The sequence below is a fragment of the Cryptomeria japonica genome, chromosome 1, assembly GCF_030272615.1.
Source record: "Cryptomeria japonica chromosome 1, Sugi_1.0, whole genome shotgun sequence".
In the NCBI taxonomy this organism is placed as follows: domain Eukaryota; kingdom Viridiplantae; phylum Streptophyta; class Pinopsida; order Cupressales; family Cupressaceae; genus Cryptomeria; species Cryptomeria japonica.
Window position 1 is genome coordinate 669986675 of NC_081405.1, and position 144179 is coordinate 670130853.

Here is a 144179-nt window from a genome sequence, read left to right on the forward strand (position 1 = left end):
TTCAATAGAGTTTAGAGACATCACACATATGCATATTCCTCCTTTCATATTCCTTTCAAGAATGAGAAGACATATTGCATACATTCCTATAAAATTGTTTCTTCCTAAGGGAGGAATACTTTAGCATTTAACCTTGGGAATATACCATCATTTCAAGAGACTCTACTTTGGGGAGGGGGCTACATAGTTTTTCTTCTTCTTCTTCTCTCTTATGGGATGACCTTTTTTTGGCACGTGATTTTGTTCTCTTCATCTTCTAAAGAGATATTTTCTTGTTTTTGGAGAGGAGTTTTATTACATTGGGTTTTAATCTATAATTATCCACTTTATGGGACATTGCATTGTACTTGAGTAGCTTATCGAGCCTAGTGAATGTGACTCGATTTCATTGTACCCATCCTAGCTATGCTTAAGGGGTGTTAGTGTGTATATTATTCCATACACTATGCACATGTATATTTACACATGGTGTTAAACCTAGTTAGTTTTCCTAATTAGTAAGAGTTAACTCACCACCTCTTGTGAGTTTTGAGGGAGTTAACTTACCACTTGTTTTAGTTAGTGTGAATCAACTACATAGCTCCACTACTGGTGATGGTGGTTTATCCCATTGCTTATATTTGTACATCTTATCCATGGTTAATCTATGTGTTGGAATTTTCCATTCATGTGTTCTCCTTTACATCACATTCTTTATTATTTATCTCATAGGAACAAGCATATTCTTGTTCATCTTGTGTGGATCAATGCAATATTGACATTCAAATAGAGATTCTTGCAAATTTTTAGATGGTATGAATGGGGTGTTTTACCTAATTGGTTCACAACGTACGTCTCATTCACAATATTTCACTCAATTTTACTAAAGGTACACATATGATACTTATCACTCCTCAAATCATAATCTGATTAAGACACATATCATAGTCTTATGTACTCCTATGTCTCATCTTGGCCTATATAACCAAGGGGTTCTCATTGTAAAATCAATCCATTAGGAATCCATCATTGTATCATTTTTGTATCCTTTGATAAAATATAATTTTTCTTTTATATATTCCCTCTCATGTGCTTTTGTTGAAGTTCCTAGATTTTGCATGGTTAAGTCCATAGTCAAATCTCGAATGGTATAAATCATTCTATACCAATTCTTACATGTTTGATATAATCCTTACTCAATGCCCACTTCTTAGCCTTGTTAGAATTAGGTGTTGTACACCTTGCATACAATTAATTATGATTTAATTATGCAATTAAATAATTATTTAGTTGTTGTGCATGTGTGATGTGGCTAGACACACTAGGTAATTATTTGGGACCACTTATAAAGTTGTATGTAACATTTGGTTAGATAATTTACATGGGCCATACATGAGAAGCACATTTAATATTGGAGAAACTTAGTATCAAAAATTAAATATGGGATCACATGGTTTTACTTTACCACTAGGTTGTATTTATGTGAGTGTATGTCTATGAAAACAAGCACATGTTTAGTGGTTTAAGATTGGCTTGTTGGGTATTTGTCTTGGCTATCATTGTATTGAGTTTTTTCTAAGGAGTGTATATGTGAAGCATGGCATGGTATGTGTGGTTACATGCTTCGACACATGGAGGATGCATTGGAGAGGGTTTATGTTTTAGAGGCGTTTAAGGAGGCTCTTTGAGTATATTGTAATGTTTCATTACTAAATAATACATTGAGAATATATGCTTTGGAGGTTGTATTTGTTGGCAGTGGGCCAACGTTCCTCGCGGGGATTCACGACATGGTTTAACAGCCTCCTATGGATTCTATAAGTCTAGTGGTTGTATCGGGCATTGATAGGTCAATATTTTGGTGCAACAACAACCCTAGCTTGTAACAAGTATCAAAGCTTGGTCACAGGTTTGAATCACGTAGGTCGCGATGAGTGACACTGGGAGGGGGATTGTTGGCAGCGGGCCAGTGTCCCTCACGAGGATTTGCGACATGGTTTAACAACCTCCTATGGATTCTATAAGTCTAGTGGTTGTATCGGGCATTGACAGGTCAATCTTTTGGTGCAATGCAAACCCTAGCTTCTAATAGTATTTTTCCCTATATGAAGGTTATCTTGTGATATGTCTTTGATCTTTTCATTTGGCTATTTGTACACTCGTATGCATACTTTTCTTCAAGGAGTTATGTAGGAAATGGATTCATCATCATGATCATTTTTCTTAACAAGCATTGCCTTTCAACCACTTCTTGCAACTTACATAAACTATCATTCTCCTTCAATTTTATCACCGGAAGATGAATAGACATTCACTAAATTTAGACCAATTTTTTAATATGAATTTGTAGCTTGTAGATTATTTGACATTAGTCTAATTTTCTATAATAATTTATAGATTATTTTATATATCTAGTTTTATGTTTACCCTTTTTGTCTATAAAGTTTGAAGTGAACAATTTTTGTGACCTTTTTTAATATAATTTTGGTTTTAACTAGAATAGAAGGTCTAAATGCTTTCTTTATCTATGATTTATTTTGGTTGTCATCTCAATACTATAGATATTTCCCATTAGATTATTGTATTTGTGAAAACAAATTGTGTAGAAAACAAGAATCTCACTTGTCTTTGGTATTTTTGACTAAAAATTAATGACATGGAGATGATCATTTGTATTACCATGCCTTTAGATGAAAGAGAACAAGGGTGCTTCAAGTTCTAAAATAGAAGAGAATGACATGTCCTAAGCTTTTAGATAGAACAAATACCTCTATGTATGAAAAAAAACAATGGATTTAAAAGACTAAAACAATCTTATAATCAAATTTAAAAATTAATCTGGAACATGATATTCAATTAAGTAAGAAAAATACATATAATTTTTATGTTATTTTATCAAAATTGAATTATAATTGTGTGAATCACTACTCATGAAATATGAATCAACAAATTTGACTCAAAAATTCTACATCGGTGATAGGTATAAAGTGATGGTAACAAAAAAATCTAGTAGCTTTTAAGATTGCACTCTACAGTAACTTTACACTTATTACCTCTTCAATCTACAATAACTTTACACTTATTACCTGAAGAGGAGGCCAAGTAACATCAGCAACCTGTGTACATAGAAACTATAGGTGGCAATTTCTTCTTGGGTGTAATGAATGGTAAGGCATGGTAAGGTGTTTGAGCTTCCACAATCTTGTGCTTATATTACCTGAAATAGCAGGGCTAGTTGCTGCTCTGATCCAATGCATATCCTTTGTGTAGTCTCAGGCTACATATTTGCATGCATCTAGCAAGTGTGAGAGGCCCTAACTAAAGCAAGAGTTGGATGAAGGATAAAGCTCTGTAAGTTTCCCATAACACTCAAGTAAGAGTAAGATAATGAGTAATTTGGATTGTGCTTTGTGTTGTGTTGGGCTTGTAGTTGCAGAGTGGTCTACATATGCCACTCTACATATGTTTTCTATGTTGGACTGATTGCCTTATTCTTCTATACGTACACTCAAACTTGTTCAAGTCTTTCTAGTAACAGGTTCTATGGTTTTTGAAAACCTCACTAGGTGTGTAGATCAACTTCCAGCTTTTGGTGTGTTAATTTGTTCCATTCAAGTTATTTTTATACAAATGATAAATTTGTACAGACTTCAGACTTGAGCTATGCACTTCTAACTCTTTAATTTTTTTTGAGATTCCTCCGATAATATCTATGGCCTGTTCATGATCTTATTGTGCAGATCTATTGGCTTTTGAGCAACATTTTAGGGTTTAAACCATGATTTAGCACTAGATCTATCCTTTTTGGAAACTTTTTTTGTTCTTACTGTGGGCATTATTCTTTTGATTCACCAGTTGAACTGTGCAGAAAAGAGTCATAGATGGATGGAGGGCCTTCACCACCATGCTTAATGTTGTCATCAGTGGCCTACACATTTCATAAATTCGGAAGACATTATAGGATGTTTTTAGCTAAATGCTAAAAGTTACAATAAAATTTATACAAATGCTTTTGCCACTTAGCTATCACAAACTTATACAATATAATTTATCAATGCTAGCTTTTTTGGTATTCTAAAACATCCTTGTTGGAACTCCCTACCAATGCACTTTTTCTTGGGCAGGTTGTGCTTAATTTAACCCTATTTGGACGGGCTCAGGTTTCTTCTTACTTAAAATTTCAGATGACAAGGCATGGATCTTGTGCAGAGTCGAGCACTGTGAGTAGTAAAACACTGTAAAAGGTTGAAGGAAACATAGAATTACAAAATGTATGCTTCGAAGTTATCCATCTCATCTAGATGTCATTGTAAATGAATCTTAACTTTCATATTTTAGTAGGGAAGGTGGTTGGCATTGTTGGAGGGAGTGGATTTGGAAAAAGTAATGTCATTTTATTCATCTAATAATTTTGCATTGGATTTTCTTTTTAGATCGATAGATGTATTGACATGCTACAACATCTATCGCTTGCATTTGGCTGTTTAGTAGTTAGTACCTTACTATATTTTTATTACATAAAAATGCTCATAAAACATGTGGATTTTGATAAAACTTGGCAATATGTGTATTGCTTGAATTTAAGCTCTATAAATTTTGAGCACTGTTATACACATAACATGGAAATTATAAACAAATTGTAGCCCATGGTACTTTATTGATTGTGTGATCGTAATAATGTGAATCAAATGTATGAAAAACTTTTATTTTTATTTTGAAATTAAGAGTTTTTAGATTAATATATGTTTTTATTATCAAAATTAGTAGAAAGCATTTTTTATATGACACTAACAAGAGGAGAAAAGTGTAAATAGAATTTAATTACACCATAGAAACATTTTTACATAGAATTTTTAAAATATGAGTATACTAGTTTATTTGTACAAAGAAAGCATATGAATAATATACAACTTTCTTCATTTAGCTTAAATAAATTCAACAACAAAACTTAGACCATGGTATATATCGTTAATGATGTAATAATTTTAAATTAAAACACTGTGTTATTCTTTAACTCAAATTCATATTACATCTAATGTTTTTGAATTAAAATTATTTAAGAATCTTTTGTATCAACATTTTAAATATGATAATATAAAAATCACTTAGACAAATTTAATCCAAATTTTTTCATATATTCTACAATAAATTATGGAAACATCACACCTTTAATCAATTTTTACTGATAAGAATACAATTAATTATTTATATTATTATTTTTATTTATATTTCAAATGTGATGATATAAAGGGCTTCTTATAAATATCTGCTTTTTTTTTTCGAAATTCAAAAAGGCGGCGCAAACCAAAAGAACTGATAAAAGAAGAGGAGCGGAGCTCAAAAACTTCCATCAGTCTTTGCACTCCTTAGCAGCGCAGACAACTTCAACGAACAGAATGGTGAACAGACGGTGACCACAGCGCCTTTTACTGGCTTAAAAATTCAATGCGAGCGACTATTCAATGTTTGCGGAAGGTATTCTCTCTAACTGCAACTTAAAACGTTTAAAACCTAAAACATTTCATTGCCAATTTCCTGACTGAATAATATGTAGACAACTTTTGTATTGCGTGGTTTTAATTTTGATGTTTTTGGTCTTTTGTCTTTGTATTGGCGGAAACCGTGATTTTCTCCATGGCTGCCTGCGTTTTCTTTCGTTTATTTTGATAGATGAGATACTTCTTTAATTGTTTTGTTATCTGTGCATTTTGATAGATAGAATTAATCGATATTCGATCCGGGTTACGAATTGATGCTCTTTCAATGGTTTCTAGTCCGGTTGTGTTTGTTATTTGTTATTTGTTATACGGTTAACCGTGTTTTAAAATTTATTGCCTTACGTTTTATAGGTGCACTGGTGTGAAAAGTCTAGTTCATGTTGGATTGTGATGGGTTTCCTGCTTCTAGGGCAATACCATTTGTGCATAAGCCAGTGAAACTCTGAGAAAACTATTGAACATCGGTTACCATTGCTTTGGTAGAGAGCGGAGAAAATATGTCTTTGCGTTCAAGAAAATCTTTATCCTCATCCTCACCTGCCGCTGACAAGACGCCTAAGAAAGCTGAAAAGGTTGTGCACCAGAAACAGGAGGATGAAGGCATTATCAGAGATGCACTGGAGAAGGTGAGCAAGAAATATCCGGGTTTCATTTCAAATGATGCTTTTCAGGGATCTGTTGTAGAGATGGAGTCTAAAGAGAAGTCTGGTAGCAGTGGGGCCACTCTTTGGATGTCAGAGGCTGCCATGTTTGCGAACTCTTTCTTCCCTGGCAATTGTGTTGCGGTATGCATGTATCTTCTCTCTTTTTGGTAGATTATTTGTAATTAAGTGGCAGAAAGAATCTAGGGTTTCCAATTCATGCATGACTAGGGCTATAATGATAAAAGAGAGAATTTCTTAGGTCCTGGTCCCTTTTTTCAAATTTGGCACCTATAGTGTCAGCCTCGTAAGCAGGCTCCACAGTAAACGGAGCCTTGCCAATCCACCTGCGACAGATCCAATATTCAAATTGCTTAGCAGAAACATAAATGTTTAAATTGCTTATCTACCCTGCCCCGATATCCATACTCATCTCATGGTATCTATATATAAATCTAAAATGGCCATACACTTTTTGGTATATTTGCCAAACCTACTTCAAAATCTCATTTATTTTAACAGCAGTTGCTGGAACTAAACATTTGTAGTCTATGCTGATAAGAGTCTAATGTGATTCCAGTTTTTTGGGAAAAAATTGTTAATCTATTTTACTTGGAGTTTGATATTTTTTGCTTTTTGCTACGGGTGAGTGGTAACAGATTATTATGGTCAGACTCAGTTTTTGTGTGGTGTCTAAGAAATTCTTTAAAGAAACGACACTCCTTATGCACAAAGAATGGTGTTGCAGATGTACTTAATCAATGTGTACATGCAGGTGTCACTAGCAGTTTCTGCAAGAAACTTTTCATCCGATATGTTTCCACTCGAGTCATTGGCATACCTCTGCAGCAAGCATTATAACGTAGAACTGGAGGATAGTGCAATGGATGAAATCGGGACTCACTTTGCATGTGCAATTGTTTGGCCTTCACGCAAGGTGAGGTTGTTGGCTGCTATAATAAGTTTTTTGTAGCGTGCCTTCATTACCTAGGAGTATTCAATCTTGAAATGCATGTTGAGTAATTTGGAAAGTACTTTAGGTCTGGAAAATTACTTTTAGTAGTCTACAAAATGCAAATTGGAAGTATATAGTTTATAGAATGAAATCTATGTTTCTGATTGACACCATAATTGAAACAAGGGCCATGCAACTATATTTATATTAGTTGCTCTTAAATTCTGACTTACACGGACATTTTAGAGTTTAATGCTTTATGATTTGTGAAAAAATCAATTATGCTATTTTAACCTTTTTCTTGTGGCACTGAGTCAGATTTGATTGCGTGCAGCTTCTTAAGAATGGGGTAAAGTTATCCAAACACCTGTCATTTACCATGGGAAGTCCTTCTCTTGGAAGATCTGTATACATTACCCCTCTTCATGTGAATAGCACATCTCAGCGTGTAAAAAGAATTGTGAAATTACCTTCTCCAAAAAATGATCAGACGTGCCAAATTTCACTTAGTGAATGCATTGATCTTAGTCTCAAATGGCTTATCCCAAAGAGTTCTTTAGGATCATCTTATGAGATTTCTTCTTTAGATCATGCAAGCAGCAATGACTGTGAAAATGGGCAGTTTTCGTCTCCAAAAACACCTCTTGGATACAGGTCCAAGGTCATGCCTACTGCTAATATGGCCAGGAGTGGATCACCTTTAGTACGGTCATCAGCACTCAATGATTCGCCCCAACTTAATAACAATGAGGTTACTTTATTTCATAAAGATACTGTGGAGGAAACACCCTTACCGTGTTCTCCTAATTGGGCTGCTATTAGGGCAGTTATGGAAGATGGGAAGCTAAAAGAACTCCTTCAAAGATATGCTGTGCGTTGGCTTAGTGATCGTATTTTACTCATGGGCAATTTTGTGATGATTCCAGTATGTGGTCAGATGTGCGTTTTCCAACTGAAAGATGCAATGCTTTCTTCAGAGAGCTGTGAATTGAGGCAGACTTCTGAGTATGCAAATTCTTGTAACCTCGGTAATACTTTTGCAGATGCAGAGAGGTATGTCTTAGATAGCAGCAAATCACATCTAGTTTATACTGGATTTCTAGTGGGACGTGAGACAAATGTTAATTTAATTTCAGATCCGGATCTTCTATCAAATTCCCACAAGGAGATTAATTTGACAGCAAATATAAGAGACAGAAATGGTGGAGACAGTGAACCAGCAAGAGCTTGTTTACCTTCAGAGAGAATGAGATTTTCTTTATTGGGCGGTCTTTCTGAGCACATTGCTTCACTTAAGGAAATCATCAATTATTCATTATTTCATCCACAAACCTTAGCGAGGTATTTGAGACTGGATCTTCTATGCAACGCAGCTACAAAATTTTATAAAACAATTTTATCTCTAAGGAGTTGCTTGAGAAAAGTGCTATTTTTTAGAGTCTAGAATCTAATTTTAGTGGCATGTATTTTTAATGTTTCTGTAGGATGCTATTCATTTATTTTGCATCTGTAATACAGATTTCCGGTATGTAACACAGGACTTTTTTTTTTTTTGGAACTATGACCATGGGGGCCACTCCCATACATGTTGATTTCAATACATTCATAGCTTTCCTAACCTGGGTAAGCCTTGACAAAATTCTTCCAAGGGGAAGATTTTGATACTGTTTGTTTTTATGTGATATGGCCATAGTTACAAAATAGGCTCACATCCAGCTAGAATAAAATGCATAATCTAAGAAACTATACATGAGACAGAAACGTGATATTTAAATTATCCACCTTGCCACTGCTAGCGGACTATCCACTACCAGTCTGCTCATCTTCACTCTTTAGCTGATTGCACTTACTCCTTCAAAATCCCAGTCACCACTGATGCCACGATTCCTGTCACTCTCTTCCAAAAATTTAGGGACTGGATGTGCTTGCTCCTACAACCTTTTTCTTGTTTAGCATCTTGTGTTGTGAGAAAACGTATCCACAGTCCCATCACTTCTCCATCTATAACAAGCAATGGACTGTGGTAAGGTGGAAAACCTTTGCCATTCACAAATTGTTTAGAGTAGAGCCTAATCCTCCCAGAAATTTTGCTTGATGAGAGCTTCAGCTGATTTAATGAACAACCTCCTTTTCCTCCCCCAAATTGAAAAGAATACGAACAAAGCATTGATGCAATGTCTGTGTTTACTTTGTATCTGAGATTAGTAAACACGAATTCTTATCCCAGAACACATTCGATGGAAAAGTTATTATATCTGCTTTCACCATTAAAATCTTCTTCATTCGCTTGGTACTGATGACCCCGATGAAGGCCATTTGCCTCTGATTCATTATAAGCTGAATGCTTGTATGTATCGTGTTCTGTGGTTCATGTTGGAGATTAACTAGTCTAATTTAAAATGGATGCGCTACCTATCAGGCTGTGTTGTTTTACATACCATCATGTGTGCTGACACATAATTAGCATACATGTCTAGGTTCTCCCTCATTAAATTGTGTTGGCTTAACATCCTATCTTCTGCTTCCACTCTTTAATGAAAGTAATGATTTGTTTAACTTGGCAATCATTCCATGAATTGTAATGATATCACCTTACGGTGCAATCAACTATCAACTTGCTTGAAGGATATAATTCATTCTATAGATTGAATAGGGAACCAAAATTCTCTCATGTGTTTTTTTGTTGTGCATGATTATCTCCTCTTTGTGATCAATTGCATCATTGGCAAGGTAGTCGGCTTCTTTATTTACTTCTATATATGCATTTTGAGCGTTGAAAGAAGTTAGGGAATCCAATTTTGGCCATATCGTTTGCAAAATGTTAGCTATTTTCTAGTTTGGAGCCCTCTTTTTTAAACTGTGTTTATGATCACCATCAAATCTCCTTCAATTTTAGTTGTGTTGATTTCGTTTAAGTTGCATACTTGCAAGCCAAGCAAATATGGCTTGTGCTTCAGCTTTATTGTTGGTTCTGATCTTTAGTTTTTTGAGACTACAACAATTAGGCATGTTGACTCATCTTGAATAATGGAAGCAGCTCTTGAAGGTCAGGGATTTCCCTTTAATGCTCCATCTAAATTCAATTTTCTCCATCCGATTTTGGGGGGGGTGCCATTTTATCCCTATGCATGGATTGATCAAAGAGTTAACTTTGTTAGTATGAATGTCCTCGTCCAGGTCTTCATCTAATAAATTCACTTGTTTCTTTCTTTCCATGCTTCCTACTGTGTAAATGCCATATGGGTTCATTGTCCATAAACAGGAAAACATAGAATTTATTTCTAAGGTGCTGGTTTGGGTTCGAGAACCTGGTTAGCCGGTACGACAAAATTTTGAAAAAGGGTTTGGGTTCGTTAGTACAAAAACAATGTAAAAATTATATTATAATACATATATTAATATATAGTAATAATAATATTATATTATATAATATTATTGTATTAATATCATATATATTATATAATATTTTTTTTTTGATAGGTAATTGGCCGAAGCCTGAATAGCTTTTGACTGGAGCTATGAACCAGTGGGGACACAGTAGGGGGCCCCATCCCCATTACATATCTTTTGAATTATTATTATTATTATTATTATTATAATTATTATTATTATAATTATTATTATGTTTGATTAGATTGACCCCAAGACCTTCCCCATCCTATGGAAGGCCAAGAGTCACAACTTAGAATTCCACTTCAGATGTCCCTATTGGGAATTGAACTTGGGTCTCCACAATGAGAACCCAGTGTTTTAACCAGTTAAGCTCAACCCCTTGGACTATATATTATATAATATTATTATACAATAATATTATATAATATAATATTATTATACAATAATATTATATTATATAATATAATATATAATATTATTAATTTATTATATAATATATTATATTATATGATAAATTAATAATATTATATATATTAATATACAATATTATTATTATATTATATTATATTATATAATAAATTAATAATATTATATATATTAATATACAATATTATTATTATATTATATAATTTAATCTAATGACCATTGTGCATTCGTATATTTTAATAATGATAGACAACTTAAACAATTGATTCCTTATATTATATAATAATGATAGCCAACTTGTATAAACGGAAGCCATCATTATATAATATAAGGATGGCTTCTGTTTATACTTTATACAGGTTGGATGAATGATTGCTTCGGTAGGGTGAAAATTAACTTAAATGATAAAAAATTTCCTGACAGATGACTGCAATTTTTTTTTTTTTTTTTTTGCGTATGACAGCGAATATACGAACCCGTTGGTGAACTGGACTGGTACCACGGACCCTGTGCAAACCAGACTGGGATCGGGCTGCCCAGCCAGCGAACCCAGTAACTTAGATTTATTTGGATGTTGGGGCATGAATTGAATATTGCTAGGAGGTTCTTAGGTACAACACCTACCTAGCTTAACCTTGCACTTAGCCATTGCCAACATTGGGTTGTGAAAAGGCAAGTGACCAATAGATGATCGAGTGTTTTCTCGTCCTCACCATAGAGACTGCATTTTGAAGGACCTGCGAAACCAAGTTTTTAAAATTTGTCAACATATGAATTTTTCTTTTGGATAGCTTTGTAGGCAAAGACTCTTACTTTGGGGATAGACTGCTTGTGTGCAAAGATGAGTTGGTTAATCTCTCTCTTGGCAGGGTGACTTTGTCACTTTGCATTCCATTTGTTCAATGTAGTTTCCTTAATTGGAACAACTTCATTTAAGCATATCTCAAGCCTCCTTTATGAAGAATTCCAATTTAACAACTGTGCTTTCAAGGGGGCCTGTTGATTCTCTGGAATTCCTAGACCATTTCCATTCATTAATGCCACAAAAGTTTCTCGGTACAATGTTTTCTCTTACTTTAGGGCTCCATACTTTAATAATTATCATCTCTGCTTTTGTCATCTCCTCTGCTTTGTGACCATTGGGTAGTCATTCGTGAATCCTCCTAGAAATTTGCCTTGTGTCCATTCATGATTCTCCTATAAGGTGGTGAGTAATGATATTCATCTAGGATAACATGAAGTCCCTAAGGTGGAAGTCCCTTGAGGAATTTGCAACTGTTTAAATGCATTTAAGATCACTAGTGTCCATATATTTATTTTGGAGGATTTTTTGTCATTTTAGGTTGGGTCTTGTGAACATACCCCAAATTAATTTCGTCCCCAGTGCTTTATTTTGTATCAAAATGTTTCTCATGCCTGCACCACCCATTTCCTTTGGGGAGCACACTCTCTCTTAGGTAACAAGGGGGGTTCTTTTTACAATGGAGTTTCCTTGCCTAAGGAATGATATCTTAAATTTTTCAAATTCATTGCGAGCCTTCAAGGGATCTTGATGTAGGACATTAAGTAGATTGGGATGGTGGAAATCACTGACTTGAGCATTAGTATTTTCTTGGCAAAGGAGAGCCATGTGCCTTTTCAGAATGCAATACTTATTTATTAGATCTTCCCAATAAGCTTCCCTACTTGCTCTTGTGAATAAAAGGACTCCCAAATATTTACTTGGAAGGGACCCAATCATACACCCCATACATCTATATATTTCACTTTTTGTAGGTCTGTTCAAATTTCATACATTGAAGTACAAAAATCTGATTTCTTTGTTTCTAATTTGGCTTGAGGCTTGTGCATATTTCTTAAGGGTGTTGGCAATTTGCTGACCTTTTGCTATGCTTTCTTTTCCTAAAAGTATATTATCATTTGCAAATTTTTGGTGGGTGATACTATTATAGCATTCATGCCACTTGTCACCTTGATGCCATTCCACAACCCTATGTTAGTTAAAGCTTGGCTCAATCTGCCTAATGCTTTGCCATGATGATGAATAGGAATGGGTCAATAGGGTCTCCTTGTCTAAGAGCATTTGAGGAGTTGAAAAGCCTAGATGGATTGCCATTCATTATCATTAAGAACCTAGGGCTAGAGATGTAGTTGAATACCCACTTTACCACTAGTGACAAAAACTGACTTTCTCCATAACTTTCATCAAAAAATGCCAATTAACCCTATCATTGGCCTTACTATTGTCCAACTTGACAATAATACCCTTCACTTTGTGACTAGTATTTGATCAAAGATTTCTTGCCTTGGAACAAACCCACTTTGTTCTTCTAAAATCACTTATGGTAGAAGGATTTCTAGTCTATTGACCATGTTTTTAGAAATTATCATGTCACAATATTAATGTTACAAGACCTAGACTCGCCTTGGAGTAGGCAAGCTGATTTTTGACTCAGTGCCTAGACTACACAAATTAAAAACCCAAGAAATTCAAAGATTTTTAAGGATTGAAAAAATATTTCATGCACCTTTTAATAAATAAACCTTAAAGACACAATAATCTCATCAATCAGAAGCTACTTTGATCACATACACAGTATACATTGATCACATAAGTATAAACACAACTTTTAGCTGAAGGAAATAACACATTTAGATACATAAATATTGTCAAATGTATACAACTCATGGAATATGGAATCCATGGCATCAAAAGTTCCAAACAAGTATCAAAACAAAAGCTAGAAGTCTATGGCTCAAAGGAGCTTGTATCACTCGATGCTCTTGTGTGGGCGTTTAAGATAGGTTTTGGATGATGATGCAACCATGATATCTGCCCGTGCCTTAGACTCAGTGACATCCTGTTGACGTGTATTTTGTACACCATCATACACAGAATAAAATACCTAAAGGCATCTTATCCTCTCTTGAATAAAGCCTCTAACTGCTGAAGATTCGCATGAAGGATCAGTTAGGATGACTCCAATGTTCTGGTTAGTAGGGTCTCTACGTGTGGACAAGCTCGCCGTGGTATGATGTGATTTGCTGTATTCTCAAGGGGTCTTACGCTTCCGAAAGCCTAAGATTTTACTAAACTAAGAAGCTTTTTTTTAAAAAAAAAATGACAAAAGAGAAGGGTTTTCAAGAGGTCTAATCTAGTCTAACCCTAAGAATGACTTAGTGTGAACAAGACTTGGCAAGATTCAACCAACTTCAATTTAGCCATAAGATAACAACTCAATTGAAATTGATGCGATCTTCTAAGGTAACGAAATGATTTTCAACGCATCAAAGATCAAAGACACTACCACGAAGGTACATATCCAAGATACAATGATGTTTGAAGGTTAAATGATTCAAATATCTCCAGTTGACCACGCAAGGCGTTCCTACAATCAGCAAGAAGCTAGTGGTTTGGATTACGAATCCTACCAAAGATCAAGTCTCACACTATGTCCTTCAAATTAACACACTACTTTGATTGAGCATGATTCAAGTAAATTGAACAACCATGAAGATAACCAAGAAAATTGCAACAAAACACCATAACTTCAATATTTCATTGATTTCCAAGTCATCATGTACAACAATTGCTTGAATTCCTTTCCTCAAAACTCAATCTTGCTACAAAAAATAAAATTGCTTCTAACTCTAATCTCTCTAATACAACAAACTCTCTGATATCTAATTATTACCAATGAAATGAAAAATGAGGGTATAAATAGCATCCTCAATTACAATGAAAGGTCCAGATTGAAAGTAGATCAACGGTCAAGATCATGACACCTAAACCCTAATTAGGGTTTGTTACAAATGGCCTCCTTTTTACTGAACAATATTAAATGCATAGCCAAATATTAAATTTGGCACAAAACCCTAGGAGACATAAACCAATGACAAATAAGATGCCATGTCACCTATAACAACCTCTCATCTAGAATCTTATTCCCTTTCCAATTCTCTTTTTTAGCATATGTAATGAATCTTGACACGATTCCTTCGATCTCAGCAATTGGAATCTTGGGAAGATTCTTCATACTTTCTTCCAAGTGGATGACCTGATCGAATGCATCTAGAAGAGCTGCGTCCCATGAAGATTCAAGTTCCTTTGTTCTTTCAATCAGGAGCATGGTGGCAAACATCTGATCATATTGCTCGTCTGTAACATTAGCGTCCTTGCAAAAGATGACCTTGATTCTATCCTCTAATTCCTGCATATCCACATCCGTCTCGACCTCGATCCTCCTGCCAAGAATGGTACGAAGTACCTCAAATACTCTGTCCTGGATAGGATTGATCACCTCCTCAACTTGGCTACATTTAGTACTGATGTCCTCGAAGAGAACACTCTTCATATGGAGTAAGGTTGACCACTGAAGCAAACTGTGAGGTCCTCCATCCATGATCTTTTCTTGTGCTAAGACCCTCCTTGATGTGTGTCTAATTACTTTCAAGACAGGAATGATAACATCTTTGGTATGAGCGAATGCGGCTACTGTTATCATCAAATTGTGGATTATCTCAAGAACCTGGATAGCTTGATGAATAATCTTCATCATCCTTGTTACAAACTCTACGACAACTGTATGAGATTTATCCATCCAAGTACTCGTACGCTGGACCATATTCCTGAATCTTTCTGCCTCATTAATTGATTGAAGTGGAAGTGCCTGTATAGGTGATCTCGTTGGATCCTGTCGTCCCAAAGGTTCATTGAGATGACTGAAATATGTCCTCCATGCACCTCTCTCTCTCTCAAGCTTTCTATTCTTCTCCATTTCTTCTCTAAGCTTGTCTTTCAATGCTTCAAATGAATCGGTGGCATCATCCAATGTCTGCTCTGCTGTGGATGGTCCTAGCTCAAATGTCTGTATATCATATTCCTCTGCTAAGATCTCTCCCTCATATTTGTCTATTGCCGGTGTAGCTATCTGTAGTTTTCTGGATCCAGTCTCATCTCTAATCATCTTGGACATCATGGTAGCCTTCCTCTTCTCTGTTACTTCGTGAGAACGTCCAACAAGGCTTTCCAAATCAATTGCATTATCTTCGTCTTCTATCACGATCACCTTGGTTAATCTTTCCTTCAACCAATCTGGGATGGCTGATCTTGTCTCTTGAACTTGAATTTTCTTATGTACTACTTCTTCTTCTCTGGGAGGAGATGTTATTTCGTTGCCTTCTCTATCTTCATCTAGCTCATAATCTTGGAGAGATCCATCTGGTGAGCCTTGCTGTGCCTGTCCTTCTTCCTGCCTGTCGTTCTGTACCATCGACTCCATGGATTCTTCCACTTGAAGTGTCCTTTTCTCTGGTCGAGAAGATGTACCAGATGAACGATCTCGGTTGGCCTCTTGTTTCTTCTTGGAAGATTCTCTCTTTCCAGGTCTCTCTTTCCTCTTCGAACCTCTTGGATGGAGATTGCCCTCACTGGCACATCGAAGGTTACCTTCACCTGAATTTCTAGGATTAGGATTGCCTTCACTTACACTAGCTCCACCTTCGGCTGGTTTCTCTTCCAAAGTGAAAGTCATAGCTATGCCTTGCTCTCTCAACTTCTGATGCTGTACGTCAACCCATCTGCGAGTACAAGACAAAACTGGAGCCATCAAAGTATCTAGATCCATGACCTCAGGCTCATTCCAATCCAACCTTATTGTTTTACTTTCTTGATCATAGGATGACTGGATATGTCTGCCACTGTCCTGAGCTTGGTCGGCCACTCTGTAAATCCTGCATTTCCTGATGAAATCCAAAGGCAATCTAGAATGCATTTTTCGTTTCACTTCAAGATCATCTAAGAGATTTATCATAAAATCTTCTATTTGGTACTCATGCTTAAACTTCCTACCGACTGTCTCCTCTAAATGTCCATGTGGATCAAAGCTTTCCCTCAAAGCAAAGGTTGAAAAAGAATACAAGGCTAACTCCTTCTCTGCGTCATCCATAGCTAAAGCATTAGGACATACCTCAACTGAATTGCCCAAAATGATAGGTACCGGAACTCCATTCCCATGTCTGTGTCTAAATGCCTTCGCATACGCTGCCAACTATCTTGTTACTTCAAGTAACACAATTCTGTCTGTCGGATATCTCGGCAACATGTATGGAGGTAAAGGACATCCATGCACTCTAATATAAGTGAATTTCGGAAATTGAATAAACCAAGCACCGTACCTCTTCACCAATTCTTGTGCATCCTGAGATAATCTGTTGTGAATCCCACCTTGCAATGTCCTTGTGATGTTCATCGTGAAGGTATCATTAACTAACCTGTAGTTGCTTCCTGGCGGATGATGCAAGTAGGCATAGGAATCACAGGCTCTGACCTCGCCAGGTCCTCTTCCAATCACTCCTCTATGAGGTAGTTCTGCGTACTCAAAACTCCTGATCAAGGCATAGATGACGTATGAACTCATGTGGAAGGACTTGGTAGCCTTGAGTCTCCTCAACTGTACGTCCAAGCAATGGCTAATCATTCTAGCCCAATGAATTGTTCCTTTACCCTGAACTATCACTTGAATGAAGTAGAACATCCACTTCTCAAAGTAGAAGGCGTGAGGGGCTCCTGTGACTCGGTTGAGCATTGTAATCAAATCTCTGTACTCTTCCTGGAAATCAATCCTGTGCGGTGTGTTCGGGATCTTGCTTAGACGGGGACGGCTCTTGAGTAACCAGTTCTTATTAATTATGCTTAGACAAGCATTTGGATCATCTTCGTACATTGACCTGGCTCCCTCTATGCTCTTGTATATCATGTCCCTGTGTTCTGGAAGATGGAAAGCTTCACTTATAGCTTCCTCTGAAAGGTACGCCAAAGTGTTTCCTTCATTGGACACGATCGTTCTGGACTGAGGGTCATAATGACGAGCACACTCGATCATCAACTCATGGCACTGAACAGCTGGAGGAAAGCCGGCCGCCTTAATGATGCCACTCTCGATTATTCTTCGGGCGACAGGTGATGGCTTGCCAATGTAGGGGACCTCTCGAAACTTCTTCGTGCTGAAGTTACCCAAGTTGGTATCTCCAATGTTGCTCCACTTCGACACGATCTTGGTCTCCACTTCTTCGGTCTTTTGATCTTCCTTCATAAGAGCTGAACGACTGGTGGATGCTCCCGCCTTCGGGGTCGCCATACCTACACAACATTTCATAATGAGAAACTAGATTTTGCAATGCATAACATAGATTAGAGAATAATTTTAGGAAACTTCATGATAAGTCCTTGAGTTATCATTTCCTAAAAAACGATTGAGCAACTGGAATTCAAAATTCAAAATTTCAAAAATTAGGCTATGACGATCAAAACTAAAACAATAAAACCATCATCGCCATACCTTAGAAGAGAGCTAACTCTAGAACGCAAAATGAATAAAATCGCATAGGCAAAATTGATGTTAGATAATCTTCAACGTGATCTCTTCTTCAAGTTAGCAACTTCGCCACCTTTGATATGTCCTTGATGTGATCTCCAATGCCTTGGACAAGCTTGCACAAAATGAAGCTTTAGGTTCGCACCACCTTTGATTGATGTTTACGTCTTCCTTTGATGAAATTCGCACCACCTTTGAATATAAATTCGCACTTCTAACTACAACTCGCACTTCTCCTTCAAGATCGCATGTAAGAGATGATGAATGATGATGTGAAAATGACAATTCTCACCTCCCTTTATAAGCGCTCATACCACCCATTCACTTAGGCCGACTTGGTAATTAATAAGGCAATTTAAAACGATTTTTTAAATAAAAATAAAAGGCCGACCTCCATAAACCAAGCGCTTCATTTAATTTTTTAAATTAATTAATAATTAATTATTAAATGCCTTTATTATTATTTAATAAATTCGATTTTTTTTTATAAAGGCAAAAATAATTAACAAATGTCAAGCGCAATATTTAAATGCTAATTAATTGAATATCGATTTTCCTAGCATTTAAATAAATTCAAAAATGTTTGTTTAGTGCCAAAATTGAAAAGGTGGGAAGATTCAAACCTCATCGCCCTGGTCCCTGACTGAGGGACAGGAGCGATCCATTAACTTTGTCTTGATCCTTGCATTTTTGACGTTCAAGTCTTCATCTCCACGTTGAATTTGCCATTTTCGTTGGGTTCTTCGAGCTTGATTGATTTGCTTGTGTGAACGAGTGCCCTTTATGACCATTATCGCCCTGGTCCCTTGGAGAGGGACAGGAGCGATCTAGATGTTTTCACTTAGATCTTGCATCTTTAATCTCCAATTTTCATCATAAGGCGAATAATAACATTATTTCTTCATTCTATGCTTGTTTCACTTGACTTCTACAAGGCGTTTTGATGTTTGGAGGATCATCGCCCTGGTCCCTTGGAGAGAGGCAGGAGCGATCCATGTGTTTTCTCCATTTCAAGCTTAAATTGGTAACATCTTAACGTTCACCTCCCTTGTATCGCCTTCCAAATGATGTTTTAAACCTTGTGCAACTTTGCTTTGACGTGATCTTCAAAGGATAATAAGTGACTTAACAAATATCGCCCTAGTCCCTTGGAGAGGGACAGGAGCGATCTAGTGTTTTCTCCTTTATCTTTGTAACTTCGAACTTCAATCCTCATTGTGAGGGACAAACAATGTTATTCTTCCATTCCACTCTCGTTTCACTTGAATTCTACAAGGCACTTTGATGTTTAGAGGAATATCGCCCTGGTCCCTTGGAGAGGGACAGGAGCGATCTTTGTGTCCTGGCTCAAATTTGCAAACTTTTAACCTTTGTTCTTCGTTCATTACCTTCCAAATGACGTCCTCGATCTTGCCTATCTTGTCTTGATTTTGAAGGAGCATGAGTGTTTTAATGAAAATCGCTTTGGTCCTTGTCCAAAGGACAGGAGCGATATAAGTTCCTTGGCTTAATTGATAGCATTTTGACGTTTGGAACCTTCGTATATCATCTTCAAAAGATACCTTTGACCTTGTGCGACCTTGCAAAACCTTGACTTAACGTGGTTTTGGAAGGATTTGGCCAAAATAATCAATATCGCTCTGGTCCCTTCCTGAGGGACAGGAGCGAACTTCAACGTTTTAAGCTAGTCCTTATTTCGACCAACTTGCAATTACTTTTTATCGTGCAGAATAAAGTCCCTTGATCCTTCTTAATCACTTGATACTTGATAAACTTTTGAAATCTAGGCATTTATGAGAATTTCGCTCTGGTCCCTTGGAGAGGGACAGGAGCGAATTAGGTATTTTAGTGCAAATCCTTCAATTTAGTGACCTTTGATGCCTTGTGTTTGATTGAGATGCTTTAAAACGTCCTTGCCACCTTATGTCCGAACTTGGAGTGCCTTGGACTTGAAGAAAAGGCAACATTATCATTGTATCGCCCTGGTCCCTTGGAGAGGGACAGGAGCGATCTTGGTCCTGTAGGCTTCATTTCACTTTATCACCTTCAAAAATTATCTTCAACGGATTCGACTCACCTCCTTTCTTGCCTTCAAACATAAAACTTGCTTGATCTTTGCCCAGAATATACCTTATGAAGAACTTCGCTCTGGTCCCTTGGAGAGGGACGGGAGCTACAATGGTTTTCGCCCTGGTCCCTGACTGAGGGACAGGAGCGATTTTGCAATTAGGTCCAATTTTCTTCATGTTTGTGCTTTCAAATTATATTCAACAGGTAAAATGTACTTCCTTGGACTTCTTCAAATAGTCAAGTTGTTAAAATCCTGCAAGGACAAAGCAATATTTGATTTTGAGCTCCGGTCCTTCACTGAGGGACAGGAGCGATTTTGACTCCTGGAGGCATTTCCGTGTTCGTGAAATTCTTCAATTTATATTCAACGGAAAGATCATGCCTTTCTTCATCACTTCCAATTCAAAATTCATCTTGACCCTGCAGAGACAGTAAGATTTTTGAAAACGAGCTCCGGTTCTTCACTGAGGGACAGGAGCGATTTTGCTCCTACAGGCCAAAATATCAAGATTTCACAAATTTAATCACTTCACAAGGCAAAAACAAATCATTTCCAATGCCCGGGATCAAATATCAAAAAGGTCAAAATTTGGTCAAAATTACTCAATTGGACAAAATTCACATTTCATCATCAACACTTAGACAAATTTAAGACTCTGCACTTCAAAATGCCAATTGAAAATAGACCATTTTGGCGAATTCATTTATTCAAAATTTGCATCCTACAAAAGGAAGCTCAAAAAAGCTCTCAGGACTAACTGGATTCTGGCCTGAAAAGAAAAAAAAAGGAACCCTAAGGCTTGACCCTAAATCCAGACAATTGACAAACTACCAAAACCCTAAAAAACGAAGCGAAAGGCGAGCGAAAAACGAGCAAAAAGAGGGGGTCCCCATTTTAAATGGGGCGATGTGTGAAATGGTCACAACACATCCACACTAACATCCAAGGTTTTCTCATCAATTACTGTTTTGTCCTCAATCAATCTGTTGGTTTTCTCTCCAATGACATACAATTTTTGCTCAAAAAGTAGTTTTCTTCTCCTCCTCGTGTTTGAAAACAAAATGAATGGCTTATTAGGGTTGAGGAGATCACTTTATGAGTTTTTGTTTTGAGTTTAAGTGTTTTTTTTCTTTTTGCATTTACTTGCCGGGACCAAATCTTGCCAACGGACCATCTGGCAAGTCGGGCAGACTCGCCTTAGACCCGGGTCTGGAGTCCCAGGATTTGTTTTAGTCTTGTAACGGTGCAAAATATTACCCTATGAAATTGGATAGTAATGAACAAAATGTAGAGACAACCTTCTTCTTTGGGATGAGAGCAATGAAGGTGTCGTTTAAATCCTTGAGAGTTTTTTGGTGCATTCAAGATTCCTCCACTGCCTCCCAAATTTTTTTCCCATTAAAAGCTCAACATCTATGGCAAAAAGTTAAAAACTGTTGGGGAACCCATCCAGTTCTTCATCTTTGTTTGTGTGTTTCTAGGATACTCCCAATTTAATTTTTTCTTTCAAAAAAGGAGCCATCTACATATTGTTTTGGTCCTCTGAAACTAGTGCAGGAATGTGGTTCAACAATTTTTCCTGTTTCCTTAAGTCTGGGTCTTCCTAATTTTTGAGTTCCTAAAAACAATCCACTGTTTCTGTGCTGGTATCTTTTGGATCCTCCAAAACACTGCCGAAGACTTTGTTGAGAATATTCTATTAATACTTTTGTTGGCTCTTGTGGCATCGTGGAAAAACTGTGTTCTTATTTCCCTCTTTTAACCCAACTTTCCCAAGATTTTTGGTACCAAAATATTTCCTCCAGTTCAGCATGCTGTGCCATTAGTATCCTTTCTCTATGGTAAGCATCTTGATCCGTTGCTTTGGTTGTGATCTCTTCATTGAGGGCTGCCATATCTGCTTCCACCTCTTTCTTTTTAGTGAAATGTTACCAAATTGCTGCCTGTTACACTGTTTGAGATTTGTTTTAATGTTAATTAGTTTCTTAAATACTTCGAATTTTTTTAGAACCTATCTGCCCCAGTATAGTGTCCTTTTTGAAATAGGATTTAATAATAAATATTAATAAATTAAAATATAAAAGAATAATAATAATTTTTTTTTCATAATTATTAAATATAAAATTAAGATTAAAGTCTAATGAATGGTCAAAAGGAATGAAATAAATAGTTATGACTATTAATTTTTAAAGGATTAAGGTATAAAGGAGAGATCATTCTATGAGAAGAGGACATGAAGGAAGCAATCAATCAATTTGGAAATAAATGATTATACTTGTATCCTTCAAGAAATGGATATAAAGGCAAATCATTTCATTGAGAGAATTATTGAATAAATCATCAATTCATAAAGGAAACAAGCATTCAATCAATCAATTGGGAATATAACATTATGTGACTTTGCAAGTAAATTAAATTATGTTTTCAAAAGTAGTGATGGTGTGAGAAAGGGTGCGACTCTTCCATAAAGAAGATATGTAGATATATATGGAGATCATTCAAGCATAAAATTATTAAAAGCATCATTCAAGCATTTACTCACCAATCGATCAAGAAATATCAATCAGCAAAGCAATCAACAATAATCTAGCAAATACATCAAGCAATCAGTTTTGAATTTGAGGAAGCGTCTTACAAATAGGAAGGAGAAAATCCCTTCCAAGTTTATGAGAGGATATGGACGAAAACCCTTATTTATCAAAGGTTGGACAAAAACCCAAATCTTGATCAAGGAAGACGAAAATCCTCCAAGGTGGACTAAGAGTTTTAAGGACAAAAACCCTTGAATACTCTTGGCAAGTTAAGGATGAAAATCCTTGATATTGCCACCGTTGAGTTAGGGATGAAAACTTTTAACTCAGCAGATTTGTCAGTATTTCCAAAGAATTCATGATATGATTGATTTTGAGAGTTATGCTATGATTTTATTGATCTGAATATTATAATTAATTCTTAATCTTTGACAAAGCTATTATCATTTGGAGTATAAATATTATTGTTTTAAGGCAAAAAACAGGAATATCCCAAAAAGGTATATATCTAGGGGTTCCTTCCTCCACTTTTTCAATGGTTTTGTGAGTTCCTCATGTAACCACACATTTTTGAATTTCGAGGACATCTGTTGGGATGTTGATCTTCATGATCTGAATCTGAAAAGGATAGTGATTTGATCCCAAGATTCGAAGGATGGATGCTCTGTTTGATACAGTGAACATTGCTAATTTCTGTAATAAGCATCCCATCATATATTTTGTAATAAGCATCCCATCGTATATTTTGTAATAAGCATAATATTTAATTTTAAATTTATGATTACTGTCAACTGTGGATTAAGATTTATTATTTGGTTTCTCATTCCTTGCTTGTACAAATAGTTATGCTTGGTGTTTTTTCCCATTTGCCCCTAAATAAAATCTTCAGTAGACAATTTGTGTTAAGAAAATATTGACAAATTTTGAATATACTTTAGAAATTATCAATTGTAGAGCTTCAAATTTGTCTTTTTTAGTCACTGTATGAAGAGGGTTATCATCTGTAGAAGTCTATAATTAGTTTGATCTGATCTTTTGAATACATATTTCTATGTTTAAATTCAGTACTAATTATATACATCATCTCAGGCTAAAATTACAACCAACAAGGGGAATTCTTCTTTATGGCCCGCCTGGCACAGGAAAAACTTCCTTAGCATCTACTTGTGCTTTTGAAGCTGGAGTTAAGATGTTTACCATTAATGGTCCAGAGATTGTTAGTGAATATTATGGAGAAAGTGAACAAGCACTCCATGCAGTTTTTAAATCAGCAGAGCAGTCGGCTCCTTCTGTGGTAATCTCTTAAATTCTGTGCTTGTGAAGAAAATTGGTTTTTATTTGTATGCATTGTCTATTTATTTTTCAGTTTTGCTACTTTAACACTGAAGTGTCTTATGCAAGTACTAGAAATTTGTTGAGGTAACGATAAAGATGATTATCAAGGTCACAACCTAGTCAGCATGCTAGTTTGCAAGATGAGACCTTGCGGGAACAAGAGAAGATGTCAATTTTACATATCATATAAACATTTGAATTGTTCAAATCTGTAATCCGGGCTTTGCTCTCATGACTTAGATTGGGAGTGGAGCAAACCGTGCCAGTTGACCCACAAAATGATTTCACTAGTTTCTTACCTTGCCAAACGATCATAATGGCCCTTTTTTGGTAAGCAGGGAAGCAAAATTCTAAACTTTGTTGAAGATGCCATAGGGCTTGTGTACACAAGGTGTACACATTTTATCCTTTTATTATGTTGATATTTAGGCAACAAAATAAATGTTAGTCTTCAGGGCAGGTAAATGCTTGCCATCCTTGAAGTTTCCATCCAGCACATCCACATCACTAATTGATATAATCCTAAGTTGCCGATTTGGGACTTGGGTTCAGGTTCGGGTTTAGGGATCTGGTTTACCAGTTCAGCTAATTCTATTTTGGGGGTCTGGGTTTGTTAGTACAAAAAAATGTAGAAATCATATATATGCCACTTTGCTGAAAGGGTTTTTTGAGGTGGGAGATATGGTATACTTGAGGCTACAACCGTGTAGACAATCCTCCCTCAAGGGAAGCGGTGCTGAGAAGTTGAAATGATGATTTTATGTGCATGCAATTTGTGGAAGAGAGGATTGTCATGTCACTCCTTTATCCTAGTTGACCAACAAATATTAAAAAAGGTGTTTATAAACACCGATTAATTAATATATTTATATTTAAAAATAAAGTAAATATAAATAATAATGAATAATAAATTAAAATTTGAAATTTTAAACTTGGCACCTTGTTTTGGGCCTTAGTGCTTTTTTCAAACAGGTATATATCTTGGTGTAGGGTGCTAGGCTCCGGTAGTTGGTGTTTTGACAAGATTTTTGGGAATAATTTTCTGAAGCTGTTCTTGCTCAGACAAAAACTCTAGTAGGCCGTCAAGATTGGGACGAAATCCCTGGCATTGTTTTGTCAGTTCTTCACTAGTTGTGCTATTTCAGATTTGGTTTTCCTATTGTGATCATTGTGGATTTTTGTTTCCAGGTTTAGCTGATGCCAACCTTTGGTGACCTAATTTGAGCTTAATGAGGAAACTGGTCCAAGACAGTTATGGCAAATAAAACCTAGTTAGCCACACTTCAGGATTGCTGGTGATAAAAACTTTGGATGCTGCAGGACCAACCTGAGTTTAGGCGACTCCATAAGTCTCAATAACCTGTCAACAGAAAATTCTTCACCTGGATCAGATTGCTGTACCATGCTTGTCTGTTAGGCTAAAGGCCAACATATCACTACACAAGGAAAAGTCAGAGACAACCATTACTTGCCATTAAGGGAGATCCAACTCCTTTCCAAGGGAAATCCCACAGATCAGGGTCAGACTGAGCTTTGCTAGGGTTAGCACTAAGGGGACTCCATCAACCCTACACATATATCAGGATGGAAGCATTACAAAAGGGACAGGAATCAGTCTGATTCCCATCTGCTCAGATATCTCACCCACATAGGATTGCCCTGGGGTAAGGAAGTATTCAAATCAGAAATTAATGCTGCTGGCTGTAAGTGTCTCATTATCTTGCAAACCACTAGTTATCATACAAGCCTTCTACAGTGTAAAGTGGGCTTTCCTGATATTGTACTTTAATTTTCTGTTAATTACTGATAAATGTAGCACCAAAATTACTGTTAATCAATGCCTCTCATTGGATATGTTATGGACTGTAAATTTTAAATATAATTCTATTTTAACTGTGAAAAAATTATGTTTCTATGAATTTTGACTAAATTACTTAATTTGGTCAAGTCTTTGTGCACCTAGACAGCAAGGGGTTATAACATTTTAGTCACTCTTACTGAGTTTACTCCATGTTTTAGAGTTTCTCCAGCTATAAGGCCTTGTGTTTCAGTGTGTATGAGTTTCATTGCATCTTGTTTACTTTGTAATGCTCTCATTTCTATGTTGCAGGTCCAATGAACAAGAAAGCAATGCATGATTAACCATTTGTTAGTGGTAGAATAATGTTTTTGGAGCTTTTTATAAGGTCTACTTTCACAGTATCAGTAATTGACAGGAGTGTGAGATGGATACCTTCCTTGTGCATGGGAGACTGTGGGGAGTTAGGGAGGATACTGCACCGCAATATCTCACCCAAAGTTTTAGGACTTGGACTCGGCAGACCAATATAGGAATTGGACTCGGGACTTGGTAAAAAACTAGAGATAGGACTCGACAAAGAAGAATGCCGTAATGTTACAAAAAAAATAAAAAAATAAGGCATTTAGATAACATAAGAGCCTAATGTGATTATCAATTTGTCATAATTCAGGCATTACACGTCATATGATCTTTAAACACTCAATATTTGAAATTTCATCATTCATACTCATAATTTCAAACTTTTAAATGTATAACAACATCATAAGTTTATAAATGTTTACATTTAATGATATGTCAAAATGAGAAAAACAGCCAAATACAATCTACATCTTCCTCTTTCCTCTTGTAATGTAACTCAATTTTTCAGGCCTTGAAATATAAGGTGCTACGCTATCTAAATGATGATGAAGTGTTTCTTCAAAACTGTCTTCGTCCTCCATTGCATCCAATCATAGATGAACTGCTCACTGAAAACTCGGCGAGTAGTAAAAAACTCGCGAGTTTTTACGACTTTTACTCGCCATAAGTTTTTGGGATAAACTCGGTGAGTTTCTATAAAGAACTCAGCTGCATTAAAAAAAGAGGCCCAAACATGTCAAAAAATAATCTTTTTTTTTCCAAGTCAGTCTCATTTTCTTCATCAAAATATATACATGAAATATAACATTTAAGTGACTTATACTTTAAGTTATATTTCATGTATATATTGGCAGGATGTTTGAGAGTGGATTTAGATCTCTAGGATTTATAATGCAAATTCTAGGTTTTAGAAGATCTTTTAAATTTTCAGACAGTCAAATTTCAATAATCAGTATGCTCCTATCAACATTCTCTCGCTCTCTCGATCTCACTCACTTTATCTGCCCCGAATTTTAGACCTATCTATCTCCCTATCACTCTTCCTCTATCCCCCTCTCTACCACTCTCCATTTCACTCTCTCCTCTCTCCCCCAAGATCTAGACCTATCTCTCTACCCTCTCTTTCTCATCCTTAGACCCCCGCGAGGGGTGCTACCCTCAACCTAATTTTATTTTGCAGATACTTGGTAGCAAAGTTGGGGTGGAAATACCCAAATCTCAAAACATTTGCCCTTAGAATCTTACGTTAACCTTGTAGTTCATCCAGTTGTGAGCGCAATTGGAGCTTGTTTGAGGCCATCCACACGAAAATGAGCAAGTTAGCGCAAAAACGCCTCTATGACCTTGTCTTTGTGCAATATAATCTTCGGTTGCGCATACGGAAGGTAGAGGAAGCACCAGTTGGTCCAATTGACTTGGATGATATAGATCCTTATAGTGATTGGACATCACAGGAGCAGCCTCCATTGTTTTCAGAGGATGACATCTCTGATTTGGAGAGGTAGGCTATGGAGGAGGAGGGGTTGGATTTGGTTTCACACTGGATGGACTCATGTGAAACACCCTCCACCTTTCTAGTTCGAAGGTGAAGGTTGTATTGAACAAAGACAAGATCATTGAGGCGCTGCTGGGTCAACTTGTTTCTCTTCTTTGTGTGAATGTTCTTAAATAAGCTCCAATTGTGGTCACACCTAGAAGCACTGCATGGCTGGGACAAAATACGATTGGCAATCTTTTGAAGATTAGGCGTGCCAACACCATAAATCTACAAAAAATCATTTAGAAATATAAGAATTAAGTAAAAAATATAAGAATTGAGTTTCTAATTTTTTCTTGTAGTATTGAACCAAATTTTTTACTTGGTTGTTTTTTTGCTCCTATCAATTGTGTGAGATGAAGAAAAGAGTCTCCCCTTCGCACCCTTGTAGACATTGAATAGATAAAAACTAAAATTAAATCAAATATAGAAAATTAGTTATTATGTATGTAAATTGCATGTTTGTAGATAGTCAATATTGCCAAATTCATAAATAAGCTATTGCGAATCTCACCTCCAACTCATCAAGAACTTTGTCTCTCAAGTTAGATCAGGCGCCATCTTATTGACACGTGCAATAACACCTGCCATGACCTCCTCATCAGCCTTATATGTATCTAGAGAAGTAGAATTTTGGGTACAAGAATTAGGCCAAGACATGTATCAACTGGTGGAGTTGATTTGTCTATCTATGATCAATGATGCACCAAATGATTTCATGTTTTATCTTGTTTCCGCTATAGTAATGTGAAATGTCACATCCCGTTTAATTAGCCTAGTTTTATTATTGAATTATTGTGTATTAATTGTTAAGCAAATGGTTAGGAAAGCTGATTGGAGTATGTTAAGTGTACTAATGACACTCTCTTAGGTTAGAGAGAGAGCATCATCGATTAAAAGGTTCTAGTTGGTGAAAGGTAACCTATCATGATGGGATCGATTCACACACGCTTAGACTCATGTAGCTAGGTTGCATGTGTGTGATTAGGGTTAAATTTTGGGTTTCTGCATAGGATTAGTGGTATTATGTGTGTGTGTGTCTATAGATTGAGAATGAAACCTCTTTATATAATTCTAGGTTACTTAATTAATTAGGAGAGCTCATGCAAGTATTAGGTCAAGAACCGAACTTAACACAAGAGCGTGCTATCCGCAATATGTAGATATCTTTCAAATTCCATCTAAATAGATGTCAAACTAAATGGGAATCAGTGTGAGAATACAAATAGCATTCTTTTTTATTTAAATATTATTTTACTAAAAATAATTTAAAAATAATATTATTAAAAAATGATTATATTTAATAGACATTATAACCTGTTTTTATTTTATTTAAAAAAGAAAAAATTAAAGAAACCAAAATATTAAAAAACAAATACTACTAAAAGCATGTATTACCTTATGAAGTAAATAAACTTCTCCCCTTCACGTGCCTGAAGATGTTCAGACAATCTGCATGTGAAGTTAACGTGGAGGAGCTGGAAAAAGATTGAGGAATCTGGCTACGCCTAGTTTTACACTTGCCAATTACATTAGGCTGGAAAAAAATAGAGAGGAAAATATATAGTTTCTGGAGACTCTAAAACAAAGGGGCTGGAGGGAATGAAAAGAGGGCAGAAGCAGGGCATACAAAAATGTTTGGGGCCAAGCTGATCAAATGCCAATGCCATATATTGATTGCAACGCCATGGATTCTCCAGGCAAGGAACTGCCTATTATGTATTGCAGGAGGCACCCATGCATTTGGAGAAGGCAATCAAGAGGTTTTCTTGAGGACTTAGCTGATTGCATGTATGTTGAGTCTTTCTTTAATTGTTAGTATAATTCTATTAAGATCATGGTTGTTTGCTTGACCTTTATTATTGTTCTGTTTGGTAACCATTAAAGGATTCCAAATCTTTCATCTCATTTTTCTGGAAATGCATTCTTTGGCCCAATCGATTGGTATGCTTCACAGAGGTAGGGTTCCATTGTTATTAGTGGATACATTAAGTGAAATCTTTGACCAAAAATTCCAACTCATCCTTAGTTAAGAGAATGACTAATTGCAGGCATCAAATTTAGGTTGTAAAGTCAAGTGGTAGGTTAGTTTAAATCCGCCTTTTCCTCTCTTCCTCAGTAACACTTGTTAACCTCTTTAAGTGCATTATATGCAATGTCTCTGGCAAACATGCCTATGACTTCCTTTTCATTCAATCTTGAGGTTTAGACATCACCAAATTAATATCATATAATTTGGCACTTCACAGTACATATGAGAGATGTGTTAGCAGCACTGAAATACTATTAGCTTATTAATTGTTATTTGGACTTTGCTATCCATTGATAGATTCCATCCTCTACTTCAAATGAAATGTCATAAATACAGCCTTACTAACATATTCCCTGAGAAAATAATCAGGCTTTGTTATTTAAAATAAAAGTGATCTAATTATTATAGAATGCTTCTGCACTCCTTATTCTATAAGCACCTCATATTTGAATTCATTTTAATCTTTTCCTACCAAGTGAGTTCAATTATTTCAATTAATTATGAGCATTGAAAACCCTCTGCATGGGTTCTATAATTCTATTCATATATCTCTATAGGAAAGGATATCAGACCAGGAATATTAATTTTTCTTTCTTCTTTTAACTTTTAAGGAAGAACAAATTTCATAAAAGGAAGAAAAAATTAAATTAATGAAATTCAGACATGACTGAAATACATAAAATTATAATGGATTCCAAGATTGACAAATACAACATAAAGGTTTACTTAACTACTTAGAATATCATGAAGTTGGTAATTACTACTTCAATCAATTTCTTGAACACATTTTAAGCAAGAATCCATCCTTTTTGTAGTGCCAAATGCATTAATGTCAAGCTTGAGTTGATCTTTAAGAAACTAAAACGGTGTTCCTGTTGCTTTACATTTTGAAGAATATTTTAGTCTAGGTTTGAATAAAAGGAGAAATTTAAGACAGATGAGCAAAGTTGAATTGATATTTCATTGAGATCTTCAAATGGATCTGTATCATTGCTTTCTATCAATCACTCATTTGCTTTAGTGCACACTAGAGGGTTTAAAATTAATTTTGTAGTAATTTCTGATTAAATTATATATAGAGGGTTAGATACAGGTTTCATTGCCACTTCGTTGTGGCCAATGAACTTAACCAGCATGTGGGTGTAGATGATATATACTCAGTTCTGGAGTGGTATTTCTCCCAGCATCACTAGAGAAATCAACCTTTTGAGTATACAATAATTACACATGTTTTGAGTAACCAATATGTTATTAAGATTGAGTTGGCTTAATTAAAACATCTTTACAAAGTTTATAGATATCTAAAATTTTTAAAACTATTTTGTTGAGAAACCAGCATTTGGATGAAGTAGTGTGCAGGCTTGCAGGAAAATCTGCTCGCATATGTTTGAGTTTCTTGCAAAACTATTTAAGGATTTTTATTCCTTATCTTTTCCCCTTTCCGAAACATATTGAACTTTCGATTTTGGCCAAGGCATGTGGAAGTTATGATGGTTTAAGCACTGTCCTGTTTCACTGAAATCAGCAAAATGAAAATTGTCAAGTACTGAAGATACCTAATTTCAATAGGCATGAGAGTATTACAAGGAAATTTAGAGAGTCCATTAGTTAGTTTTAACCCTCCACCAATTTTAGAAGGGTTATATACTTGGGAAATAGCAAGTAAACATGTTAAACCCCCATGTCTTATGTAAGAACCTCAAGAGGCCCTCAACCTTGACACTGTAGTTTAGTTGAACCTGTTGCGTTTTTTGTGTTTGTTCTATGCATTCTTTTAAAAGCAGCAAATATATTCTAACCATTACAAGATCAAAAAGCAAACATAGGAAAGCGCTGGAAATAACCTCTTATTCAGAGATTAACTGATCAAACCCTTGTTACATTTGTTCACCCTTCATTTACCCTGAGTACATAAGAAACCATAAAAGATCAATACCTCCTTATTTTTATTTATTTATTTTTATTGCTCCATATGCAAAAATCGCAGCCCTTAGAAGATTGGCGCTATTTCCCAGGCAGCCGTACAGCCACAATGAATCCCTCCTGTGGGCGCCTTGGTTGTTCCCTGTCTGCTGCTGCAACCACACACTGATAGAAATAACAATGCTTCTCTGTCTAATACGCACAACCTTGGTCCCTGAATGAAACCAACTGGAAGAGCAAGATCAACTGATATTTCACAGCCTTTGATGCTGCTGCACAAGAATCCCACGTTTTCCTGTACCGATACCTCTGATCACTGCAGAAGAATCTTCTGTTGAAACCCTTGGCCAAAAACTCCTCTCAGAGCTCCCAAAACAAAATATCAAAACTCAGCATAAAAGAAAGAAGACCTAAAATCTTCTTTAATCTTCTCCTTTAGGGTTGGCGCGATTTCCAAGAAAGTGCGATTTGGCTTGCAAAATGTTTTTAACTTTAATTATTTTATTTTGACATTTCAATAGTCAAAATATAAATAATTGTTCTCCTTTTAATACAAAACTGGCCCCATCTGATGAGAAATAGACCCTCACTTAAGTTATGACTTAAAGTGACTTTTAAAACATTAAAACATTAAAATTCGCCATTTAATATTTAATTACAAATAATCAAATATTAATATCTCTCTAAGTATCCATCAGAAAAGCCTGTTGTCTGAACTGGAGACTGCCAAACCATAATCTGTCCTTGCCCGGCCTATTGGCTAAAAATAGCATGACTGCTAAAAATAGAAAGTTTCTCAAACGGAGTCCTGGAGACCTCAAACGAAGACTAGACCTGGAGTGCTTGCTCTGAAGATGGTCAATCAAACTCTGGAGGACCCTCTACCCAACCTCATCAGCGTACGAGGGTCAGTAATAGGCTAATCTACTCAGCTGACAGATGTCAACTAGAAGGGGACATCACATCTTATATCCGGTTAGTATTGAATGGATTAGAGTGACTTTTGGAATTGGAACTGTTTTCTTGGTTAACTACCTAGTAAATATTTTTGCCTTGGCATAGAATATTTGAGCTACTACGAGTATGGGCTTATCTAGTGTATAGTGCATTATCCATCTTTTATAATTTCAAGATGACATAGTGAGATGATTGGTACATTCTATGCTTAAACATTAGTCACGTTGATTTATATGCATATGTGTGCTACTTGATCCCACAATATGTTTATCAATAGGCATGCGCATTATATATACATTACATGAGCATATAGGTATGCTAGCTTAATAGTTAATAGTGATTCACATAATGGATTAAATTCCATCATGCATGTGACCACACCTTGCTAGACCATTTGTGATGGGTCGGGCTCTCTAGTGGAGTAGCATGGGGAAGCTTATTGCTAAGTGGCAGGGTGGATATCACCTTGACGACGCTCTCTCTCTCTCTCTCTCTCTCTCAGGTAATGATGGAGGGAAATGGTAGATGTTCGGTGATGCAAGTGATAATATAATCACCTATCTTGTGACCTACTGATTGACATAGCATATAACTCTATAGATTGTTATTCTGCTCATGCAAATTCTGGGTGTGTCATCATGAAGAGTGTTGCAGTATCTATAACATAAAATGTTGTATTTTAAAATTATGCCAAATATGGTAAATGCACTCGTAGGAAGGGAATAGAGGAGGGTTTGCAATGCAAGTGTTAGTGCATTTTCCCATCCTACGAGCAATTGATTGATAGACTAGAAGATTCCTATAGATTACTTACTATTCTCTTGCAGATTTGAGTGTAATTCATGATGATGTATGTGAGTACTTGTAACATAAAAATATTTGTTTCTTATAGTTATGCTAAGTGTGGAAAATGGAACTGTACAAATTGTAATGTTTAGAGAATGGTTTTATGAATGTTCTTGAAAAGAAATAAAAATCAGCCATTAAATAATTCTTTTGAATTTGGATTACTTATGTCTTACTCATTAATTACCATAGGTTATTAGTGATTATGGGGTGTATGTTACATGAAATGGCCTCTTTGGCCCTATCCATGGCCTCATAAATGAAACGCATTGACATGCCCTCTTCATCCACCATACGAAGAAACCTAATCAAAGTTTCTGTCACCTAAAAAAATGAAAACAAATTTTAAATTATTACAAAATTATTTTCTAAAAAAAAAGAAAAACTTCTCATCAAGAACTTTGTCTCTCAAGTCACAATCAAGCGCCATCTTATTGATGCATGCAATAACACCTGGCATGACCTCCTCATCATCCTTATATGTATTAGAGAAGTAGAAATTTGGGTTTAAGAAGTAGGCCAAGGCATGTATTAGTTGGTGGAGTTGGTTTGTCCATCTACGATCAATGATGTGCCAAATGATTTCATATCTTCTCTTGTTTCCGCCATAGTAATGTGAAATGGCCTCTTTGGTCTTATCAATGGCCTCATAAATGAAACCCATTGACATGCCTTCTCCATCCACCATACGAAGAACCCTAACCAAAGTTTCTGTCACCTAAACAATTGAAAACAAATTTTAAATTATTACAAAATTAACCCCTCAAAAAAATAGAAAATAGATTATCTTGTATAAAGTTTATGTTTCTGTTTGTAACTTACCCTGGTCATCTCTTCTCCATTTTTGTTGAATGTGTCATAAAAAACTATACTTAAATCTTCTCCCCTTTAACTTTTTTCAAAAACGAAGACTTCAACCAAGCATCAGACAAAACATTTGCTTGAGATGAGGAATGGCACCAACAATGCTATGCAATGTGAGGAAATGGCTAGCAAATTGTCACGTTTTCTCATTAAATAAAGGATCGAAGTATGGTTGTAGATAAATTTGGTAACATTTTTAACATCTTCAACCACACTTTTCACCCATCCAATCTTCCCAATGTCTTCTAACAACAAGTCCAAACAATGTGCAACACAAGGTGTCCATGAAATTGTAGGATGCCTCTCCATAAGCAATCTACCTGCAACTACATATGCAATTGTGTTGTCCGTGATAACTTGGACAACATTCTCAACAACCACCTCTTGGATAACCCTGTCTAATAAATTGCATAAAGTCTTAGCATTTTTGATTTCATGGGAGGCATCTGCTTCAGGGACACCAATGCACCATTAGAAGCCACTAAAAAAATTAGTAGAGTCCTATTTTGTCCATCTGTCCATCCATCCGATAAGATGCTGCAGCCTTTTCTCCGCCAAAATGTTTTTTGATCATCAACTACAAGCCATGTATTTTTTATGGCTTCCTTTGGCAATGGCCAACTCAAATCTCTAGCTGTTGGGGTCTTAAATTCTTTACTTGCAATTGTCAATGCATTCACCAAATCTTCCCAATATGGGCTGTTTGTGACATTGAAAGGTAAAATACCAAAAATTGCTGCTGCCGTCATAGCCTCTTGATGTTTTTCTTTATTCCAATTGGTACCTTCAAGTGAAGGTTTTGCTCTTGGAACATTGCGGGGAATAGAGTAATTTGGTGTTGATGAAAGAATCTGGCTAGAGTAGAAAAAAAAACCCTTAAGACTCTCACCAAAAAATGAACCTGGATGACGGATGCTTGGACTTGGGCCACCAAGGGGATTTGATGGTGTAGAAGTGCATACATTCTAAGTCGTCATTTCTATTGGTGCTTCCTTTGCCTTTTGCTTTTCTTCTTTTCTCAACTCATACTTAGCAAGAAGGCCTTCATCTCTCTAACCATCTCTAGATTCAATGCACCACATATCTCCATATTTTGTTCAAGTATTTTGGCAAGGTGGTATTTTAATCTATTACTTCCTCTTGTCATCCATTTACTGCATTTAGTACAAGTGACCTCACCTTTTTTATTTCCCAGTATCACACATTTCCATGTAGGGCCTCTTCTACATGGTCTTGACCATAGTTTTAAAACTCGTGGACTTGCCACGGACTCGCGAGTCCATGGGAGCCACGAGTCGACTCGTCCATCTGAAAGACTCGCGAGTCTTTTAGATGGACTCGCGCGACCCAGAAAAAAGTCATGCAAGCTTTAAAATTGAGTTTTTAAAATTTTTTTTTGCCTTCGTTTGGCATAATTGATGGAGTGAAAAATAAAAGAAAAATAACACCCGCTACCCCCAAACCCCCGTCAAAAAATATAGGGGGAAACTGCGCCGATGGAAGTAAGGAAAATTTAACCTCCGAGTCTGATTAGGCTCCATATAACAGCATAATTAGCATTGAAGAAATCTTGGTATTATACATTTTAGAGTTGAAAGTTTGAACCTATGAGTATGTGACATGTGTAATGTTTCAATTATGGCTCTTATGTTCTCTAAATGCATTAATTTCTTTATGTGTTTTTGTAAAACTACGGTTTTTTTTTTGCCAAGTCCTCGGCAAGTCTTTCACAAGTCTTTCACGAGTCCGAGTCCGAGTCCAAATTTTTGGTTTGCCGAGTCCGTGGCGAGTCCGAGTTTTTAAACTTTGCTCTATTCAGCTTGCTGAAAAAAGAATTTATATTTTTCAGCATCTCTAGACCTCCCCTCTTCTCCAATGTACTTATCGTGATATTGACAGACCACTTAGAATCCAATTGAAGCCACATATCTTGCCTAAAGAGAAATTAACAGAGTATGCCTACACAAACCCAAAATTAAAAAAATTGTGTGCCATCTGACCTGTTAACAGACCCAGCGACATCGTTACTGTCTTTTCAAAGATTGACCGATTTTCCTGTGGACATTTGCAAATTATAAGAATTAGAGATGCTTAGCCTAATTCCTTGAGGGAGATGTTCTTGTTGCCAGAGCATCTTCTCAAAAAGCTAGTCCTTTGAAGTAATAAATTTCAGATTAATCATTTCTTGCTTTTAACCTAAAAATACAATACATCCACAAGATCTGTCAGCTAAAGAAGAGTCAAGACTTTCAATAAATTGGTCAATTCTTATTAACTTAATTTCAACCTAGGAAGGTAGGTGACATCATAGTTTGAGGACTCATCGAGTTTTTCCAAAGACTTGCAGGACTCGCAAGTCCTTAGGACTTGGGACTTGCTCACTCGACTCACCAAGGACTCGCGAGTCGACTCCTAGAGAGTCTCTGCCAAAACATGCCAAGTACTGGCATGAGACTTGGCCGAGTCCTAATGCAGGACTCTTGTGTCTGGCTGGGACGTCCAGCAGCTTTAAAAATTGGGTTTTAATTTTTTTGCACTTTCTTGTCCAAAACAGGTCTGCATAGCGAAATAGGGTTGGAATAAGAGGAGAAGAGGAACATATGAGATCAAAAACTCGCAAAGTCCCACAATTAATCTAACCCCCTGAGAGGGCCCCCCTTTCTATAGTTCTAATTGATATGCGCTTGTGATTTTTATTCTCTTTTTCTTTTTGTGTTTTCTTCAAATGAAAATCAAAAAAATCTTCAAAAACATGGGGAAATGCTGGCAAAAAAAATTCCATTTCCCTTCACAACATATTTCCTAATATTTTTAGCTTGTTTTTTAATTCTATTTTTTTTCAAATGACTGATTAACGTTTTTTTTGCTGATTTTTTGCAAAACCCTACTGATTTTTTATTTGTTCATGTGGAAGCAGCAATGTTAACTTCAAAGTCAAGACCAAAGTTTAAAAACTCGGACTCGCCACGGACTCGGCAAACCAAAAATTTGGACTAGGACTCGGACTCGGACTCGTAAAAGACTCGGCAAAAAAAAAAACCGTAGTTTTACAAAAAAACATAAAGAAATTAATGCATTTAGAGAACATAAGAGCCATAATTGAAACATTACACATGTCACATACGCATAATTTCAAACTTTCAACTCTAAAATGTATAATACCAAGATTTCTTCAATGCTAATTATGCTGTTATATGGAGCCTAATCAGACTCGGAGGTTAAATTTTCCCTACTTCCATCGGCACAGTTTCCCCCTATATTTTTTGACGGAGGTTTGGGGGCAGCGAGTGTTATTTTTCTTTTATTTTTCACTCCCTCAGTTATGCCAAATGAAGGCAATTTTTTTTTTTAAAACTCAATTTTAAAGCTTGCATGACTTTTTTTCTGGGTCGCGCGAGTCCATCTGAAAGACTCGTGAGTCCGTGCAAAAGACTCGCGCGAGTCCTTGCAAAAGACTCGCGAGTCTTTCAGATGGACTCGTTGGCGAGTTGACTCGTGGCTCCCATGGACTCGCGAGTCCGTGGTGAGTCCACGAGTTTTAAAACTATGGAATAGAGCATCTAAGAGCAATGTACCTATGACCAAAGTGAGAATTATCGATGCCTTGAATTTTGTTCAGCGGTCACAATATGGAAGATCATGGAGGGGAAAATGGGGTGAGTACCAAACTTCCACATAATGATGGCACAAGAAACGGATATTTTGACATCAACATGTTTAGAGAGCATACAAAAATAATTGTCTCTAAGCAGTTCTACTCCTACTCCAGAATCCAGGTATGGGCTTCTGAATTAACAGCTATAAAGAAGAGATGAGCTCCTAGTGAGAGGAAAAGAAGTATCTTGATGGTATATCCAGAAACTGGTACTAAATGCATTGTTTTTGTAAAGTGGTAAGAGCAAAATAATTCTTAATCAACCTAGAATTTGCTTGTGATCATACTACAAAGAGGACTGAAGTATAATGACCTCAAATAAGCATACAAAGTTACCATCTCAACAACCCACCTTTTGTATGTGAGGTTAGCATTGGTATTGGCTGCATCTGGTTACTGTAAGTAAAAGGCTATGACGTTTTATCTTCACAATGCTGACCTTCAAACTGTGTGTGTCATTCAATGAATTGGATATGTTAATCTGCTTTTAAAAACTTATTACTAGATGAGTCAACTACAATGTTGGCAGAAAATATAAAATGGTAATGGAGTACCAAAGGGGAGGTAACTACCTAGGCACCCATGGTTTTTTGAAATCAACTCCATCTCATGGATACAAAGTTACAAAAGAATTGTGTGAAAGGCGGCATTATTTTACTTCTATGGTGCTATGAAGGGCCATACCTCCTCTTCGTCTACAGTTAACTATCTAAGCCTTTTGTTTATTTGCTTCTCAATGATGGTAGCAATAAGGGAAATACAACCACAAGCGTGATGATTCTTCTTGAAACCTGCTTGTCTTTTTAAGCCCAAAGCTTTGCTTTCTCTGCCCATTTGGAAATGTAATTATCAATGCGGTGATGAAGAGTCTAGACAAAGTTTGTCCTGCTCCATTCTGATTCCATATTTAAAATCAAACAGCCTTAATAATATGGGTTGCCAATTTCAGTAAACCTGTTAGAGATGATTAATTAAATGGATTTTCTAAATGGGCAAAGCAGAGCTTCTGGACTGTATTTAAAGGTTCATCTATGATCTTCTCAATATCTTGGATTTTGTGGGAATGGAGCTTGAAAATTTCTAGGAAAAGCATGTGGTTGCTGGATAAGTGGTAGGTAAAAGGCTTGGGATTGACATGGATAGAGTGTTGATCAGGGACATCATAAAGAAAAGTTGCATGGTTAAGTCGGTTGGTGGGTTCTATAATGAAGCCTACTTCTTATGTAGGAAATCCCACCAAAATGTTTTGAGACTAGCTGTAAGCTGGTGGGGGGTTTCCCTTTCTTTGTTAAAGAGATATTGGGACTTCTTTTACCAAGAATACATTGAATATACTCTTTGAAATACATTTGTTTTGGTTGGTCCTGCATCATAATATAAGTAACTCTTTATTTGGGTCTGTTCTTCTGTTTGAGTTGTAATAAGAGCTTTCAGAAAAAATGCCATATTTATGAGGAGTAGGACAAGATGTGTGTATAGAATGAAGGAAATAATTCAATCTTGAGTATCAAATGGCTTGGGAAAAGAAGAATGCTTGTACAATTGGGATTTTGGACACCATAAATGGTCACATTGGAAAATAATAGATTAATAAGTGGTTCACCGTTTGTATAAATACGAGGGTAGTCATTATGACTCAAGAAGAGATTACAACATGATTCATTAGAGGAGATGTGTTGTGGGACATTGAGGATCAAGAACGTTTGAAACAAGAGACCTATTGAGTAGAAGCCTAGAACCTAATCAACAATACCATGTCCTCCAATAAATGTAATCAACTTGATAAACTAGAATACAAATAGAGCTTTATATTGTTTATGATGACCGTTTCTTGAGACTTCCAAATATTTGTCATAATGACTGATCAGAGAACCCACAGAAGCCTGATGGAATTCCACATCCTCGTGAATCGTGATCAATTGAGGCAAAGGCATGGTCTCTAATATTTATCAATTTGTGCATAAATAAAATTATGTTGTATTGACAATGATATCGATTGCAAAGTTGGAACTTTACAGTACATTTTGGGATGAGCTTCCTTTCAAGCTTTGGGATTATGTTAATCATTGAAGAAAGTGATATTATAAAGATGAATGTTTTAGAAATGTAGGTATAAGGTCAATATTAGGATTGATAAGTCTTGGAATGAAGCGTTAAGCTCAACTGTAGGTCGTTTAACTGTGATGAAGCATATTACTGTAAAGTCATTTCTTTATTTTCGCTTGAAGGGCTTTCACTAGGACACATTTGATTTTGCTTTGGGATTTCTATACTCCCATTTTGGTCAAGTCAATATATTGATGCATGCATACTTGTGAGGATAATAGAATTTCCTGTTTAACACATTTTTTTCTTTCATAGCTTATGTTCTTAACAAGAAGATAACCGTTTCATATTTTATGCATATCAAATGCTTCACTTTTTCCAAGATATTCTTAGTGCTAGATTGGTTGTTCTGATTTCCATATCTTTAGATTCCATATCTGTCTATTCATTTTATATTTATACAGATGCCAATTTTGTGTATGACATGTGATCCATATTGCAAAAGCATTAAAGCTCTTATACCATACTCTTTTAGATCTTTTCACAAGTTACTTATTGTTTGATTGATATCTGTCTAAGAAAGCAGAATAAAATAATGTTAAGCCTAAGGCTTAATTGTTGGACTCTTATTTACCCTTCTAATCTTTGGGATTTTCAATTGTTTTCGTGCTATATGCTACACACAAGATAACACTGCCTTTTAAAGGTCTTTATAGATGAACTGGATGCAATTGCCCCAGCACGCAAGGATGGAAGTGAAGACCTCTCCCAGCGAATGGTGGCAGCACTGTTGGCTTTGATAGATGGAGTAGATAAAAATCATCGGATTCTTGTGATTGCAGCAACAAATCGTCCTGAATGTATTGATCCTGCATTGAGGCGACCTGGACGACTTGATCGTGAATTTGAAATTGGTATGCTTGTATTAAGTTATTTATAGACTTTTTTACAGATATTTACTATTGAAAATGAATTGACAACCTGGATTATTGACAAAGGTCAACATGAAATTGCATGTGGTAAAAATGGTATGCAGCCACTCTAAAACCTGCAATAGTAGTTCTAAACCTTATGAATCTGAACCTGAAAAATAAAGAAATCTGGGTTAGAGAAACCGGAATTGCGAACTAGAATCTTAACAGCTCAAAAACATGAAACTGGAACTGTTGGAATGCTTGAAACTGTTGTAAATTTTAAAATTTAAGACCCGTGCAATTCAAAATCTAGAAGTGAAAAAACCTAGAAGAAATCTAAATCTGAACTTATATTTATTTTATATCTTTTGGAAGCCAGGAAAAAAATGTCTTAAGTATTATTGAAAAAACTAGATCTTATAGATTACAGAAGGGAGCTTTTTTGAGAAGGTTTGGACATTGCTTCAGGTCATCCAAGAAGAGTATGGTCCTTGCCAAGGCTTGAAATGGTCTGAAATCTGTGCACAGGACTTGCTTATCTGAAAATGTGCTTGTCGACCAAATTTTTTCTTATATTTTTTAATGGGGAATGACTTCCAATGAACCCACAGAATTGATCATAGTGTACGAACAAGGTGTTTAAAACAGAACTTAATAGACACTACTGATTGAAAAAAATTTAACAAAAATGTTATGCAACAAAAATTAAACATATAGCGGAATTGAAATGGAATGCATCATAAATCATGCAGATTTTGAATTGTGCAAACACAGTAAACAAAAAATAGGCAGATAACTCTGTAAAGGCAGTGTCAATTTATTCATTAAATTTTATGAATAAATAGTACATGTAAGAAAAACTACCTATAATCACTTGGTGCTCAAGTCAACATGACTAACCCCCTAAACTGATGATATAGTAATTAAAAAATCTGAAATGTAAACAAAAGTGCATGATAAACCCTAAGTTACTGAATCAGAATCAGGGATGGGTATGGCCTGTATGGTACAGGACTACAAGATTCTGGTACAACCATAGCTGCAAAAATCTATTGGGGTAAAAGTTGGCAAACCTAAAGTATTAAGTTCTTTTTTTCATAAAATTGGGAAAAAAATTGGATTCCTAAAAAACATAGAAACAAGCAAAAAAAACAGAAAAAATTGCAGTTTTTAAAAATTAAAGGCATTTTAATAGCATAGATATAGGGAGTAAATAAAAAATGAGAGTTTAGCCAACGAAACATAGAACATATCTTTATTCAAATTTTCTGCTGCTTTGAAATTTGAACCTTTTTACTAATAAGCGGAAAATGTATCATAGAAGAGCAGTGATATTATTAAAATCAAGATATAAGGAAATTTTCTTGTCCACCATTTTGTACTTCGAAATTTGTCAAATTGGACTCAGAAAACCTCAATCATGAAGATAGGTGTGATTTAAAACAATCGAATGTTTCCCTACAACATTGGTTGAAAACCTAGTTTGACAAAACAAATTGCCTATCAAAGATAAATTTGATTAAGAACAGTAAAAAATAGCATGTTATTTGCAACTTTTAAAGGGAAAATCATTAGAAGAATGTTATGATTTATTCATAAAATTGTGAAACCTCATGATTTGCAAATTTTACAATTAATCACAATTTTTACTTTGGATACAACAATCTTTTTGGTTGGGCCGAGTATGTGCTAGGCATATGGGTTAAAAAAACATATAAATTTCATAAATATATACATATTTGCAGCCTAAAAATTAGGTGATGAATTACCATAAAATTTGTAGCCACTAAGCATTCTATCACATTAAATTCATTGTTTTCCATTCAAATAGGAAACAAGAATGTTTCTATAGAAGGATTCCTTTACCATAGTTATTTATACAACTGTAACAATAAATGTGTCTTTAACCATTATATCAACACTACCACACAAGCTTTACGAATGTGAAGTCGTGAGATACTCATAGAAATACAAATAGAAAGAGGTGTGAATGAAGTGGGAAATATTTAGGGTGTCCATTTAATGGGCTTATGCATGTAGTATTTGCATTTATTTAAGCTACATGGATGCCATGTAACCCTTTCTTGACAGACTGTAGAACAATTTTCAGGGCTCCTCATCTTCCAAGAGAACAGAGGGAGACCCACCTTTGTTTTCTACCAATGCTGATCCCACAAGAGGAGCTGCAGCAGGCAAGCTGCAAGAACATGGAACCTTAAATGGTTGTCACTTGAAGGAAAGTCTTCTCTGACCGAAATGTCATGGATGGTGTTACAGGGAGAGGGTGTCAACAGAGCTTATATCCCCTTTGAACATTGGTTTAGGGTATAGCACATCTTTTTGATGGTCAAAGGGTACAGCACATCTTTTGGATGGTCAAAGGGTATAGCACATCTTTTGGATGGTCAAAAGTAAAACTAAATTGGTTCAACACAATGACAATGATGTCTTCTGCCTGGAATCACCTAATTTAGCTGGAATCACCTAGGTATGTGTAGGCATGATTTTTTATGAATCGAGATGAAAAATTCTATGCTCTAGCCAAATCCACAAGTGAATTGATTTCAATTCTGATTCTGGAATGAATCTATATGCAATTGTCTAGATTTTTGATTGATTTGGTTACTTAGATAAATTTGACTTGGAGCACAAATGCAACATGCCAACCCTCAGTAAAATGCCTATACTGATATGATCCTTGCTAGTGATGATAGTGATGGTTGCTTGAATTTTTCCAAAACAAGATATTTCATGATTTGAACCACATGAGAACCTGATTTCAATGAATTGACAGCTCATGCCTATTGTCTTTTGTTGTAGTTTGGCACTCCTTGATTGTGCCTACTACTATCTAGTATAGCTTGACAGTACTTGAATCAAAAAGATCACCCACCCATGATAGAAAAAACTATGTTTCAAGGAATTTCATAATATGGTGACTCGGATAGATTTTGGGGATGGCAACCCAAGTGTGATCTTATAGTTGAAAATTTAATTGTAAACAATGTAAAAGAAATTGTGATTTATCATTTGTGTAAAGTTAAAACATAATCAGTTGAGCGAAAAATGCATTGAAGATTTTGAATGTCAATATATTTTTACTACATTATTGGTTTGTTGGTATTTGCCTTCCGATCTGATTCGGCTAGGGGTGTGATGTCATTTGTGGGTTTGTCTTGAATGAAGTTAGGTGAACTGAATCCAAGATGAATTTTCATGATTTTGGGCAAATGAAGTCTTTTTTTTGCTCACGTTTGCAAGAAATTGGTTTAATGTCACTCAAGAAACTTCTAGGTCAGGGTAATCTTCGCACAAAAAAATAAAATCCCTGTGCAAATGTTCTTTCTTTGCTGAAAAATGTAGCATTTTTTGGCAAAACATAAAAATGCAATCCCTGTCGGAAAGCAACTCTTGAGAATGAAAGGAATCTTCCCAAAATATTTTGAATGATGTCATATCCCCACCTTAGTTACATTTTTCACGCTGTCCTAAGATGAGTTCAGATAAATGTCACCATTGCAATGAGAGGCAATTTGTTTACAAAGTAGAAGAAAGTTAGTCAGAACTGTCTGCCTTTGCAGCATTTAAATAATTATACATTAACAACTACTTTATTATGAATATGTATTAACAAGGAACACACTCAGATCTATTTCAGATCAACAAGTAGCGATTGTATTAAGACTATAGTTATTTCAGCATTTTCCAAAAGCCACGATTAGTTAAGAAATATATTAAGGAAGGCAGTGATTTATTAAGAAGGGACACCACCTGTGGGAAGAGGCAAGAAGTGTGGTGCCTAATCAACCTAATCTATAGGGAGAGAGAGATAAAGAGATTAGCGGAGAGGGAGAGAGAGAGAGAGAGAGAGAGAGAGAGAGAGATTAGGGGAGAGAGAGAGATTAGGGGAGAGAGAGAGAGATCAGGGGAGAGGGGGAGAGAGAGAGAGATTAAGACATCATAGGACCCAAAGTGACCCAATATGGTGTCATAACGGGTTGTATGGTGTCCTAAGGGGTCATAAGGGTTCATGGGACACCATATGACCCCTAAAGACACCATACGACCCCTTATGACACCATATGGTGTCGTTAGGGGTCATATGGTGTCCTAGGACACCATATGACCCCTTAAGACACCAAATTGTGTCGTTATGGGTCATATGGTGTCCTAAGGGGTCATAGGACACAATATGACCCCTTAGGACACAATATGACCCAAAGCGACCCAATATGGTGTCCTAAGGGGTCATATGATGTCTTAAAGGGGTCATATGACACAATATGACCCATAACGATCAAATATGGTGTCTTAAGGGGTCATATGGTGTCCTAAGGGGTTGTAGGACACCATATGACCTCTATGGACACCATAGGACCCCTTATGACACCATATGGTGTCGTTAGAGGTCATATGGTGTCCTAAGGGGTCGTAGGACATAATATGACCCCTTAGGACACCATAGGACCCAAAACGACCCAATATGGTGCCTAATCTATATAATGAAGAACATCATTCAGGAGAAGGGAAAAAAAAAGGAAAAGACAGATCGATCTAGAGCAAATTTGGAATCAAAGTTCATTAAGAAAAATTTGCATTAATATTGGCATTTGACATTCTTTACAGCAGTCTATCTCTGAACATAATTGTGGTATGCATTATGGCTCATAAGTATAATTTAAATAAGAATAATAATAAATAAATATGCCCATTATATGGAGTAATAATAAATATAGGTATATGTTATTTTATATAAATATATATAGACATGAACACACACACACACACACACACACACACACACACATATATATATATATATATATATATATATAATATCAAAACACATACATTTGTAATACATGGAAGACTATTATAATGACCTAGCCTTAAACCTTTCGTCAATGCTTTTAGGAAGGATAGGTTGGTTTGTGTAGGGAGAGGTGGAATAATTCCATCCCAAAATAGGTGAACCCCAAGAGGTGTTATTGACGGGTGTTCATGAAACCCTTGGGCCAAGTGGTGGTATTGATGCGTGTTCATGAAATCCTCGGGCCTATTTGTGGAGAGGGTTTCCAAGCACCCTATGACAGTAAACCCCCATCCTCCATTAAGGTTAGGAAAGAAGTAAGGATAAGGTCTGAATATAATAATTATTGATTGTATTATGAACAATTACTTATCTCTAGCATAAAAAATTGAAATAAAGAATAATGGTGCATAATAATGTATAATGCTGCATGTTAAACAGGCAGTTCTGACTAGGGGACATTACAAATGATTATGTTGACTGTAAAATACAATATAGCGATAATAATAGACCGTAACAATGAAATGTCCCCATTTGGGATATACCTGAATTTTGCCCAAAAATAACAATTCAAACAATGCCACTTTATTTACAAAGTGTATTCTATAAATAAATTATGTAATTTACATCAAGCGTTATGATCATCAATAATTCCTATTGAAAACAAAATATCCTAAATGCATTGATCCATTTCTTGGCATATTTTCAAAAGCTCACCATAGTAGGAATTTAGTGGGAAGGCTTGGTGGGATGCTTGGAGACTGTCCTCACAATTAAGCCCCAAAGCACGGAATGACCAACCGAGTCAATTTGACCCCTTGGCTCACAAGCTAACCAACTTGGGGTGGGCTACTTAATTGAAGGACGCCCAGATATTGGTTCAAACAACTAAGCCCAACAGCGCGGAACGACCAACCAAGTCAATTCAACCCATTGGCCCACAAGCTAACCAGCTTGGGGTGGGCTACTTAATTGGTCAAAAACCGGTATTGCTGAATCATCCTAACGGATTTATTTGTTAATACAATAATATTTGCATACCAGTTACTTTCATTTATATTATAGACTGCTCTTCCTGATTTCTAATTTCGGTTTATTTTTGAATTCTTCACTGATTCATTTCGCTTTATGATTGATGGACTGTTGTTGAATGATTGATATTTGTATGAATGAATTCCTTTGATTGTATGATTTGGGGAATTGTTGAGTGATGATTAAGTGACCGTTGATTAAATGATTAATGAGTAATGATGCAATGAATGCTGGTTTGATATATTGGTGAATGATGATTGAATGAATGCCGATTTGATAAAGTGATTGCTGATTGATTGTTTGCTTGGAATGATGATTGCTTTTGTGGATTCATGAGTGATGATTGATAAGTCCTCCTTGAATGTTTGGAATGATTTTTCCTTTATACTTTATTGGTGGAAGGGTTGCCACCTTTCATACAAATTGAGTCACAACCCTCTATTGCTGCCTTTTGAGAATAATAAATTATTTTCCAAACTGATTTCTCTTGGATGTCATCAAACGAAACCTTCTCCCCTTTATATCACCCAATGTGAGGGAGAAGCACACCCCTCCATCATGCCTTCCTTTTGCAAGGGTCACAACCTTTCACAATTAACCACCCTTTGAAAAGGTCACAACCTTTTCACAATTACTAGCCTTTGAAAGAGTACTACCCTTCATCATTTCTGCCCTTGAAAAGTCAAATTTTTATTTTCATCCCTTTCATTTCTTCTTCCATTAATCCTTCCTTAACTCCTATGCTCCATTCTTTATTCTGTCCCTATCCCCTTTCAAATGAACTTGTCTCCCTTTTATATCTCTTGTTTGAGTGAGTCACAACTAGTCATTGTGTGCCTCTTGACCATTAATTAAACTTAATTAACTTTTATATTTATTATGCTATTTTTATTTATTTATCTATACTTCAATTTTATTATTATTATTATTATTATTTATTATTAAATCCTATTTCAGAAATTGGACATTAGGAACAATAGCCCTCATTTAATCTTTTGCTGATAAAGAAGTGATGACAACAGCTTGTATGACAAAGTTCTTAAAAATTTAAAAAGGATTTATTACTTAATTTATAATTATTTATTTATCAAGGAAATGCCTTTTATGGTTTATTATTTAAATATAGATGTGTGTGTGTGTGTATTTTATATGGATGAACATGAATGCAATTTTTTTGGCCAGATCCATGAATTGAACTTTCAAACTAGGATCCAAACTAAAACCAGCAACTTATTAATATTATATTCAATTTCATGATTACATCAAGTTTCAATCACAACGAGTCAATACCTCAATGAATTAATAATTTACAACAAACATCCTGACATGTTCATTGCTAGACTTGCTAGACGTCTCTAGCTGAAGCTCCTTCAATTGAACACCAACCTTGTTGTGCAAACCAACTTCTCTAGGTTTGTTGTCTCTAGTTAAAAAATGGCCACTTTAAACTTTGAGTCCATCAAATCAATGTCTATTGGTTCTCATGTCTTCTTAAAGACCACACGAGTATTTGAACTTGTTTGTAAAGTTCTTTGCCATCTAGGGGTCAATTGAGTTGGAAATATTAATGTCAATTAGTCTTGGTTGTAGGTGTTTCAATAATAAACTTAGTCATTTTATTTTGTCGAAAATGTCCTTTGAGTCATAAAGTCAGCCATCATTATGTGTCATACTTGAATGTTCATGGCAATCATAAAGTTGAGGTGGTTCGAAGGTCATAGAAATTATGTGCCTAACGCGTAACATTGTTGGTAATGCAAGATTTTTGATCAATTGAGTATTGCAAGGGTTAGCAACATATGGGCAAGGTTTTCAAATGTTTGTGTAGCTAAAAGATGATGGTTTGCAGCCTTGAAAAATAATGTTTATGCATTAATTGTTAGAATTAATAAGGAATAGTTAATTCACCTTGTTTGCAAAACCCATATTCTATAAATTTACTTTTGGTCACATTTGACAAGGATGTTGGTCCCTCAACATACTACATCGACTACTTTGCATATAGTCATAAGATTGATAAAGTAGCATTTGGATATTTATCATACTTAATTCTAGTGATGATGGATAAATATTATTGCAAGTGCAATGTCTCTAGAGGGCTCCCTAGTGTTGGTGTAATTAAAGTGTTGTACTTTGTTTGTTCTTCACCTAGGTTTTAATTACATCACTTAAGCTTACTTAGGGATCACATAGGAAGATTCCCACTTTTGGTGGTATTATCATATTATCACTTTCCACCTCATGTGGAACTTCCACCTTTGGTTGTTTTATCATGTTATCACTTTTCCACCTTAGGTGGGTGATCCACTTTTAGTGGATGTATCACTTTATCATTTTTCCACCTTAAGTGGGTGATAAGATAACACTTTATGTATCATGTCATAAGATTAAGACACTTATCATAATCTTATGCCTTACCATGTTTCACCTTGGTCTATTTAACCAAGGGGTTTCGTGTGTACATTCATCGATTCAATTGCATTCTTGATAGGAATACAGTTTATTCTTGTCACATTGTTTCTCTCTTGTTCTTGTGTTTTCCATTAGGCTGCTAGATCTTGGGTGGCTAACTCCATAGCCAAATTTTACATGGTATCAAAGCTTATAGAGTGCCATTGGTTAGTCTTTTTGAGAGATCTTGGTGCAATTTTGGGGTTTTGTTTTTCCTGGCTTTATATTGCAGGTCAAAATTAAAGCTACAACCCCCACGTGCACAGAGAACCTGCAAAGAACACACCAAACAAGAGCAGCAAACTCGAAAACATGGCTACACAGCCACCCATGCCCCCTGCGTACCCATTAAACACCCCACACACCCCAAACTGCACACTTCATCTCCAGATCCTCTTATGCATTACATTGACCTAGAGGATTAATTTATTATTTATATAATTAAAATATGGCCCTGAAGACATTTTGGGAAAATTGGGTTCAAAAAGCTTGAAATTGATAATGAGATGCAAATTTGGATTTTTTTATTTTGAAAATATGTGCTCTTTTATGGTAATACTTAGATTTTGGAAACAATAATGATTTAGCTAGAATATCAATGGCAAACATTTCTTCAAAATATGGCCTTAAAGGATACATTATGATGATAGAGATAAGAATTTATAAGCAAGTTTTACAATGATTACAGGTAGAGATACTTATTTCAGGTTTAGATTATCAGGCATATAAGTCTTAACATAAAATTTAAATTTTGCAGGTGTGCCCTCTCCAAGGCAAAGAATAGAAATATTTGAGGCCATTCTTTGCCAAATGAATCATTGTCTTACTCAAGCAGATCTTCAGTCTCTGGCAACAAGCACACATGGTTTTGTGGGTGCTGATATAAGTGCTCTGTGTAACGAGGCTGCTATGTCTGCTCTTCGTCGACATATAAACATGCAGGGTTCCTGTAATGTTAAGAAAAGTTATTGTCCACAACTGGAAGCTCCTGGGAACGAGCGTCCTACTGCCACGGAAATCACTTGCGATTCACAAGTTTCTATGACTTCGTCAGATTCTTTGCAGTGTGTAACCGGTCTTCTTTCAGATTTAAGTATTTGCTCAGATAATGATAACAAGCAATTAGAGGATTCTATCTCCATTCGAGATACATGTATGGATGGAAGTTATAAAGTATTGGGAGACGAGAAAGCTAGATTAATGGAAACCTCGCTGCTGAAAATAACAATGGATGACTTTGAAAGAGCAAAAATGAAAGTGAGACCAAGTGCTATGCGAGAGGTAAATATATCACTCAAGTTGGGTCCACTGGCACTCTGAATTGTATGGGACTTGCCTAAAATGTTTTTGTCAAAATATTCTGTTAATTTATATTCTTAGCTTGCCTTTTTAAAAAATAAAAATAAACATTGCTTATGATGACTTTTTATAGCCATCACTGTTGCTAGTAGATTTCACACACATAAGTCAAATAATAAGCATTTGTATATTTAAATTTAATGCATGAAAAGTGTAAATAATTACTTGAAGTTAAAAATGCTGGTTACTTATAGGCCAATATTTCTTTATTATGTTATTTATGCTTTATTACTGATAAATGAGGAATGGGAGCAGGCTTCTTTGATCTATAGTAGTTATGTGTTTTGTGCAAAGAAGTTGTATTTACTTTCTCTCAATTCTATGGTTCAAAATAAGAATATTCAAACTAAAATCTAGTTTCTCTTTCACATTTTCTCAGGTTATATTGGAAATACCCAAGGTGCGCTGGAGTGATATTGGGGGGCAAGCTGAAGTGAAACAACAATTAAAGGAGGCTGTGGAGTGGCCTCAAAAGCATCAGCATGCTTTTCTACGAATCGGAGTTCATCCCCCTTCTGGTGTATTGATGTTTGGTCCTCCAGGTTGCAGTAAAACACTTATGGCCCGTGCTGTAGCTTCAGAGTCAGGTCTTAATTTCCTAGCTGTGAAAGGCCCGGAACTTCTCAGCAAGTGGGTTGGTGAATCTGAAAAAGCTGTGAGGTCATTATTTGCAAAAGCAAGGGCAGCATCTCCCTCCATCATTTTCTTTGATGAGATAGATGGTCTAGCTGTAGCACGTGAACAAGGAAGTGATGGAGTATCTGTTGGTGACAGGGTTATGACCCAGCTACTCGTCGAAATGGATGGTAAAAATGAACTGTTTCCATGTTTCTGCTCAATAGTTTGTACATAGCATTAGGAAATGCTTTTGATATTTTACGTGTAGTCTTCAAATTGAAATTGTATCACGGGCTTGCCCCCCAAAAGATAATGCTTTAGATCTCTTCTGCATTGGCTTTGGAGATTTGCATCTCTTGGTCCTGTGTTGCTTGGTTCAACTTGGTTTTGATGACATTTCCCAGTCCCACCCAATGGACAACAACTCACTAGATCTTACAGTGTGCTAGTATGTGAGCTTTAAATGCTGAATTGTGTAATAACAATTTTTTTTAGATTTTGGCTTGGCGTATTCCAGGCCTTGAATGCACCGACCTGCTTCTTCAGTTTTCCAGGTTGTTATCTTGTCCACAAGAGATGCTCACTGAGCTGGCACTACAGTTTATAACTTATTAGGTTCTTCAGTTTAGATCCCCTGTTGTTGTATTGAATAGGTTGGGTTCCGGTCTGGGCATGGGTCCCAGCTGGGTTTGCCTAGGGTATGGCCCTGCTGTCCCAGCTATCCTGAGACTGGTGTGTTTAGGATGTGCCGACAGGGTACCTGAGATGGCAGGGCCGTGCCCTGGGTGAACTGAGGCTAGATCTAGCCATACCTGGTAGAACCTATGTGCAGAAAGTAGAAAAAAAGTCCCAGAATAATGACAATGTTTATCAGTTATCAAAAGAAACAGGCTCTTAAACAATTTCTATTTGGGTCTCCTACCATCAGGCTGTATCTGCTACAGAATAATTTGTCAAGAAGCCTTTGTCATGGATTCTCTGTGATCATGTGGAATATTTGACATCACTGTGTCTGCAGTCAGTTGTTGTCATTGAATCGTGGACATACTGCAGCTAGCAGTGGGATGAATAGCAGCTACTATATTTTGTAGTTTTTAATACTTTTTATTTTTGTAAAGTGGGTTCAACATGTTTTTAAAGTGTAGGTTGATTGTTTAAGGTGTGATTTCAAAATGTTACATGATATATTTAAATGAAGTTTGTGAATTAAGTTGCCGGTTCTGGTTCAGGTTCTGGTTTGGGGATCTGGTTGGCTGGTTTTGCAAATTTTGTTTTTGGGTTTTGGGTTCATTAGTACAAAAACAATGTAAAAAATCATATATATATGCAGCCTAGAAGCATTAATTAAGATTAGAATATCACATAGCATCATATAAACAACAAAACCAACATAAATGTGTAATCATAGCATCATAACATCATATACTTAAAGTTCAATATCAAGTTCAAGTTTAAACAATTGGGAAAATTTAACTTTTAATGATCAAATGGATTCTCCAAGTCGTCATCATCATCATCATCATCATCATCATCATCATCGACATTAGATGATGTATGAACATTAGGTGAACCACACGCAATGCCATTGCCACTTGTAGTTCCACTAATAGTGTGCTTGCTTTCTGTTGTGACCCTTTTCACACATCACCCCATTGAAGATGGGGACCCTCTCCTTTGGTGCTTTCTAGGGTTTTTGTTTGTGTCCCATTGTCTTCCACTTTAGTTTTGCTCAGTTCTGTCAAGTTTTGAACGGTTTGAGTCTTAAGGATTGAAATTCAGTTTTTGCAAGCCAAGTGATAACAAAGTCTAGACACCGTCAAAGTGCCTAGAAAGGCCAAAGGACGAAGAACGCAATTGATTTGAGCGAATTCGGACAACTTTCTATTTTTGGAAAGTTTGCTTTTTTGCTTTTTCCTATTTTTAAGAAGTTTCTTTTTTGGCATTTTTAGCTCGATCCCCAAGATGGCTATTTTTAGAAAATTTTCCCTATTTTTTAGGGATGTTTGCTTTTTGCTTTTTCAGAGTGGGAACCTAAGGTTTACACCAACACCACTGACTTGCATCGATTGCGATCGAAAACTTTCAAGTTTTGACCCAAAAAGCTAGGTTCCTATATTTTAGGGGTCCTGATGCTTCGGATAGGTTACCTGAGTATGGATTTCAAATTTCATGTGAATCTGGCTAAAATTGATGAAGTTATCAAATTTTGAAGTTTTTCAAGTATTTCTCTAAGTTTGGCTAATCAATGTTTGGTGGTGAATATATGTCAGGGACTCAAAAGTCCGCCCTCATGGAAGGGAAGCATGGTCATGATCTTCATAAAGTCTGCCCAAGTGAGATGAAGTCTTCTAAAGTCTGCCTTGAAGTCGAGTGCATGAAGTCCGCCCTATGAAGGAGTTTTAAAGTGCAAAGTCCGCCCTCCAAAGTGCACATGTAGGAGAAAGTCCACCCAAGCAAAGTAGTGTGTGAACTCAAAAGTCCGCCTTGTCTAAGTTGAGAAATTTAGAGGAAGAAAAAGCCCGCCCTCCTAAGATCATAGCCAACTCAGAGTCCGCCTTGCAATGAAGGTTAAGGTAAGAAGCAAGCAAAGTGAGGTGAAGTTTTCTAAAGTCCCCCCATGATGAAGAGGGAGACTCCAAAGTCCGCCTAAGGTGAGGTGTCAGTGTTGAACTCCAAAGTCCACCCTAAGGTAAGATAAGAAGCAAATGGTGCCTAAGTCTCAAAAAGTCCGCCTTACTTTGCACCTAAGTCTTAAAAAGTCTGCCTTATGGAGGAGAGACAAAGTCCGCCCCATGGAGGAGAGACAAAGTCTGCCCTCCAAAGTCCGCCCCACGGAGGAGAGACAAAGTCCGCCCTCCAAAGTCCGCCTTGAAGTTGAGTGCATGAACTCCGCCCTTGGAGAGTATGTTGGTGCATGACAGAGATGAAGTCTGCCTTAAGGCATAAGGAATGGTTCTTAAGTTTGTTCAAGTGCGCCATGGCAAGGAGAATCAAAACAATAAAGTCCGCTTCATGAGAAGACATGCTAAGTTTGAAAGCAAAAGAATATTCCAAGGTGAGGTCAGCAAGATTTCAAGATAGAGTTCGAACTGAGATCAAAGTAGAAAGTTTTTGGATTCGAAGATTTGAAGATCAAGCTTGATTTGTAAACTGGAAATGAATTTAGAAACTTGCATTGGGAAGATAAGATGAAGTTCGAACTTGCCCAAGTGTTGACAAGTTCACTAAACACCAAATTAGAAACGTTTCCTTGCAGATTCAAAAGAGTAAATAACAACTTAGAAACAAATTTTGAAGATCCTCTATGTTTCTAATTTCAGATTTCAACTCTAATACAAGTACCTGCTTCATTCCTCATTTCTTCACTTGATATTCGAAGTTTCTAGAGCAAATTGAGAATAAACTTGAAAGGTTTTATGCAGGTTGAAAGGGTTTTGGTGGAGACCCCAAGCTTATTCCTGAGTTTTTCAACCATTTTCACGAGTTTCAACACAGATTTTGGAAGAGATTTGACAGTATGGAGAGCATATTAATTAATTTTCTGAGATTAACATCTGATTCTTTTCTCCAAACTTCATTTTTCAAAGGTGAAAATTAGTTTTGAGGTCAGGGCATTGGGTTTCGAACCCAATTTTCTTCAAAGTTTAAGGAGAAAGAATAAATTTAATAGATTTCCCTTCGTTTCTTTCTCATTTTCTGCCCTTCAAGCAAGTTAGAGTAAATTTTAAGGATTCTGATTTTGAAGTTAAATCAGACTATAAGCTCCTTAAGTTAGAATATTTTCAAGGGATTTCCTTAGGATTTTCAGAATATCTAAGTGTTGAAAATCCAATTTTTGAAGGACTACTTAGCCACTAAACTCACAAATTACGCCTGAAAGTATAGAATTTAACTAAGTTTGTTTGTTTTGTAGGTTCCTCACAGCCAAGATGAAGTATAAAGATTCCCCTCCGGAATCCAAGATGAGGTCTATGTGGAAGCTGGTCAGGGACACGAACCTGGGGCATAACAACCTGAGGGAGTTCAAGAAGCGAATGTATGGCTTAGACAACTTGATGCCTACAACAACTGCCAGAAAGATGATGAGAAATTGAATTGTACAGGCTGTTGGTTTCCTTCCAGCGATGCAATGTATTGAGTTGGCAGTAGAATGCTCTAAGCACTACAATTCTATAAGCCGAGAGATCATAGCACTTGACGAGAGAGTCTTGGCAAATGTTAGCGATGTTGCTATCAGGAAAGCTTTCCACATCCTTGAATATCATAACCCTGTTTACATAACCAAGGAAGAAGCAACACGGCTGTACCAGGATAACATTGAAGAATATGAGGCCAACATCAATCATCAATGGTTGGAAAAGCCAAGGAAAGGTGCTTCCAAGTTACCTAAGGATCTTATAAGAGCATATTTCAAGGAAGATATTGGAGATTTGATAGTTTTGTTAAACATGGTCATTGGTAGTCCACAAGGTGCGCCATTTGAGCCTTGGATGTACTACTTCATCAATGAGATAAATACCAGAGTGAAGATGATTGATTGGGCAAGGATTATAAGTGATAATCTTGATGACCAATTGAAGAATTTAGAGAAAAACATGACATTCTATATGAGTTCCTATCTAGTGTACTCTCTTTCTCGAACCTATAGATACAGAGGACTCACTTGTAGAGGAGAAGTGGGAAATAAAGAAAATCAGTTTGTTTTTTTCGATTGCTACCCGCAGTTGCACTTAGTGGAAAAATTTCACTTCAAAAAAGTCAACGATGCATTCTTAATGCACATTACTAGGACACTCCAAGGTGGTCTGCATCAAAGGCTCTCCCAGGAATCTAAAGATTTTATCAGCAGATTCGGGCATTGGTACATCTAGTATCCTAAGTTTACTTATCTGAGAATTCAAGGATTCTCTGGATCTCCTTACAAGTTACCTATGTATCCCACCAACAGGGTAGTGTTGCTTGAAGTTGTTAGGCAACTGGAAAATTATATGATTGTTCAGAGAGAGAAGCAGAAGAAGGCAGGAACATCTTCTCACTATTGGAAATGGATTGGAGACATGTCCATCGTCACAGGTTGCTGCTAGTGTTGAAAAGGAGATTGCTTGGTACCCATTCTTCTAGTATAAGGCTAGAACACATTTTGACCCTTTTCACCAGATGAACAGGGTTGATGGAGAAATATTCGAGCATAGACCGGATCTCGAAGACTGTTGGGTTGATGCGGTTGACAATTTTGAAGTCAAAAAGAGATTGTGGTCTAGACTTCCCCTGAATTTGATTAGAGCAACAAAAGTATTTAGAGTAGCAGATCAGCTTGAAGATGATGCCGAGTTTGAGCAGCCTCACTTTGACAAACTGAGAAATGAGCCCCTTGCCTTGGTTAATTGGTCAGATTTTGAAAGGTTGGACTTGAGTGACCTTATAAGACCAATAATTGAATATTCGAAATGGTGGGCAGGTGAGAAGACAAAGGATCTTAAATCCAAAGGTATCGATCTCACATATGATCTCATGGGGACCAATGAATCAATGTCTTCCAACCATGGTATCTCTTCAGGTAATGCTCGAAATCCAAAAAGTGTTGGATCCAGAAAAAGGAAAGAATCCACAGAAATTTCTTTGAGGGGTAAAGGAAAGAAAGTAGTTGGAGATACAAGTAGAAAGTATAAATTTGATGAGGGTCATTCGACCTTAAGTACTGCATCCGTTGCTCCAGTCAAGGCTACAGAGCTCCTTCCCCTTCAGTGGAACAGGTAATGGAAGAACCAGCCCAAGAGCCAAAATCTGCTAAGAATGTACAAATTAAAGAACCTGAGTTTCCAAGGGAATTCCTAGATGGTATAGTTATAGGACCAAAGGAAACATAGGATAAGTTTGATGAAAGTGACATGGAGCAGTCAACCATTCTAGATTGGTTAAAGGAAAGAATAAAGGCTCAGGCTCCTAAAGAGGATCATTCAGAGGAGAACACAACAACATTCTTGGCTATGGTGAGCGAACCGATTGAGATAAGACCGCCCAAACCAGCCAAGAGATTCTCTTTGATTCAAAGAGATAGCGCAGGATTCAGAATGGTTCAGATAGTTGTGCCAAAGGAAGGTAAAACTCGGGACAATGTCGCTCCAGAAGATTATGAGATCACTACAGTGGGTTTGGGTAAGCCTTCTCAGGCTCAGGAGATCCAAGACTTTGATGATTCTTGCAATGCCCTCAAGGCAAGACTAGCCAAGGAGAGGGAAAAAAGAATGAAGGTTGAGGAAGAGAATCAACAATGGAAGAGATATTGTCAACATTTTACGAAACCTCTAGATCGAGAGGAGGTACCTGTTACTCTGCCCATACCTCTTCCACAAGAGTCGTTAAAGGATTATGAAGGCATGAAGGTAACCTTCAAAGAAGTGAAAGAATGGACTGTGGATGCCTCAAAATGTGCTGACATACTCATTGAGAACCTAATAGCAGCACATGAATTTTTTTAAAAGAGGATTATTCCATATGGGAAGATATGGAGGATATTCAAAAGAGGATTATTCCATATCTAAAGGTAATCAGAGGACTTTCTCGGCAGGATCTTGTAAACAAAAAAGTCATCCAGCCTGGTGACTTGTATGATTTCAGCACTTGGTACTTTGCCTTGGTTACAAGGGCTGAATCTCTGAGAAAATCTGAGGCTAAGTGTGTAGAAATTGAAAAAACTGTCAGAGATATTCAAGACAAGGTTTCCTTGTGGTAGCTGAGATATTACAACATGATGAGGTGTGAGAGAAGCATATGTGTGCAGAGAATTTGAGGGACAAAGTTCAAGGAAACTTCTTCAAATTTACAGGGCTAGTTCTCAAGGAAAATTTCTCCAGAGTCTCGAGCTTCATGCGCATAGACAAAGATTTCTTGACACAAGCACTCGGCTGGGAAGATACTCTCGCCACCTGTACTGATGACGTGGATATAGTTGATTTCCAAATAAGCAATTTGCTCAGTGTGACCATAGAGGAAGTGCGACTTATTGTGTCCAGGTACATTGAATTTGCAAAAGGGGAAACTGGACACTTATCTTAGTAATAATAGCAGCTACGCCACTTGTCTTCTTCTTGTTCATTCTAACTGATAGAGTTTTGAGAAACCCTAATTAGGGTTTGTAACTTCCAATCTGGGCCCTTGATCACTGTTTGATCTTGGCCGTTCATTATTTTCTGAAAAACTATATAAGGCTACCTCCTCTCATTTGGAGAGTGTGAGGTTTTTGATATATTGTTGCGTGAAGGTCATTTTTCAAATAATACATTGCATGTGTGCTTTCTCTTAAGGCTTTGTAATCTTTGTTATTTGAGTGATTAGCATGGTTTCAATTTCCTTAACACATTAATTAGAAGTTAATTTAGATTTGCTTTCAAAGTTGTTAGAATTGAATGAAGGATTTGATAAGTATTAATTAACGGTGTATCTCTGCTCATACTTTTGGTGAATGGATGATTTCCATTCCACTGTGCAAAGTTAGTCTGAGTCTATCCCCTATGTATGCCAAAACTTCGATCATAAGCACAACCCATTGAAGATTGCACCCGCTTTGTGTAGTTGTCCTTAGTGTGGCGAAGCAAAGTGCGGTTTCTTGAGAACACCTATTTAATACCGTCTCTTGAATTCGTAGGTTTAGATCAGCTTTCTTAAACCCTATCCCCTTTTTCCTTTTTGAAAGTCTAAATCCCGATAAATCCAGAAAAAAAGAGAGCCTAAAATTGATAAATCCATCTAAGTCTAGAAGCTTGAAAGACATTCGTAAACGTAAGTCCCCCTTGAGATTTTCAGCATACACTACTGTTGTGACCTTTTCACACATCACCCCATTGCTAACGGGGACCCCCTCTTTTCTTGCTTTCTGCGTTGTTAGGTTAGGGTTTTGGCTGCTTAATGAGCAATTTTGTGTTTCCCATGCCCGAGTCTCGGAGTTTTGATCATGCCTAGTGCCGTCTAGGGTTTTTGAGGTTATAGGATCAAGCTGCAAACATTGATATTTTAATGATCCAAAGTTTTTTTCTAAGTGTTGTCCTATTAAGTGTTAACGTGTTTTTAAACACGCGCATCAGTGATTTTAAAGTGCCAGGGTATTCCAAGACCTTTTGGAGTTGTTTTCTCGCTCCTAAGGTATTATTTAAGTTGATTTCGCACTTTATCCCAATATTTCCTAGCATTTCGCTCATCTTTTTGGAAAATTTGCCTAAGTCAAGTCTAATTTTGAAGTTTCTAAGTGATTTTGAGTGGTTAAATTGTCAAATTCCTAAAGGAAATCCATATTCCAAGGGTTATAAAGTCAAATTCCATGCTAGTGCTTTTCCCCTCATATTTCATACTACCCACCCTTTTCCCCCACTCAAAATCCACACTACACATGGGTTTCCCCTGAAATCCATACTGGCTATTATTTTCCACCACTGTTTATCCATACCTGGATCAATTTTTCCCTGAAAGTGTTAAAATTTGGCTAAGTGCCGGGATTTATCCAGACTGCCATCAATTTTCCACCAAGAGTGCGGATTGGAGTGCGGACTATAGTGTGGACAACGTCGAGGATGATTCCATGCCTGGGTCGATTTTCCCTTGGAGGCTTAATTTAAACTTAAATTGCAATATTTTAAGAAGTGAGCCCCATTTTAATTGCTTTTAAATAATGATTAATGATTATTTAAAATTTTAAAAGCAAAATTTAATAACTTGCAATAAACATTTAATATTTTAACCTTCTAGAAGCAAGTTAGTTTTTACCAAACAAGTATTTAAGCAAGTGTTTTATCTCACATTGCTTGTGTGGTGAAAGTGAGAGGTAAAAGCAAGTATAAGAGAGGAGCCTTAGCATTATTTTATTATTAAATTTGCCAGGTGTCTCCATGAAAGGCGATTTTTCTCCAAGTTGGGCGAATTTTAGCAAAGTGTTGAAGTGAAGTGTTAGGTTGAGGATTCTTTCCTCCATTTTTTCCAGCTTGTTGATCCATTTCCCCTTGCTGTCATTGAAGACCATTTCTAGATTTTCGATTTTCTAAGTTTGGCGATTTTTTGCATATTTGGCGATTTTTGGTGAAGGGTGGCGATTTTGTGTTTCGAGTCTTGGGCAATATTTTCCTCCATTTTTTGCTTGCTGTTCCAGACCTCCATTGTTGCAAATCCGGGCTGCCATTGATGATATTTTCAGAATTTTAGTTTGGCGCCATAGCTGGGAAAATTTTGATTTTGTTTAAAGAGTGATTTATGCCACATTTTGGTGGATTTCCATGCATGCTTGGTGGCTGCCATCATTCCCAGCTTGCTGATTCGCTTCATATCTGAGGTTTGCTTCAGATTTGACCTCCATTAATGGATGCCCATTAATTTTCAGACTTCAATTTTTATTGCCCAGCCAATTCCAACTTAGGGCAATATTCCAACTTAGGTGATTTGCATTTGGAGGTGTTTTGTGGACTTTTTTGTGCATTTTCAAACCATTTTATCGCTGTTGCAGATCTGAAAACTCCATTGTTAGGCGGTTGTCCTAAAAAATTTTCATTTCCAGCCACCTAACCACTTTGGCGATTTTGCTTGGAGCTGATTCCTTAGCTATTTTCCATCATTTTTAGGGATTTTTAACTACTTTGCAAGGTGCTGGTAAGTCTGAAGTAATCAATTTTCAAACTTGTCCTCAGAAATTTATTTTTTACCAGCCACACTTACATTCTTGAATATGATTGTTTTCATCATTAAAACTGATTTTTATCGAGTTTATGCACATTTTTGAATATTACAACATGTTTTAAAAGTCCGATTTTCAGATTGTCTTTAGAATTGTTGACCTCCATTGTTGACTGCGGAAGGTGTCTTCAGACATGTTTTGTGTGAAAACACAACCTTTCACACCTTTCCTTAGTCATCATTGATCCGGTATACTCCTTTGCATTTTAGCTTGCATATTTTCTAAGCATAAGGAGGTATTAATGAATCTTATAGAGGGTTTCCATACCCTAGCGTTGTCACACTTTGAATTTAAATTGTCAAAATTTACAAGTGTATGGATTATTTTCTTGACTCCATGCTCTAATTAGCTAAAATCTTTAGAAAGTTAGGAATTTTATTAAGAGCATTATTTATTTTCCTAAGTCTAACTTCAAGCTTCATACAGGGGCGATGTCGAAGTCTGGATATAAGGAGAGGAAAGAACTATTGAAGATGCTGGAGAGTGGATTTTATCCAGAGCTTAAGATTTCATCTAGATGGAAGGAGATCACAGATACAAACATGCATTTCCTAGACTTCGACCAGATGCAACAACGGATGTTCGGAGTCGAAGATCAGGTTCCTTCCTGTTGACGTGTGTTTTGTACACCATCATACACAGAATAAAATACCTAAAGGCATCTTATCCTCTCTTGAATAAAGTCTCTAACTGCTGAAGATTTGCATGAAGGATCAGTTAGGATGACTCCAATGTTCTGGTTAGTAGGGTCTCTACGTGTGGATAAACTCCAGTGGTATGATGTGATTTGCTGGAATCACAAGGGGACTTACATCTGATGATTGAACTTCCGATCTGCTTTGCTGGAACATAGGCTCTTACTGGCTTAGATTTGAAAAAATGAAAAAGGATGAGGGCGAAGAGAAGATCTAATCCTAATACTAAGAATGTAGGAGCAATGATTTGATTTTTGATGAAACTCTAACTAGGTCTTGTTTTGACATCAATGGACCATCTCCACAAGGCTAGTGCGATCTTCTAAGGGAAGCTTTATGATGTTCAAATCATCACCGCAGGCATAGACACCATCAAGTTGATGCATATCAATGAAGAAGCGACAAATTGAAATTGAGCTTAAGCTGAACGATTCCAGTTGACTACACAAGGCAAGTCTGCAATCAACAAACTGCTAGTAGTATGGATATACGAATTCCACCATTAATCAATCGCATTTCCTCCATTCATCTAATCATCTACCATCTAGGATTGAAGACTCAACAAGAAACCATGCAAATTGCAAGAAACGACACACTTCACCATTACTTCAATGAAAATGGAGTTTGTTTACAATCAATGGCAACAATTTCTTGCCTTGTCCTCCTATTCTACTCTAATTACTATTCTATCAATTTCTAACTACTCTCTATCTACTAACTGCTTTCTATTATTTACCACTCTCTCTAATCCTTTTACAAAATGAAATGTCAGGGCTTATATAGTGCCCACAATACAATTTGATGGCTTAGATCAATTCAAGATCAATGGCCAAGATTCAACAATGAAAACCCTAATTAGGGTTTGTTACAACCATTACATAACATTTAATGCTTGACCGATGATAAAATTGTATTGCTTGGACACATGTCCTCTCTGGAAAAAATCGACCAATGGATAGCCGGGGTAGGTACACCGGAGTTTGTGCCACCTTCCATGAGTTAAGTACATTGAATCTGGACATGCTGAGGTGGACCTCACTGATTGGAGACGTGATGACTAGGATGCCACCTCGTCTGACACTTGGTTGATACTCAATTTGGTAGTGTTGAGAAGTTATCTTTGATTAACTCTTCTAAAATTATTTGCTTCTTCAACGAGCCCTTGTCCTAACTCCTTGCGTCCTTGATGTGCAGGATGATGATGTACCTCGCCTTGGAACGCTAGATTGAAAGAGGTCGCCCCTGTCCTGGCTTGATCGTCCCGGCGAAGACCGTCCTTGATCCGGCTTGATTTTCCTTGATGAGATCTCCATTTGATGCCTACACAACATTTCAAAATTAGCAACATGATTTTGCAATGAATAACTAGATTAGAGATTAAATTTAGGAAACTTCATAATAAGTCCTTGAGTTATCATTTCCTAAACGACGATTGAGCTATTAGAATTCAAAATTTCAAAATTTAAGGCTATGACGATCAAAATTCGAAATTAAAACAAGGGATTTTGTCATACCTTACTTGAGAGTTTAACTCTAAAATGCAAAACAAAGGAATTCGCCTAGGCACAAATCAAAATTTGATGGCTTCAACGTGATCTCTCTGGAAATGAACGTCCACTTTAGCAATTCGCCACCTTGGGGGAGGAGTCTTCAATGTCTTGAAGATAACAAATTCGCCTTACTTGAAACAAACATGCACTCCTCTTTGATGATAATTTCGCACTTTGTCTTCTCCAAAATCGCATATGAAAGAGGATAAAATGATGATTTGAAAATGGAATAAACACCTCCCTTTATAGGCGCTCACCTTCACATTGACCCTAGGCCGACTTTGGTGAATAAGGCAAATTAAAAAAAATAAACTTAAAGGCCGACCTTTGTAAAATGAAACAAATTTTAAATCAAGCGCCCCATTTTATTTATAATTAATTAATTTAATGCCTATAATTTTAAATAAACTCGATTTTTAAAAGGCAAAAATTAATTAATAAAGACCCATGCGCTAATGTTAAATGCTAACTTCAATTGGATTTCAAATTTATCGATTTTTTCCTAGCATTTAATAAAATTCAAAAAAAAAATGTTTTAACTCCAAAACTTGGAGATGGTGGAAAGATACAAACCATTATCGCCTTGGTCCCTGACTGAGGGACAGGAGCGAACTTCCATTTTAGCCTTTGATTTTCGCCTTTGACGTTCAAAATCTCCATCCTCACGTTGAGACTGGCATGTTTGCCAAAAAACTCGAGCTTGATCGTCTTGATTTGGTGGATGAATGCCCTCTAAGGTGGATATCGCCCTGGTCCCTTGGTGAGGGACAGGAGCGAACTTCATGCTCTGGCCAACATTTGCTATCTCTCAAGCTTTACTCCTTGTTCATCACCTTGCAAATGATATCCTTGATCTTGCGAACCTTGACTTTGACGTGATCTTGAAGGAAAACGAATGATTTAATGAAAATCGCCCTGGTCCCTTGATGAGGGACAGGAGCGATATAGCTTCCTTGTTCAAATTGATAGTCTTTTGACGTTTGAAACCTTTGCATATCATCATCTTAAGACGCCTTAGACCCTGTGCAACCATGTACAATCTTGACTTGGCATGAATTTTGAATGAATTGGCAAATATGGTGGATATCGCCCTGGTCCCTGACTGAGGGACAGGAGCGAACTTCAATGTCCTGGGCTCATGCTTGCTTTCATCAACTTGCCATTGCTTTCATCGTGTAAAATGAAGTCCCTTGGTCCCCTTTGGACACTTGAAACGTGATCAACATTCAAAATCTAAGCTTTCATGAAGATTTCGCTCTGGTCCTTGCCTGAGGGACAGGAGCGAATTTGTACTTTCAAGCTCAACTACACTTTGCCAACTTCCAAATTTATCTTCAACGGTCTAGTTTCACCCTCCTTTCTTGCCTTCAAACTTAAAACTTGCTTGCTTTTGCCTGAATTTTACCTTATGAAGAATTTCGCTTTGGTCCCTGGGAGAGGGACGGGAGCTACAATGGATTTCGCCCTGGTCCCTGACTAAGGGACAGGAGCGATTTTGCATTTTGGTCTATTTTTCCTCATGTTTGTGCCTTCAAATTATATTCAACTGGTAAAAAGCACTTCCTTGGTTCTCCTCAAGTCGTCAAATCGTTCAAATCTTTCAAGGACAAGGAAATTTTGGATTTCAAGCTCCGGTCCTTCAGTGAGGGATAGGAGCGATTTTTGCCCTCCAGGCCCAAATGCTTCACTTTTCGCCATGAAATGTCTTTGCTAGGGAAGATATCATCCTGCCTCATGCTATGAATAAAAGTTAATGTCCAAAAAAAAGGTCTAAAATTGTGCATATAAAGAAAATCGCTCTGGTCCTTCAGTGAGGGACAGGAGCGAATTTGACCTTCTAGGCAAAAACTTCATCATTTCATTGTTTTTGATCAAGTCTGGATGCTCTATCATGCTCATTTCGTCCTTCACCATGCTTTTGATGTCTCAATTCGTCCAAACAAGGTCAGGAATGGCTCAAATAAGTATTATCACCCTGGTCCCTTGGTGAGGGACAGGAGCGCTTCGCCTTGGTCCTCCTGAGAGGGACAGGAGCGAAATTCGCTCTGGATCCTCAGTGAAGGACAGGAGCGAAATTTGACTTTTCGAACTCTCTATCAGGATAACTTTTATGGAATACAACATTTAAGTATAAGTCTTATACTATAAGTTATATTCCATATATACTTTCAGGATGTTTGAGAGTGGTTTCAGACCTCCAGGAGTTATATTGCAAAATCTAGTTTTTGGAGGTTTTTCAGTTTCCAGACTTAGTCAAATTCAGGATCAGGACATTCCAGACTTAGTCAAATTTCAGGACATTCCAGACTTAGCCAAATTTCAGGATTAGGACATCGCTCAAGCCGGACTTGCTTATCCATGTGATCACCTGGGCGGCACTCAAAATGCAAAGGCTAACTAACAAAACCCTAAAAGACCAAGAACAAACCCTAAAAAGCAAAAAAAACATGGGTCCCCATTTGCAATGGGGCGATGTGTGAAAACGTCACAACACTTCCCCAGCATATGCAAACATTATGAAGAGTGGTATTTTCCATGCCGCTAGATTTCCACAGTGCATACAATGCAGTGAGCTTATCCTGGAGTGTGCACAATGTTATGATCCGCTCACGAGAATGATCAAGACTCCTAAGGGCGTTGTCATTGCCTACCTTGTTGAGGATGCTATTGCAGAAGTGTTCGGGATTCCACGCGGAATAGACATGAAGGATGTGACCAAGGATGAATATGAAGAAAGATACACGAAGAAGATGGGTGTATGCAAGAATTTGATAAACAAAGAGTGAATGATTGAGCCTAGGTCTCATCATTCCAAGGCTCCCAAGACACTCATGTTCGTAGACTTCAAGGAGGAGTATAGCGATTTGATATTCCTACTCAACAGAGTGATGGGGATGCCGCAGGGAGCAATATTCGATGGATGGATGTTCTACTTCGTCCAGGATTGTCTTAGAGGAACGTTAGTAAATTGGTCTAAGATTATAAGTGACAATCTGGACTTTCAGCTGAGGAATGTAGAGCGGTCCAAGTCATTTGCCATGACTTCTTACCTGGTATACCTGCTTGCACGATTTGTTTCATACAGAGGATTAATATGCAAAGGTGAAGGCGGGAATGGGCAAGGACAATTCAGGAGTCATGAATGCTACCCCCAGCTGAGCATGTATAGAATTGAAGACTATAAGAGAGTGAATGATGCATTCACTATGTACATCACACGGACGCTGCAAGGCGGAATCCATAGAAGATTGTCCAAGGAGGCAACAAAGTTAATAGAAAAATATTGATCGTGGTATATTCAGTTTCCCACTTTCACGTACCTTAGGATTCATGGGTTTCAATCCAAACCCTACAGACTTGCTAGGTATCCGACTGACAGAATGATCTTGTTGGAAGTGGTGAGACAATTTCTATAGTTCGATGTCATTCAAAGAGAGAAGCACAGGACAGGCATGACATTCCCTATTTGAGTTGGGAAGATGTCAGAGGTTTGCCAGTCCGCCATAGTCGCCAGCACTGCGAGTGAGGAGCTTGCATTCTATCGATTTGCTATATACAAGAAAAGAGAAAGATTCGATCCAGACAAGAAAGTTGGAAGGATCAGGGGAGAGAAGTTCATCCACAAAGTTGACATAGAAGATTATTGGACTAACTTGATGGACGAGCAAGCAGTGAAGAGAAGAATGTGGTCCAGAATGTCAGTGGATTTTATGAGGAAGTGTGGACTTTTCCTCATTCCTGATTAGGTGTTAGATGACAAAGATCATACACATCCACAGTTTGAGAGTGAAATGAAGAAGGCAATCCTATTGCCTAATTGGTCAGAGTCAGAAGAGATTGACCTGAATATATTGATGAGAGAGGTCTTGAGTTTCTCTTGTACATGGGTAGATATACAGATGAATAAGTTAGTTGATATGGGTGTTCCCTTCACTTATGAAAGGATGAAGCCGAAAGAGTCTACTTTTGAGGGTGATCAGAAGACTATCAGTGATGTCAGGGTTCATGCAGACGAAGAGAGTCAAGCTCCCAAGAGAAGGAAGAACACGCCAGAGGGAAGAAGATTGAGGAGGTGAAGAAGAAACAAAAGACTATCATTCGTTCATCCCCTCTTAGTGTCTCATCAATCGAAGTGATTGAAGTAACAGAACAGAACAAGGAGACTCAACAGTGTTCCAACACAGTGATACTACTAGGAAATACTCAGAAATTTCATGCCACAGCGACATCTGCACCTCCTAATGAGAATGATGATCAACCGGGATCCCCTGCTGTCCTTTTGGAAGTTAGTTTGGGAAATGAGGTATATGATTGGACCAAGAATAATCTTGATGATAATGATGATGTTATCTCAGCATTGAGAGGACTTGATCGAGAAATATGTCTCGATGATGGTATGGAGATGTTCCTGAATGGTTGATGAGAAGTATGGAGAAAAGGAAACAAATGATAGAGGTACAGCCTATTGACGACATTGATGGCTACCTAGCTAGGAGTGCTAATGAGAAAGAGCCCAAGAGAGCGGAGATTTTGTCGCACATAGCTAGATATGAGACATGAATGCGGATTGCGCAGATTGTTGTTCCTATTGCAGGCGTGACAACGGACATTGCTACTCCTATGGATTTCCAGATCACTTCAGTTGCCCTTGGTCGTACATCCAGAAAGCAAGAATTTTCAAGAGGTTGGTGAAAACCTTAAGGCAATCGATGCAAGGTTAGACATAGAGATTGCGGAGAAAGAAAGGTACAAAGAAGAGGATATTGCAGGGATAAGGCGTGAAGATCCCACCCTTATTTCCCCTATTGCAGTTGACCATGGAATGCATTCACACTATGAGGCAACGAGAGGTACACTCTCGAAGGTGGAAAAGTGGATTGAGATCGCAAGAAAGCAGGCAGATGATTTCCTTACTCAGTTTGTCCATGCATATGATAGGACAACAGGGCTCGTATTCAGAATCTAGTATTTGGAGGGAGTTTGGGAAGAATTCTGGCCTATTCAAGACAAGACTATTCCACTCCTCCAGGGTTTGAAGAAAATTCCTAATTCCACCTTGGTCAGCGAGAGCATTGTGCACAGTGGAGACATATACGATTTCCATGGTTGGTATTGTTCATTAGCCGTGAAGAAATCAACTTATGAGAACGCCCAGTCGAGTTGTATGAAGATGGAGGGATTGATTCAGGACATTCAGATGTGGATCCTTGCCTCGATTGAGGAATTGTTGGGTGTTGATGTTAGTGATGCTAGTGGTTTACACTTAGCTGAATTAAGAGACAAGATGAAATTTATGTATTTTTGCCTGTTGGACTCTTTGAAGAAGAGTCAGATAGACGACTTGGTCTCTTTGTTGATTCATGTTCATAGTTCGCAGAAGCTCATGCCAGAATGGGAGAACACTTTGGATGCTTGCTCAGATTCATTAGATGTGATTGATTTACAACAAGATACCTTGCCTAGCATTTCCATGGAGGAGTTAGATTCAGTATTGGCTAGATTCTTGGAGTATGCTAGGAGAGAGAGAGATGTAGGGAGAAATCTTCTAGAAGATTCCCTATTTGATGACTAGGTATCTTTTCATTGGGCCATATGTTAGTGGCACCATTTTTGATGTAAACCCTAATTAGGGCAATTCTAGGGTTTTGTTGGCATGATCTCGACCATTGATCTTGGATCAATCTTAGCCATCCATTTTGTAAGAGACTCTATATATGCCTCCTTGTCGCTCATTTGTAAGGGAGATTTTTTGTAGAATTGTTGGTATATGCTGCAGCTATTTGAATCATAATCATTGTTCAATTGTTGGTGATTTTTCTCTTCAAGTGTTGTATTTGCATTCATGGTTTTCAATTCTTCCAAGTTAGATTAGAATTTATTTTCATGTATGTTAGATTGAGTGGAAGATTTGTTGAATTCATTTGTGTGGAATCCTTAATCCATACCACTAGCCTCTTGCCACTAGTAAGTGCACCTTGTGTGGTCAACTGGAATTTTAAGTAAGCTTAACTTCAACTATTACGCGTCCCTTGACAAGCATCAACTTGGATGGTGTCAACGTTTGATGGTGATAGCTTGAAAATCTTTAGTATACCTTAGAGGATTGCACTAAGCTTGTGTCAATACTCGATTGTGAGACCTTGCCTGGTTTGATTCCACTAGATCCATTCATCATTTCCTACATTCCTAGGCTTAGAATAGATTTCCTGAACCCTATTCCTTTTGCCCCCTTTTTTAGTAAGAAGTAAATCCAGAGCCATATTGATAAATCTTAAGTTGGCAGCACACCTATTTTGCATCATTCATGATAATCCAAACATTTGCGTAAGTCCCCAAGTGAACACAACAATTCATATCGACCATTGAGTTACCCACTTGTCAATACCTGACATGTAGAAACCTTGGAATTATTTTAGTTGATCTCATTCTTAGCATCTGAGGTGATTTTGTTCAAGAGAGGGTAAATTACCTTGGTATTTTATTCTGAAATGTTATGTGCATAAAAAACACATCAACAACTACCCAAGTAGCTATCCCACTAAAGTCACTTGTTCGCACATATAGACGTTGGAATCAACAGTGATTTTTCAGGAGATGATAGAATACCTTTGCGTATCTTATTCTAATGTTTGGTAGATGATAAAACATACACCAACACTTTCCTAGTAATCAAATACAATATGCTAAGAAGTGGAAGCATCCAAGTCAGTGTGCTTTGGCTTTATATTCCACATCTTCATCTCACCTTGCTTGTAGTCATGTTGTTTGTGTGAAAGGAGATGCAAGTTGGAATGCCCATATACTAAGTTCTTTGTTCTTTTCGAGTGCAATTTATTGCACTTTACTGAGTGGATGAACGAATATGTGCGCCAATTTTGTTTTGATGCAAATAAACTAGCAACCTATGAAGACAGTAAACAATTAAAGTTATACATTTATTAATAGAATTTTCAATTTATAAAACTGAAAAACTATAAATAAAACTTCAAATACTAAAAAATAAATACAATAATTGTTAATTTTGTGATAAAATTTTGATCGCGAAGGGCTGTAGCTGTTGGAAGAATTGGCCATGGAAGTACCAAAACTATGAGCATCCTTCTTAAACCTATTTTGAGTAGTCTCAACACTTTGACCATTTGAGTGCACAAAATCTATAAACTCATTTGCAATTGCATTTCACAATTCATCTTTAGGGAAGAGTTTGAGGCAAAGAAACGGGACTCGGACTCGGCTCGGACTCGGCAAGGCCAACTCGGACTCGGACTCGGGACTCGGCGTCAGACTCGGCTCCAGACTCGGCTGGACTCGGGATAGTGAAAAACTCAAGAAATTTAGAGATTTTTAAATATTTAAAACTTGTTTCAGACACCCTTTATTGAATACACCTTAAAGACACAATAACATCATCAAACTCGGCTCATTTGATTACATACACAAGTATACATCAATCACATAAGCATAAATGCAAATTGTAGCTGAAGAAAATAACAAACATAGATATATAAATATTGTCAAATGTATACAATATTACAAAACTCATGGAATAAAAAATCCATGTCATCATATGATCATCATCAAATGTTTCATACAAATACCAAAGGTAAATACAACTACAAGTCTATGGCTCAGAGGAGCCTGCACCATCCGGCCCCAGCCCCCTGCGAAGGCGTCTAAGGTAGTTCCTGGATGATTCGACTGCCATAGCCGCTCCCCGTGACACCATGCCATGCTCACCAACATCAGGAACATCCGTGTTACTATCTGCCTCTGAATCTCCTGTCTGTGCTCGTGCTCTCTGCTCCTCCTCTGCCATGGCTACAGTCTCAACCTCTATATCTACCTGGTCGATCCAATCAATGTCAGACTCGGAGGTTAAATTTTCTCTACTTCTATTGACACAGTTTCCCCCATATTTTTCGACGGGGGTTTGGGGGCAGCGCCCCCAAGGTGGGGTCAAGGGGCAGCGCCCCTTGCACGCTTCCTGTCGTGATACAGGGCGAGGTCGAGGGGCAGCGCCCCGCGAGGCCAAAAAAACTTATTACAAGTCTGAATTAGGGTTTCTTTGAGAGTCTTCCTTAGGGCCTGGTTTTGCACTTGTTGCTAATTGGGTCTTGCTTGGTGAGTATCATTCTTGAAGGTCCAAGCTAGGTCAAGTTGGTGAGTGATAAAGTCTGGAATGTCATCCTGATCTTCAAATGCCCTGAAATTTGGCTAAGTCTGGAATGTCCTGATCCTGAAATTTGACTAAGTCTGGAAAACTGAAGAATCCTCCAAAAACTAGATTTTGCAATATAACTCCTGGAGGCCCGAAACCACTCTCAAACATCCTGACAGTATATATGGAATATAACTTAAAGTATAAGGTCACTTATACTTAAATGTTATATTCCATAAAATAATCCTGACGGAGAGACCAAAATGTCAAATTTCGCCCTTCCAAAAAAACTTATTACTTTTTAAAAAAACTTTTTAAAATGTTTTTTTTTTGTCATTTTATTAACCCAGCCAGTAGCCGAGTCTGGGGCTCAGGACTCGGCGAGTCTGGCGATTTTGAGCCAAAATCACCAACTCGGCGAGTCTGGCGAGTTTACTCTCCAGACTCGGCCGAGTCCGAGTTCGAGCCCCTGGGACTCGTTTGGCCTGACTCGGACTCGGACTCGCCGAGTTTGGGCGATTTCGGGCGATTTTCGTTTCTCTGGTTTGAGGAATGTTGCCTTGTACCCTTCAGACACTTCAAAATCTCTATATGGGGCAAGCCTTTGTGGCATATAAATAAATTGATTGCTGTAGTAGTTTGGAGTCAATGTATAGTCAAGAAGATGTAACGGATTAGTCATCCTGTTCCACTTTCTTCAACAATTGTATGCATTTGTTTGAAGAAAGTCTCCTTAGGGTCTTGCTCTTTCGCACTTATGATGCACCTCATTGTCTCGAGCATTGAGTTGATGCCATCATATACCTCTCTAACGCAAGACTTGTCCATGTTAGCATAGCGGATCATGCTCATAATTGGCTTGGTGAAACTAAGGAGATACTCCACATGTTCGCACCATGAGTCATTTAATATATTTTGCCTAATTTTTGTTGCCCTCTCAGTGCTGCTTTGCTTCCATACGAACCAATTTTGGCTAATCACCATGTTAGAAAGTGTTTCTCTAACTTTCATAAGTTGTCTCAAGATGATTATGTTTGAGGCGAAATGGGTCTCTGCAGCCTATAATAGAAATTAAAGCCAAAATGATTAAAATTTAAAAATGAACTTTAAAGAAGAATTAGAATATACTACCAAATAATGAAAATCAGAAAATTTAAAATTTTATACTAATTCACTTGTGTACGATAGCTCCGATTTTGAAAATGATCTAAAAATTCTTTGAGTAGTGGTGGATAGTGATGAACATTTGGATGTCCTTAGCCTCTGTAGACACCTCTTTGATCTGATCAATTTTATTCCCAATCTTTTGTAGCACAAGTTTTAGTGAGTGGACTGCACAAGGTATTCAAAAGATATGTTGATATCTTTCTTCAACCAACAACCCAATATCTCTGCAATTTTTTGTGTTTTCCTTTATGATTTGAACATTAGGGGGTCCCATTGTCTCAATGACAGCAATGAGAATATCAGAAATAAATTGTCCATCTTTTATTTGTTCCGCACAATCCACTACTCTCAAAAACATTGCCCCTTTAGGGGACATTGTTGTGACATTGATAATGGGACGATTTCTTGAATCTTTCCACCCTTCAAAACAATGGATACACCTGTCTCAATCAATGAAGCCTTATGGGCTTCAATGCATCTCTAACCCCCTTGACCTCTCTTTCCAACAAGGTGTCACACACCTTCTAATAACTCGGGCCCTTGTACCCTTTTGGTGCTGCATCAATGCTTTTCAACATTGAAAGACAACCCATTTGCATAAATACATCTTGCTACATGTTAGTTGGCAATGTCTTGACTCTTATTTTGAAATGCACTTTCCAAAGGTCCCTTTGATCTTTTGTGTACAGTGGGTTGTTCACTTTCAACATTTGTTGAGGTAAAAAAATGGGTGGTTTTCTACCACAATAGCAAGATTAGATCGGGGCTACATTCCCTTTGATTTTTTTGGAACAGGGTGATTTAATCTATGTGCTTCTTGTTAATCTGCTTCATCTTGCTCCATATATATTTTAACACTGTCTCTTCAGGTATAGGTGCACTGTCTTTTCTAGGGCAACATTTGATGCCTTTTTTAGGTGTTCCACATAAATGGGCTTTTCACCCAAAAATATGAAGTAGAATGTTGTTTATCACTTCACCTACTTTTCCCAATGTATCCCCCCACTCTTGGAACCAGTCGAATCATATCGATGTATTTCCACCTAAGTTACTGGTTCGGGTTCGAATTCGGGTTCGGATTCGCGGGTTCGGCAATTTTTTTTTCTCTTGGGTACGGGTACGGGTTCGTCTGTACATATATACATATATTAATTATAAATTTATATATATACACATATATTATATATATTTTCAATATATAAAATCCATACAAAGATAATTTTTTATTGTTTTTTGACCCGTAACCCACGGGCTTGGGTTCACCCGGGTCCTCCTGGATTCACCTGGGTCCTCTTGGATTCACCCGGGTCCTCTTGGGTTCAACCTAGGTTCCACTCGGGTCCTTCCAAGGTGGTCGGGTTCCCTGTGGGTCCTGCGACGCAGGACCCACAGGGAACCCGACCACCTGGGAAGGACCCAGGTCCAACCGAGGTTGAACCCGGGCCGGATCAGGACCGGGCACGAACCAGGACCCGGACCCAAGCCAAAACCACAAGAACCGGTAACTTCCACATAAGAGAATTTGGATCTGTTTTGAATTTTGGTTGACTTGTGGAGGTAGAACTAGATGCCATTCTAATGCCTATGGCAAGGAATTTTGTGAACACATTCAAAACAAAAATAAAAGCATGGACAAAAATAGATAGACAAAAACAAATATTTTGTTTCATGTTCGTAAAACAAAAATGGAGGAAAAAAATGAAAAAAATCTTACATCTTACAGCCAATGGAAAGTTGCAAATGCGTAAGAATGAGGGTGTAGTCCTTGATGAAGCTTCAATGTTCGATCTTCGACTCCCTATGTTGATGCAACAAGCAAATTTTTTATCAGCCTGTACGAATAAAACTTGCTGTTTGCAAACTAAATGAGCAAAAATGAAGTTGTTTTGGTGTTTCAAGTGTTTTAGAGGTCACTTTTAGGGTTAATGAGGCGGCCAAGTCAAATTGGACCTCAAAAAGGATTGAAAAAATGCAATTTTTTATTTTTATTTTCACGTGGCTGGGTATCTGTGTTCGCCCTAGGTTTGGCTAACGATTCGTGATTCTGGGAGAAATCCTTTGAGCTCATTCTGCCATCTAACTTCCTGTAAACTAAAATAACAAACATTAGAATCATGTCGAGGAATTTTAAAATTCATCATGAGAAGAAATCCACATTGCGTATTCCAGACTTGGAATAATTTTGAACATCCGAGGAAAAGAATTCTTGGATGAATAACCACACTTTATATTCAAAGCACGCTCTGCTCTTGCTTGTGCTCCTCAACCTACGATGTGAAAAATGAAACTTCATGCCCCCTTAAATAGAGAATTCGCCCTCTCTGTTGCCAAGTTGGCACTGGGGTTTCTTTCCTAAACATCTTTCGTGTTCCTATTGTTGAGAGAGAGCTGACTTGTCATTTCAGCGGACCCCACACATCATACCTTGTCCAAAATAGCAATTACCATTAAGTCTCGTGTGCCATGCCCCATTTAATGAAAAATATCCTTTTTGGGCGTTCAACATATATCTTCCATATCACTTCTTATCTTGGGCCCATATGAGACAGGTGGAAGGTTTTTTCCTGTTTGGGCATCAATTCTCCGTAGGGAAGGATTCTCTCCTAGGGCACACATGAGATAGGTAGAAGGATTTTTCAATGCCTTAGCCAAATTTCCAATACGATCCATGCCTTGAGTACTTGAGCTCATCCTAGAGGGAGAGGATGAATTTTTTCACACTAAACCAATTTCTGATCATTCCATGTCATTTGAGTTTGAGAGGTGGGCGCATTCTGGAGCAGAGGAATTTTCCTTGCCTTAGTTGAATTTTGGAGTTTCCATGCCTTTTGAATACTTGGGTGCACTTAGAGGGTGAAGGAGGAATTTTATGGTAGATGATGAATCCTTCCCTCCTTGGGATTTGCGCTTCTGAAGGCCTTCCTGGCACACTTAGGGGGTGGAGGAGGATTTTTCCTTTTGAGAGTAATCCTCCTCTTCTTGAGATTTGCGCCCATATAGAGTTCCTTTGTGTGTTTAGATCCTAAAGGAGGATTTCTAGACTTAGTCAGAAATTCATCATCTGTTCTTCATTCATCACACCAGACTTGGATCTGGATTCCTGGGTTTGTCTTGCAGTCAGTGCTCACTTGTTACCAACAAGACTCACTAAAACTAGTAAGTTTGTTCAAACTCAAAATTAGGCCAATTGGGGACATAGTGAAACAAACTAAAAATAGACTTATTAAAAATAGCAAGTTCATGAAAAGCATTAAAAGTAAAAAAACTTCACTGGTAGGCCCTTTGAAAGATTTTTCTGTTACACACTAAGCCAAATTTCACTATGCTCTTGATCATAAACCTCTTCTCTTTGAGTCTATAGGACATAAACCCTACAAGCAAACATGCTTGCTTCCAGACTTAGCACAGGTTACCAATATCCATCCAAACATTAGGAACTTGAGGAAATCACTGCTAGACTACCCAAAAAGCTAAAAAATAAAAGACGAAATGGACAAAAATGGAGGGGGTTTCCATTTGCAATGGGGTGATGTGTGAAAAGGTCACAACAGGCAGCTTTTCTCCCAAATGGGTTTTCCCAACAATATATCTTGTGCTTATTGTCAATCTATTTGCATGTTGTATATCTCCTTATGTATGTGTTTCTTATTTTGTAACAGTCTAAGATTTGTAAGAAAATTTGCATTATCTCCCCCACTAGATTAGTGTTAGGAAGCGTTTTCCGTACCTCCCTTTCACTTGTGAGTACTCAGTTTTCATGGTTACTTGGATAATTTGTGAAGTATGCTTTTAACAATGGGTTAGAATGAATGTGTAAATTCAAAAATCGGAACTTCTTGTTTGTAGGTGTGCCTAACTGTGCAACCCTATAATATTTGAACTTCTTCCACAAATAATTCTCCTTTAATGATTTACTTTCACAAGATATTAACCTAGTGTAGTTCAGTGTGCTTTTAACAATGGACTAGAATTTAGTTCATAAATAACAATTGTTGGATGTACTCTTGAGTTGTAGTAATCTCAATATAACTTTTCCCCTGCCCTTCTCCTTTTTCCTCTTTGCATGTTAGTGTTCATTATTGTTTTTGAATTAAGTTGTTAAATTTCAAATTATTAGTTAGTTTATATCTATGGCAGATTGTTACTACTCATAAGATGACAGTGCTTGTTGTGCTAATGAAATATAAAATTGGAGATATATATCTTTGCAGAAGGCCCACTTGACAAATCTCACATGCATGTCAGAGATCATCCTTTAAATCGCCTTTGCTCCTATTTATATGTCTATTGTCATTTTAAAACTCCATTTGAATGTATTTGGGAGGTGCAGGTTTATCTCCAAGGGTTGGCGTGACTGTGATTGCTGCTACCAATCGTCCAGATAAGATAGATGCAGCACTTTTGCGTCCAGGTATTGTTTTGTTCTCTACTATTCTGAACCTGAGGCTTTAGTCAATGCCCCTATTCTATACGTTAGTGTTTGAAGTTTGAACACACGTTGTTTGCAGGACGTTTTGATCGACTAGTATATGTTGGGCCACCAAACCAAGCTGACAGGGAAGAAATTTTTGATATTCATATGCGCAAGATGCCCTGTGCATGTGATGTAAGAAATCCAGAGCTTGCTTCTCTTACAGATGGTTACACTGGTGCTGATATTTCAGCAGTGTGCCATGAAGCAGCTATTGCTGCATTGGAGGTTAATGACATTCTATACAATACAAAATGCAAATAATTTATTCGGCCATCATGATTTAGTTGCTTTTTCTTTTTCTTGTTTCTGACAAAAGCATTTCCCAAATGTTATGACAGTTTTCAGATTTATTGAATTACAAAAGTTATGGTTCTTTATATCAGACACATCGAGATTATTGGTTCATTTTGAATAGTTGGGTTTTGCTTTCTAGAGAATCTAATGTGCATACTTTTTTTTCAGGAGAATATTGATATTCAGGAGGTATCAATGCGACATTTCAAAGCAGCATTAGCTCAAATTCAACCTTCTGACTTTTCAGAATATAAAAATTTGTCTTCCAGATTCCAAAGACTTATTTCAAGTTGTAGTACATGAGGTGACTAGGTGATATATTTTGTACTTTTCAAGTTTGTTTTTTGTTCCCTTTCACATTGATTTAATCTTGTCCTTTCTGGCCTATAACATAGGAGGTAAAGGTAAAGATGGAGGCAGTTTTAAAGGTCACCATTGCTACAAAGTGAGGTGCCAATTGGTATATCTTATATATTGCTCAATGAGGTGTACATAGTAACATACCCTACCCCTCTCCAGATTTGACCTTGTTTCTCTCTCCGTAGTACTTTTGCCTTCACCATCCAGCCGCTCAGGCTGTGATATGTTTTCCTCTAAAAGAAATGAATGATATGTATGGCTTTTTATCACATAGAATTGCACTGTATTTTATAATTTATTTACTTTAAAGTTTTTACTATTAATTGTACATATTTAGCCAAAATATAAGCTACTATTATTATTTTATCTTGTCTCAGGTTCATCTTAACCACTGGTGTGCAGTTGAGTTTACTCTCCAAGATTGCCCTATTAAACAGACTAATATTCAATTAGTATGCACTATTTGTCTGCATCATATTTAACCTTGTGTATGCTGTATAGTGGTATCATGGTGACTGACTAAAATTGAGTACTAGTTCTATGTAAGTGAGTAGAAACACTAACCGTTCGGTAAGTAATTACAAATATTGGAATCTCAAAATAACCCGTTAATGGAAACAGACATTGGTGGGCTGGTTCAAAAGTGCCGAAGTTCCCCCCCATTTTTTTTTTCTCATATGCATGTTTCAAGCGCTTATGTATAACAAAATAATTTTGTAATGGAATTCTGTAAAAGATCAATGCTATAAGAACAAAGTATGTTTAACCAAAAACTATGGACACAAGTGTGCCCAATGTGGTAACATAATTACCAACCAATACAAAATTGTACACAGAGAAAGGAAAGCTCTGTTCATAGACAAAATTAAGCTAAGTAACATAAGTGTCATGGTAATAAAATGTTTTTGGGCTTTTAGGTTTATGTATTGGCATACCCTTATTAATATGTGCACAAGCATACCAAGCCTTTATGTCTTGTATTAGACATGGTTTGCATCATCTTCTCATCATAACAGTCTGTGATGGATCATATAAGCACATCTCACTTGTCTTCCACGTCCTGGTTGAATTGCCTTTTTGTGGGGTTAATAGTTGGAGAAGCTTCTGTGGTTGCACTAAGCAAATTCAGTGATGGTTTCTGTACCATTGTTTTAAAGATTTAATATTATCTAGAGCACAGCTTTGAATTTATTTAACATATTATTACGAGTTTGCACATGCACAATCTAGGAGTTTTTGTTCTTCAATGAATCCTCTTAATCTTCAGATTTGATTGCCATCTAGGGTTTTCAATCTGTGCGGTTCTCTTTTTAAATATCAAGTCCCATTTCTTCATTCCTTGATCTTATTTCAGCTACTCAAAGGTGGAAGATGTGGTTGGAGAAGTTGTTAGCGCTTCAAACTATTAGTTCTGTAACACATGTTTATAGTGAATGCGAATTATCCATGTTGGCAACTTTTATCAATATTAGTAGGAAAAAGTAAGACATAGGTAATGATCACCTGGATATCCTTTAAAAAAAGGGAAAAAGAAGAAGAAGAAGATCCATATCGAGGAAAGCTGAAAAATGATGGATAAGGAAATCCGAAATATCATCTCTGCAAAATAGATTGAGAAAATGTTAATAGGAATTAAGACGTTGGTTGCAACTGCTTTTTCACGCCTTGGCCACAGAAGGCTATGCATTTTTACTGTAATATTATGAACATTACATGCTTAAAATATTTAAATAACCCTTTAACAGCTTTGTATTCAAAGCTCTTCAGGGATTTTGAGGCTGATGAGCAACAAGAGAGAATAATCAAGAAGTGAAACTCACGCATATGAATAATCAACTAAGGGTGTTTGTAACAACAACTTGAAACACTAGGGCCATTATTTATTAACTATTAACGATGAGCCAAGCAATATCCATCATTAAATTTCATATGTCTAGTCCTTGTAACTTTAGATGGTTAATTTTACAATTTATATATTTAAAAAGTTTGAATGAATGCCTCAACTTTTGTATGGTGAACATTATACACGATCCACTTCAATTAAGGAATATGTAAATTCTTTATTTAGTTACAACTTTGTTTCACCAAGATAGCAACTTATATTAACTGTGCTTGGTGCAGCTACCTTGTTTATGTAATGTAAGTTTTTGAATGCCCCTTGCTTTCCTCTTTTATGAATGCGCAAATGTACTAATTACATTATAGTTGTCTGGCAGAAATTAAAAGAATAAGCTTGCTTATTATTAAGCAATTTTTTTTGAAAAAATCACAAGTATTAACTTATGCTTGTAGTCAAAGTTCCTATTATTTAGAATTTAAACCAGGTATGACTTTGTTGAGTAATACAGGGTGAGCTTACATACAAAAGCTTAGTGTTAATTAAGAATGTATATGGCTTGTAATATATAATATGCAAAAGGATTTGTGTTTGTACTTCATGGCATTGTTGAAAAGGTTTTATAATATGGTATGGACTCTTAAGCATTGTATTCATTAGATGGTAATGGACATCGACATTTAGGATTTGTTAGAAATAAGCAATGCAAAAACTAAGTGCTAATTGTTGCGGCAAATTTGTTGGTTGCAATAGGTAGTGAAATAAAACTTGTTACAATCATTTAAAAAATGTTATTATAAAGAAACAAAATTATTGGTGGAGACTTAAATCTCCGTGTAAGTACAGTTAGTGTGACATTCCAATATCCAATTTTCTTCTTGAGTTCTTGAAAAATTGACTTCTAGGTGTTTTGTAATGTTATATATGATCATTGTAGCCTTGAAGAATGTAATCTAGGATTAATTTTGTACATGTTGGATTGTAGAAGGGATTTGGGGTGACAATTGCTTTGCGAGATTTTAGTGGCCTTTTGGGGCTTACATTAGAGTTGGATCATGCTTGGACCCATTGTAGTTGCCATTTGGAGTATTTACATGTGAGATGGAGATAATGCTTTTGCTTGAGTTTGCATCTAAAGTGGGTTTCTTCAAGGTATATCAGTCTCATGCTTCTTGTGTGTTGGTGTGAATGAGGTTATATCCTAACTAGTTCATTGTCAGAATCTATTCACATGGTAAGCATATTTATGACCTAGATTGCATTTAAGTCGGTTGTTATAAAGTTGTTTTATGTAACATGTCATTTAATAATGTTCATAGTATAATGTTATGTTAGGTGGTATTCTAGAAGATAGACCATGTCCCATTATTTAATATTTGCTTTAGGCATTTATCAATATGCATCATGTATTTGATGTTTGTATTGAGGGTTGTTGCACCTATCTCATTATCACATGTTTATATAAGCAAGACTCATTTGTACATTGTATCATATCAATTGAATCATTTTCATATATCATAGAGTGTTTCAGTCTCATGTTCATGTAAACTTATGTTGCAACATTCTCTTGTGGAAGACATGTTTCTTGGTTGATCCTTTGAAGTGTGCACAACTTCATTATGGGTTCTTGATTATTCCAACATTGTATTCTCCATGTTAGTTACAATTTATCACTCATTAATGCTTGTTAAGTCTAGTTTTTTATTACTCTTAAAATTTGTTCTTGATAACTATCATATGGAATATTCATTCATATGTATGAATTAGATGCTATTAGAGAAATGTCTTTCCTTGTGGAAGGAATTGTTGTGATTGTTTTGCATGTTTATACCCAACAATGTCAATTGGAAAAACATTTGCAAATAAACTACAACAAGAAGCCTTTCTCAATCATTGGAAACTATGAAAGTTGTAATGGAGATCCTCAATCATTCAAGGATTGGAAATTGACAATAACAACTCCAAAGGAGAAGCAAAGGCTTGAAAGAGTTAAAAGACTATTCCAAGACAATGCCTAATTCAAAATAAATAATAATATTGTACTTTTTTCATTTGAAGGAACACGTATGTAGAGAAGCTTGACTATTGGTTGGTAGAATTGGAGTTATACTTTAGCATGCATTCTCTTATTATAGAGCAATTGATTTATTTTGTTAGTTGAGGTCAGCAGATCATGTTTCAACTTGGTGTGAGTTTTGTATTCCATGACACTAAGAAAACAAAAGTGAGTAAGTTAGTCGAATCAATTTAAATAATTGATAATGAAACAATATCATCTTCTTTGTGGAAACCATATAGAATGGCAAATATTAAAAAATAAACATGGACAAGTATAGAATTATACATTAGAGAATGGTGTAGCTTTGCCCAAACGATCATTGATGTCTAGATGAGATCATAATGAATTATATAGGAGGCCTTCAAAGCCTTATTTGAAGGCATGTATTACTTTCCAAACTAGTGGGGATAAATGAGACTTTTTCTCATGCTCCTTATCTTAAAGTATATAGTCTTTCAACCTCACTATGGTAAGTGGATGTTATGCTCCCTTTTAAGCTAAAAGGGAACATCTTAATAATTTAATTTAATTTGTTGAAGACACTAATTTATTATTAAATTATAGAGTATCTTAGTGAGATTATCAAGTATTTTTAGAAAGGGAGTATAAAATGATGCTAGAATAAGAGGACAAATTGAAATATATATATTTTTCCTTGAGGCTTCTTGAGAAGGTTAAAAACTGTAAATAAATGATTTTACAAAGAGGATGGCTTGAGGAAAATAGTTAATTATTTGTTGCCAAAGCCCATTTCTTGAATATTCTACATTTAGTGTTCACTTTTTGGTTAGAGAACGAAAACTCTCTTGGTCACAAAATTAGATAATGAAAATCCTCTTTGTTATCTAATAGAGGCAATGCCATGTAGGAATTGCATTTGCCTAAAAAGATTGTTTCAAGGGTATATTGAAGGTTTCGTAATTTGTGCTAAACATCGAAGAATTTCAAGATACAATGAATTACATTATGGTGGTTATTAGATTGTTAGTGAGTTTATTTCATTCTCAAATTGGTTATATGATTTTTATAATATTATTTATAATTTGGTGAAAGTGATATTTATTGGCTAGTGTTTAGAAATCAAATATTTTGGACCATTATTGATGGCCCCTTTTTAAGGTAATATTTCTTATATTTCCTTTTTGAATGTTCTACTCTTTGATATGATATAATAATATTTTAATAATTAAAAGTGTCATTGTACAATCATAATTTGATATTGGTGCTATATGAGAAAATAAATTGAATCTTATTAAAATGTTTATGTAAAATTAAGCTCATTAAACAGGGTAAAGATTGTGGTGCAACTAAAAGATTTAATATTTAATATTTGTTAGTTTTGCCTCTTAAATTTTGGGGTGGGTTGGGCTGGGTGCAACCTAAAGATTTATTATTTTATATTGTTAGTTTTGACCTTTAAATTTTATTAAGGTAAAAATATATTTAGTTAAATATATTAAAATATGCATATTTTGCTAAGTTAACAATTGTTTATTCAAGAGAGCTTGCAACCATATAGATACACGATAGTTTCAATTCAAAGAGATTATAATAATGATTTAAGCATTTAAATCATATCAACTACACACATATGGTGATGGTATAGTTTGTAGCAAAGGTTCATTCTTTTTTGACTTCTCAAATATATCAGATCATCTTTGAAATGTGTTTGAATGACAATTTTGCCAACACATAGTTAATTATTAAATATTTTGGATTGCATAAATTGTAGAACTATGCAACTTGCAATGAGTAAGTGTTCTAGTCATCTTATTCTCTCACTTTGTCCACATCATGATCTTGGTTATCAAAAAGTGTGAGGGCTTATGCATTTGTCAAATATTTGTAAGTATCTTAAGATATTATTTGTAAGATATTATAGTGATATCAAAGCTAATGACCTTACTAGTTTTGTCAAAAAGATTATTTTTTGCAAATTTTACCACTTATTCAATTGTATAAATTTAAAATAAAAATTAAATCCTTTAATTCTACTAGCTTAGGAATCATGGCATTAGATTTGGGAAAGAGGCTCTTCAAAGCAAGGAAGAAGCTTGAGTAGTTGGTGTAGTCAAAATATTTTCTAAACAATTTTGAAGAAATGGAAATTTATATATCCATGGTAGAACATTAAAATTTTGAGACTATGCAATGGGTTGTGAATCCATCAATAGCTTATTTATTAAAGCCCAAACTTACAAGACACCCAAATAAAGATGTGAGACTTGTAGTTATCACTTACACTAATGAAAGTGCAAGAATAACACCTAAAGTTGAATACAACACCATAAGAGAATGAAATCTAAAGTCCTTTTACTAAGTGGGTAACAATTTTAGAAATTGTTGCAAAAGTCGGTGTTGTTATGCTAGATATTGAATGTGATGATCTTATTTTAAAAAGGTTTCAATATTTTTTAGCCATTGGTAGTAAGAATCATCAAAAAATGTTTTAACCTCAACATAAACAATTATGTCCTTGATTTTTAATTAAATTGATGATATCAATTTGCCACTATTCATAAATATATATATATTTTTTAATAAGTAAATAGCTGCAGAGGGGCAACACCCTTGTATTGAAAAAGAAGGAGATTACAAGGCTTGATTCAATAAGAGCGGTAGGGGGAAAGAATCAGGAAGAAAACCCCCTACCATAGCTCTAATCCATGGAAAAGAGAAATCGACACAGGATTGGATGAGGGCAACAAAATACCGACATCTTAAAGACCTCTTAAAGATGCAGAGGTCATAAGACAAAAACAAACAATCTCAAAAGGTAGAGAGACCGGAGGTCTTAGAGTCAACCGGAGTCACAGAGAGTCATCAGAAGCATCTTCCACGTGCGCATTGGCCGCATCTAAGACAATAGGACATTCAAGGCCACAATTCAAATGAGCTACCGATTATGCCTTCTCCTTAGGGAGTCGGTAGTCGTTTGGATACTATTCTTCACCCAGCCCAACCCCCAGTTGTTTCCATCCACCAGATCACCATTCTCAAGGATCCCGAGGTCATCAGTCACGGCTAAATCTTCACCATAGAGAAAAAATGCCCTCCAATTCGACGTGAAACCGCTTTGTATACCAGCCGCTTTCAGAAGTAACTCAATGTTCTTGGAGATGACAGACCAAGTTGCTTGGAAGGATACAAAATCCAGAGAATTAACAATCACGAGCTTCTTCACCTCCGCTCCGTTGCTAAGTGACATATAGTAGTTTTGGGGAACCGGAATTCTAAGATTGGCATCAATATTGTCCAATACAACATCTATTTCTCCCAACAGGCGATGCTTGAACATCATCTGGGTTAGCAGTTTTGCTTGTTGCTTACTAGTCCCCATGTAGATTAATATTACAAGAAAAAAGGCTGGAATATCAGCGTTGGCTCTGTACCTGTGGTAGGCCATAAGAAATTCCTTTCCCATGATCCTCTTTAAGCTGTGGAGAATGAGAGGATGTTGGGAGAAAAGGACCTCTTGTAGACGCCTGTCTGTGATTTCGCCTAGGAAAGCCATCTGTCGACAGGTAGCTTCGAGGAGGATTGGGGTCTCCATACCGAGTTACCAAGAGGAAAGCAAAATATGGTGAGAAGAAGGGGTATTCCTTTATTAAATAGCAAGGAGTCGAACCAGAGAATACGACATCCTGCCCCTGCGTCTCCAATAAATGCCCACACGCGTGAGCAGCCGGTATCCGACTAACCATCTGCTCCAAACCTCCTTAACTTGATGTCGACCGACTTTAAGCATCAAGTAATCATAAACAAATCTTGAAGGATACAGTCGTAACTGGATACTCAAGTGCACTTGTATTAAATAGCCATGAGCCAAACTGGCACTAATCAATAGTGTCGACAATGCATCACATCACGATGATAAGAGGAGACCTTAATCGGTTAATAAGGCAGCCAGTCGATCTTTCCATCGAAACCAAGACCAAAAGGTGGAGAGTGGGAGTTGTGGCTACCAGGGAATAGAGCACCAGTTTGCTCCACAACCGGAGGGGGCAGATAGAATCGGAGAGTGCGCACCTATCAGGAGACCCACTGGTACGTGCCATATTTCAAAGGACCCAACCTGAGTGAGGAGAGCATGTCAATCAGGCCAACAGAAACAACATCGATGGATCTTCAGGGGGGGTCACTGACGGATATAGCCAATTTAGAAAGTCTATCGGCTTCACCATTACCTTCTCTGTAGATATGGCTAACCCGAAATTCATCAAAGGAAGCTAGCAGCACCAGGATCGGTTGAAGCCACTGGTTAAGGCGCCAACAAGGGGTGCTAATGCAACGGATCGCGTTAATGACATTTAAGGAGTCACCCTCCAAATGAATTTTTTGTACCCCAAGCTCCTTCCCTAGCTGAAGACCTCTAAATGCCGCTCTGAATTCCACTTCATTATTAGTAGCCACTCCAATCTTTTCAGAGATTTCCTTTATACAGAGACCATCAGAGTCCCTCAGAATGCAACCAATACCACTTTGGCCCGGATTGCCTGCAGAAGCACCATCAAAGTTTACCTTGCTCCACCCAACCGCTGGAGTGTCCTAAATCACCCCCGCTCTTGGAATGGGCTGATCCACCGAAGAGCCCAGACCAAAAATCAGAGGGATGAGTAGGTCTGGAAGAGCCAACTTAATCTTACAATCCCAGTCCATGAACAAATTTTTCTTAAGTGTTTTGGATTGGGCCGCTACATTCAGGAGCTCAGTCAGGTGGTTCTCAATTGCCATTATTCATAAATATTAACTTCTCACATCTAGTCTAAATTGCTTAATCATATTTCTTCTAATGTTCACCTAAAATAAATAAATCATTTATTTAAGTTTCTCATCCTATTGATTTAATTGCTTATTTTCTTCACTTTTTTATTTAGTAGGCTAAAATTAGTTAACCCCTTAATGCCCCACCTATATAACAAAATCCTAGTAAAATCCCCCATCAAATCCTCCACATCCTTCAAGGTGTACAAGGTATTGGTCTTTTGTACGCAAGGCATGTGCCTTTGTACATGTGACATGGTAATGGTACCATGTCACATGGATTAAAGGACTTTCTCATCCCTTAAGGGTACTCCGATGTACCCCTTCCATCTTTCCTAATATTCCCAAGGAGAATCTTCACCTTTCTTTTCTCCTCAATCCCTCTCCCTTCATTTACTGAAAGCAATGAAACACTTGTCCTCCTCTCATATTCCCATGGCTCCCAACCATTGTGAACCATTAATCTCATATTTTAATCATAACCATCCAATTTTGTAGAAAAAAATCTATAATTTGGATGTTATCCTAAGCTATATTGATGTAGTTGTGACTAGTGGGTCTTATCAAACTACACAATCACACAATAAAACTCAACATCAAACACAATGAAATCCCAATAAATAAAAAATTCTATTGGTTTTATGAAGATTATATATTTAAATACTATATTTTATTAAATATAGCATTTACTTTGAGATTCATCACAAAATTTGGCCTACTTTCATGGCTAGTCTCTTCCTATCTACTTCTTAAATCGTGCATGCCATTCATTTTATTCTTAGCCATGTAAATCTACCAATATCTGTCTAATCCATACTGCATGAAAACTTGTTGATGTAGGTGTCATGTATTTTGCTTCAGCTAAAGAAAGAGCCAATGTTGTTTGTTTCTTATTATTCCAAGAGAACCCTAGAACCAAGTGAAAAAACATAACGGAATGTAGATTTTCTATCATCTAATGAACTAACCCAATCTAAATCTATGTAACCAATTAGCTCAAACTTTTCAGTGGGAGAATAATGAGTGCCAAAATTTTGTGTGCTACTCACATACTTGATGATTCTTTTAGTAGCAAACCAATGTGACTCATGTGGATCTTGCATGAACCAAGAGACGAGGCTCATAACATACATAATATTAGGCCTACTGGTTGTGAGGTTCATGAAGCCACCAACCAAACTTCTATATTGTTTAGCATCAACCTTGGGATTGGCATCTTCCTTGGTTAAATTTTTTACCAAGTGCATTTTATGTTTTTTCCTATTCATAGGAAATGAATTGCTTACAAAACAATTCACTATTATCATAAGATTCATTCAAGTTTTCAATATTAGTTTTATGAATACAGTTTGCATAGATTTTCAATTCTAATTACTTATGAGTTTGTTTTTATTCTCTTTCAGTTTGTGAGTGTTTTCAAAATTATTATAATTTTTCAATTGGTATTAGAGCAATTGAAGGTTTTATGATTGTGCAAGTAGCAAGGTCAGAGAAGTAATTATCTTCAGATTGCTAATGGTAAAGATTTACCATCTTAGCCGCCCTCTTTACAGAGACATCTATGGTTATTGGAGTATCAAAATGAAGACCCTACTAATATTCCAAGTACTCTGGGAATTAGAGGAAGGCGGATCACCAAAAACTACAGATCAAAACGCATTGAATGCATGGACACCACAACAAAAAACTTAGCTGAAAGAAGATAGAAAGAAGGACAACAAATCTCTTTTCACTATTCAATTTGACTTGGTTGTTTCAATTTTTCCTCAAATTGTTAGTATGACAAAATCAAAAGATGCATGGGAGGTTCTACAAATTGCATATCAAGGTATAGACAAAATTAGTTGGTAAGATTTCAAACTTTTCGAAGAGAATTTGAAAATTTGAGGATGAAGGAATTTGAGTCCATTCATGAATTCATTAGTAGGACTTAAGGTATTGTGAATTGGCTTAGGACTCAAGGAGAGATTGTAATAGACCAAAAAAATGTAGAATTTTTTTTGAGGCCTCTTCCTCCTAAATTTGATCTAGTGGCGATTGCCATTGAAGAAAGTAAAGGTCTAGGTACTTTCAAAGTTACAGAGTTGATTGGTTATTTGCAATCAAATGAGGAGCGTATGCAGTGTTCTATAGAAAGTTTTGTGCAAGCTTTCCAATCTTCTATGAACATTGAAGGAAAGTCCGAATATCCTCCCTCTCACACTACTAAATATCAAAGTGAATCTTCTGGTAATAACAAAGGAAGTTAGATGAAGAGGAAGAGGAAATAATAGAGGAAGATGATGGAGTTCTTTTGATTGAAGGAGTATACTGTGTAGATATTGTGAAAGATATGGGCACTATGAATTTGAGTGCAGAAATAAGTAATATGACTTGAATAAGTCGAGAGATAGTTATGCAAAAGAGTCTTCTGAAGCAAATAATTGTACATGGTTTGCATGCAACTTGGCAAAAGAAAACCAAGAGGATGTACTATGTAGATATATTGAAAGATATGGGCACTATGAATTTGAGTGCAGAAATAAGTAATATGACTTGAATAAGTCGAGAGATAGTTATGCAAAAGAGTCTTCTGAAGCAAATAATTGTACATGGTTTGCATGCAACTTGGCAAAAGAAAACCAAGAGGATGTTTGGTTTTTGGACAACGACTGCTCATATAAAATGACATGTAAATTTGATCTCTTTGTCAAATTAGATGATTGATTGACAAGTCAAGTTAAATTTGAAGAGGATAAGGAGGTTGATGTATTGGGAAAAGGTACCCTTGCTATCAAGACAAAGAAAGGAAAAATTAATCATGTAAGTTGCATGAACTCAAATCAACTATAGGTAATTCATGTATATGACATCAATGATATGGTCATTTGAATTTTCAGGGTCTAACTTTGTTGCATAAGAAGAATATTGTGTGTGAGCTCCAATTAAGGCAAAAGAAGAAGTTTGTTCAATGTGTGCACTTGGCAAGCATCATCAAGACAATTTTTTAGTGAAAAATATTGGAGAGCCAAATGTCCTCTAGAGCTTGTGCATGCTGACATTTGTGGTGATATGCAAGAGAAATCATTAGGGAAGAAACTTTATTTTTTTACTTCCATTGATGATTACTCTCGCCACACTTGGGTTTATTTTTTGAAGCAGAAATCTAAAGCCTTTACATGCTTCAAGAATTTTAAAGCAATGGTTGAAAAAATGAATGAGTATCCTATCAAGATACTTAGAACAAATAGAGGGATAGAGCTTACTTCTAATGAGTTTGTTGATTTTTATATTAAGAATGACATATAAAGACAACTTATTATTGCATATACACCTTAGCAAAATGGTATTGTTGGAAGAAAGAGTCGTACTATTATGAAAATGGCATGAAGTATTTTGTCGACAAAATCTTTCAAATAGTTTTTGGGGAGAAGCAGTTACCACTATAGCATATCTTCTCAATCGTAGTCCCATGAAACTAGTTCAAAGTATCATCCAAAGGAAGCCTAGAGTGGTCACAAGCCTTCAATGGCTTATCTTCGAGTCTTTGGATGCTTGGCATATGTGCATGTTCCAATTCAAAATCGAAAGAAGTTGGATGTTAAATCCCAACTTTGTATCATTGTGGACTACTCTACTACAACTAAAAGCTACAAATTCTATACTCCTGAGATAAGGCAATGGATAGTTAGTCGAGATATGATTTTTGATGAATGGAGAGTATGGAAATGGAAAGATGTTGTGTAGCAAAATCCATAAATAATCATAAACATGGAAGATAACAGTGTTCCTCCTCTTCTCCACACAAGCTCAAGTGGGATTTCAAGCTCCAGTTCCAATCCTCCAAGCTCACTTAGTTCTTCTAGTAGCACAAACCCAAGTGAGGATTCACCTCCACCATCGCCTCCAACATTAGCTCCAAGAAAGGTACAAAGTTTGGTTGATATTTATCAGAGGAGTGCTAAAATGAATCTAATTGTTAGTTTTTCTTTGCTTAGTATAACTAAAGTTGAGCCCTCTGTGTATGAAGAAACAATGAAAGAACATGTGCAAATTGTATTCATAAAAATGATATTAAAATATTGAATGAATCTTATAATAATAGTTAATAATTTTATAGACAATTCCTTTCCTAGGAATAGGAAAACACATGAAACACACTTGCAACCCCCATAACACTAGGTAAAAAATTAACCAAGGAAGATGCTAATGCCAAGGTTGATGCTACTCTGTATAGGAGTTTGGTTGGCAGCCTCAGGCTTCTCACAACCAGTAGTCCTGATATTATGTATGTTATGAGCCTCATCTCTTGGTTCATGCAAGATCCACATGAGACATTGATTGTTTGCTATGAGCCCGATCTCTTGGTTCATGTAGGATCTGCACAAGTCACATCGACTGTCTGCTAAAAGAATCATGAAGTATGTGAGTGGTATGCAAAATTTTACAATTCGTTATTCTCTCATTGAAAAGTTTGAGCTAATTGGTTACACAGATTCAAATTGGGTCGATTCAGTGGATGATAGAAAATCTACATTTGGTTATGTTTTTTCACTTGGTTTTGGAGTTATCTCTTGGAGTAGTAAGAAATAGGCAACAGTGACTCTTTCTTTAGCTGAAGCAAAATACATGGTAGCTACATCAAAAAGTTCTCAAGAAGTATGGATTAGACGGATATTGGTAGATCTACATTTGGTTTAGGAACATCCAACCACCATCTATTATGATAATAATAACACTATTACCATGACAAAGAATCATGTGTTTCATGCTAGAACGAAGCACATAGAGATTCAACATCATTACATTTTGTTGGAAGCATGATCTTGTATGGTTGTCATTGATGCAAAATACTCCACACAAATCTCATGGCGAGACCTATAAAAACATCCCAATACAACTTCCAACTCATATCAAGACCAAAATAATACTATCCAATTAAGATAATTTAATCAGACACACCAAGTCATAACATAGCTGAATAACCCGAACATAATTTAACAAAGCTCTATCGCGGAACAAATAAATCATTTGAGAAACATATTGAGAATATTTAACATGCCATGAAACAACATCCACTAAACTGCAAAACAATTTCTAACATATGCGAAGGGCACCAAAAGCTTTCTGAACCATTCCTACAAACACACTCCTTGTCAAAGAATAGAGATAATAAAATGCCACAACTAACACCAAAAGTACTAAACTCACCCTACAACACACAAAACACAACTAAAAGAACCAAGAGCCTATCCAAACTAACATCCATCTGGATAACCGGGTTTGCCAATAATGACAACCATACAAGATCATATTTTCAACAATCTCCCCCTTTGTCATTGATGTCAACACAATAGTTAAACAAAATCTCATAAATCTCTCTCCCATATTACAATAACTCTCCCTCTAATCTCATTACAAAAAATCTCTCTCCCTTTGACAACAATGACAAAGGGCACTGCATAACATACTAACGAACACACACCATTGCTCCCCCTAAGAGAAACAACAACATCAATACAAGAGATAAAGGATATGCATTGAATCTCCCCCAGGAAAGATGCGCCATTTAAATGCATCTAACTAGAAAAAGGAGGGGTAATAACCCCTAGCTTTGCTTGAGATACTCAAAAATATCCTTCGCCAATGCCTTAGTAAAAATGTCTACAAGTTCTTTTGTAGATATGTATTCTAGTTCGACTTCTTTTTCTGCAACCTTCTCTCTCAAGAAATGATAACAATTTGAGATATGTTTTGTTCTTGAATGCATAGCGTATTTCTTTGAAATATTTATAACATTGATATTATCACACATGATAGGAATAGATTCATCATATATATCACTCTGATATCCTTAAGAGTCTACTTCATCCACATAATTTGAGTACAACAAGATGACCTTGCAATGTATTCAACTTCTACAGTGGATAATGACACTGATTCTTTCTTCTTACTTATCCATGAAACCAATCTATCTCCCATAAAGAATGCAACAACACCGATACTTTTCTTGTCATCATTTCTTCTGGCCCAAATCAACATCCATGTATGCTTTCATTATGAAATGTCCATACTTTTTGTACCATGGACCAAAATGGTGAGTTCCTTTTAGATATCTAAAAATGCTCTTCACTACTTGATCATGAGTTTTCTTCGAATTAGCTTGAAATATCACAACTAAACATACAACTTGCATAATATATGGTCTAGAGGCAATAAGATACAACAATCCTCCAATTATAGATCTGTACTTCTAATCCACATTCAGAGATGTATCATCTTTGCCTATTTTTCAACCAACTAATAAAGGGGTAGTAATAGGTTTACAATTCTCCATATCAAACTTCTTTAACATCTCTTTGAAATATTTATCTTGAGAAATAAAGATTCTATCATCCAAATGAAATCTATTCAAACATTGACATCTCAAATTCCTTTTGCATCTCTTTGTTCTTGAAACTTCTCTTTGTCTACTTTCCTAACTGACATTGGCTATACACAATATCAATAGGATTGGTAATATTTGGTAACTCTGTCACTGCTTTAGTGTTACTAATCTTCATCATTTTATCAAGGTTAACATGTCCCATCCTTTTATTCCATAACCAACTTTCACTGCTCTAAGTCAGAAAACATCTGTTACCAATTTTGTCTTTTATGTAATAAATATTTTTGCTTGTTTTAATGCCCTATGCTACCAACTTTTTATCAGATCCAGGTTCGTGGCTCAATTTGACACTTGTGGCTTACTATTTTCGCATTTTTACCTTCATTTTTAGCACTTTTACCTTAATTTTAGCAAAGTCAGGAACTCAATTCAACTCATAAAAGAGATCCCATCATTTCGATCATAATTGTCAATCGTAATCCGTGTTGTTTTGTGACTAGATCTGTTGGATTATAACTCTCTTTTGAATGTAATGACCTTTAAGTGATAAAATTAGTGGTTTTGATACATCTACTGGTGGAAACCCTAATTTTTCACCTATTACATTTTGGTGAACCAGATTCCTTACACCTTGAACTTTGATTTATGTTCTTAGATCTGAGTTTTTATGCAATTTAAAATTCAAATTTACATTTGCAAGTTTAATTTCCAATTGAATCTTAAAAAATTAGAGGTTAAGTTCATAAAAACCCTAATTTTTAATTCTAAAATTGAGCTTGTGGATTGTTTAAATTGGCTTAATTGCTTCATATTTGATTTAGAAACATTTCAAAATTCAAATTCAAATTCATAAATCTCATTTTAATCAAGCTACATAAATTTAGAGGTTTAATTCATTAAAAACCCTAGTTTATTTTCGTTAATTTGGTTTGTGGGTTGTACAATTTTTCACATCAATTTTCAGATCTGGTTTTAAAACATTCATAATGACATTTACTTGATCTGATTTATTTTCTATTTCACATATGATTACCTTACTTTTCACTTATATTTATCAAAATCATGTGTTGGATAATGGCTTCTTTCATGTCACATGACTTATTTTCATTCATAACACTTTGGCATATTGTGTTTCTAGAGTTTCAAAATTACTTCCTTTCAATCAATTTGATCTCAAAGCTTTTCATTTATATTGCATTTTATGGTATTATCATGTTTTTGGGAAAATGCATTTCATATGTAAATTACCTCAAAGTTTTTGTAGATCCCAATTATAGAGATACTAATGAAAAACCTAATACTTGTACCTCTCCTAGGGTATCTAATGTGAATGAAGAAAAACTAGTACTCATATCAATGATATGTCTAATGGAAATAAATAATTGAAGAGAAACATGGTGCCATCTTCTTCATACACATACCCTAGTGGAAGGGGGCCAAGATCAAAATATGGGTGTTTCCATGTCTCTAGATCCTCCTTATTCTCCTAGAGCCTAACTTAATCATCAAAATATTTGTAGAGAAGAAGATGTTATGCATTTTATTCATGATTTATCTCCCCACATAATATTAAGAAAATATGAGGCCTTAGATGATAAGGATTTTCCTTCCCAATCTACCAAAGAGGATATGCATGATGAAAGAAAGAAAAATCCTTCTCCACAAGGCATTCCTTCTTCATCTACTAATCCTTATGTTCCTTCTAAACATTCTTACAGTACAAAATTCAAATAAATTTATTATAATGTTCCTCCACGTTATTAATTAAAAGACTCTTATAGGAGTGGGTTTAACATAATATCAAAACAAGGTTTTAGAGGATGAGGACTTGGAAAATTTGAACAAGGAATTCGAGTTCCTATAAACCCTCCTACACAAACTGGCACAAAATGCCTAGGACATGATCATAAATCCCCTATGGATGACTTCCTTAGGATTTAAGACTTCAAAGATCATCTTGCAAGACAACAAGCCATTCGTGCAACTAAAAGTGTTTCTTCTTCAAAACCTCCTTTTTGTTCATATCATTGAACTAATGATCACATTTCCAATGATTGTGCTGATTTTCAGAATGCAATGAAATGACTTATTGATAGTGACAAAGTTAAAATCATAGATGAAAATCGTTCTACTTCTAACAATCCTAATTCTACAAAACACACTTCTATTGATGATCAAGAAATATTAGCAACTAGAATCTTTTGTAAGTCAAAGTATGATAAGAAAGTTGTGTTTCCTTTCATTAGGCTTAATTTTAATTATAAGCATAAGGAAGGTAATGCACGTTGTCTTTTTCATCATAGTTGTAGTCACATAAATCTGTCCACTTAATTAAATGAATACTTAGTATTTATTTGATTATTTAACCATCAATTAATGAATTAATTAAATTAATATTTAATTAATTCATCTTAACCCTCTTCTCCTATTAATTAAATAAATTATTCAGTTTATTTGATTTAATTCACTTAACCAAATTCAGACCATTAATTAAATAAATAAATCATATTTGTTTAATTAAATCTTCTCTCACATTTAAATAAATTAATATTTATTTAAATCCCCCAAAATCCCACCTCTCACATTTAAATAAATTAACATTTATTTAAATCACCTTTATCCTCTACCCACTTGTATTTTCCTACAAATGCAAGTTGCACAATTATTTTAAATAAATAATTTATTTAAATCACCTTTATCCTCCACCCACTTGTATTTTCCTACAAAAGCAAGTTGCACAATTATTTTAAATAAATAATTTATTTAAATCACCTTTATCCCCCACCCACTTGTATTTTCCTACAAAAGCAAGTTGCACAACTATTTTAAATAAATTATTTATTTAAAATCCTATTTATCTTCACCCACTTGAAACCTTTAATGGTTTCCCTTAAAGTATTCAAACTTGATGGCTTTAAAGTCTTCAAACTTGATGGCTTCCTTCTATAGTCTTCTTAAGACTTTAATGGTTTTCCTTAAAGTCTTCAAGCCTTTCATGGTTTCCCTCAAAGTCTTCAAGCATTTTAATGCTTTATCTTCATTTTTCTCATTTAAATAAATTAATATTTATTTGAATATTTATCCAAATGCAAATTACACCATTTAATTGAAATAAATGATTTTATTTTAATTGAAAATACCAAAATTTCTTCCACTTGCATTTTCCTACAAAATCCACTTGCATGTCTAAACCCCTTCTAGAATTTTCTAATCACTTCTAAATAACCTAACCCCTTCTCTAAACTTTGTCACATTCCTAAGCAAAAGGGAAGTCACTTCTCAAACCCTCAAAGTCTTTGATAACCATTAAAGGCTTTCAACCTTCAACCACTAAATAGCTCAAAGTCTTTGATAACTATTGAAGGCTTTCAACCTTCAACCACTTAATCCCCAAAGTCTCCAATAACCATTAATGGTTACCTCAAACCCTCCCACATGGTTAAAACATTTGTTTTGACTCAACCTCTACCCAACCCAAAGGTCTCATCAGGCCATTAATGCTTTGACCATGATTATCTCTTAAATATTTGCACAAAGGTTTATCCTTGGATTAACTCTTAATCCAGTGGGTAATCTTAATTTGGACTTGACCCTTAGCCTCTAGATAACCATGAGGTCTTCTCAGGCCTTTAATGCCTCCAACCTCTTCTCTCAACCCAATCCTATGTTGACACTCGTCACCATTTTATTGGTGCCAATTGTGCACATGGATCCCCAACTTTCAAACTTGGCCCTTGATTAAACCATTCAATCTTAACCTTTCATTTCCCCATTTCTTCTATAAATAGAACCCTTCTTCTCAAGCAAAAAAGGAGAAGCATTTTAGAGTATTGTTGTTATACTGGCATTAGCATAGAGCTTTCTCATAGCATCACTATCTACACTTGCATAGCATTTGCTTATCATATTCAACTATCTTGAATCTCCATATGGCATCCATGGCTAATGCCAAAAGTTGAGAGCTACACTCATTTGGGACTTGGAGAGGAGAGGAACAAGGGAGGAGCAACTATGAGCATCTTGATTAGCTATTTTATTCTATGTTTATATGCTTTCTATTTCATACTTAATATCTCTCTTGATATGCCTGTTTAGGATAATCTTTTGTTGCTAACACTAACGTTTGTTTCTTGTGCTCTTGTGTGTGTTGCCATCAAACAGATTTTCTAATCCTTTTTGCAGAGCATCATTTGGTGAACCCGACGTGAATCCAAACACCAAAAAGATCAACTTTTTTTTTTTAACCAATAACATGTTTGAATGTTGAAAATGTCACACAGGTTGCGTTTTTGACACTGTTTTGGTGCGTTTGACATTATTTTGGCACTATTCACCCTATTTCAGTGCTTTTGCCTTCTCTTGTCTTTCCCTTTCTTTTAGTGCGTTTCTATTAAATAGAGCCTCTGTTCAAACGCAGACTAGCGCTATTGTAACAGAACGTTGTACAAATCACCTTGTAACCAAAAAAAAAAAAAACCAAAAAAAAAAAAAATTAGGCTTGTAGAAGCCCACAAAATAGGTGGATTTTACTAACTATTTTTCTCTTTTGTGCAGATTTAAATTAGATTAAAAAGTAGATTTGTATTTTTTTACTAACTTGTTTTTTAAGTTGGTTTAAAAAATGAATTCACTTTTTATTTTGGTTTAAAATTAACTTCACATTTCAAATTTGGGCTTTTAAAAAAGAATCACACATTTGTTTGGGGCTCTTAAAAAGAATTTCATTGTTCCAAGATAAAAAGAACCACAAACTTATACAAAACAACTTTATTTCTTGCAAGTTAGGAAACAAACTTCGTTTTGGTGCTTAAAATCAACAAAACAAAATATTTTTTCTTGCATCAACTTAAAAGAAATTTACAATCAACACTTTGTTTTGGGGCAATCTAAAAAGAACAAGCCATTTTTCCTTCAAGCTCAAAAACAATTTTACTTCAAGCAAGACGTGTTTTCAATTCAGTTGACTAGGATTTCAAAGTTCCTAGTTTACAAAATATTTTGCCTTTGAAGTTAAAAAGAACACCATGACTGTTGGAGCAACATCTCGAAATAGTTAGATCACATTGCAATGACAGATTAAAAAGAACAAGTGTTTTTCGTGCTTGGCACACTTGTGCAAAGAGTTGGTCGAGTGGTCCTACTTCTAACACACACTATCCTCTCCCTTGGCTTTTGTGGTCCTAGGTGCAAGAGAAAAGTGTTAGTAACACTCAAAATTTTATCTTTTTAAGAGAGGCCTGCCAAGAGATCGATACTCTTGGGAACGACCTCGAGCGGTAAATCCTTCAAGCCGCTATAGAAATCAAGTGAGAGCAAAAGCTGTAGCCTTGGGTATAGCTGTTCCTACAGTGTAACTGGCCGAAAGGACAAATGGGCCCCACCACCAGTTACAAGGCTCTTAAGTGAGTCACTGCAGAATGAACTTATGTCCAAAAACATCGAACATGACTAAACGCCTTTAAGTAGTAGCCCACCTATTCTATTGATTGAGGATATTTGCGATATAATTTAGTGCAAGAGCATAGATGGTTTTGCTCCCAAGATACTCACCATACATATTTCCTTGAGTAGAAACATAGCTTTTTGAAAAGTCACTTGTGGCTTGATAAAAGTGGTGACCCCCCCATCATAAGGATCATCTATTTGTTATGCTCGTGCAAGACTTAGTATATCACATCCTTACCTGCCAAGGTGGGATTCATAAGGTATGTAGTACCAAAGTCGAAGAAATATCAAGATGTGGGCTAAATTTATCACAACTGGCCATTTGACCTTAGGGATAAAAAGTGTTTGAAATGTGTTCGTTTTAAAGACCAAGTGCAAATTGAGCCGACTTCAGGCTTTGGAAATACACCTTAAAATACATCTAAAGGAAGGGTCATATACAAGTCCAAAGATTGGGTTGATCTAGACCCATACTCATTTGTGCCTTTGAGGCAACATTTTGGTGTTTGTGTGCTTGCTTTGTTTTCTTGTCAAAGAAACATCAAATAAGAAAATCAATCCCAAAAACAAAGTATTCATCCAACCAAACATTTCTCAAAACAACCAAACACATCAAAAACAAAGTGCAAACAACAAAGAGTCAAATTTTATGACCATTCTTCACATCTTGCGAAAGAAGAAGCGTCATCAGAATATCAACTTGAAAAGAAGACCATTGAGCTCAAAGGCTTTGATCAAAAGGAGGAAATTCTTCTATATAAATAGACAAATCTTTGTCTCACATAGAGTCTTTCTGCGTCACATGCGTCTCTACCTTCAAGGAAAAACAAACGAATTTGATTCCGAATCATTGAACCGCAGAGCTTTTATGCAATATAGAGCTCTGAGTTATCACAAAAACCAAGGAGGAAAGATTAATCCCAACTTCTTTCCAAACGTCTGTATCACATACAACACAGCTCGAGAAATACCACCAACACCCGAAAGGGAAGAGATAGAGTTTGTCCCATTTATAACACAAAGTTTTTATTGAAGTTGAAAACATTTTCATCCATCATCTCACTCATACATCATCACTTCATCATCAATCCGTCCCAACTCTCAAAACATTAAGAGGTTCTTGTCCCAAGTTCTCTTTCAGATATTGCTTGAAATCAAACACATCACATCATTTTTTAGATTGTTTCTACATCTAGGATAAGCTCATCCTAAGAGACACATCTACACAGGTTAAAACTAGTTCATGAGTGAATCCTCTCATTACTAGGTAGTTAAATCTGTAACACATCTCGGATTTCTCTACACCTTATCACATCAAAACTTATCAAACAAACAAGCAATTCAAAGAAGGAATTTTGGTTACATCCACCTTAAAAGTGCTAGAGATCCACGTGCAACACAATTCACCAACCATCAACCTTTCATTTCATCAAAAACTCATCATTATTTTCACACAACTTCAACAATAGCTTGCAAGCAAAATGGCTCAAACCCGATCACAGTCAAGGCAACGAGAAATAGAAAGGGAAGAAGAAGAAGAGGAAAATCTCAATGAATTTCAAGAAGCACTTGGAGGAAATGCAGATGACGAAAACCCAAGTACTCCCACTCCTGCAACAATAGAAAGGGCTCAGCATAACCCTCTCTTTAACAGGCTTTTTGACGAAATACTCAGGAGCAATGCGGATGCTCACTTCTTAAGACTCGCTCAAGAAGGAGCAAAAATCCCCTCTGACTTTGATCTTGCCCAATTAAGACAAGCATCAGAAAGACAAAGTCGCCATAAAGAGGAAAGAGGTAGAGATCCCATCAGATATAACATTCCTCGAGGTAACCCACCACCTCCTCCTCCAAATGAAATGGAGATGTTGCGGCAACAAGTCGAGAATCTCGCCCAACAGCTTCATAGTGGTGTCAAGACTAACCAATTCTCACTCAATGACATCTGTCCCTATCCTTTTGATAGGAATCTTTACATGCCACCATTTCCTTGAGGATTCGAAACACCCAAATTCGAAAAATATAGAGGAAAGGGGGATCCCCGCGATCATGTCAGAGAATTTCATTCCGCTTGTCTCGAAGTTGCATATGAAGACACCTACCTAATGCGCCTTTTTCCCCAAAGCTTGGGAGGAACAACCACATCATGGTTTTCTCGACTACTAGGTGGCATTAGAACATTTGAGGAACTCATCCAGAAGTTCCTAGCTCATTACTCTCATAACATTGAACGCAACATCACCATGGCTGATCTGTGCAACACCAAACAAAAACTAGGTGAACAATTCTCAGTATTCCTGCAACGATGGCGTCAAATGTCTAGCAGACGTTCTCTTCAGTTACCTGAACGAGAACTAGTGGAAATATTCATTTCCAACTTAAACGAAGAAATGGAATTTCACTTGGATGTCAAAGACACAGACTCTTTTAATGATATGATCACCAAGGGTTTAAAATGTGAACGAGCACTCATTAAGAAAGGACTCATCAAAATCTTTAATGAACCAAAAGATGGTCCTCGCCCACGCTTTAATAGCGATAAACCAAACTTCTGGAATAAAAACAAGAATATCGTCAATGATGGGGTTGTGGATGCTAGGACTATACAAAATGCACAACCTGTGGTTCAGTTTGCAGGACAAAATCCTCCACCTCAGAATAACACAAATGTTCCGTCCAATCAAGGTCGCATCACATCTCATGATGAACCTAGACCTCGTCAGCAAAAATAGAAACGCACATACACTCCCTTAGGGGAACCCATTGAAACAGTGTTGCGACAATTCATTTCCCAAAAACTGGTCACTCTACCTAAGCTATCAAACTATGAGCCTCAAGTCAAACCGGCATGGTGGAGAGATACTGAACACTGTGAATTCCATCAAGGAAGAGGGCACAAGACAAGTAATTGTCACCGATTGAAAGATCTCATTCAGGATCTTATTGATCGAGGAGAAATTGAAATTGAAGGACATGACCCAAAAACAACAAATAATGATCATCTGATGTTCAAAAATCCACTTCCATCACAAGATCAAAGGGGTCCTTCCACTTCTAGGCGAGGCACTGATACCACTGATTATACACAGGTTGCGTATAATTACATTGTAAATCATTTGTATGATGCCAATGAACAAGTTGCAACTATAACCTTCAAAAATCCCAACTCAAATTGCAATGTTGTTACACGCTGCGACAAAGTTACCATAAAGGCAGCTCCACAAGGCACCACCTCCATCCCAAAGCAGTACAATCTTGTGGAACAATTAGACAAAACCCCTGCACTTATATCCATTTTAGAGCTTTTGCGTCTATCGCCATCTCATAAAACTATCTTGGATCAAGCACTCCAAGAAGCGTCAGTCCCTGCAAATCTAAATACAGACCAATTTCAAGCCATGGTTGGAAGTCTAAAGTCATCACCTTGTCTCACTTTTTCTAAAAGTGACAACTCTTCCTTCCAACAACCACATAATGCCTCACTCCACATCGAAGGATTTATTAACCAGTATAGGATCAAGCGAGTCTTGATCGATAATGGAGCAGGCCTGAATATTTGCACACTGCAGTTGGTCACAGTATTGGGATATGCGGTCAAATCAGTGGATCCTCGTCAGAAGATCACAATCAAAGCTTATGACGATGCGGAGCATTCATCCAAAGGAGCTGTGGTACTACCAATCCGAGTGGGCCCCGTGGTAAAGCACATCATTTGTCAGGTTCTGGACCTTCCTCTGCCATACAATCTATTGTTAGGAAGACCTTGGATACATGCCATGCAAGCCGTTCCATCTACCTACCATCAATGTATCAAGTTCCCACATAACGGTGTAGAGATCACAATTCTGGGTGACACAAATCCCTTTGCATATTGCCATAATATCAACCATCAACCAGAGATTACCGTTCCTAATAATAGAGAAGCCATTTCCTCCACATCATATATAAGTCCCGCCTCTCTTGCCCGTTCAAACACCATTATACCCAAGCAAGAAAAGCTTAAGATGAAGATAGCAGAGGAAGGTCCTGGGGAATACAACTGGAGTCAACTCTTTTGTGTGGGACAAATGCCCACTTCTCCTAGAACTCATGGTAAACCACAGCAGGTACTCCAGCAACCACTAAACATACCAGCATGTGCTTTGACACCTTTCGTTCTTGGAAAGAGTCAAGAGGAAGAAACACAAGATGAGGACCTGGCGGAATGGATCTATAAAGATCCCATCACCACTGATAAACCATGAGTTACACTTCCTATAGAACAGTATGGCAAAGGTCTCCTCATTATGCAAAGAATGGGGTATGATCGTCAAAGTGCTTTGGGATATTGCAAACAAGGACGACATGAACCCCTGCTGCCGGAATTCAAGCCCAAAGGTAATACAGGCCTCGACTTTGAAAAAGAGATCTTTCCTAAACTCAAGTTCAAAGGAAAACCCAGCAAACCATTTTGTCCACCTACTGCAAAGCGGGCACCTTTCATAATCAAAGCACCCTCAAGCACCATCCCAACAGCCCCACTGAGGCTCAAAACCCCAACACAACTATCACCAATGCCACTCATCCCATCAAACGAACTCGTCATCTCATCAGTCGCACCATTAGCAGCAGTAACTGTATCAGCACCCGCAGCAGCATCTATAACACCAGCAGTCCCAGCAGAAGCAACGAAATCAATATTACCAATACTCCCTATAACAGATTCCTTGATCCCCCTCAATCGCCCTGCAGCACCGATCATTACAAAGGTACATCAACCAATCACACCTGCGGTATTTAACTCAAAGGACATCCCAGTATGGTATAGTAATTGGATGCTAGAAAGTGATTCCGAGACTGACTCACATGAGTGGGAATTTGATTCTGTACAGCTTAACACTTCAGATGAGGAAGACACATCACCACCTCCACCACGCAAAGATATCCCTGTTTACGGAGAAGCACAGATAAAGACCACTTGGGTTCCTGAGCTGGAAACGTCTTCCACAGACCCTACGTTTCATCCTACGCCTGATTCTGACAGGGAGAGTACCATTAACGACCTTCACCATAATGTCTTAACCCTCACTGATACATCTAACACACTTAACCTAATCGATGAAGTAATGCCCATTATCCACCCTGAACTCATTGAATGGAACCAACCAAATCCCCCATGTCTTGACTTCTTCCAAAACGATGAGGCTATCATTGACTTTTTGGAATTAAGGGATAACCTACCAAGCGGGGATCACAAAGCTAGATTCGCCATTGAACTTAATAGCGCAACATACTTCGGGGCGGATGCCAAACCTTTCAGCTGCAAAAATATAACACTAAAACATGGATCTTCCAGTGAAAACCACACTGTGGCACTGTTTGATCTAACAAAAGTAAAAAGAAAGAGCGTATCCAATGGTGAAAACCTCTCTGAGGCACCTGAGGATGAAGGGTTTGACATTCTCCCTGATAATACACAACAGGAACGATCAACAATTCTCATCGAGGAAACCAAAGAGTACAATGTGGGGACTCCTGAAAATCCTCATATCATACATCTGGCATCTCGTCTCACTCCAGAGGAATAGCCTAAATTTATAGAGTTCTTCCAGAAGCGTCAGATCAACTTCGCATGGTCATATGCAGACATGCCTGGGCTTGATCTTGATTTAGTCATGCATCACCTCACCGTCGCAGAAGGAGCCAAACCTGTCAAGCAGAAGCTTCGTAAGATGCATCCCCAGATTGCAGTGCTAGTCAAAACAGAACTCAAGAAACTCCTAGATGTTGGCTTCATTAGGCCAATTGATTATGCAGAATGGATCTCCAATATTGTGCCAGTTGGCAAACCAAAAGGGGGCATCCGCATTTGTACTGACTTCAGAGATCTAAATAAGGCCTGTCCTAAGGATGACTTCCCCCTACCAAATATCGACATCATAGTGGATCTAACAGCGGGACATGCCATGCTTTCACTCATGGATGGTTTTTCAGGATACAATCAGATAAAGATCGCACTAGAAGATCAACATAAGACAGCCTTCACATGTCCATGGGGCACATATTGCTGGAATGTAATGCCTTTCAGTCTAAAGAATGCAGGAGCGACCTATCAAAGAGCAATGACCACCATCTTCCATGACATGATGCATACTATGATGGAAGATTATGTTGATGACTTACTAGCAAAATCACTCACGAGAGAAGGGCATCTCCACATCTTAGATAAAATCTTTGATAGACTGGAACAATACCAAGTTCGACTCAACCCAAAGAAATGTGTCTTTGGAGTGACCTCCGGGAAGCTTCTAGGATACATTGTCTCAAGCAAAGGTATTGAGGTCGACCCAGCAAAGGTAAAAGCAATCATGGACATGCCACCACCAAAGAATATCAGTCAGCTAAGGACATTACAAGGACGACTTCAATCCATCCGAAGATTCATTGCACAATTGGCTGATAAGTGTCACCCATTTACACATCTGCTACACAAGAACATCCGCTTTCAGTGGGATGCCCAATGTCAGCAAGCATTTCAGACGCTTAAAGACTATCTCATGAATCCACCATTGTTGATGCCACCGGATCCAAGTAGACCGTTGTTACTCTATATCTTAGCAACAAGTACAACATTGGGTGTACTACTGGCACAACATAATGCAGAAGGAAAAGAGTGTGCTGTTTACTACATTTCTCGCACATTGGTGGGCTATGAACTCAATTACACCCCTATTGAGCGAGCTTGCCTAGCAGTAATCTTAGCAGCCACTAAACTGAGGCACTATCTGTTAACACACAAGGTACAACTCATTGCAAAGATTGATCCACTCAAGTATTTACTCAGCAAAGCAGCATTGACAGGCCGCTTGGCCAAATGGGTGATGATTCTAAGTGAATTTGACATCGAGTATGTAGACCGTAAAGCTATCAAAGGTCAGGTTATTGCAGATTAGTTGGCTGATGCACCTCTCATAGGTGATCATCCCCTCATTTCCAATTTTCCAGATGAAGAGATATTCATGATCACAAAAGTACAACCATGGAAACTATACTTTGATGGTTCATACACCAGGCATGGCTCGGGGGCAGGCATTCTGTTTATCACACCTCAAGGTGATAGCATCCCGAAGTCTTACAGGCTCACATTCCCATGCACAAACAACATAGCAGAATATGAGGCCTTGATCACAGGACTCAGGTTAGCCGTACAATGGAAATTACAAGAACTGCAATTATATGGCGATTCCCAACTACGGGTTTCCTATTGAGGTGGAGATACCATCACTACGGGTTTCCTTGCATAATCTAATAGATGATGAAGCCTACAGAGTATCCCGTCTTCAGGACTTAGAGTTACTTGATGAGAAGCGACAAGCTGCATACAACCATCTCAAAGCCTATCAGCAGTGCATGAGCAGAAGCTACAATCATCGAGTTAAACCTCGTACATTTGAGGTAGGCGATCTTTTTCTACGAGAGAGTCCACGCAACCAACCAAACCGAGAACATCAGGGCAAGTTTGAATCAAATTGGTTGGGCCCATATGTTGTCACTGCTGTGTTCGGGTCCGGGGCATATCAGTTGGCTACTTCAGAAGGAGAACCGCTTGCAGATCCAATCAACAACATGCACCTCAAACGGTTTTATACCTAAGCTGTACAGAGCATCAGGCTCCCCTACATACCAGAAAATACCAAAAACATTCAGAAAAATGTCCTGAAGAAAATACAAAAACATTCAAAAAAGTAAAGAAAAATCATGCATCCAAACGGTGAACAACCACTCCAGTGGCACCTTGGGTAAGTACGGTGGTGAAAACCTGGCAAACAGGGGCCACTCGTAAAGGCTATGGCTCCATTGTCTTTCAGACTTGTTGTGATCACATCTACTTCATACATACATCCATCCATCCATCAACCATGGCTTTTTATTCCTCTACAATTATGATAGTACTCCATACATCTTGCATCCCGCTTTTTCATAGTCATGTCTAAAACTGGGGGCAATGCCTTTAACCTATTGATGGAAGTGGATTCTACATTGTCTTATGATTCATTAAGTTCTTCATTCAAACAATCATCAAAAATCCAAAAACATTCAAAAATATCTCGCAAAAATACCAAAAACATCGACAAAACCATTGAAAAATCACACAAAAACATGGCAACACCTTGTACATACCCATCCATGAAGATACCAAAATAAACATTGACAAACTACTCACACAATGACCATTTACCAATCAACCACACAATCAACATCAACAATCAAACTGTCTTCAACAAGGATGCATCCTTCCTTACCAAAACAAAGACAAAAGTGACGTTTTCTTTGACAAGAAAATTATGTTAAGCTATCAAATACTTGGTTGATTTGTGAGTACAATCGTTCGTTTATCTGTATCAGGATCTTGCAGCATTGTTTTGTATCGTTTGCGCATTATTTCCGATGAAGTACTGGGGCATGTACTAATGGTGTCTACGTGGGAAGTTCACTAGGCTACGTGATCTTATGCAAAATGCAGTCATAGATCACTACGGCTTGTTGACTACAGCGTATACCTCGACCATATGGGCATGCACCATTACCAAGGATCCTTATTCTTTATTCTTTATGTATATACTGTTTGTTTGCAGGTACAATGCTCTTCCTTTGGTTCTTCCTACCTCATCCAAACTGGATAAAGGTTTTTATCTCTTAGTATGGTATGCACTTGTCTTAGGATATGATCAGCCTAAGATCAAGGAGGACGATCCAAGTCATGCATGAACAGAGATAATCCTTGTCTGTTCCGCAAGCAATACTCTGGTCAACTTGATCCATTATATCAAGTTGCTTGTATTAACTTGCTATATCAAAATCCATGTAAGAAATACTCTGGTCATCTTGAATCTTTATGTCAAATTGCTTGTATTTTCTTACAACATTTTAAAGCTCAATGATGAAAAATAAAGCACCATGGATCATCATTCCATCTCATTTGTATATATTGCATTCCATCCATCCATACATTCATAAATAGTTGCATATCATTCATACATAGTAATGACAATGGACACTCTCTTTTCCTCTTCTTCCATAAGAATGTAATAGGTCCTCCATTTCTTCTATTTAACATTGAACCCCCCCCCCCACCCTCCCCATCTCAACAATCAACATCACATACCCTACATCGTGTCCCAATCAACCTAATCAAGCCACGTTCATCACCATCCATCTCTAAATAGGAGGGATTGTGTTTCCTATCCTAAGTCATCCAATAAGTCAAGAAAGTTACTCTATCTGCATAGGTACATCAACTCACGCACATCTAGACTATCAACAGATACTCTGATCAAGTATCTTCGGGTCTCAACAGGTAATCGATTATGGCAAACCTAGACTACAACAAGCATTTATCATAATGACCTAGTCTCAATGGGGCTGCCATGATTTCCCACAACCATCCATCACACGCACACACTATCAATTGATCAACCAATCAAACACAATCCAACAGACAATTACATCAATTGTCTACGTCTTAAGGAGTGTTTTGCTTCATATACCTTGACTTCATCGGGCAATTATATCAATTGTCTAAGTCACATCAGGTCACTTTGATTCACTTACTCAAACTTTATCATGTCCAAGCGACCAACTGACATCAACTGTCACGCTTTGACTTGACCGGGGCAATTAAACTGATTGCACCAGATTGTCTAACCAATTTTGATCAATTGTATAGCATCAATCCAAACCCCACACTACATCTGCTATGTATCTCTTGCATGACCTCAGGGTACCCACTGGCTTGTTGTTTCTTCATATTCACTCCATTTTCTCCCATTCTTTCATCATTAGTTCTAATTTCTTCTGTTCTACCTCCCTCCACTTTTCATTCTTTTTCGAGAGATCGCTCGATTTTAAAAAAAATAAAAAATAAAATTCGGCCCATCTCTCGAGGGGGCATACCACCCATTAAATTTACATTTTATGGGGTATTTCTTCACACCTATTTTTCTTTCTTTGAAACGACGCGATAAACCGCACCATCTCAAAGAGGGGCAAATGTAGTCACATAAATCTGTCCACTTAATTAAATGAATACTTAGTATTTATTTGATTATTTAACCATCAATTAATGAATTAATTAAATTAATATTTAATTAATTCATCTTAACCCTCTTCTCCTATTAATTAAATAAATTATTCAATTTATTTGATTTAATTCACTTAACCAAATTCAGACCATTAATTAAATAAATAAATCATATTTGTTTAATTAAATCTTCTCTCACATTTAAATAAATTAATATTTATTTAAATCCCCCAAAATCCCACCTCTCACATTTAAATAAATTAACATTTATTTAAATCACCTTTATCCTCTACCCACTTGTATTTTCCTACAAATACAAGTTGCACAATTATTTTAAATAAATAATTTATTTAAATCACCTTTATCCTCCACCCACTTGTATTTTCCTACAAAAGCAAGTTGCACAATTATTTTAAATAAATAATTTATTTAAATCACCTTTATCCTCCACCCACTTGTATTTTCCTACAAAAGCAAGTTGCACAATTATTTTAAATAAATAATTTATTTAAATCACCTTTATCCTCCACCCATTTGTATTTTCCTACAAAAGCAAGTTGCACAACTATTTTAAATAAATTATTTATTTAAAATCTTATTTATCCTCACCCACTTGAAACCTTTAATGGTTTCCCTTAAAGTATTCAAACTTGATGGCTTTAAAGTCTTCAAACTTGATGGCTTCCTTCTATAGTCTTCTTAAGACTTTAATGGTTTTCCTTAAAGTCTTCAAGCTTTTAATGGTTTCCCTCAAAGTCTTCAAGCATTTTAATGCTTTATCTTCATTTTTCTCATTTAAATAAATTCATATTTATTTGAATATTTATCCAAATGCAAATTACACCATTTAATTGAAATAAATGATTTTATTTTAATTGAAAATACCAAAATTTCTTCCACTTGCATTTTTTTACAAAATCCACTTGCATGCCTAAACCCCTTCTAGAATTTTCTAATCACTTCTAAATAACCTAACCCCTTCTCTAAACTTTGTCACATTTCTAAGCAAAAGGGAAGTCACTTCTCAAACCCTCAAAGTCTTTGATAACCATTAAAGGCTTTCAACCTTCAACCACTAAATGGCTCAAAGTCTTTGATAACCATTGAAGGCTTTCAACCTTCAACCACTTAATCCCCAAAGTCTCCAATAACCATTAATGGTTACCTCAAACCCTCCCACATGGTTAAAACATTTGTTTTGACTCAACCTCTACCCAACCCAAAGGTCTCATCAGGCCATTAATGCTTTGACCATGATTATCTCTTAAACATTTGCACAAAGGTTTATCCTTGGATTAACTCTTAATCCAGTGGGTAATCTTAATTTGGACTTGACCCTTAGCCTCTAGATAACCATGAGGTCTTCTCAGGCCTTTAATGCCTCCAACCTCTTCTCTCAACCCAATCCTATGTTGACACTTGTCACCATTTTATTGGTGCCAATTGTGCACATGGATCCCCAACTTTCAAACTTGGCTCTTGATTAAACCATTCAATCTTAACCCATTTATTTCCCCATTTCTTCTATAAATAGAACCCTTCTCCTCAAGCAAAAAAGGAGAAGCATTTTAGAGTATTGTTGTTATACTGGCATTAGCATAGAGCTTTCTCATAGCATCACTATCTACACTTGCATAGCATTTGCTTATCATATTCAACTATCTTGAATCTCCATATGGCATCCATGGCTAGTGCTAAAAGTTGAGAGCTACACTCATTTGAGACTTGGAGAGGAGAGGAACAAGGGAGGAGCAACTATGAGCATCTTGATTGGCTATTTTATTCTATGTTTATATGCTTTCTATTTCATACTTAATATCTCTCTTGATATGCCTGTTTAGGATAATCTTTTGTTGCTAACACTAACGTTTGTTTCTTGTGCTCTTGTGTGTGTTGCCATCAAACATATTTTCTTATCTTTTTTGCAGAGCATCAATAGTTACTCTTAATCTCTTGGAAAATGTAAAGCATTTAAAGAATTTGTTCAAGAACAATTCAATAAAGCTCAAACAAATCTTTCAACCAATATTGCTCTCTTTCTTGGTGAGAAAGTAGTGTGTTAGCACTCTTCTCACCCTCCATGTTGCTCGTCACCCTATGACACAAGTAGTTAACTTAATTGGGGGCTCTTTGTCATTAGAGGTGATTCTTTTTCAATTTCCAACATATTGGGGTAGCAACATGGTCCATTCTTGCTTCTATACTTGGAGGACATGAAGCTTATCCTTATCCTTCTCTTTCTCTATCTAAAGCATCACTATTCCCTTTAGGGGTTGCATTTTTCATATTTTGATATCCTTTCTTGCATGAAATGGTATGTCTCTTATGAATAATCTCTCCTTAGGGGAATCTGTGATCTTTATTTTTTCTTTCTCTTTCTCTTTGAAGATTACCTCTTCTTTATTGTTGCATTTTACATATATTAATGCCTTTTCTTGCATTGAATATTCCTTCATGTGATTATATTATGCATTTTCTTATGTCTAATCTCTCCTTAGAGGTTTTGTAATTCTTCTCATTGTCCTTATGCTTGTGGGACAATGATTTCTTTTCGTCTCTATCCTTTCTAATGATCCACTTTTTCTTTGTTGGGTAGTGTTTGTTTATGATTTGATGTCATTCCTTGTGTGAATTTGTTATTTTCTCAAGGATTCTCTCTTATTTAAGAGGTGTATGTTGCCCCTCTTGGTCATTTATTGGCATTAATGCCAAATTCTAAGACATCATGGTGGATTTATATCTTGCATTGGTTTGGTATCTTATTACAAGGCTTGATCTAATGTTATATCCTTCTTTGGTACACTTGACTTCTTTGATTTGAATAATGCATACTTAGTTGATCCTAATGAATTACTATGTTGGTTAACAAAACTGCACAAATTAAAGTCTAAATAACTTTAGACATAAAATATTTCCAATAGTATTAAAGGTTTGATTGCACTTCCTAAGGCAGAAATACAGTTATGTTAAGTCACTAAGACTTGGCAGGGTCATTAATTTGCTTTGCTAAAACATCCCACTGAAATACATGGTGAGTGAGAGATAATGTGTTTTCAACATTTTATGAGTCTTTGTACAAAGAAATATCCCACCAAAATACTTGGTGAGTGGAGATAATGTATTATCAATATTTTCTACAAAGAGCAAAAGCATTTTGTTTGGTTTGATAATTTTCTTGAGCTATGGCACGAGGATACACAACCAGGGTTTGATCTGCAATGGTTTTAGCTTGAAATCAGTTTATGGTATGAGGCAGCACAAGAGTATATTTTAGTCTTCCATCAACTACTCGTTTACATGTGTTCTCATTCCCTTTACCTAGTTTGTTATTTCAATGATACAAATAGTTCTCGGTTTGCTTCCTCGGTCTATGTTTGTTAATATTGGTAAATTTGTGTTTGTTTTGGTTTAATAGTTAGTTGCCTTTGTTCAAAGTAAGAGTTGTTAAGAGAAGTTTTTTTTGGTTTGTTAAAGAAAGTGTTATTTTCTCTTGTAAATATTTTCTTTCTTATCAAGATTTTTTAGACAGAGTTGCCTTCTTGCTCTAGTTATAGATTGTTTTTGTTATGTCAAAACCTAGTTAGGGTTCGAAAAAATGATAATTATCAATTTTTGTTTGTGTAATGGGGATTTTATTTAATCTATGCAATGTAATTTATTCTTTGTTGGGTGCTCGTAACCCCTGTTCAACCGTTGAAAATGGTTTTGTCATGTTGTGAAGAGTTTTGTTCTAATCCTAGTTTGGGTTTGTATTGCTTTGTTGTGTAAAGTTCCTAGTTAGTACTTTATTAAATCTGAGTATAAATGTGATGGACAGATAACAGGATTTGTCAATTTCAGTTTTCTGTATTCTGTTATTTGTCAAGGACAGTTATAGGGAAGATGTTGTCTTTTTCAAAGACACCGAACACTATATGAGATACATTGAAGGCTTTCAAATGTGTGTGAAGTTGATAAAAAGAAGATTATTTGAGCACGCTATCTTTTTTTTTTTTTGAAAAGGCATATTGTATCATTGTAGCACCTTTTTCAATTGTATATCTGATTATGAAGGCAACATTTGAGTGACAATTTGTAAAATTTCTTACAATAGGCTTCATTGTGATATATTACTCTGTGTACTCTCCATATGCACAATATTGTAATATATGATCACAGTTAGGCTCTCTATATGAAATTGTTGTGCATGTTTAAATATACACAATAATGTATTACATGTGAATTAGTTGACTATTGCTTCTAAATCTCAGATGTTGTGAGATTAGAAAATATTGAGAAATGAAACAGAGATGAAACTTTGTATGTAAATTTAGACAAATTTGATGTGAACAATATTGAAAAGCCTATCAGTGAGATAGCCTTGTCAGTGAGACATACAAAATAGCTAGTGAGGCATTGTAAAAGAGAATTTTTTAGATAAGACAGTGAGGCAATTTTGAGTGGTTTTATTTCCTAGGAGGGTTTCCTCTCAAGACATATCACTATGCCATATTCTTGTGTATGTTTTTCTTATTCTAATTGTCTATTCTATTTACTTTATATTGCTCAAATGGCTCAAATTTGAAAAACATTTAAAAAGTAAAAAAAATTGTATGAACATTGATTCATCCCCACTCTCGGTGTTCATTGTACTCCAACAAGTAGTCTCAGAGCCAAACCCTTGTTCAAAAGAAAACTAAGGGTTTCAGTAGGAGAACTTATGGCTAGTCAAGAGGGTCTATCCTCTGTTAGAGAACTTTTATTTGATGGTTTTGATTATGCTTTTTGGAAGTTCAGAATGAAAAGGCATTTAACATCTCTAGGCTATAAAGTTTGATCTGCAGCTGAAAATTCTTATACTACCACTACAATACCTTCTACTCTTGATGAGGAGAAGGAATATGGATGTGATGCCAAAGCCTTTAATGCTATTTTTTGTGGCTTAACTAATGATGTCCTAGTTAAAATCATGGACTATAAAAATGTTAAAGCTGTCTAGGATAAACTCTCAAATATCTATGAGGGTGATGAGTAGGACAAAGAAGCAAAATTGCAAACGTTTAGAGCTAGGTTTCAAAATCTTAAAATGACTGAAAATGAAAAGATTACAGATTATTTTTTGAGAATTCAAGAAGTTGTGAAATCTATATGAGGTCTTGGTGAAGTTAAAAGAAACAATTGTAGTCAAGAAGGTGTTAAGGTCACTAATATCTAAATTTGATTAAAAAATATCTACATTAGAGTAAAGAGATATCAAAAAAGTCACATTAGATGCTTTGCATTGTGTCCTTACTACTTATGAAATGAGGATCAATGGCAATTGTTCTACTAGCAAAGAATCTACCTTTAAATCTATCAAAAAGGATAGTGATAGTATTTGTGAATCTAAAAACCTAGATGAACAAGACATGGCCTTTGTAAATAAATGAAGAGGAGGTCCAAGCAAATATAAATGAAAATTACCCTTTGTGATTTAACTGTGGCAAGATTTGGCATTATGCCTCTCAAAGTCTAAACAAAGATTTAGATAGTGATGAAGAGGAAAATGGTAAACTAGGAAAGAAAAAGTATCTCAATTTCAAAAAGAAAAATGCCTTCAAAAAGATGAAGAGTCTATATGTTGATGTTGCAGACAACTTTTCTGATGAGTCTATTGAGGAAGGGGAAGAAACATTGTTCATGGCTATTTAAACTCCTAAAGAAAAACAAGAGGTAACTAACTCAGTCATTCTAAATCTAAAATTGACATTGAAAGAGAGTTGAGATGTGCTCTCAAGGAAATTAAAAAGAAAAGAAAAGAAATTGTCAATTTGAAAGAGAAATCAAAACGATGTTCAAATCATGTCTGATCTTACTCTTCAGATTGAAGAGGGTAAAAGAATTCTTGAAGTAACTCAAGAAAAGTTGAGTCATAAAGAAAAGGATTGTTGTCCTTTTGAAGAAAAAAATGTTGATTTACAAAAGAAGCATGCTTTGTGTGAGAAATCATCTTATTTTTCGAACAAACAAGAAGAAGGACAATGCTCAAATAGTGCTGGTGCAGAAAAAGGAAAATCCATTGTTCAAACAAGTAAGTTTTCTAGATATAATTTTCATTTCCATGGTTATTGTTTCAATTGTCATCAAATTGGACATAAAGCAAAAGAATGTAGGATTATGTATAGAAGAAAGCCAAGTCTTGTAAATGGTAATCTTTATAAATTTTTAAGCAATCACAAATGTTACAAATGTAATATTTTTGGTCACATTGCTGCTTTCTGTGAATCTAATTTTATAGAACAATCAGACAAGATTGTCAAATAAAAACTAGTCTGGAAGCCAAAAGGAAACTTTGAAGCTTTAGTTGTGTTGGCAGTGGGCCAGTGTCCCTCGCGGGGATTCACTACATGGTTTAAAAACCTCATGTGGATTCTATAAGTCTAGTGGTTGTATCGGGCATTGATAGGTCAATCTTTTGGTGCAACGACAACTCTAGCTTGTAACAAGTTGTATCAAATCTTGGTCACAGGTTCGAATCACACAGACCACAATGAGTGACGTTGGGAGGGGGATTGTTGGCAATGGGCCAACATCCCTCATGGGGATTCACAACATGGTTTAACAACCTACTGTGGATTCTATAAGTCTAGTGGTTGTATCAGGCATTGACAGGTCGATATTTTGGTGCAACGACAACCCTAGCTTGTAACAAGTTGTTCAAACAACCTTGCATTCAATTAAACAAAATCTATGGGTAGTAGATAGTGGCTACTCTCACCATATGACAGTTGATAAGAGCAAGTTTTTTTTATTTTATGAAAAACTATTCAAGAGGTGTTGTGAGGTTTGGAAATGATCATTGTATTCATATTGTAGGCAAAGGCACTGTATTACTTGACAATGAAACTCCATTGCATGATGTGTACTAACTTGAAGGATTGACACATAATTTTCTTAGTGTGAGCCAAATTTGTGATAATAGTTTCCATTTTTATTTCACTGCATTAGGATGTGAAATGTGAAAGAAATTAGGTAAAACCATAGCTGCAGGTTTTAGAACAAATGGTAATATCTATAATCTTTATGAAAGAAGAAACACCAAAAAGGAAACAAGTGTGTTCTTTATGAGTTAAATTGATGAAACAAAGCTATGACCTAGAAGGTTAGGGAAAATCAATTATGATAACCTAATCAAAATCAGTAAAAATCATAATGTTAGAAATATGCCAAATCTGACTAAACCTGATAATAGTGTATGAAAAGGATGTCAAGAAGACAAACAAACTATCTAGTGAGTTTTAAGCCCAAATAATATGCCTCCTCAAAGCCTTTGCAATTGGTACACACTGAATTGTGTGGTCCTACAAGAACAAAGTCTTTAAACAATGAAAGGTACTATATGCTATTTATTGATGATTATACAAGAATGACATGGGAAACATTCTTGCAACATAAAGCAAAAGATTTCAATACGTTCAAGGTTTTTTTAAAAAATGTTGAAAAAGAATAAGATCTTAAGATAAAATACTTTAGATCAAATAACGGGGGAGAGTACACTTCCCAAGAATTTGTGGACTATTGTGAGGAACATGGGATAAAAAGACAATATTCAACCTCCAAAACACCACAACAAAATGGTATTTCTGAAAGGAAAAATATAACAGTCAAGGAGATAGCAAGAACCATGCTTTCAGGATGCAAATTTGTCCAATGCTTACTGGAAAGTAGTACATACTGTTGTTTATGTTTTAAATAAAGTTCAATTAAGAGTTAGCACAAAATTCACTCCTTATGAATTCTGGTATGGTAGGCCAACAATTGTTGGCTATTTCAAATTTTTTGGCAATAAGTATTATATGAAAAGAGATAATGATACTATTGGTAGCTTTGAATCACACTGTGATGAAGGTATTTTTCTAGGCTACTCTACTCACAGTAAAGCTTTTAAATGTTACAATAAAAGGCTAAAAAGAATAGTAGAAAGTTCTAATATCAAGGTAGATAAAAAGTTGCATAATAAACAACAAATTGATGATATAAACAATATTGTTCAATCTTAAAGTAAACAACAATCTAAAATTGAACAAAAGTCTACAATAGAAGATAAGACCGAAGATAGGAGTACTCAAAATACCCCTGCAAAATCTACTCCAAAACTATCCGCTAAACTGTTACAAAAAAACTATCCTGAAGACCTTGTAATAGGTGATACATCTGTTGGAATACAAACATGAAGAAAACTTGCAAATACAAATTATTAGTAGGTCTTCTTGTGCTTGTTATCACAATTTGAGCCTAAAACATATGTAGAAACCAGTAAAGATGCTCAATAGATCAAAGCTACACAAGAAGAACTTGATCAAATAGAGAAAAACAAGACTTGGGAACTTGTTACTAGAACCTTTGATAAGAATGTAATTGGTGCCAAATGGGTCTTTAGAAACAAAATTGATGATAAAGGTAACGTGATTATAAATAAAGCAAGGTTAGTATGTAATAGATACTCTTAGATTGAGGATATAGACTTTGAGGAAACATTTTCCCCTGTGGCCAAACTTGAGGCCATAAGGATGTTCCTAGCTTTTTTTGTATATAAGAATTTTAAAGTGTTTCAAATGGATGTAAAAACTACCTTTTTAAATGGTGATATTGAATAAGAGGTTTACATGGATCAACCTAAAGGTTTTGTGTGTGTAGGCAAGGAGGATCATGTGTATAGATTGAGAAAAGCCTTGTATGGCTTAAAACAGGCTCCAAGAGTCTGGTATGCTAAGTTAGATAAGCATTTGCAGGAACAAAGTTTTTTTAAAAGGTGTTGTAGACAACAACTTGTACTTCAAAAGTTGGTTGTTGTCTATCATCTTTGGCAGTGATAATGTTGATCTTTGTTTTGAATTTCCACATATCATGAAATCCACGTTTGAAATGTCTATGTTGGGTGAACTTTCATTTTTCTTGGGTTTACAAGTTAGCCAGTTAGATAAAGGAATATTTATATCTCAAACTAAGTATGACAAAGAAATGCTATTTTTTTTTTAGATGAATGGGTGTAAGCCTATTGGTACACCTATGGAAACAAGCTGCAAACTTCAAAGTTGATCAGCTTGATATAGATCATACAATGTATAGGTCTATGATTGACTATGTATTGTAATTGATCACAACAAGACCTAATATTTTGCATTAAGTTTGCTTGGTTTCCAGGTTTCAATCTGCACCTAAATAGTTCCATTTAAATGTTGTTAGAAGAATTATGAAGTATGTTTCTGGTACACTTGACTTTGGCTTATGGTATCCTAAACATAATGATTTCACATTAATAGCCTATATTGATGTTGACTGGGCAGGCTACATTGATGACATGAAGAGCACCTCTAGTGGTGCATTCTTTCTTGGAGGCATATTAGTAGATTGGCAGAACAAAAAGAAAGACTCAGTGTCCTTGTCCACTATTGAGGTAGAGTACATTGCAACAGCTACATGTTGTACTAAAGTTCACTAGATGGTGCAAAATTTAAAGGACATTCATGTAACTATTTCTAAACTAGTGCCTATTCTTTGTGACATTACAAGCACTATAAACATATCAAAGAATCATGTTTAGCATTCTCGGACTAAGCACATTGATATTAGATATCATTTCATTCGGGAAAAGGTGTTGGCTAATGGTGTGGTCTTGGATTATGTAGCATCTCATGAACAAGTAGTTGATATTTTCACTAAGCCTCTACCCAAAGATGTTTTTGAAAGCATGAGGGATAGACTTGGTGTCTTTCCTCTCAACTCTCGTCAGTAATTAGTATTAGTAATGGAGTTAGGGGGAGTTATTTATGCTTGTTCCTGGTGTCTTTCCTCTCAACTCTTGTCAGTAATTAGTATTAGTAATGGAGTTAGGGGGAGTTCTTTAGGCTTGTTCCTACCCCTTGTTGTACAAGTTTTGGCATTTTGGGTTTTGCATAGTGTTTTGTATGATACATGTTTGTACGTTGTACTTTCATGTACCATGCATTATTCTTTGTTGCCCCTCTTTACTTGGTTCTCCAATATGTTTACTCTCCTTTGGCATTGTTGTCAAAAGAAGGAGAATTTGTGCTACAATGATTTGTAGAGAGATTTGATAGTACAGTGATTTGCAGAGAGATTTGACAATACCATTTTTCAGTAGTGTAGTGTTGTTGCATATTTTGTGATAGTTGATAGTATTACATGTTCATTTGCTCGACAATATTATATGATCCTAATGTTCTGTGAGTTGACAAAGCAGAGATTTGTGACATAATTTATTTTGTGGTAGTTTTTGATACAATGACAGTTGTGGAGTTCCTTCTTTGTAGTATCTACTATCTGTAATGTTGCTTATTACTGATGTTGGTTATTAGAGTATTATTATTTCATCATACGTTTATGACAGTGATATTTGGGCTATCAGTTTGTGTGATGTTTATAGGGCAGATCATGTGGCTATGTTGTTCTCGATTTCAGCAAGGCCAAAATTGTGAGGCAACCCTACGAAACTGGTTCGTTTCGTACCTTACGACCTCCGAGAGAGCTCGATCGAATCCGTCGGTTAGCTCGTTTAGCTTCTTGCTTTTCATTTTCAATGTTTTCTAGTTTTTCAAAGTTTGCAGTTTTTCCTGCAATTTGGACTTTAAAGTCTGACCTGTAGGGTCTTTCTTTGCAGATTTTTCTGCACATCGAACTTTAAAGTTCAATGTGTATTTGTTAGGTTTTTAAGCCTGTAGATTGGACTTTAAAGTCCAACCTGCAGGTAGTCTTTCCCTGCAGATCGGACTTTAAAGTCCGACTTGCAGGTTGTCTGGTTGGAGAGTGCCTGTTGGACTTTAAAGTCTGACTTGCAAAGGTTTTAGCCTGCATGTCAGACTTTAAAGTCCGACATGCACTGCAAGTTGGTCATTAATGCAACATTTATGGTTAGTTAATGGGTTTATTTAATCAATTTTGTGTTTCATTTTCTTCATTATTGTTTATGTTTTTCTCCCTCCGCGCGCTACTTCCTTCATTTTCGCTCACCATATTGTGGATTTGATCGCACCATCATCGGATTTTTCCAAATCACTTGTAGCAAAGAAGGTAGGGTTTTTTATATTTTCTTTTCGGGTTTCTTTTCCTGTTTTGCATTTTTTTTCCCGTTTGCTCCTCCCCTTGTTTTATTTTTTCTGGTTTTGCTTGGCGTGTCGAGAGGGCAATCGGACTTTAACCTCCGATTTCCCTCCTATTCTTATCCTTTCCCAACCTGCATAACAGGGTTTAAAGCCCGATATGCAACTGGATGGAAATATCTGCATATCAGACTTTAAAGTCTGATATGAAGGATAATAACCTTCGCACATCAGACTTTAAAGTCTGATATGCGAAGAAGTGAGGGTTTGATTGACATGTCGGGTTTTAAAACCCGACATGTCAATCAATTGTTTATCCCTTTATGAGTACATCGGACTTTAAAGTCTGATGTGTTGGTTCTGCCCCAAGGTTTTACCCTTGCATATCGGACTTTAAAGTCCGACGTGCTGATAACTTACCACTAATTTGCACATCGGACTTTAAAGTCCGATGTGCTAATCAAGATGTTTATCCCTACACATTAGACTTTAAAGCCCGATGTCCGAATTTTTGTTTTATAAAGAGCGTGTTGGTCTTTTTTCCCTGACCTATTGTTTTTGGTAGTTTTACTCCTAAGCCTATTTTGAGCCCCGTTTTTTGATCCGATTGAAGAAAATTGATTTTGATAATGATGATAAATATCAAAAGAGCTAATCCTCAGTATTGAATGCAGTCATCTCGAATGTCAAATCTCACTCAAGATAAATCTGATCCTTCCACGAGTCAATTGGAATCTTCTCTGGGTAAAATATCAATGAAAAAGATGAAGTACAAGTACAATAAGTACTTGAATATGTACCCAAAAAGCTTAGTGGAGTTGAATATCAAGGAGATTAGAGATATTGAGATTGGACACGTCAATATGCAGGAATTCATTGATTGAGTTGAGAAAGCTCCTGCTCGCCTAACCAATCTGATCAAATCTAAGTTGTATAAATATGCATCCTTCCCAGTTGCACCTCATGATCGAGAGTTTGTACTTGCAGTAGCGGATCACTTTGATCAGAAAACAAGACAGGTGAAGGACGCAGATCAAAATGTCATCATGACTCTAGATAGTGTATTTTTCAATAGTGTCTTCAAAGGTTTTCAAGTTGAAGAGGTGGCTGATATTTCTCAAGAAAGTGCTCAAGAGAACTATGAGAAAAATGAAGTTAAATGCAAGAAAGTGGTCAATACTGTGTACCTCTCTACTGCCAGACATTCTACTACCTCAAGATGGCCCAAGTGCTTTCACAGGAGTGACTTCAATGAGGATTATGACATGGTCACCATGCTATCGAGAGTGAAGGGGCTAAAAGACACTCATTACTTTCAAACCTGGATGTGTTACTACATGAACATAATCAGGAAATGGGTTGCAAGAATTGACTAGGGTGAACAGATCAACGATGCCCTCTGTGCTCAATTAAAGGAGGTCAAAGTAACACCAAAATTTTACATGACCTCATACCTGGTTTATGTGGTTGCTTCTATGATGCAATATCCATGTTTATCTACCAAGGGTGATAGGAGATTGGTGCATGTCTAGGAGTACTATGATCAGCTTACCATCAAGAATCAAGGTAGCCACTTCAGAAGAGTTAATGATGCCTTATTTGTTGTATGGAAGTGCATGTTTGATAAGGACCTGCAGAAGCGGAGACTATCAGAGGCTTCTTATAACAGGGTATCTCATTTTGGATATGTTTTCCTGCAATTTCCGACATTCACTTACATCTGAATTGGATGTTTCTCAGGTGAGCCTTTTATTCTACCAAGGTTTCCTTCTGACAAGATCATTCTCATGGAGTTGTGTAGACAACTAATTTATGTGCATGAAAAACAATCACAAGCACATAAGACTGGGTTGAAGTTTCCAGAATCAATTGACAGGTACTCTGTACTAACCAACCCCAAGGCCAAAAACATGGAAGAAGAAATGCAATGGAATACCATGAGAAGATTCAAGGCATGAAACAATTTCAATTTTCATTGCATGAAGAACAAACTCAAGAGGAGTTATACTCATGTTTATAGGTTTGAGGATGTTTGGGCAGAGTGTCAGAATGAGGAGGATATAAGAAGGATGGATTTCAGCCGCCTTACTTTGGAACAAATTGAAAAATTGGATTTGGAAAAGATCCCAATGATCACGGAAGATAGAGATGACATAATAGACCCTGTCTATTATGAGAAGAAGATTGTTGATTCTTCGCTTCCTCCCGTGCAATGGTCAAAGAAAGAAAGAAAATCTATCACTCAAAGGATTGCTCCCATTCTGGCAAACACCAATGTGTGGCTCATAAAGAAGAATCTTAGGATGAAATAACTTCCTGCTAGTTCAGGAGATGATGATAATAGTGATGGCCCAGTCTTCAAGACGGCTATAACTGAGACAAGAACAAAGAGCAGGGAAGACCCACAAGCACTATCTTCAGCTCTTGTGGTACAATCAGAGTGGAAAGGGCCCACAATTAAATTTATGGTTAAAGGGTCTAAGAAGGGTGAATCATCATCTGCAGTACAGGAAGCAGTGGCAAAAGAGCCAGAATAGCCGCCTGCCAGTGAGCTTGAATAAGAGAAGGGGATTAAAGAGGGTGAAATTCCTCAAGAAGAGGAAGCACATGCTGAAGAAGCATCACATCTAGCTAGAGTTGACGCCCTGACCACTTTGCAGGTAATCGTCCACTATTGATTTTGACTCTGATCAAGAGGATGAAGATTTTCAAGATGGAGATCTAGGTATAGGCATATCGCAGTTAGAGGATGCTCAACAGTTCTTCACATTAACCAACTTCTCCAATTTAGATGATATTCCCTCATCTACCATTGAATCTACAATGATGGATTTTAATGAAGCCTTGGAAGAGGTGTTTGCAAAATAGGTTTCAGTGGACTTACCTGTTACTACAGTCATAATAGAAACTCCACCATTAGTAAGTACTGAAGTTGCATCCATGACACCTTCAACTCTCCCATCCATAACTAAAGAGGTGTCAGTAGTAGCAAATTTCACAACATAAACAAATTCTCTATTAGATACTTCAACATTGGTGCCATCAACAACACTCATACCTGCTCCAAGCTCCAGTCAGCCTGCTCACAAAAATTTAACTGAAAATCAGCAAGGAGCTACACCTCCGTCGACCAATCCTGAATTACCACCTTGGATGGAAGTAGTGGCCTTGAAGAGGAAAAAATAGGTAGTCTCTCCAGATGAGTTTGATTTCGAGCAGTTGGTTCCTCCGAAGCCTAAGGGAACAAAGAATCCAAAGACCATATTTTGGGTGTTGGTGGACCCGACTTCTATGAGAAAGTATGTTGAGGTCATGGTGTCATCATCAGACAAAGATAAAGATAACATATGGCCTGAAGATTATACCATGTAAACCATAGAACTCGGGGTGGAAACACATGAGAGTGTCAAATTGGATTCTTAGACAACTTTTGATTCTTTGTTGAGAAGATTTGATCAGGAGAGGGATGAAAAGAATGAATTGAAGCAAAAGTGTGAACAACTGACCAATGTTCTTCTCAAGGTCACACAATCTTCTCAAGAAATCGAGCCCATAGGATCCTGAATGGACATTGAAGCTCTAAAGAAGATTGAACAAGTAGGAGCTAAAGGCCGAGTGATGGATGAGTGGATTTCACGGTTAAGATTAGAAGGCTCTCATCTTCTAAGTTCAACATTTGGACTATTGGCGGATTTTGAAGTAATCTAGAGTTAGATGCAAGGACTCAAAACTTCATTATCACGGGAGATTGAGGAAGTTGAGAAAAGTACTACCTTTTGTAGCAAAATGGAGGACTTTAGAATAGATGTCCTTGTTGAAAATAAGTTAATTCCTAGAAGGGAAAAGTACATCCAGATTTTGTCGTTATTATCTCATAAGCAATAGACAATAAGGTTGATGATTGTGGAGCTGGACCGAGAGAAGAAAGAAGGTGATGACGAGATGGATCTCATTTTTGCCAAAGTTGTCGATCTTCCTTGTTATTTATATGATGGCGATCAGAATCTCGTTACTACTGAAGCTTTCATGCAAGAATTCCTTACCTTAATAGATCACTGCACGGGACACAATTTCTCACTTGATAAATTTGATAAACTATTGGAGATCAAGGTTAGTTTTGAAGTCCTTGTATCCATGCTGAAGGACAAGAAGAAGAAACAGGTAAATATTGAAGATGCAATTTCCCGCATTTGAGTGATCACAAGTTCTTCCCCAATGCCGGACGAAGCAAAGATAAAATCCATCCTAGCTAAGTTGGAAGATTTTCATAAATCCAATGAGGAGGAGAAAGATGAATAAAGTGCCCCCTTTTTGACACTTTCTTTTTATGTAGTTGCATCATTAGATGTTGTTAGTTTTCTTGCAGGTGCACGTTTTCTTTATGTTGTAGTTGTAGTAAAGGGGGACTGTGCAGTTGAATTAGTCAACTGTGCCCACCTTTTTCTCCATTCTTTTTCTATTTAAGGAGGACCTCATTTGTAAATATTTATCTTTTTCATGCTAAGAAAAAATCTGCAGAATTTTTGCCTCAACTAAGACTTTGATCTTTTGTTGTAAAGATTCTATCAAGCAAATAAAGAAAGCAATTTTGTTTGATCTCAAACTTTGTGTTGTGTCAAGAAAATTGTTTATATGAGTTAATGTTCTTATGTCCATTACTTATATATGTTCTTTACTTCTTTGATATTGGAGATATTGTTATGTAGGTAAAAGAGCTCTTGAATTGTGCAAGTAGACTGTGTGCTCCTAGCATATTTGGGAAATCTTCTGGTAATTGAGTAATTAGTGGTGGGCTTTGTATTACTGCAATTACTTGTAGTTTAAAGGATTAGGGATTTGTACTTGAAGACTTTGAGTTGCAAGTTAAGTTTCTAATTATTCGTAATAATCAGTTTGAGTTAGTGTTACATTCAAGGAAGACTTTGCGCTACTTGATAGTAAGTTTTAGTGTAGCTTGTTAGATTCATTGTTCTTTTCTTTAAGTATCTAAAGAGATAGAGAAATTGTAACAAGGTGGAGGGAGAATACATAGACTTTGAAAAAAAAGAGTTATATGCCCAACACCAACCCACAAATTTTGATTTCTTGTTAATTAGAGAAGAAATTTCAAAGGGTTTCTCCCCTTGATGAGAGGAGAGATTAATTTCTCAACATAGCTATGTGTGAATCATATATTTTTCCATTGGTACGCTGGTGACAAAATATTCACCCAATAGTTTTTTGGCGACTCTGCTGGGGAGCGACGTGCAACCGGTTTGTCTTTTGGGTTGCAATGCACTTTCATTGTAATTTACATACTGTTGCTTATCTATATATTCTAATCTGGCTGATCAAAGTTACACTCATGGGTAGCGATTAGCAGGAATTGTTGATCCTACATTTGAGTTATTTCAGCAATTTAATTTTCCCTTTGTGACACCTCCACGAACACTTTCTCCTTTGCAGCGGACACGAAGTTTTCCTCCATTTGCACGGCGAGCTCCTGTACCAAGTGAGGCGTCAAGTTTGCAAGTCGCAGTTGTTCCACTTGCAAATAATTTTGTAATACCACCATATAATCCATTAAGGATGACCGTTGCTGGTCCTTGGGGCACTTCTTTTGGTCCTTTAAGCTTAATCGCACCTCTACATGAACTTCCCAAAGGTATGCGGAAAAATTTACCCGTTTTTGGGAGATGGATCTCAACATCCAGATGAGCACATTGTTGTCTTCTATATTGCATGTGGAGTTCTGGGGGTTGAGCATGAAGATGTATCCGTGAGACTGTTCGTCGACACTTTGCATGGAGCTGGTACTGAATGGTTCTATTATCTTCCCAACGCTCGTATTACAAGTTGGGCGATTCTCAGAACATTGTTTGAGGCGAGATTCAAATTTGCCAAAGATGATCATGCTTTATTGGCACAATTAACACAGTTGAAGAAAGAGCCTCAAGAACCCATGCGTGAGTTTGTAGCAAAATTTGATAAGCTTCATAACCGTATCCCGGTTGCTTCACGACCCACTGCTGGAAATCTGAAATGCTTTTTCATCAACGTTCAATTGCCAGAGGTGAGTTTTCTTTTATGAAGGAACAATCCTGTTGATTTGGCTACACACCTCTGGCAATTGAACGTTGATGAAAAAGCATTCCTAACAAGTTTAGGAGTAATCAAGCATTCCTAACAAGTTTAGGAGAAGTTAATAAGTTTTATCCTGTGAAAGAATCAAAGTTTACTGTTGTTAAATCAGATGATCAGTGAGCTCAAATCCTTTTTGAATCATCAGGAATGGGTAACTATTTCTTGCATGCTGATGATGAGGTAGAAATTGTTCCTGAAATTGAAGGTGTCTCTTCCCATAAAGAGGTTTCTAATGATTGTGAAAGTATTGTTTCAGAGTCTGTGGGATCTTCATCTTCATAGGAGGAGACTCTTAATTTTGATACTGCCAATGTGGGTGATCCAAATGATGTTTGGACGCCAGAATTTGATGGTAGTTGTTCTTCTACCGGATCAGGAGCCGGTATTGTTTTGGTTTCTCCTGAGGGTAATCTTTTCCCTTTCTCTTTCAAATTGCAGTTTGATAACACAAATAACACTACTGAGTACGAATCACTTCTTCTAGGAATGAATGTTTCTTAGAAGAAGGGAATCAAGAACTTGCATGCTCAAGGAGATGCGGAGTTAATTGTGTGTCAGGTTTGGAATATATATCAAACTAGGAGGGATAGGCTATGATATTATCGTAACCAAGTTTGGGATTCGATTGAGGCATTCAATGCCTTTGATATATCCGTTGTCTCTCGCAAATTTAATGATAGGGTGGATTCTTTGGCCTTATCTACAACTTCTTTGGTTACTCACAAAGATTTTTCAGGATCAACTTATGTTGTTGAGTTAGTTTTTCGGCCTAGTGTTCCTGACAACTCTGATCATTGGCAAGTATTTAATGATGATCATCATGTGATAAATTTTTTGCAGACCGCTGACAAGTTTGATGATCTATATTTTGAAGGTAGTCACTTTCCTTCAAAGGATGCAATTGAAAGCATTGATGCAGAAATGGGAGAGAAATTTTTGCAATTATAAGGAAACAAGATCCCTAAGGGTTTGGTTTCTTTAGAAAAGTTGTTTGACAGGCATGATCGCTATGTCAAAAAGCAAAAAAAATCAGCTGTAGGCTCAATGGAGTATGAGCAGGTAAATATTGGCACTGAACTCAACCCAAAGGTGATGAATATCAAGAAGTGTTGCTCACACGAAGAAAGACAGAAATTTGTTGCATGGCTGCAACAATATGTTGATGTCTTGGCCTATTCCTATGAAGACTTGAAGTCCTTCCGCCCAAAAGAACTTCGTCACGACATCCCATTGAAGTCAAGAATCATTCCTTTCTGATAGAAGCAAAGGCAATATAATCCAAAGATATCAGATACCATCTTTGTTGAAGTTTAGAAGATGTTGAAAGCAAAGATAATTTTTCCCATTCACCATTCATCCTGGATAGCCAATATAGTACCTATGTGCAAAAAGAACGGTGAGATTCAGATATGTGTTGATTTCTAAAATTTGAATTAGGATTCCCTGAAAGATAATTATCCTTTACCTGTCATGGATCATGTCCTACAAGCTGTTACTAGAGAAAAGATGATGTCCATGTTGGACGAATTTTCGGGTTGTAACCAAGTATAAGTTCTGGAACAAGATCAACATAAGACCGCGTTTACTACACCTTGGGGTACCTTTGCATATCGCAGGATGCCTTTCAGATTAATAAATGCGGGAGCAAATTTCCATCGTGCAATGGACTTGGCCTTCCAAATTTTTCTTGGTAAGTTCATTGTGGTCTATTTGGATGATTTGACTGTTCACTCTAAGAAACGTCAAGATCATTTCTTTCATCTGCAACAAGTCTTAGAAAAATGTCGTCAGCATGGAATTTCTCTCAATCCCAAGAAATTTGTTTTTGGGGTCACTGAAGGTAAGTTGCTTGGGCATATTGTTTCAAAAGAAGGTATAAAAAACGATACTGAAAGAGTTAAAGCTATTCGTGACCTGTCCTTACCCACAAGTAAGAGTGTTGTTCATTCTTTCTTCGACAAAGTAAATTTCTTGCGGAGATTTATTCTAGACTTTGTTGAACAGACTCATCACATAGTTAATATGATGAAATGTAATTCTCTTTTCAAGTGGACTCTTGAAGGGAAGAAATCTTTCCATTAGATTAAGGAGGCCATGGAAAATGCTCCAGTCTTGGTATGCCCAGATTATACTAAAGAGTTTATCATGTATAGCTATGCATCAAATCATACTTGTTCGGCTATACTGATGCAGAAAAATAATGAAGGCGTGGAATCACCCATTGCATTCATGAGTCATCCACTAAAGGCTCATGAGTTGAAGTATTCAGAAATGGAGAAGCATGCTTTTGTCATGGTAAAAGTGGTGAAACATTTCAGGTTTTATATTCTGAATTCACATGTCATCGCTCTTGTCCCTGATGCAGCTGTTAAGTCAATTTTGACGCAACAAGAGTTTGGAACTAAAAGGGGCAACTGAGTGGCCAAGATTCAAGAATATGACATGGAAATAAAGCCTACTAAATTGGTTCATGGAAAAGGTCTATGTCAGTTAATAGTTGACAACAACTCAATTGATGAAGTAGTGCTAGAAAATGAAGGTATGGACCAAGATCTTCCCAAAGTTCTATTTGTCAGTACCAGTGATGAGTGGTATTCAGACCTGGCATATTTCTTAACATATGGAGACTGTCCTGCACATCTGTCAAGGAAGGAAAAGCGAACCTTGAGGCTTAAAGCAGTAAATTTTATCTTATGGGACAATGGTTTGTACAAGAAAGGTCTAGACGGCAATTTCCTGCGTTGCATAGACAAACAACAACAAGTAAGATTACTTCAAGCTTTCCATGATGTTGCCTGTGGTGGAAATTTTTTGGTTCCCATCACAACACATAAAATCTTGCGTGCCAGATACTATTGGCCTACCTTGTTTAAGGATACGTACAGTTGGGTTCGCAAGTGTGAACAATGTCAGCAATTTGTGGGCAAGCCCAAGCTAGCTGTGCTCCCTCTTAAACCAGTAGTAATTGAAGAGCCCTTTCAACAGTGGGGATTGGACTTCATCGGATCAGTCAATCTGACATCTAGTGCAGGTCACATATACATTCTCATAGCAATAGATTATTTCACCAAGTGGGTGGAGGCAATTCCAACTAAGCAAGCTACCTCGGGGATAGTTTGTCAATTCCTGAAGGAGAACATCGTTTCAAGGTTTGGTGTTCCTCATAAGATAATAACCAATAATGCTTCATGTTTTTCATCTTATGAGATCATTGATTTTTGTTTTGATTATGGTATTACCCTTTCACACTCATTTGACTATTATCCAAAAGGAAATTGTCAGGCCGAGTCAAGCAACAAGAATTTGGTTACTATTATGAGGAAGCTTGTTGATGAGAAACAACAAACTTGGCATAAAGCTCTCTATGATGCGCTATGGGTGGATTGTATAACTCCAAAAAGAGAAATCGGTATGTCACCTTTTCAACTTTTGTATGGGTTGAATGCTGAGATTCCAATCACTGTGGAACTTCCAGCATTAAAGCTGGCTAAAACCATTGAAGACGAAACCTATCAAAATTCGCTTGATAAGAGGATTATGTTTCTTTCTCAGTTGGAAGAAACAAGAACAAAAGTGGTTGATAGGATTGCTGAACACCAAAGCCAAGTAAAGGTATTGTTTGATAAGAAAACAACTTCCCGTGAATTCTCAGTTGGTGATCAAGTCTTGTTATGGGACAAGAGGAGGGAACCAAAGGGGTTGCATGGAAAGTTTGACTCCTTATGGAGAGTTCCCTTCACTATTCACAAAATATGTGGCGAGCATAGCTATTTACTTGCATATGCAGATGGTACCCTGTTCTCACTACCTCATAGTGGAGAACATTTGAAGCTCTTTGCTCAATAGAGAGTGACGTAAAGGAAGTTGTACTTGTTGTGAAATATGTATATTCTTTTCTTTTTAAGTCTTTTCGTCGCCTGACTCTGTAGCCCAATGTATACAGGCACTCGAAGTTCTGGATTCTACAAGCTTCAAGTGGTGCAGCTTGTTCCCCAGTCAGAGGCAGCTGTTGTCCTCGATTTCAGCATGGCCAAAATCGTGAGGCAACCCTACGAAACTGGTTTGTTTCGTACCTTATGACCTCCAGGAGAGCTTGATTGACTCCGTCGGTTAGCTCGTTTAGCTTCTTGCTTTTCATTTTTAATGTTTTCTAGTTTTTCCAAGTTTGTAGTTTTTCCTGCAGTTTGGACTTTAAAGTCCGACCTATAGGGTCTTTCTTTGTAGATTTTTCTGCACATCGGACTTTAAAGTCCGATGTGAATTTGTTAGGTTTTTAAGCTTGTAGATCAAACTTTAAAGTCTGACCTGTAGGTAGTCTTTCCCTGCATATCGAACTTTAAAGTCTAACCTGCAGGCTGTCTGGCCGGAGATTGCATGTCAGACTTTAAAGTCCGACTTGCAAATGTTTTAGCTTGCATGTCGGACTTTAAAGTCCGACATGCACTGCAAGTTGGTCATTAATGTAGCATTTATGGTTAATTAAGGGGTTTATTTAATCAATTTTGTGTTTCATTTTCTTCATTATTGTTTATGTTTTTCTCCCTCTGCGCGCTGCTCCCTTCATTTTCGCTCACCATCTTGTGGATTTGACCGCACCATCATCGGATTTTTCCAAATCACTTGTAGCGAAGAAGGTAGGGTTTTTTATATTTTCTTTTCGAGTTTCTTTTCCTTGTTTGCATTTTTTTTCCCATTTTCTCCTCCCCTTGTTTTATTTTTTCTGGTTTTGCTTGGCGTGTCAAGAGTGCAATCGGACTTTAAACTCCGCTTACCCTCCTATTCTTATCCTTTCCCAACCTGCATAACGAGGTTTAAAGCTCGATATGCAGCTGGATGGAAATCTCTGCATATCAGACTTTAAAGTCTAATATGCGGGATAATAACCTACGCACATCGGACTTTAAAGTCCGATATGCGAAGAAGTGAGGGTTTGATTGACATGTCGGGTTTAAAAACCTAACATGTCAATCAATTGTTTTTCCCTTTATGAGTACATCGGACTTTAAATTTTGATATGCTGTTTCTGCCCAAAGGTTTTACCCTTGCATATCGGACTTTAAAGTCCAATGTGCTATTGATCTTCCCCAGATTGCACATAGGACTTTAAAGTTCGATGTGTTGATAACTTACCTCGAATTCGCACATCGGACTTTAAAGTCCAATGTGCTAATCAAGATGTTTATCCCTGCACATCGGACTTTAAAGCCCAATGTGTGAATTTTTGTTTTCTAAAGAACATGTCAGACTTTTTTCCCCGACCTGCTGTTTTTGGCAGTTTTACTCCTAAGCTTGTTTTGAGTCCCGTTTTTCGATCCGATTGAAGAAAATTGATTTTGATAATGATGACAAATATCAAAAGAGATAATCCTCAGTGTTGAATGCAGTCATTGTGAATGTCAAAGCCCCCTCAAGATAAATCTGAGCCTTCCATAAGTCAATTGGAATCTTCTCCGAGTAAAATATCAACGAAAAAGATGAAGTACAAGTACGATAAGTACTTGAATATGTACCCAGAAAGCTCAGTGGACTCAAATATCAAGGAGATCAGAGATACATATATTGGACACGTCAATATGCAGGAATTCATTGACCGAGTTGAGAAAGCTCCTACTCGCCTAACCAATCTGATCAAATCTGAGTTGCATAAATATGCATCCTTCCCAGTTGCAACTCATGATCCAGAGTTTGTACTTGCAGTATCGGATCACTTTGATCTGAATACAAGACAGGTGAAGAACGCAGATCAAAATGCCGTCATGACTCTAGATAGTGTATTTTTCAATAGTGTCTTCAAAGGTTCTCAAGTTGAAGAGGTGGCTGATATTTCTCAAGAAAGTGCTCAAGAGTACTATGAGAAAAATGAAATTAAATGCAAGAAAGTGGTCAATACTATGTACCTATCTGCTGCTAGACATTCTACTAGCTCAAGATGGCCCAAGTACTTTCACAGTAGTGACTTCAATGAGGAGTATAATGACATGGTCACTATGCTATCGAGAGTGAAGGGGCTAAAAGACTCTCATTACTTTCAAACTTGGATGTGTTACTACATGAACATAATCAGGAAAGGGGCTACAAGAATTGACTAGGGTGAACAGATCAGCGATGCCCTCTGTGCTCAATTAAAGGAGGTCAAAGTAACACTAAAATTTTACATGACCTCATACCTGGTTTATGCGGCTACTTCTATGAGGCAATATCCAGGTTTATCTACCAAGGGTGATAGGAGATTGGTTCCTGTCTGGGAGTACTATGATCAACTTACCATCAAGAATCAAGGTAGCCACTTTAGAAGGGTTAATGATGCCTTCTTTGCTGTATAGAAGTGCATGTTTGATAAGGACTTGCAGAAGCGGAGACTATCAGAGGCTTCTTATAACAAGGTATCTCATTTTGGATGTGTTTTCCTGCAATTTCCAACATTCACTTACATCCGAATTGGACGTTTCTCAGGTGAGCCTTTTATTCTACCAAGGTTTCCTTCTGACAAGATCATTCTCATGGAGTTGTGTAGACAACTGATTTATGTGCATGAAAAAAATCACAAGCACATATGACTGCATTGAAGTTCCTAGAATCAATCGGCAGGTACTCAACGCTAACCAACCCCAAGGCCAAAAACATGGAAGAAGAAATGCAATGGAATACCATGAGAAGATTCAAGGCATGAAACAATTTCGATTTTCGTGGCATGAAGAAAAAACTCAAGAGGATTTGTACTCATGTTTACAGGTTTGAGGATGTTTGGGCAGAGTGTCAGAATGAGGAGGATATAAGAAGAATGGATTTCAGCCGCCTTACTCGAGAACAAATTGAAAAATTGGATTTGGAAAAGATCCCAATGACCATGGAAGATAGAGATGACATAATAGACCTTGTCTATGATGAGAAGAATATTATTGATTCTCCACTTCCTCCCGTGCAATGGTCAAAGAAAGAAAGAAAATCTATCACTCAAAGGATTGCTCCAATCCTGGCAAACACCAATGCATGGCTGATAAAGAAGAATCTTAGGATGAAACAACTTCCTGCTAGTTCAGAAGATGATGATAATAGTGATGGCCTAGTTGACAAGATGGCTACAATTGAGACAAGAAAAAAGAGCAGGGCAGACCCACAAGCACTATGTTCAACTCCTGTGGTACAATCAAAGGGGAAAGGGCCCAAAATTAAATTTATGGTTAAAGGGTCCAAGAAGGGTGAATCATCATCCGCAATACAGGAAGCAGTGGACAAAGAGCCAGAACAACCGCCTGCTAGTGAAGTTGAAAAAGAGAAGGGGATTGAAGAGGGTGAAATTCCTCAACAAGAGAAAGCACAGGCTGAAGAAGCATCACATCCAGTTGGAGTTGATACCCTGACCACTTCACAGGTAATCGTCCACTCTATTGATTTTGACTCTGATCAAGAGGATGAAGATTTTCAAGATGGAGATCTAGGTATGGGCATGTTGTAGTTAGAGGCTGCTCAATAGTTCTTCACATTAACCAACTTCTCCAATTTAGATGATATTCCCTCATCTACCATTGAATCTATGATGATGGATTTTAATGAAGCCTTGGAAGAGGTGTTTGCAGAACAGGTTTCAGTGGACTTACCTATTACTACAGTCACAATAGAAATTCCACCATTAGTAAGTACTGAAGTTGCATCCATGGCTCCTTCAACTCTCCCATCTGTAATTGAAGGGGTGTCAGCAGCATCAAATGTCGCAACATCAACAAATGTTCCATTAGATACTTCAACATTGGTGCCATCAACAACACTCATAACTGCTCCAAGCTCCAGTTAGCCTGCTCATGAAACTTTAACTAAAAAATCAGCAAGGAGCTACTACTCCATCGACCAATCCAGAATTACCACCTTGGATGGAAGTAGTGGCCCCGAAGAGGAAAAAACAGGTGATCTCTCCAGATGAGTTTGATTTCGAGCAGTTGGTTCCTCCAAAGCCTAAGGGAACAAAGAAGCCAAAGATCATATCTCGGGTGTTGGTGGACCCGACTTCTAAGAGAAAGTATGCTAGGTCATGGTGCCATCATCAGACAAAGATAAAGATAACATACGACCTGAAGATTATACCATGCAAACCATAGAACTCGGGGTGGAAACACATGAGAGTGTCAAATTGGATTCTTAGACAATTTTTGATTCTTTGTTGAGAAGATTTGATCAGGAGAGGGATGAAAAGAATGAACTATAGTAGAAGTGTGAACAACTGACCAATGTTCTTCTCAAGGTCACACAATCTTCTCAAGAAATTGATCCCATAGGATCCTCAATGGACACCAAATCTCTAAAGAAGATCGAACAGGTAGGAGCTAAAGGCCGAGTGATGGATGAGTGGATTTCACGGTTAAGATCAGAAGGCTCTCATCTTCCGAGTTCAACAGTTGGACTATTTGCGGATTTTGAAGTAATCCAAAGTCAGATGCAAGGACTCAAAACTTCATTATCGCAGGAGATTGAGGAAGTTGAGAAAAGTACTACCTTTTGGAGAAAAATGGAGGACTTCAAAATAGATGTCCTTGCTTCCTTATTTGGTCTATGTTTGTTAATATTGGTAAATCTATGTTTGTTTTGGTTTACCAATTAGTTATCTTTGTTGAAAGTAACAATTGCTAAGAGAAGTTTTTTTGGGTTTGTTAAAGAAAGTGTTATTTTCTCTTGTAAATATTTCCTTTCTTATCAAGCTTTTATTGACAAATCCACCTTCTTGCTCTAGTTATATATTGTTTTTGTTATGTCAAAACCCTAGTTATGGTTTGGAAAAATGATGATTAATAAACTTTTTTGTTTGTGTAATGGAGATTTTGTTTAATCTATGCAATGCAAGTTATTCTTTGTTGGGTGCTCGTAACCTCTATTCACTCGTGGAAAAGGGTTTTGACATGTTGTAAAGAATTTTGTTCTAATCTTAGTTCAAATTTGTATTACTTTGTTGTGTAAAGTTCCTAGTTAGTACTTTATTAAACCCGAGTATAGATGTGATGGATAGATAACAGGATTTGTGAATTTCAATTTTCTGTATTGTGTTATGCTAAGGGCAGTTATGGGGAAGATAGTTGGTGTCTTTCAGAGACACTAAACACTATATGAGATACATTGAAGGTTTTCAGATGTGTGTGAAGTTGATAAAAAGTAGATTCTTTGAGTGCTATCTATTTTTTTTTTGAAAATAAATATTGTATCACTATAACACCTTTTTCAATTGTATATTTGCTTATGATAGCAACATTTGAGTGACAATTTGTAAAAGTTATTACTATAGGCTTCACTGTGATATATTAATGTGTGTACTCTCCATATGCACAATATTGTTATATATGACATAGTTAGGCTCTCCATATGATATTACTTTGTATGTTTAAATATACACAATGATGTATTACATGTGAATTAGTTTACTGTTGCTTCTAAATCTTAGATGTTGTGAGATTAGAAGATTTAGAGAAATAAAACAGAGATGAAACTTTGTATGTAAATTCAGACAAATTTGATGTGAAAGGCATTGAAAAGCCAATGATGCATTGAAAATCCTATCAGTGAGATAACATTATTAGTGAGACAAAATAGCTAGTGAGGTACTGTAAAAGAGAATTTTAGTGAGGCAATTTTGAGTGGTTTTATTCCCTAGGAGGGTTTCCACTCAGGACATATCACTGTGTCATATTCTTGTGTATGTTTTTCTTATTCTATTGTCTATTCTATTTACTTTATACTTCTCAAATGAGTCAATTTTGAAAAAGTATTTAAAAGTAAAAAATTATGTATGAACATTGTTTCACCCCCCCCCTCCCCTTAGTGTTCATTTTACTCCAATAGTGTAAGTCCTTAGCTACAACATATTTTCTCTTGGAAATGTATATCATATTATAAACTTACTGTTGGCAACAACAATGAAGGAAAACTAAGAGGGGGGTGAACCAATTTTTACCGGATTAGACAAATTAAGCACAACTTCAAATATGATCACCTGCAATAGGAATAAAGATGAACACAATAACAACAACACACATAACATCAATATTTTGATGTGGAAAACCCAGTTAAGGGAAAAACCACAGTGGGAACCTACTCACAATAAGATGATACTTTGCAGTAGTATGTGAAAATATTACAAATGGGAATGCACATGCATTCAGGCACACTGCCTAGAGCTCATTTCTCAAAAGAACAAGAAGGGCTACAACCATGGGAAGTCTCACTGTCTTACAAAGATCGAACAACAATCTGGATTACATGAACTGAAGGAATAACATCTCCAAATGCCTGATGACAGTTCCGGTTAAGCACATTTGTCTTCTTTGCAACACTTGACTATTCTTCACTTCACACCGAAAGATGAATTCTCTTATTCGCACATACAATACTCTTTGATAATGTAGACACATCACTGATATCCAATTTAGAATAATATAGAACCTATTTATACAAAACATCAACCTTGAACTCAAGGTCGACTCAACACAGAAGACCTAATTACAAAATTACCTCACACGATACAAAAATTAATCATTGGACCAATACAATGTTGACAAGGACATATAATGGACCTAAATCAAATCCTCAAACATGCAACACCACCAAATAACATGCCAAGATCATTCGCAACATGCTACACAACTGAATATGTCGAATAACATGAAGAACACCACCAAACCAACAAAATCTTCAATAACGTGCATAATGATGAATGCATACCAACAAAACAAATAGGAAATGATTAGGAAACACCAACAAGCACGTTAAAACCATCTGCAATAGCTACACCAACACCACTTAATCAAATCTCCATCGATCAACACACTGACACACTTGATCAACAACATCTGGGACTAGAAAGATAACTTGTGGAGCACCAAATCATGAACTATCTGATGAGGGAACAACCCGAGAAACACAAAACACAAAAAATTGCTATAAAAGAGAAAATATTATATTATTATTATATGCAAATATTCAATTACAAACATGCAACACATGCAATTATAATCTAGAGGAATAAATCCTCATAGGTTGCAACACACAACTTTCAGAGTCTTCTGGAAAACCCTTACAATCCCAAAAACACAACTCCCAAAACTCACTCTCCAAAAACTCTCATCCCAAAAACTAACTCACGAGTTTCCTCATTGAGTCCTAAATAGCCTTTTCCTATCTTGGAGCCAAAATTACAATTTATTAAATTACCATTTGGCGAACAAATGCCAAAACTTAAATTGGAAATATCAAAATATAGCCAGATTTGAAAATTGAAACTTTATGAAAATCATCCAACTTTCGAAAACCATAACTTTTGATCCGGGAATCGGGTTTTCGAACCGTTTGATGCGTTAGAAATCTCTCTGAGTGTATAATATGATAAAAATATTCTCTATCAATTCCTACCATTTTCAAGCCTATTCAACACCATTTAATGCCACAAATTTGACTTGGAAGATTTTTTTTCAGTTTTTCAGGAAATTGAAACTTTAATAAATTTCAAACTATTAATTCTTTTGACATTATTCTTTCGCCAGTGTGCTTATTTTTTCCTCCTTAATCTTCCTACAAATTTTGGGCTCCATCTGCTTTCAAATAAAAACCTACTATTTTGGGCAATCAGCAAGAAAAAACAGCTTGACAATTTTGAGAGATGGAATCTCTTTTTCGTCCAAATGGGTATCCAAAATTGCAAATACATTAAAATAAAACTAAAAAAAAAAGAAATATTTTTGGGTGATGCAGGATTTCCCATACACCACCAGATGCTGCTGCATTAGACACTCAGGGTAGATTGAGAAGTGACCCCGTCACATCTCAACTGGTTGAGGAAAACCCAAACGGTCAACCTCTGCTTTGGACAAGCACGAAGAATCTTCAATAGGTCTTCCCCTCCATTTCACGAGATACTCCTCATACCTCCTGTTCTTGGCATTTTTTATACGACTATCTAGAATTGCTTCGATCTCCTCCTTTTTTGAAGTATGTGCAATATTTTTTAATTGTTCTATTGTTGTTTTCTCCTTTGTGCCATCTTCATGATATTTTGTTAAATTTGGAATGTTGAACACATGGGAAAAGTTAATTCCTTTTGACAACTCTACCTCATATACGTTTCTAAATTCATGCTTTTTCACTATCTTGTAGGGACCAAACTTCTTCATCTTCAACTTATTATACGTCCCCATTGGAAACCTTTCCTTCCTCAAATGGACCATCACCTCGTCACCAACTTGGAACTCCTTATACATCCTTTTCTGATCTGCCTTTGTCTTATACTATAGATTCATATCTTTGATGTGCTTCCTCACCTCTTCATGTATATTTTTGATGTGTTATGCAAAGTCTTCGGCTTTAGCACTTGTATGCTTTCCCTAGTCCATCTTTCTCAATTCGAGAGCGGTCCTTGTGATATGACCTAAAATTATGTCTTGCAAAATTTTGGTCATTTTGATTAAGTCTTGGTATAAAAGAAAAATCTTTGGTCCTTTTATGTTTTGTCGTTACCTTTTTCCCACTTAAGGTCGAGGGTTGTATTCCATTGGCAGGGCCATTTTATCTCCTAAGTGCTAAGTTGCGTTAGACCGGTCTATGAAGTGATTTTTCCTAAGTCGCACAAAATTTTTTCTATAGTCGGTCTCCTTTTAATATTTGTGCCCACACCCATAATTTTCCTAAGTCCAAAATTCCTAAATATTTTGGCCAATTGATAAAGACAAGACATATTTGATGATCCACGCTTCCCCATGGTCGAAAGTGCAAGGATGATAAAGACCGCGACATCACGAGATTATGCCACATATGCTTGGAGGAGAAAGGTGAGTTGATGTTTTAACTTTTCAAAATGTTTGATGTTATTGGTTCCTAGCGGTTAAAACCAGAGTTACTAGAAATAAATATTTTTGCATGTGCTTATATCAAGCGGTAATATTGTAATCGTAGTCTGAGAAAACGATCGAGAGTTAGCGGCCTTTGTTAAGTGACCGATGCGGATAGAAGGTAAACAAAGAGCATATCCAACAGTTTATGTGGTCTTGCGAATAAAAGATGCGAGGAAAATTATGGACCATGACATCACAAGATGATGTCATGTGTCTAAGATGAGCCAGGGAAATCCGATGGTGGGGTCACTAAATATGGTGAAACAAGCGATGAGTTGGATGTGCCACATCATGCCAAAGATGGACACGCTTGCCACATTGGATAGTAACTGTCAGATTGAATGGTTTAGTCTGTAAGATTTGCCAGCTTGGAGGATGATCGATGGTCAGGTTTTAAACTTTTCAAATGCAAGTTAAGAGTCATTGTTTCGCTCGCACGAGTAGTAATGGCAGATGAGACGTTTGTGTTTCATTCCAGACAATAATAAAAGTACTTTTAAAAGCTTCTCTTCATTCGTAAAGGATTTCATAGCGATCCAGAAGATAGTCGTGCTACTGAAGAAGACCGAAACGATTCTTGGCAACACAAAATTCCTATCTCTTTGGTGTAATCAAAATAGTAAGTTTGTCTGAGCTCGTTCATCTATTTTTGAAACAAATTGATGTTATAAATTGTGCATGAAATTGTAAGAAAAGATTTTCAATTGTTCTAGTTGTAGACACCTAAAATTGTCCAATCTAATTAAATAAATATTCTATTTATTTAATTATCTAAGCTTAATTCTTCTATTAATTAAATAAATCTTTATTTATTTAATTAATTCATTTATCCTCTTCTAGCCTTATTTCTCATTTAAATAAATACATTTATTTATTTAAATTATCCTTTTCCTAAATTAAATAAATATCTTATTTATTTAATTGATCTCACTCCTATTAAATAAATAAATCTTTATTTATTTAATTAATTCATTAGCCTTTTCTACCCATGACACATGTCATTCATCTCTTAATTCCTACACTACCTACCCCTTTCATTATTTTGTTATTTCTTTTACCTACCCTCTAATCATAGCCGACCTCCTTTTACACCTCTCAATCTTATCCCTCCATTTCTTATAGTGTCTTCTATATAAGGAGATGCTTCCTTCATTATCAAACCCTAATCAATGATCTTAATGACTTGACTACACTACGATCCTACTTGCAACCACATTCCATTCTTTGTTGAGCTCTTGTGCACATAAAATCTGAGAGCAAATATATCAAGCAAGATCAATGGAGATAGGAAGAATGGAGATCCAAACCCTATTGGACATGTGATGGTATAATCTTTGTGATTTCGTTTGATTTGCATTGTCTTAGGTAATCTTCATATGTTATGGTGGATCTTTGTTGTTGTTAGGCTAGGGTTTCGTGGTTGAATTCATTTAGCCTTTCAATGTCATTATTATTGTTATCCATTTTCACCATATACACTAGGGTTAAAAAATAAACATAGAAGAGTGAAATTTGTTTAAATTACTATTGTAATTTAAATATCGTGTTAGACCTAGTCTTTTCTTCTTCAATTTGAAGTTATAATAGAAAACTCTAGTTCAAAAGATGCCTCCCTCACGAAAAACATTTAGGAAAAATTGATTAAATAAATCTCTGATGATTTCTTGGACCAATTGAAGCCCTCGACAAATGATAGATAGCAGGGGCAGAAATTTGTGAGTGGAAAAACCCTAGGGGAAGGGTTAATCGATAAAGCATTTCGCTTGGCGGATGTTAGTATACCAATGACTGGACTAGAAATGTTCAAATTGTGGTATGGATGGAGGAACTTGCATTCCCCATATCCAATACTTGATAGTATGATTTGGGTAAGTTAGTAGTGTCGGGTACCTTCATGGACATTGACCTACTCAAAGCTATTGCATACAGATATGACCCTGTCTCGAGGCTTATTAGGGGAAATGAAGGAGATATTTTGTTGACTATCAGAAGGGAAGAATTCTAGGAGATTTTTGACCTCTATGAACCATCTGCAAGCTTGGTGCAGGTAGATTTGAATGAGCAAAACAAGAGTACTATAAGATGAGGGAATTCATTAGAAATAATTTCCTTCCAATGCATTTGGCTAGAGTAGGGACTACAACATACCATATCGGCCCTAGCTCAAAGGATCCATTCCTAATTGGTTCTTTTGCTCCCTACTTTCAGGCTACTTTTTTCTTTGTGTCAGATATTGGGTTTTAATCCAATTACAGTGATGCCTCCTGATTTTATGTACATGGCCATGCAAATTCAACATCTAGATTATACAGTGGTTTTCAACTTTGCCCCTTACCTTTAAGAAAAGATTCATGAGGGGTTACAAGATATTAATAATCAAGTGGCTGGTGCTAAATTCTTCTGGTATTCCTTACTCAAGCATATATTCCTATTTAGGAATGCAGATTACTTTGAGGGTACCATGAACCTCAAAAGGACAATTGATAACCAGGAGACCCCAGTACAGTTTTGGAGCACAGATATGTCTTAGGATAGATAGGAAGCGGAATTTGTAAGATTTGATAACAATTTTGCTTCTAAGTTGAGGCAAAGTTTGATAGTAAACCCGCCAAGAATTACCAAAGAATTACATGATTTTATAAGACCCAAAGAGTGGTTGCCACTTGTCAGGATTGAGCACAATTGGGGGGATTTTATCCCTTATCCTATAAGTACTGTTATCAGAATCTACGGTTTCTCTAGAAAACCAAATGTACTGCCTTTCAATGTTCCTCTGAGAATGGGTTTTGCTGAGGTAATGTGGCAAATAAGATACATTCATGACAAGGATTTAAAAGGAAGGAGTAAAGGAATCATTTTCCCAAATTACACTACCATCCCTTATTTTGTAATTCTGAAGGGAGGATATGAGCATTTTGATGAATTCTTTGCTCCATATCATTTGGGGGTGAGTATAGCTAGACACAGTGATCCTGAGGGGTCCAACAATATTTCCAAAGCAAGAAAAAAAGGAAGTTTGTTGCCTCATGAGTATAAATTTCCTAAAGACATAATCAAAAATGAATTTGATTTCATGACTCAGGTATGAAGGAAAGAAAAATGGATAGTTTTCATAAATTTATGGGTTGTAATCCAAAAGATGGATCCAAAATATGACCCAGTGAAGGATTTTACCCCATTTTGTGCCAAGGTTGATTTTGTTATGAACAATTTCGATGAATTAAAGCTGATTTTAAAGGAGAAGATAGCCAAACTTGAAGAGGTTTATGGCTGACTATGGTCAAGCTCACAACCTCTTTTGTCTCAAAGAACAAGTGGCATGGTAGGAAGGAGACCTACTCATGAATCTTCTCAGAAAAGAGAAAGAGAAGAAACCAATGAGGAAGAGCAGAGCAACAATGACAGTGGAAGGTTAGTAAGGAAAAAGGGTAAACAAATAATGAATAGAGAGCCTTCCCCTAAAATACAAATCAAGCCTTTTCAAGGAATCAAGATCATTGATCTTGAAGACTCAGACATAAGTCCTTCACCATCACCTGTATCCTTTTCACCTATAAGGCAGTATGAAGAACAAGTGGAGGAAGATATGTTCATAGCAACAAATGTAGAAATGTAACTCAATGTTCCTCCTTTGCCCCCTAATCTGGAGTTGGGATCTTACTCCTTTGGATATCTAGGGTAAAGCTTTTAAGGATGCAAGAAAGGAGGCATGTGATAAGTTCCTTGAAGATGAATCAGCCGAGCAGCAAAAGGATATAGTTAGCTTAGTGCTAACTCATTTGAATGAGAAAGTTGATAGTAGGCTCAATAGTGTTCATGCCTTATATTCTTTATTATTTAATGCTATTCAAAAATTTGATGATGATAAAGAAGTGGCAATTCCTCTATTTACAAAATGGTTGCAAAGAGGAAATGAGCTCAGAATAATGTCCATGGCCTCTAAGTATCATGTCGAGAGACCACATGTACTCCATCCAACATATTTATTGGTAAAATCAATGCAGGAAGCCCAAATTTTGCTGGAGAGTATAGAAAGAAATGTAAGGGAATTGATGAAAAGCTTTAGTGAGTTGAAACAAACTCTTTTGCCAGATATTAAAGATGAAGAAGAGGTATTCAAGCCTTTACAATCTTGGAAGGAGGAGGTAGAAAGAGTCATCAGTACTCAGGTAGAGCTGATATGTGAAGGGCTAAACATGGATATGCTAGAGGATAGCATGGATAAGACAATTGCCACATGATTATTTTTTGAAACTTTTGAAAGAGAGGCAAAAAAGGTAGCCATTAAATTATTCCATACAGGGCAAAAGCTAATGAAGTCATGAGTTTTGACTGGCCATTTGATGAAGAATATAGTGCGTGGAGTAGTAAGCATTTGAATGATGAATAAAGGTTGCAAACAGTTTGTATAACTATTTTTTTCTTCTAGTGGCATATATTTTTGAGCTTGTATAACAAAAATAGTGGTAAAATTCATCATGAGTTTTAGAGAAAGCGACCACAGACTTTGATCCCACACAAGCGAAATCAAGGATGAATGTTTGTGTAACATAATGTGGTTGTATGCAATCATTTTGAGATTACATGTGTCTCCTCTAGCCTGAAGCTTGTTTGCTCCCTTGTTTTTTATAAAAGTGAATTCAGGGCTATGAGACATCGTTCAAATTTTTGGTCTCATGGGTGTTTTGAATTTCTGTTTCCAATATAAAAGTTTAGGTGAAACAAAAAGTTGTAAAAGGTCATTTTTGCAGAGAAAAATAGAGTCTTATGTTTGTAATTCTGTAGGTTCTTGAAGGAGTTATGTATGAATTGTATCCTGACAGAGATAGTTGAATTCTTCAATAGAAATATAATTTAAACCCATTTCTCTCCAGTGTATTGTTCTATCATATTTTGAATGCATATTATCAAGGATTTTATCATTCGTTGCACTGTTGTAGTGTATGCATTTTCTGTTCATGCTTTGGTCTAAGGGGCTAATTAAATGCTTGAGTAGAATTGTAGAGTGGTAGGGATATTTGCAGGGACTTCGATAAGTAGTTCTAGGTTGGGATTCCAAACATGATGTATTGCAAGGCAATATTATCATAGGTTAATATGTTGTTAGCTAAATTATGTTCGAATGCATTTTATGCAGTATGAATTCATGTACCCAATGGAATAAGACACTGATCACAGCTAAGAGATTGCCTTGGTGTTGATTTTATGTTCGGAATCACCACTTATTTTCTATAACTCATTGAATATCAGAATATTTTTCATCTACATGTATGTTGTTATGTATTTTTTAATCATCTTATGCTCTAGCCTAAGGTCGAGGATCACTGAAGGATTTGCCCTCCTTGAGAATTATCCCTTTCTGTTGAGCCTTTTTATGGGATAATTTGCTTTATTTTCAGTGAATTTCAGAGCATAGTTGCAGAGATCAGGAAGTTCAATGAAGAGATTACCCTCCCGAGTTTTGCAGAGCCCGAAGTGTAGAAGGATCTTGTATCCTTGTTGAATTTTGACCAAGCCTAAAGGATATTGATAATTGGAAGTGACTTTCCATGGGTATTTGAAGGAATTAGCTTGGTCTTTGCCCCGTGGCATTGTAAACCCGTTTATTATGGGCACCAACAAAAATGGCGACTCTGCTGGGGAGATGAACTATTGAGAATCTCTGGTTAGAAAGGTTTTGTTTAAAATATAGGAGTGGTTTTCATAGTATCTCTGAGATCTGATAGTTGAGCTCGTGGTTTTATATTTTTGGTTCATGTT

The 144179-nt window shown here is 36.5% G+C and overlaps 1 protein-coding gene across 5 annotated transcripts; it reads left to right on the forward strand.

Moving 5' to 3' along the window:
- Positions 1-5272: 5272 nt before the first annotated feature.
- Positions 5273-78187, forward strand: LOC131045391 (calmodulin-interacting protein 111). 5 transcript variants are annotated; one of them, XM_057978975.2, is made up of 12 exons: positions 5273-5454; positions 5829-6262; positions 6894-7055; positions 7408-8414; positions 23960-24164; positions 40933-41140; positions 50191-50714; positions 51172-51598; positions 77026-77106; positions 77204-77394; positions 77632-77775; positions 77859-78187. In XM_057978975.2, exons 2-11 carry the CDS (start codon positions 5975-5977, stop codon positions 77764-77766), a joined length of 3228 nt encoding a protein of 1075 aa, XP_057834958.2. In that variant the 5' UTR covers positions 5273-5454; positions 5829-5974; the 3' UTR covers positions 77767-77775; positions 77859-78187. The 5 variants fall into 5 exon arrangements, with proteins under 5 accessions (XP_057834958.2, XP_057834956.2, XP_057834959.2 ...); XM_057978973.2 differs by having other exon boundaries at positions 77632-77767; XM_057978976.2 differs by having other exon boundaries at positions 77632-77767; positions 77862-78187.
- The last annotated feature ends 65992 nt before the right edge of the window (positions 78188-144179 follow it).

Excerpts from the sequence above, each read along its gene's own strand:
- LOC131045391 (XM_057978974.2), top strand. The coding sequence starts at position 5,975 with ATGTCTTTGCGTTCAAGAAAATCTTTATCCTCATCCTCACCTGCCGCT. Across the intron at positions 6,263-6,893 it reads TCCCTGGCAATTGTGTTGCG|GTGTCACTAGCAGTTTCTGC; the intron begins GTATGCATGTAT and ends GTGTACATGCAG. Across the intron at positions 8,415-23,959 it reads CATCCACAAACCTTAGCGAG|GCTAAAATTACAACCAACAA; the intron begins GTATTTGAGACT and ends ACATCATCTCAG.